The 144,179-nt window shown below is 32.7% G+C and overlaps 3 protein-coding genes across 3 annotated transcripts; all 3 read left to right on the top strand.

Annotated features, from left to right (window-relative positions):
* The first annotated feature begins 4,539 nt into the window (after window positions 1–4,539).
* On the top strand, window positions 4,540–6,446 carry LOC128200739 (uncharacterized). Its single transcript, XM_052895082.1, has one exon. It carries the CDS (start codon window positions 5,118–5,120, stop codon window positions 6,417–6,419), a length of 1,302 nt encoding a protein of 433 aa, XP_052751042.1. The 5' UTR covers window positions 4,540–5,117; the 3' UTR covers window positions 6,420–6,446.
* A 21,765-nt stretch (window positions 6,447–28,211) lies between these two features.
* On the top strand, window positions 28,212–32,387 carry LOC113521129 (uncharacterized). The gene is made up of 2 exons (XM_052895068.1): window positions 28,212–30,888; window positions 31,717–32,387. Exons 1-2 carry the CDS (start codon window positions 28,212–28,214, stop codon window positions 32,385–32,387), a joined length of 3,348 nt encoding a protein of 1,115 aa, XP_052751028.1.
* Window positions 32,388–39,301: 6,914 nt separating this feature from the next.
* Window positions 39,302–135,307, top strand: LOC113513847 (cell adhesion molecule Dscam2-like). The gene is made up of 32 exons (XM_052895074.1): window positions 39,302–39,535; window positions 60,470–60,527; window positions 67,778–67,839; window positions 68,291–68,382; window positions 72,386–72,477; window positions 74,949–75,100; window positions 77,962–78,052; window positions 78,294–78,714; window positions 79,888–80,023; window positions 80,521–80,640; window positions 82,092–82,268; window positions 83,734–83,878; window positions 84,149–84,297; window positions 89,284–89,449; window positions 91,705–91,841; window positions 92,558–92,710; window positions 93,707–93,797; window positions 95,812–95,894; window positions 97,525–97,659; window positions 104,849–105,001; window positions 106,519–106,648; window positions 109,861–110,045; window positions 110,957–111,136; window positions 112,365–112,562; window positions 113,061–113,261; window positions 113,781–113,941; window positions 116,287–116,479; window positions 121,619–121,736; window positions 122,837–122,991; window positions 123,713–123,826; window positions 131,168–131,245; window positions 133,737–135,307. Exons 1-32 carry the CDS (start codon window positions 39,484–39,486, stop codon window positions 133,763–133,765), a joined length of 4,407 nt encoding a protein of 1,468 aa, XP_052751034.1. The 5' UTR covers window positions 39,302–39,483; the 3' UTR covers window positions 133,766–135,307.
* The last annotated feature ends 8,872 nt before the right edge of the window (window positions 135,308–144,179 follow it).

Genomic DNA, 144,179 nt, shown 5'->3' with positions numbered 1-144,179 from the left:
TAAAAATTCTCTCAAATATATAGAGGAATAATATCTGAGTCCTCAGGAAAGGCAACGCATGAGGGTATCATGGGCGAAACAGTATACTCTGTTATGTCCATAGTACTGCTCGTGTCTACGAGCTATATATTTGAGAGAATTTTTAAAATCAATTAAGTATTTCTTTTTAATTCATTTATTACAAACCAAAAATAGGATTTTTCCCTTTATTAGTTTCGATAATGTTTGGTTTCGCTGCGGAAGATCGACGACAGAACATCCGTTCGATGTAGCTCTATCCTAAAGAGCAATTTATGGTCTGAGTGCGACCAAGCATGGCATTATTGCGCTATAAAGGGGTATTGGATAAAACATGTCGGCTTCTTTATGCTTTACACTCCAGTGACATGGGACGCCATAAATGTATGTGAGCTGGAACGTGTCAGGCACGGAATGTGGTTTTAAATAATGCCTTCCAAACAATCTCACCATTTACTCGAATTATTAGTACCTATATTGTTTTTTATGCAACTTAAAATGGCAAACAAGTCGACGGGCCACCTGATAGACAGTGATTATTTTGGACTTTACAAAATATACTGTGACCTCAGTGATTCCCCTCATGCTTTGATATTCATGAAGAGTAAGGTGTTATGCTTCTGTACCCTGTAACTTTACTGCTAGTCAAAGTGTAACACAGACATGAAAGCATAGCTGTTTTATGGCATGGCAGAAATATGAGTGAGATAGAGGTACATAAACAGACTTGTACAAAGTTTCTCACTAATGTCACACACCTGGCCTATTAGACAAGTGACAAGTGCATTCATCGATGGAATCGACATCGCTAGCGAGTCCGTGAGATAAAATGAGATAGCAACGTCGGATGTCTCATTCCAATTCACGGACTCACTAGCGATGTCGATTCTATTGACGAATTCGCTTGGCACTTGTCTAAAAGGTCTGGAGTATTATTGTAATCTCAGGATTGGTAATCAGAGACATCTATTTGACTTGTTTTATTTTGCTTAGTACATTAGAGTCATAAAAATTAAAATAAAAAGGACTTGTTACCATTGCCTTGAACTTGGGACGTTTCAGGTATCATATATGCACTTATATTACTTGTACACATCCACTCTAATTTGCCTATCTCACTTAAGAATTAAAATTTTCGTTTGCATGCATAAAAGAACTATGGATTTTTGTATAAAAAAATTCAATTTTTTTTTTATTATTAATATATTAACCGTTAACAGTCCAGTGCTAAATATAGACCTCTCCCATTAGGGGGATTTTGCCAGTTATTGCCAGACTTGACCGATGGGTTAGCAGTTAGGCTTTGGTGATGTTTTAAGAGGGACGCTGCTGCCCATCCCAGAAGACAAAGAAAAATAAATAAATAATAATAAAAAATAAAAAAAGCTGCTGAATAATAAAAAACACTAACCATAGAGTAATGGGTAGAAAAGGGATTATTAGTAATGAAGATAAGCAATCCTATTGCTAGCAATATATCCTATCAGGTCGGCCTCCACGCGGTCCCCGTAGAAACCATCATGATTGATTTATGTTGAATTCGTCTACCTCGCTGGTACCCCGCCAGTGTATACCAATGCACAGGCGGGGTAACCATTCCATTGACATCCTAAGAAAGTTTAGTATTTGAAAAATACTTCGTTTATATTTCTATTCGATTTTCTATTAAAAAAGATACGTAGATAATAATACCTAATGGAGACGATATCGTTCCCTAGAGGGCTCTCAAGCCGTCCAGAAGTTGGTTTAGTCTTCCGTAGTGGCAGTAGTGAATTTAGAGGAAAATGGAGGTGTTATATTTATATTAACGGGAGCGATTTCTTTTTTTAATGGGAGTAATTTTATTTTCTAAAAGGGGTCGTTATCCAGAAAAAGTTGAGAACAACTGTATTAAAACAATAATGTAGTTCGATTATTGGTTTAAACAAAACATCACTAAAACACTTTTTATCGACAAGAGTTGAGTATAGTTGAGTTGATATAAAATCTTTTAAAACTGTTCTTTTAAAATAAATTCAAATCAATTTTTGTAGAAATATTTATGTCTGTACTATATGTTTGTCACTCACTTACTCTTAAACTGATATACGAATTTTGATAAAATACACGCAGATAAAAATTTGAAGAAAACCGCAGTATATACCTAGTTTAACTGTTATATAATGTACCTGTTTCACTTGACTAAATTACCATTCAATATAAGTTACGCCTGAAATAACTTAATTTTCATCATATCACACGTATCAAAATAATACATACACAAGTTTTTTATGACCTATAGGAACACAACTGGGAGAAACCGCATTCAATTTGGTACAGTAGTTTTTGTATGATACCGGAACAATATACAAATAAAGATAGACAAAATCTAAAAATTATTATATTAAATTATATATATATATATATATATTACTATCACTAGATAGTATAAAATAAAGTCGCTTTCTGTCTGTCCATCCCTATGTATAATTAGATCTTTAAAACTACGCAACGGATTTTGATGCGGTTTTATTAATAGATAGAGTGATTCAAGAGGAAGGTTTATATATATATATATATATATATATATATATATATAACACATGTATAATATAGTAGAAGAACACTGATAACTTTTAGACGTTTCTAATGTGATGTAATGTGCATCCGAGCGAAGCCGGGGCAGGTCATTAGTATTATATAAAGGTGAAAAACATTAAGGGTCAGTATATAGAAGTGAATAAAAGCAGGTATTTTCAGGGCCGGACTTAGCCTATTTTTTTTTTAATAGATAAAAATAAAATGTTAACTCCGCCCGCGCAAGGCACCAGTGGAAGATAATAGGTAAGAATGAATGCAGGTCAGTTGGCCCACCATGATGAATTCGACAAGAATTAACCATGATGGTTTCCAGGGGAAACCGCGTGGAGGTCGACCTGAGAGGGTCAATTGCTAGCAACGGGGTTATTAGACCTCATTACTAACAATCCCTTTCCCCCCACTTAGCCTATTTAAAGACCATGTGCAAGTATACGCATAGGCTTAGTATAACATACTTACGTACTGAGTTTTGACACGGTACAGGTACAGTAATTCAGGATGTTAAAATATTAACGTCGCTCGTAGGTACCTCTGAAGATAAAAAACAGTCATCAAGGTTACATGCTATTTAAAAATTAAAGGCGTTCTTTTCACCTCCATTCGGCAATCCTTTTGGACCTTGATCCTTTTCTTAGATCCCAGCGCCCCTGAGCGCAACACGTGTACCCCCTAAGTCTGGAACTGGGTATTTCCAATACTAATAAATTGTTCCGCTGTACCGACCAACTTTAATCTTGAAAACTTCTGCCTTCTATTGCGCTGTTTGTTTTCTATCGGAAGCAAGACCTTTTCAAACTGATTACTAGGTATTTTACCACCATAGTTATCTACGATGGTGAAGTACTTATATAGTTTGCATTTAAATTTGCCTGTCTTTGCTGGAAGTTATTATCATAGAAGATATATTAGAATTTCTTATAGAATATCACAAAGCGCCATCTAGTTTCAAACTAAGCAGAGTATACCTTATTATTATTTTTTATTAATGAAAATGAAGTGGTGCTGTTGGCGGAGTCTCAGTGAAGAAGGATAAATGTGAATGAATTATGTCAATTAATTCATCGTGACAAAATCCTCATAAATTAACCACAATAAATTCTATAAAGTACCGCGTGGTGGTCGGCCTGCTAGGATATATTGCTTGTAATTAGATATTCAAAGAGTCCCCATTAGTCACAATTCCTCACTCCTAATAAAGTAAGGCCAATTGGCCCTTCAAGATTTTTTTTATTACCACAAAGATGACAAACAGGTATACAGTCCGTCTAATGGTAAACTGTACTTTTGCAACACTAGAGGTATAACGTGCACGTTACCAATCCTGAAGAAACCTTTATTTTTTACCCTTTTTGAAGAACTCCATACTATAGTCTATGTTCATTCTATAGGCTGACCGATCGCGGGAGAAAATTCTATGATTAACCATTACATTTTCATGATTAACCCAGTAGAAATCGACCTGGCGAGGTTTACATTTCTTTATCTATAGGTATTTATCAATGATATCTCTCGTTTTATATTATATACATTTTGACAACAAAGCTTGAGAATCCAAGTTATAAAACTTGTGCGAAATATTAATATCTTATTTATATCTACGAGTATATTGCACAAAAAAAACTGTTCAGTAAACAAATTAGTGAAATTACTTTAGTTTGTGTTCAATTTCCTTGATAATAAGCAATCGTACGAGGTGACACTTTTTTATACACTTAGTATTTGTTACACATTTATTTATTTATTTTATAATTAATAAATGTTCGCGAAGTGTATGTGCAGTAAAAGGATAAATTTCTTCTAAATAGACCGTCGACGGTAATCATAATGTAATAAACTGTCAATGTTATTATTTACTCTGTGCTGTCAATGTCAACTACTATAAGTCACTTACAATGCTGTTCTTGTCAAAGATTTCGTATTCTTGTATTGTCTAGGGTTGCTACAATAGACATTTTTCGCAATATTGGATAAAAATTGTATTATGTAATTTTGGCAAAATTAAGTTACTACACCGTCGCGGCGTTGCGTCGTGCGGGCCCGGCATACAAGGCTACCTTACATACATAGAAAATTCCTTTCTTTCCCGTGAGCATTGTAAGAGGCGACTAATGGAATTAAATGGTCGAGAGATAGCTAGCAGAAACCCTCTTAAAACATCATTAAACCTAAATGTGGTTGCCAAGCGTTGCCACTACTGATAAAAAGGGGAAGGTGCCAGTAGTAATGGTGGTTAAAACCTATGTTCAGCAGTGGAAAGTTAACCGCTGATATGATGACCACGTTCTAATTATAAAGATTCAAATAATGATATGATGATGAGTAAAAGTGAAGAAAATAATATCGATTGGAAAATAATATTTGACATTTGGGTAAAAATAAAAAATTGTATCTGGCAATTTTGTTAATTTATTGTCATCGTAATGTTTTCAAATTATATGTAATAATAGTCTAATCTTTTATTTTAATAAATTAAATAAACAATACCGGCATAAGATTGTAGGGATTGACCTGAGACGGAAATGGAACATTTTGATTATGAGTTACTTAAAGTACACTTTTACAAACTCGTTTCACACCGTTTTAAAAACAATTCTATAGTTCGAGCCACATATCCGTGGTCAAGAATATCTTATGATGGTCTTATCACAGTGATTGAGAGGTGCAAAGCGAAAAGCAAGGAAGAAAGGAAAAAGACTCCATTTACAACATTCGAATTGCGTGTGTTAGCAGGCTACGATATATTATTCGAAAATGGTCGGAAGAAGCTCATCCTAAAAAGAAAATCGGCGACAGATCCGATTTTAAAGGTAATCCCTGACGATGAGAGCTTTGATTTAATTGCGTTGACACACATTGAAAACAATCATTGTAACCAAGAGAAACTTCTGCAGTTACTAATTAAAAATTACAGTATTAATATTATGTGCGTGGAAATATTTTTCCAACTTCACACAACTTGTCACTGCAATAATCCAGTTAAGAAAAAATCAGTTAATTTCTATGATGAATGTTATATTTCTATTATTGATTTGAGACAGTATTTTGATGACCCTTTCAATTATATAATAATGTTGGTGGATAAAGTGACTGGTTTTGCAATTTTGAGACCAATAGTTAATATAACTGAGACATATTTAACCATTGAATTCATGAAGATCTTCACCACTTTTGGTGCACCAAGGTTGTTGAGAACGAGTAATCATCTGGCGCTCCATACTACGGCTATGAACAGAGTAAACAAACTGTGCGGTGACTTTGATGTTGTAGTTACAGCTTGTGACGATTCAAATCTTTCTAGACACAACAAGAAGGTGATATTGATGTTAAAGGAATGGATAGTGTCGTCCAATAGCAGATCTTGGGCGGCTGCTATTCAAATGCTGCAGTGGCAGTTAAATAATGCACCTGATGATGTAGTGTTTCGAGGTCCTGAGAACAGGAGAGTTGTTCCATACATAAAAGTTTTTAATCATCACTGCAATTATCCTCTTAATGCTACGCCCACTTGGACGAAAGTCGAACACACTGGGAAATCTCATGCCTATTTAGATGCATTAATAGAGAAGATTATCAGTACTAATACTGTATCTGAGGTGAATGAAATTATGTCTGATGTTGATAATTCAGATAGTGATGATACTATACTAAAATGTTTTGTATGTCATCATGAAATTTCAAATAAAAAAACCTGTAAAAAATGTATGAAACATATTCATGAGGTTTGTAGTCAAATATCAGTTGTTAACGGCAATTTAGAGTTTGTATGTACATTGTGTGCCTTTAAACGACCTGATAACAGTAATAAAAGTGATGTACCTTGAGTTTGTCTTTGAAATTCCTTTTTTTTTGTAATTCTTAAAGGCTTTTATGTTCTTTAGGTATATCAAATCAATGAAATCCTGAACTCATTTCTTGGAAGGTTTTATCTTTTTATCTGGAGGAAACAATAAAGAGTATCTATCTATTCACTGAGAGAGAGTAATTAATGGGTTCAATCGATGATAATAAAATGGTAACCCTACCTGCAATTAAATGGTAACGGTATACACGGGCGGGGCACCAGTGAGGGATAATAGGTGAGGATGAAAGGGCAGGTCAGTTAGCCTATCGTGATGAATATACCTGGAATTTGGCACAATAGTTTCCAGGGGGAACCATGTGGAGTTCGACCTAATAGGATATATTGCTAGCAGTGGGACTGATAATCCACATTACTCATAATCCCTTACCCCCAGTAATTAATGGGTATCAATAATTTTAAATACTGTTCGTATTCCATCTATAGTTTTCAAGCTAATATAGATTGAATATGAACAGTATTTAATTAGCTGTGTTTCAGTTTGAAGGGTGGGATATGGCAGTGAGTTTACAGGGTACAGAGGAATAACACCTGAGTCCTCAGGAATGGCAATGCGTGGGAGATATAGGATCATGGGCGAAACAGTATACTCTGTTATGTCCATGATACTACTCATGTCTATAGGTGACAATTACCACTTTCTATCAGGTAGGTTGTTTGCCATTCTAAGTTGCATTAAAAATATATATATATGTTTTTTTTTTCACCGCTCTCCCTCTTTGCCAATAAATATAATAGGTGTTAGTAGAAACAAGTCGGCCCTCTGTTATTCGTAGTACATCGTATTTTCGTAGTCTCTTTATAATCTATTATTCATAGTACAAGGTCTACTTAGTTTAGGACTAGATGGCGCGGGGCAAATGTGTTCAGTGGTATTTATTTTTTTTAATAAACCCGGAAAATATTAGTAGATCAAAAATAATTTAAACTCCTTTTACAATAAAACTTCAATATGAGCCTGCAGTTTTCATTTCAAGTAAGTATTGGAAAATATATCTTAAACTCGTAAGATTGCTTTGTTGAAATTCACTCCTTATTTCTTTGGTAATAAAGTACATACTTATATACCGGTTCTAAGTGGGCAATATAAACGACTTCGATATAAGGAGACAATTTAAATTCTATTAGACAAAGTTCTGGTATCTTTTTTTCAGTATTTCCTTCCCTATAGTAGCGAATTTTAGACATTGCGTCTTGTTATGGCACTAAAGAAATGTATGGACATGGGTTTTTGTAAATGAATGAAAATGGAATACACTATTACATCTGGCCGTATACTATTTATTAGATTACGCTGGTGAGATATCAATGAGAGATGATAGGTACCAGAGGGAGACTTTGTACAAAAGTCGATTGCTTGGGTACCTCTGTTCCATTCGTGTTTCAACCATGAAGCAGTTGTGTTTGCATGGCTGTGTTTCGGTTTGAAGGATGGGATATGACGTGAATTTACTGGGTACAGAGGAATAACACCTGAGTCCTCAGGAATGGCAACGCATGGGGGTATCATGGGTGAAAATTTATTTTAAGCCAATTTAAATACAGATATTTATTATTTATATTATTATCATTTTCTTTATTCTCGGCTAATTAATGGGTTAGACAGACTCCAACCCCTTTTTTATATATGTAATATATATAGATTATTATATCTTATACGATATTTATTATGAATACTACGAATATAATAGACACCAGTTTACTATAATACGAGTATATCTACGAAATTACAAACCCGTATTTTATTTTTATGAAGCAAAGTGTACTTTTTCAAACTGTATTAGTTTAACCACGACTTCGTCGCCAAAATGGTATTTAATAGTAAATAAATAAATTCACTTTCATGTAGTCTTATCCACACAAATCCAAAGCAAACCCTTATATCGAACGGAGCGCGAGACAGTTTGAAATTGAAAAGAAAACTCCACGAGTATTTCAGCGCAGAGGAATAGCTGTAGGAAGATTGTTACAATACACTTTATATTTTGATAGAGCTTGCGGACCATAGATATGGAGTTAAATAGATATCGCGACCGCCATTTCCCCCCTAAATATAACCCCGAAAGAGTCCGCTTGGATAAATTTCGTTTTCGAATTTCTACAGGAAATTTATGCTGAGAAAGTTTTTTGTGGAGTCACAAAAACAGCATTATATACAGATGGCACTTTGGGAAGAGTTTGGCGTGGAACTTATATTTTTTTTGTAAGATACTAGGATAATTTATCTATATTAACTTCACATACAAGTGCCAGTGGGCTCTATGCTTATATACATTTCTTTACGTGTTTGCTTTCATAACTTCAGATCAGCTGTTACCTGTCCACTGCTGGACATAGGCCACTCCCTTGGAGGCTTTCCAGTAGTTGCCACGCTTGGCAGGCGGGTTGGCAATAGCAGTTAGGCCTTAGTGATCTTTTAAGAGGAACGCTGCTGCCCATTTTCGACCATTAAGTTCCCCCTTACGTCACCCACGGGAGAGTAAGGGGTGGTCCACGGTTTGTACGCCGAAACCGCAAGGCAAATTTTATAATTTATTTCATATAAATATATTTTTTTTCGTGATTTGTTTCTTTCCCAGTACTGACACGCGGCCATTTATCTGATAATTGTATAGTCTAGACCTTAGTAGAACCTACGTTCTCTTATTTTATGATTACAAATTTCTCTCTCTCTCTCTCTCTCTCTCTTATATATATATATATATATATATATATATATATATATATATATATACATTATATATTTTCTGACTGGGAAAAATAGCTTGTCTCTCTCCGTTCCATATAATACCTAAAGATCAAATATCAAAGTGATATATTTAGACGTTAAGAGATAACAAACAAACAAATTCACTTCCACATTTATAATATTATCTGGTAAAATTTCTCTTCTCAACATATTAAAATCAGTTCTGAAATTTACAAATATGTAATAGTGCTATACATAAATATATAAGTATTTTAAAAATATAATTGAAAATCTATTTTTTTAAAATCGTTTAAATTTGTTTGTATATAAGTTGATGTAGTTATTTGCGTTATCTATTTCTAACTATATCCACGTTGAAAACGATTGTTTTGCCCATATAAATTCAAACTCATGATACCTATGCCTATTCGCAATGGTCAAATTTCTGCTGTTAGATATATTTTTGTTTATGAATTAATTTCTTTTTTAAGTTCAAAAAGAAAATGCAAAAGTTGCAATGTCGCCCGTTTTATTTGGACGGCAGGCTATAAAACTGAAATAAAGCCCACTTTAGGAGTGTAGGGTCACGGGTAATTAAAGTTCAAAACGTGAAGTTTGCAGTCTGCGTTGAATATAGCCACAATGTTAGTAGATACAAACACATAAATTTGTATAAATTCAATTAAATGTTATATTACATGTGGCAGTAAATAATAATAAAGTAGATTTTAAATAAAAAAAATGATTTCAATGATGACAAAATTGATATTTGCTAATAATCTCACCTTTCTTATTTTTAAACAACTTCAAATAATTAAATTGAGTTCCAAAAAAAAAAAACTACTTAAATTGTGGCAAAACCAGTTATTTTGATTTCAAAACTCAACTACTAAACCGATTTTAATTAAATTTCTATGAGACCAATCTGTAAGTATAGCCTTTCAGATAAAAAAAGAAATTTCCAAATCGGTTTATAACTGACAGAGTTATGAGGCGACAAACTTAAAAAAAAATAACCGAATTGATTACCTTCTTTTAAAGTTGGTAGAAAAGGAGGAGGTTCACGATTCGAATGTTTTTTTTATGTTTATTACCTCATAACTCAGAGTCATTAATAATGCAATTTAAAAAAATATTTTATTATTAGAAAGGATATGTCATTTATTTGTTTTGGAAGTCGCTAAAAATATAAACGTATAGAACTGTTTGTTACTTACATTTTTTACAATTTTCTTTTTTTATAAATGTATATTCGACATTTTGTCACATTTGTTCACCGTTACGACCTTGTATTTTTTTTATTATTCAATTATTAACAGAAAAAAAACCTTTCATTTACGTAGGTACTCATTTATTTCTTTCACTTCAATAGGTGTAACGAATCCAGAATCTTCTCATTTTAGATAAGGCTTAAAAGAACATAAAATCAATCATGTATTTTGGCGGGAATAGTCTGTGACAGTGACATGACAGTATTATAGTGACGCCATATTAGAAGTGCCAAACACGAACTTCATGCGACATTACAAAATACTAACGGTATTTATCTACAAAGCGATATCCAATGTTCACATAACTCTTTTATATATGTTTCACCCTCTTTTCACATTCACAATAGCTGCCAAGGGCAGTCACAACTGATACGTTTATTGCGTTCCCGCGGGATAGGTTAGTCCGCTTTAAAGCTGATCCTTTGTTTAATTTGACAATAGAAGTATGTCGCTACCATCCCATACTTGTACTCTATTGTTTTGTGAGTGGACATTAATCGGTTAAAATATGGGTTGTTAAAAAGCTAGCAATGTTCATTATATTGGCGACAAGAAAAATTTTCAATGTTTTTTTATTGATATAAAAAGAGAAATGTTTTTGGTTTCGAGTATTTTGTATTTGTTATCGTAGCCACAAAACAGTTGGACTGATTAAAATATAAACGAAATCGTATCAATTTGGAGAAAATATATTGGCATTTTGGTAAACATCAAAATTCGCGTATGGCAACTCTGCGCTAATGGAACATGATAGTGGGTATTGCGGTGAACAGTAATATGGAGGCTTAACATCTGAGTTCACAGGAATAATGGCAACACATGAGAAGTAACCATAGACATCTTCACAGTCCATGAAGCCAAGATACAGCGTCGTCTGTTACCATTGTGGTTAACGTTACAGTCGACGTGCCCACATTTTGCCGAGTATATTCGAATATATAATGGTAATAAGCGATCTTAACCATTAGTCGTATTAATTCAGTTTTTTTAACAATATTTAAGAATGTTTAGCAATAAGACCGCCTTTTGTAATACACTATGCTTATTGAAAATCCTTCATCAAGTCCTGTTATATTGGTGCAATAAAATGTTAATTAAATAAATATTTTTAATAACCAGAAAGTTATTTGTAACTTTTTTACACACAGAAGTGTTTAGTGTCGGCAAAATAAAACTAACGATTTTTGGAGTTTATAAGAGATAATGAAAAGGTAATCCCGCCTGCACTATCGGTACACGCTGGCGGGGCTCCAGTGAAAGATGATAGGTGAATATGAAAGCAGGTCAGTTAGCCCATCGTGATAAATTCCACAAAAATTAACCAATATAGTTTCTAGCAGAACTGCGTGGAGACTAACGTGATATTGCTAGCAATAAGGCTGATAGACCGCATTACTAACAATACCTTTTCCCCAGATTTCCGCATTTCCAAACCGATACGACATCACAACGTTCAAGAGAAGAGCATATTTCCTTTTAAAAGGCCGGCAGCACATCTGCAATGTTTTTGGTGTCCGGGTAATCATGGCCGGCGGTAGTCACTTACCATCAGGTAAGCCCTATGCTCGTTTGATGCATTTTTAAAAAAGATGAGGGTATTATTTATGTGGTAAGATACTGTTAGACTACTGCGTTCTAATTTCAAACATTCAAATAACGAAATAAGGAATACAATTCAAAATTTGCTATATATAGGTAAGTGAGCAATGCTCAATATTGCTTCCAGATGAAAATAGACCGTCTATAGACAAATAAAGGGTAATATACATTGGGTTTAAGGCTTTCAATCAATCAACGGAACGTGCCTTGTTTCTCAATAGAGCACTTTGTAAAGCGAGCTACGAGATTAATGCAATTTATAACAATACATAACTGTCTTACTTACCTTAAACGTGTATAGCTGTACCCGCGGATCTGTTTGAGTAATGGATTACTCTATATTATTAACTATATAAATGTATTTAAATATAATATATATTTATCGTGTATCATAAAAGGCGACTTAGGAACTTAACGGTCGAGGGATAAACAGTAACATTCCTGTTAAAAAATCATCAAAGCCTAAATTGCGGTTGCCAACGCACCTGCCAAACGTGACAACTACTGGCAAAACTCCTATGGGGGAGGCTATGTTCAGCAGTAAACAGTTTGTAAAGGAGACGTTAATACCCATTGAAATCCTCACCAATTGCACCATCATATTTAATTCTTGTTAAATCCGTCACAAAGGGCTAACTGATCTGGGGGTCTGTCATGAAATAAAATTCTGAATTTTCGGACTTAATTTCGTGTCTTTGTTCGTACCGAAATCGGTTCAGTAAATAAAGCTTAATATTTCATACGTCACAAATCCTACCGTAAAGGTCCAAAGGAAGGATATTTTAACATTTTTAATATGTTTAAACGGTATGTATTATGTTAACTTTAAAATGATATTTGTGTCTTGTTCGGCTTCGAATTTCAGAAAACATTTTATAATAAACCATTTGGTTTCATCCTCACCTATCACCACTCACTGACGACCTGCCAAGGGATAGCGCAGGCAGCGTTACCATTCCATTATCATTCATTATGGGTAACTATTGTGGCTAGAATAGGTTATTATGGATTTAAATGTTTCGAACAACAAATATCTTCTTCTTTTTGATGCCAGGTACATTTTTAATCTATGGACTATATATTAAATATTTAACTGGACTCAATATATACATATACTGGTCGGTTGGAAGTCTGTACACAAAATGTTTTCAAAATACCACATAAAATCCGGCAATTTATATGCAAGTATGTGGTATAGAAACAGTGAAAATCTGCTCTTGACGTTTATTGTGCAAAGGTACACTACGTGCAAAAAATATATACGCTCACAAAAATAAATATTAAATTGTAACAATATAAATTAAATTATAAGCACTAAGAGAATATTGATAATTGAATAAATACGTAAAAAAATCGTACAGATTTGTACGAGTTTTTTTCGTATTATATGATTGGTTATCTTCTCTACTTCGATCATGGTTTCTATGTTTATAAAAATAACTTGCTTATTTATTTCTTGCTGTATCCCGAAACTACATCTGCTTAATTATTAATTAGTATATTATAAAATTAGTATATAAAATATTCTATTCGCTAAGTTAGGATATATCTTACGCGTAAACCAAATTCCATCGAAATATGTTTAGTAGTTTTTGCATGAAAAAATAACAAACATTCATCCATCTATCTATCGTTATAAACTTTCGCACTTCTTATATTAATAAGATAATATGATTTATAGTCGTACTAATTTAATTAGGTACATACAAAACACAATTTTATTGGATGCTTGGAAACTGGAATGGTAACCAATGAAGGGTGATAGGTAACAATGAGGTGAGATCAATCAGCCCAGTGAGACGGATTCACCGTGAATTAACCATGATGGTTTCAAGGGAGACTGCGTGGAAATCGACCTTATAGGGTATTATGAAATTATTTAAGTGGACTGTAAAAACTTAAAAATAGGGTTTATCCATCATCGTCGTCATCATTTCAGCCATTATCCGTCCACTGCTGGACATAAGCCTCCCCCATACTCTGTCATAAAGAACGGTTCTGAGCCACCTCCGTCCTTTGACTACCTGCAATGCATTTCAAGTGGTCACTCCATCTAGAGGGGACTCGCCTACATTGCGTTTACCCGTATGAGGTCGTCATTCAAGAACCTATAAAGAAAAATCGTTCTTATTACTTTTGTAAAATACCGACACAACTGAGCAAGACAAAGTATGGAAAGGTCAAGAACTTAGGAAAAATTCTTCTTGAAGTCTGCCAGGAGCTGCCCACAAGTGTGCGGGTTACAGATCGTCTTAGGTTCACTTCTAGCCACAAACTTTGATGAATGCCTTATTTAAACATCTTCATAGGAATTATTTATTTAATACACGCAAGATGGCCGCCATCGTTCATTTATTTGTTTTAAAGATTGAATGGGAAGAAAGGCGCGGGAAATTTGAATGTACTTGTTTTTATGTTCTAACACAGGGTAGCTATTGCTAGCTATATAGCTAGCAATGGGGTCCCATTAATAACAAACCCTTCTCCCCAAGTACGTATCTATAAGTAACTGAACTCCCAATGTCGTTCGCGTGGCGAATTTCAATATTTTTTTCCATATAAATGAGACGTTTTACCGCAGTAGAAAATATCCTATACAAGTGTTGTATTATGCATGCCTATATAACTATGTGTTGACTTGGTTATCCATGTAATAAGTTATCACTATACCAAATTTCATCAAAATTAATTGGCAGTTAGCAGCAGCTTCATTATAATTATATATTTGGATCTAATTATGTATTAACATAGATGTGTACCAAAGAGAATAATCATTGTCGTATTCATACAAAAGTCTAACAGTAATTATGTCCTAAATTCAAGTTATTAATTTTTTTTTTTCATTATTAAGGAAACCATAATAATGGCCAGCTGTGTAATGCTTCACAGGAGGGCCAATGACAATAAAAAGGCATAAACCTGTTCAACGCTATTGTTAAGTTTTTGCCAGGAAATTGAACGCTTTTACATGAAACGACGTTATTGTTAATAATAAAAAGTGAATATTATTCAAGTAAAAACATCTAAGACTAGGTGATGAAGATTATGATTTATGCAAATAAACTATAATCTATTGTTATTCATACGAATTCCTTTGTCTCCACAAAAAAAAAAAAAAGAAATGCAATTCATCTATTGCTATTCATATGGGAACGTTTTGCTTCATAAAAAAGTAAAAGTAGGTTATATATGTTATGTTGTATGTTAGATTGAAAATATTTAAATTTAGAACTCGAAATGATATGTCTAGAAACAAATGTTCAAGTAATACGTACCACAATTTCTGTTGGGGGGGTGTTTTGTAAAACGTTTCGATGTAAGGAGGAGGGGGTCTGAACAACACATTACGTAACGTTATTTTATTTAAATAAAGAACCAGAGTATTAAAATTTCCCAAGTTGCCAACCCTTTTCGTTTATGTTTTATGAGGAATCCCACGACTGCATTGTACGTTTTTAGGTAAAAATGGTCAACTCGGTGTTATTATAACATTTGGGACTGAAAAGGGGGAGGGGGAGGGTAAAATCTTAAAAAATTGCGTTATGAAATGCTTGAACGTCCCCAAATCCGAAAATCTAATCTGAGAACGACTGAGATTTGAATATAAAAACCTCCTGTTACATTTACTCTTAAGGAGTGTTGGAAATGCGAAATTTTACTTTTAAATCCATTTGTTATTATCGTCATTGCCAACTGTCGCTACGTCGATATCCGTCCGACCTAATTACCTTCGATCTTTTCAGGCTCCCGATAAAATATACCATTTCCTTTCACTTCCGTAAACAGGATCGTTGTTGAGTGCGGCCAGAAGTATAGCGATGCGACATGACTTTCAGGACTATATTACCTGATCAGGGCCAGTCTGAGACCACCTAGCATTTCTGGAGTACTTATGACGCCCACCTCTTCTCGATGGCAATGAAAAGTGAATTCGTTTGTTACATTTTGGTACTTAAATTACGAAACTTGTATACAAGTACTGTATTGGATGGAAAAGGACATAGGTTTATTTTTATGCCACTCATTGAATACATACATACATACATACATACATATCAGTCACGCCTGTCTCCCATTAGGGTAGGCAGAAACAATGGAACGCCAAATGCTTCGATTCAAACAAACCTCTTTCGCTTCTTCCACATTCATCAATCTTGTCATACACGCTCGCCGGTTACGGGTACTTTTAATTTGGCCCTTCTTCAGCACGTCGCCTATTGAATACATATCCCGGTGTAATAATATGTAATAAATGTAATAATATGTATATATATATAATTACTGTTTAGCACTATTACTGCCCACTCACTACTTTCTATGCCACTATTAGATTGACTGGAAGAAATCTCTTTTAGACATAAGTTCGCCTTTGCTAACTTTGTTATTAATTTGTTGTTATTATTGTATGTTTTAGTGCAATAAAAAATATATATAAAATCTAAATTAAAATAAAACCATACTAACAATTATGAGACAGTGGAAGTACGTATTATAAGAGGGAAGCTCCGCCAACATCAAAGCCCAACTTATAACAAATTGACATCAAGTCTCTTTAAGCCGAGGCTCTCATGCTTTAACTTAAATCGCGGGATTATGCTGAAGGCGGTTCCAAAGCTTATAATTTCAAAGAATATAATAAAGTGTCCCGATCTATAGATAATTTTTCAATGGAGGAGAATGGGGTGTTTGAAAATACAGGGCTAGAGCTTAGTGGGAAGAAAGATTTATGTCATATATAATTTTATTTATTGCTATATTATTTTTTGGTCCCTTGAGAATATTCAATAGTTTTTATTTTTCTGAGAAACATTTTTATTAATCATAATGAAAAAAGTTATAATATTTTTAAAATTTCACCAAGTACCAATAATAAATTAATATCGATTACATTATAGAGAAAATAAAGTAACTCGTAAGTCTTTGCAGTGCTGTAGTTCTTAACGTTCTATCCATTCCGATAAAATTATAGGATACGGAGGCATAGTAAATTAGTTCCCCTGAACGGTATCCAAGAGAGGTATCATGGGTTTTTTTTTATACAACTTAGAACGGCAAATAAGCTGACGGCCTACCTGATGGAAAGTGGTAACCGTCTTCTATAGACATAAGACAGTGTCATGGACATAACAGCGTTGTCATTCCTGAGAACTTGGGTGTTATTCCTCTGTACCCTGTAAATTCACTGCCATATCCCATCCTTCAAACCAAAACACAGCCATGAAAACACAACTGTTTTATGGCAGAAACACGAATGGGACAGTGGTGCCCAAGCAAACGACTCTCGAACAAAGTCTCCCTCTGACTGTTGCCGTATATACTGTGCTGTCTATAATGCTGTTCATGTCTATAGGTGTCGGTTATCACTTTCCAACAAATTAAACATATGTACGCTTGTTTGCCGTTTCTAATAAAACTAAAAAAGGAAACATGTGTAATTCTTTTTAGTCCATCTTTTTTGTTAAACTGCCAATCTGGTGAATAAAAGTAAAGTTACGAATCAGCTTATTACAGTTTTAGAGCTATGATTACGAGATAGTTTAAGAAAAAAATCCCTAAAACTGTTCTAAATAAAAAACCGTTTTCATCTCGGTTTCTATTTTCTCGCCTTCTTAAATTTTACTAATCATGTTTCGTCAGCAATCAATGCCTTAACGTATATTGTTGTAGTTTTGCCGTAGGATCCCGGCACAGAATGAGTCACCCCTTCCTATCCCATGGATGTTAAAAGATGCGACTAAAGAAACTTAATAGTTAAGGGATGGACAGCAGTGCCTCTCTTAAAACATTACTAAAACCTAACTGCGGTTACAAACCCGCTTGTCAAGCGTAGCAATTGCTTGCATAACCCCCATTTATAGGGGAAACCTATGTTCAGCAGTGGACAGTTAATAGTTGATGATATTGTTGTTGAAAAATTTCACGAATTAATTTAAAGAATTAAAAGTTTCATGCGTACGAAAATCAGTAATTTCTCGCTATCGCTTCACAACCAAACTTTACCCTTATTCGTTCAGCGACCGGTAAAACAAGAGGCTCTATTGTCATGTCTCCTATCTAGAGATAGGACAGCAACTATCTTATTGTAACACTTTATTTACGGGAATATCGCTCTTACCCACTAGATAATAAAGTTAATCCTATATGAAAATTCGACGTTACTCTTCGAGAGAATGTTACAAAGTTATGAAAACATCCATGCAAACATATTAGATCTTATGATCTGGTAGATAAAGTTCATATTAAATGTAAAATAAAATCGCATATTCTCTCAGACTCGACGGTTAAGTACTCAATATACCCTTTATCTTAGATTAAAAAGTGGAGATGGGGGGAGTCCACTAGGGATGTAGCAGGTGTGTAGGGTTAACGACCTTTATTTACAGTACGCTTAATTATATGTATTATCTAAGTTTGTTTCACTGCAAATTAGTGTTTGTAATTACAGTTCGTTAAAACATATATTATGATGTAACCTTTTCGTGATATTAACAAGGAGTCATGGGTTAAAACTTCCCTGAATGGCTCTCAAGAGGTTGTGAGTTTGATTCTGATTAAACCTGTAACTATCTAATACTAATAGATAGACAAATTCGTGTCTTATATAATTCAACTTTTAAAAAACAACAACTGAGTTTCTTGCCCATTCTTTTCAGTATTTTGCATTCCAAATTAGGAGGTGGTACGTGCTGAAGTCTTCAAAAGATCGTTAGAAGGTCAATTTGATATAAACAAGCTTGATTTTATTATTTTATTTGCAATGCGATAATGTTATAAAAATATAATTTTAGGCGAATGAGCGGTAATCCACTCTAATATTTAAAAATCGCCCGTTGATACATTACGACAAAATTTTTGTTTTTTAAAGTAAATGGACCAATCCTGGGGCACATCCGGTGTTGCCGTCTTTCGTTTCATACTGTACGCGTCAGGAAGTATGAATTATAATTATTCAAAAATACTTATATTTTAGTTTACTTTATAAAAAAAAAAATCGTCCTATATTTCATCCATAAATTCAACATAATAATTAACAATATTTAACGCGAATTTTCGAATCAGTGTATCAACAGTACATCATTGGAGGAATAATTACACAGTATTATTAATGTAAAAATATATAGTATATTTATAATATAGATACATAGAGGCTTTACAGTGGATATTCTATATTACTTCACATATCATCATCATCATCATCATCATCTTATCAGCCTTTAACTGCCGAACATGAGCCTCTCCCTTAGGGAGTTTTACCAGTAGTTGCCACGCTTGGCAGGCCGATTGGCAACCGCAATTAGGCTTTAGAGTTGAGAGAGAGAAACGCTGCTGCTCACCCCTCGCCCTTTTGTTTCGGTTTGAAGGGTGAGATATGACAGTAAAGTTACAGGGTACAGAAGAATAACACCCGAGTCCTCAGGAATAGCAACGCATGGGGGGGGGGGGGGATCACGGGCGAAACAGTATACTCTGTGATGTCCATGATACTGCTCATGTCTATAGACGACGGTTACCACTTTCCATCAAGTAGGCCCTCAGCTTGTTTGCCATTCTAAGTTGCATAAAAAAAATTCTAATTCATGCGGGAAAACCATGGGTTACAACTAGTTAATTGTAACATGTTCTGCTTAATCTTGTCATCTCGAATTGTATTCAACAAATTATTTCAACAATCTCTGTTACAATGAAATTAATTGAAATAAATAAGGAGCTCACAAGAGGCTCTTCGGGCTGAAACAATAAGATCGTAGCGGGAACAATAAATTTACATTATTGCACGTCTCAAGTGGTCTTTTGTTCTCTTACCGATAGTCTTATGTTTTAATAGCGCTCTATTCCAGTACAAATATGACGACCTTGGTGTCGTAGAGGCTTACAGACTACTTACCCTTTCAATGTTTGCGACTTTGGTCCTAGTAAGTACAACGAATTAATGAATGAATTATTGATTGTGTTAATATATTTTTTTTTCTACAAATAATAGTAGATTTCTTTTCTATTATGTTACTCGCTGGTAATGTAGCTTTCTGCAGGTAAAAGAATTTTAAATTCAGTTAAGTATTTTAAGAGTTTATCCATTACTAGTGATCTGACCTGACTTCGAATGGATAGATAGACTTCTAAAAAAAATATGTAGCGTATATTACTCTCTAATAATGGAGCTTTCTATAGGTGTATGGATTTTTAAAATCGGTTAAGTAGTTTTTGAAATTGAATTTGAAAAAATGGCAATACATGAGAGGTATTATGCGTGTCACAGTGTATTCTATCAAGTACATTATCATCAACGTTTCAGGCACCAGAGGGAGACTTTGTACAAAAGTCGTTTTCTTGAGTACTTCTGACCTATTCATGTTTCTACTGTGAAGCAGTTGTGTTGACATGGCTGTGTTTCGATTTGAAGGGTGGTGTATGGCAATAAATTAACAGGGTACAGAGGAATAACACCTGGGTATCATGGGCGAAGCAATATACTTTATTATGTCCATGGTACTATTCATATCTATAGGCGATGGTTACCGCTTTCCATGAGGTGGGCCGTCAGCTTGTGGCCAATCTAAGTTATATTAAAAAATAAATCTAATATCTATCCGCTGCTGGATAAAGAGCTTCCATAATGCCTACTAACATGAGCGTATCTTCTCTTTTTGCATTGAGACGCACATATTATTGGTCCTTTTCAATGGAGAGTTAATGCCCATAAGTTACCAAGCTGCGGAAGCAGGACTGGAATTTTTGCAGTGAATTTTAAATGGACTTTTGGAAGGTTTTTTAAAAGAGTTTAAGGGGATAGGATGTCACTACCTGGGTGGATGTGGGATACGATAGTGATAGTATACGGGAGTGCGTACGATGGCCCACTGCAGAATCATGTACATAGTCTCGAAAAATATATGCAAATATGGGCATGTATGCATCTGTTATTACATGAGGAACGAGCTTTATGCAATATTTACTACGTTTTCAAATATTTGCATTCAATATTTTCAGTTGGACGTTTATTTATAGTTGCCTATTGTCCGAGAGAGTAATATTTTTATTGTATACTAGAGATTGGCCCCAGCTTCGCACAGATAGATAGGTGAAAAGATAGATACATTAGTATTTTATAGTAGCTTTAATATATAAATTTTTGATTCTATATTATTTGTAGGGATATCTATAATATTTTTTTTTTCTAAAATACTATAGTCTATCTTATTTGCTGATTATGTAGCTTTCTAGATGAAAAGAATTTTAAAATCGGTTAAGTAGTTTTTGAGTTTATCCATTACAAACAAACATACAAGTAATAAATATTTTTTTCTTTATAATATTAATATAAATTAGCTTTCAATCGCGGAATTGTCTATCTGATCAAGATACATTCACTGCCCGGAGTAAAAAGTTTCCTATATCCTTTTCCATCTCATGTAGTACCAAATTTCATAGCGATTGGTGAAACTGTTAAAACAGAGTTAACAAATACGTTCCTTCTAAAATTAAATCATTCTTTCTTGTTCTTTTTTTATTATTAAAATTGTGAATTATTTCATAATAGATTTCCTTAACCTGATTAAATGATTGTAAGCCCTAAAATCAAGCGAGATTACTCAAAGATACCTTTTACCAGAATAGTAGTTTTGGTATAAAAGTCATTTGTACTTTGTCCCTCTCATATTTCTACTGCGATGCGGTTGTGATTTTAGATGTATTTTGATTTGAAAGAAGAGATATGGCAATGACTTTAAAGGGTACAGAAACTTAACATCTTACAGAATTAAACACATAAAAGGTACGAATATAAATAAATACGAGTTAATTTATTAAAAATGAGTTTATTTTTTTATGTATTCTGGTCGCACAAAGTCCTGGCTAAAAACTAATATTCTATAAATACATCAAAGAAATTTCAACAAGTCAAGACTTGAGCTGTTTCTAAATGAACAAAAAGTCTTTTGTCGATCAATCTTTTGCTCGAGTACTAAATCGTAATAGGTGGTCAGAATCGGACAAAACAGGGATAGACTTGATCATTTTATGGAAAAATTACCCTTAGTATGAGAAACCCCTTCCTTTCCCGTAGGTGCTGTAAGAGACGATTAAGAGAACTTAATGGTCGAGGAATTAACAGCATCATTGCTCTTTAAACATCACCAAAACCTAACTGCAGTTGTCAACACGCCTGTGCAGCTACCGACAAAACATCCCAATACTGGAAAGCTTATATTTAGCAGTGGACAGTTAACGTCTAATATAATAATAAAATGGAAAACCATGGCTATACCTGATAGTAGCATAGATGCCTTATTATGTTCTATGCATTTTTTTTTTATGCTGTTAATGTTCAATACGAATATTGAATAGGCTACTTCAAACTACATGATATACGTCAATAGGATACAATTATGTTCGCCTGTCTATGATTTGACCTCAAGCTAAATGTCAATCAATCAACTGATTACAGTTCTGTTGCAGCCTTGCGGTTTATATATCCGCAATAACCTGTGGTTTATTGTAAATGATTATAATATTTGCCAAAGGGATACTTTGTACAAAAATCGTTTGCTAGAGCACCTCTGTCCCATTCGTGTTTCTACCGTGGAGCAGTTGTGTTTGCATGGCTGTTTCGGTTTAAAGGGTGAGATACGGCAGTGAATTTACAGGGTACAGAGAAATAACACTTGAGTCCTCAGGAATGGCAACACATGTGGGGTTTCATGGGCGAAACAGTATTCTCTTTTAAGTTTCGTTTTCTAAAACGTGTAACCAACTAAAGTATTCATTTATTTAACTCTTTATTGCACTAAAACATGTAAGTATACAATGATAATTAGGAAATTCAAGTGAAATACAATAGCATTTAGTACAAATTAAAATATATACATAAAGGTACAAAAAGTGGTCTTATCGCTGGGACAAACTCTTACAGACAACCTATGGTTAAAGGAGAACAGATAGAAAAAAAGTACACGTGAAAAAGTACCCTGTTATAACGACTTCTAACACGTTCTGGTCTACATAATCCTGAAAAATTGCTTCATCATCACCTACAATCCAATACTGGTATTATGCACACAAAAATGTTTACGGTATCTTGAAAACAGTAAGTATTTATTGATTTTTTACTTATGACTGTACGTATTCGTAGATATTGCTTGGTAACTATCTAAGCGAATCATCCAAAACTCAACAACCAGATATAAATAAGAAAGTTATAATTACACCAAAATCTAAAACAATGCTCCAACAAGTAAAAACAATTATTTATCTGCGTCAAATCTGTCCTTTCTATTTTCGTAGTCGAGTGAAAAATGATTTTATCAATTTAGAGAAACTTGTTATTGCAGAGAAGAAAAAAATATTATATTGTACTAAAAAAAAATATAATCGCAAAATTCCTTTCGACATTAATTTTTTCAGCTAACTCCAGCACAAACCGTAACTACGGCAATAATTGAATAATCACAAACTTTTCCAGAATGCGCAATGTCTTAAGACATGGTGCGAGTAATGAGATTCACTATCGTCCATTTTTCATTTTCACAGTAATACCTTTTTAATGAAATTATTAAAAAATCGTTATATTTAATAGGTTAATAGATTCCTTTACTTGTATTAGTATTGCCGCGTGGTTCCGGCATAGAATAGGACACCCATTCCTATCCCGTAGATGTCGTAAAAGCTGACTAAGGGAGGGCTAGGGATGGCAGCAGCGTTCCTCTTAAGTCATCTCTAAAGCCTGATTTTTTGAAAGCGTTTCCCAATCTGCCTGCCAAGCGTGGCAACTACTGGTAAAACCCTCTAAAGGGGCCTCCCCTTTGGAGGGTTTTGCCAGTAGTTCAGCAGTGGACAATTAAAGGCTGATATGAGATGATGACGATTAGTATTGAACATCAGCAAAATGTCTATAGACAAGTCTAGATAACTTTTAGGGATGGACTATACATAGCAATATCTACATATTGTAGTTACAATATCAAATATATTGGTTTAACAAAAGGATATATTAAATATTGGTTATTCAATATATAATATCGAAATATCGCACCTGATTCAAATTAATATAATTATATTAATCCTACTGGTATGGGCAATATCGAAATAGATGGTGACCCTTTTCCGCCATCACTATCCAGAGGTAGGTACCGCAATACATAAATATCGAACGAAACGATATTATCTCGTTCTATTGAAACAGATTATTTGAATATTTCTGAGATTCTCGATTCTTTTTGCTTCGATTCGAACGATTCTTTTTACGATCTATTGAATTTATGTCCATAGTAATTTTATCATGATTAACTTACTGTTTTTATGCAATAAAATTTTAAATAATTATATATTCTTTTACTATTTTATGGCCTTATCTTAAATGAAATCATAACGCTGCTTTTATTGTAACCGATTATCAATTAAAACACAACTCAGACTATTGAGTTTAAATTATAATTTTTAACGAAATTAACGACGATTTTTTAAATTTTAATGAAATTTAATTTAACGAAAAAGAGCACTAATAAGGTGCTTTTAAAAAATAATTACATCAAAGAGTTAAACTAGGAATCTGTATCCTACCACTGCCACCATGTAATGTTTTAATGAAACCAGCCCAATGTCAGACAACAACTGTTTTAATAATATTATTCAACTACCTTCAAACTAACTATACATGACAGAATCCATAGCTTGTGTGAAAGATATCGATAAGAAACTACATCCGGCATAACAGCTTATGCCACTTTTAAAACCATATTGTTGGCTTTCTCTAGTAAATATTAGTAATATAACTAATCGAGTTAATTGATTATTTGTTTAATTGCAAGGTAGCATGGTCGGACATGCAATTGAAGTGAACTGCGAATGACAGCTGTTTTGGCGGGATCGCAGAAACCACACATTGTTTGTACAATGCGTTCCTAAACATTATATAATTTAAAATTGTGTTCCATAAAAAATATTCATTTTAAAACTTAGTTACTGAAGCAATTTTGATGAAATTTCTATAGAACCAATCTGTAAGTATATGTTTTCAGGTAAAAGAAAAATTTTCCGAATCGGTTTACAATTGTCGGAGTTATTAGGTCCTCCTTTTCATTTAAGACTTTACTATTGTCAATGCAACTAATTCGTGCATTTTCTTCCAGCCAGCTCTATCCTATGCTATTTCTTTGACCTCTCTATACGACATGGCAGCTATTGTTCCCTTTATCTGTCCCATGTAGTTATGTGGTAACAAATATTTATTCATTATTTTTATTGTTGTTTGTGTTGTGTTGTTGTGAAGAAAGAAAAAACATAAAATAAATACAACCGAATTGTAAACTTTCAACATTTTAAAATCTGTTGAATAAAAAATAAATATTCACTTAACAATTGAACACTTATAAATTGTACCAACAGTCAGTGTCTGTTAAAAACAATCTGCTGTGAGTCAGATTTATGCAGCTCTTAAAACAGACTCGAGTCCGGTGAAACTACGACTGGTAACTTTCGTTTCTTACCTCAAAAGTTTTATTTTAGCTACTGTATTGGTCAGAGCTGGATTTAGACTAAATAATTATTAAATAATATAAAGTCTATTTTAATCAAAAATAATAAATAATAGCTACTGCCTCTTTTCTTTTCTCCTCTATCTCTCAAAGGTTGTCTGGAAGAGATTGCTTTAGCGATGAGACCGCTCTTTACACTTCATAAGTGTAATATATACATATATGTTTGTGTTATTTTTTACGGGAAGGAAAGGGATTGTTAGTGATGGGATCTAACAGCCATTACTAACATCATACCATCGTGGTTAATTCTTATTATTTTCATCACCATTTCTGTATCATCGTGATGAATACACCCCGGATTCAGCACGATGTTTTCCAGAGGAGACCACATGACAGGTCGACCTGACAGGCTATATTGCTAGCAATAGTACTGTTAGTCCACGTTACTAACAATCCCTTTCCCCTGACTATAGCTATGTTATCACTTGAATCCTTCATTAAAAGCACTCAAGATTCACTTAAAAGTTTGACCTCCTAATGGTTAAGTTTTAAGTCGATTCCTGCATTAATTTTGATTTTCAATTGCGTTCAGAAATTGTCATAATTATGCCGAATGCCATATTTCCAGTTGTATAAGGATTAATATTCATTAAATGTGTTCCGACATCCTCTTCTAATTCCGTTATCCATTCGTACTAATATATACCCATTAACTTATTAACAACTCCAATTCAAATTTTCGCGCCGACCGGCGACCTCTGTGTTTGAATGTTAAACGAAAAATCATTATGGCGGTCGCTAGTACCTGAGCTTGTGTCGCTCATACTCTAGGCGAAAAAAGACTAGAAAATCTGTGGAAATTCGCGTGCCTGTTACTTGCTAATTGTGACCCTAACCAGTGTTGGTGTGTGGAAAAGGAGTCAAAGCCATAGGGTGCACCCAAGGTCTTTAACTACTCAGCAAGTTAACCCGGTCGGTGAGTCCTACTTTCTCCTTTCTATATCCGTCAATGCATGCTCTTCTGCTGGATTCTAAGGATTCCTTATATATCTTCTAGGCAGGTGAATAAAATCCCATAGCTTTGCTCTGAAGTTTGTCGTCATAATTTACCATCTAAGTTGGTCCTTCGAGCCGGATTTATTACGAATTTATAAATATAATTTAATTATTTTTATAATATTGCTTTGAAACCTTTTATTCAAAATTAATCGTTATAATTCTTTTCAATTAGTCGAGTCGCGATTTATATTTACTGATTTTATTTTGTAAGCGGTAGATTGCTATTTTTTATTCGCCTACCTTGTATTAAAATTATTGGTTTGTGCTCGAACTATAAATAAAAGTCGTAGTAGTATGATTATTATAAGATAGGCAGTGTTGTAACATTAGGTATTTTATTTATATGGTCATATTTATATGGTCATATTTATATGGTCATATTTATATGGTCATATTTATACAGTCATCTGCGATTGTTATAATTATAAATACATATTGGGACTTTGGTAAATATTAATAAAAATAGGACACATTGGTTACCTATATCTACCTATTAATAGTGAATCTATTATCAGTTTAAATTTTATACTTAATTTAAAATGGCAAAAGCATCTGACCACCTACAAAAACGGTTGGAAGCGGAGATTAAATCATTGATTTCACGACGGGAACATGATTTTCGATCAATACAAATATTATACGACATATCTAGAGAAGTACAGAAAGATAAGACTAAAATATCTAGTTTTCGTGCCCGATACAAAAATATAGAATCTCTCAAAGAAAGTTTTTATAATATGAGTCAAACGATTAACATGAAATATTTGGAAGCAGGATTGAGTAATGAACCCGACACAAAAATCTTGGAATCCTTTGACGAATTATATTATGGTGTCATTGAGATTGCTCAGTTAGTTATCGATACAAAACCGTCGGATTCCACGGTTATTCCAATACCTACCTCTAACATTGAAAATAAGACATGTCAAGTTCGTTTACCAAAGCTTCAAGTACCCACTTATGACAGCAATATAACAAATTGGCAAACTTTTAAAGATAGTTATTTACCATTAATACACAATAACAATTCGTTGTCAGATATAGAAAAAATTCATTATTTAATTTCATGTTTGTCTGGGTATGCCCTAACGATCGCAAAAGGCGTTCCATTGACCGCCTCGAATTATTCGGTGGTGTTTCAGGCTTTGCTAGACAGATATGATAATAAACGTGTATTAGCCACTGCATATCTCGATAAAATTTTTAATCTACCTACTTTAAACAAAGTATCGATCGCAGGTTTAAATGCCTTAACAAATACATTATATGAAAGTGTGAATGCACTTCGGGCATTGAATATCGAATCACTCGATGAGGTTATATTGTTTTACTTAGCGGCCCGCGCACTAGATGTCGACACTCGTCAACGTTTCGAGTTACAGAATAAAGAGGAAATACCAACGTTTGAAAGTTTGTTATCTTATTTACAAAATTATATAAAGATTTTAGAAGTTAGTAATTCTTCTTTTTCTTCACAAGATAATAATATGAAATCATATAGAAATAAAGTTGAGGTATACAGTCCACGTAATAAGCAGTCGAAGTCGTCTTTTGTTTCTTCCACTACTACTAGTGAGAAACAAAATCTACGTAATGACTATAAACTTAATTGTCCATGTTGCCATTCTTCACATAGCATTTATAAGTGTTTTAAATTTCAAAAAATGAGTGTCGATGCTAGACGTCAATTGGTTACCGAGTTTAATTTATGTTCAAATTGTTTACGATCGGGCCATAATTCAAACAATTGTTTATCAAAGGTAAATTGCTTCATTTGTGCCTCTCGACATAATACGTTTTTACATGTGGACGCATCGTCATGCGCCCCGACTACTAGTAGTACATTGTTACAAATTGACAACCCTGCTCCGAACTTGTCTATGAGTGACAACAAAAGGGACAAGCCGATTCAAGTCAATGATTCAAATATTGCTTTAACGAGTGCGGCGTTTCTAACGAGTGGGGTACAGTCAACAAAAATTTTAGGTTCTGCAACAATTCGAGTTCGTGACTCCTATGGCTATTTGCATTATGTATGTGCACTCATCGATAGCGGTAGTATGGATTCATTTATAACTAGTTCCTGTGCTCATAGGCTTGGATTGCCTATGCGTAGGTGTAATATGTCGGTAACTGGACTAGGCCAAAATTCTGTACAAAATATAAAGGGCGTTACATGCGGTTCCATTATACCTAAGTATAGTAGTGAACCACAATTTGAATTGCCTTTAGTCGTTATTAAAAAAATTACATCAAATATTCCTATTGTTCCATTACCATCAGGCGTTCGAGAAAAATTTAGTCATTTATGTTTAGCTAATGAGAATTTTGACAAACCATGTAAAATAGATATTCTGTTGGGTGTAGAATGTTTCGATCGTATCTACGACGGAGGTCGTTATACTCCAGGTCCTGAGTACCCGTGTGCGTTATCAAGCGTGTTTGGATGGGTCATCACTGGTCAATTACAACATAGTGAGGTGCTGTCACCTATAAAAGACATGACGTCACTCTTAGTATCGACCTGTCAGTTAGATGATGTCGTACAACGTTTTTGGGAGACCGAAGAACCTCCATCAGTTCGTATAAAGATACCAGAATATGACATATGTGAACAACAGTATAAGAAATGTACCTATCGAGATACTAACGGTCGATATATTGTGCCTATAATGTTAAAAGAGAATTACTCTGATTTAGGTAGTTCAAGTGAGCTTGCCTTAAACCGCTTTCTGAACTTAGAGAAACGTCTGTCACGTGAATCGCATTTAAAGTCCGAATATGTGGACTTCATGCGCCAATACGAAGAAATGGGTCACATGGTGCAACACAAAAATGCATCCTCTAATAATACGTATCTCATTCCTCACCACTGTGTGCTCAAACCAGAGAGCACAACTACTCGTTTACGTGTTGTATTCGATGCTAGTTGTCCTACGACAAACCGTAGATCTTTAAATGATATTGTCCATGTAGGTCCGAAACTCCAAATCGATATTGTCGACTTGATTACTAAATTTCGCCTGCACGTGGTTGTATTTACTGCAGATATATGTAAAATGTATCGACAGATACTCATTCGACCTGAAGATAGGTCATACCAACACATATTCTGGCGCAAAGATCCTAACGACCCACTTAAAGAATATGAGTTGAATACGGTGACGTATGGTGTTAGTAGTTCACCTTATCTGGCAATAAGAACATTGCGTCAATTAGCTGAGGATTATGAGTCTCAGTTTCCTCTCGCTGCCCAAGTAGTGCGAGAAGATACCTTCATGGATGACATTACTACAGGAGCTGTCTCTATAGAAGCTGCTAAATTATTAAAAGATGAGCTAGTGGCTCTATTGCAGCTAGGCAAATTCGAACTGCGAAAATGGAGCAGTAATCATTCAGAAGTCCTTTCTAACATTCCATTCGAGCATTTACAATCGACTAAATTGTTCACTGAACCTAGTAGTGAACATACATTAAAAATTTTAGGTATTAAGTGGGATCCGCTGACTGATCAATTTTCCTATTCCTTTTCTAACGATTTCAAGCTAGAGTACACAAAAAGATCAATCTTATCAATAATAGCCAGAATTTTTGATCCACTTGGTTGGATTTCTCCAGTTGTATTTTGCGCAAAACTGTTGCTACAAGAGATGTGGCGCTTAAAATTAGCTTGGGATGAACCAATCCCACCTAATCTTGCCAAGCAGTGGCACATTCTTGCTGCAAATTTATCAGATTTACGATCAATTAAGCTATCACGTCTAGTACTTCCTTCTGGTCCATCGGAGATACATCTTGTAGGATTTTGTGATGGTAGTTCCAAGGGCTACGGATGTTGTGTGTATTTATGTGTAGTGACTCTGCAAGGTACCACAACTAATTTACTTATAGGGAAATCTAAAGTCGCCCCCTTGAAACCCTTAACGACTAACAGGCTGGAGCTATGCGCTGCTGTTTTGTTAGCACGAGTGTTAAATCATATGTATGAGCTATTAAAATCGAAATTAAATATAAAATCAGTTAGAGCATTTACGGACAGCAGTACTGTCTTGTCTTGGCTGCGAACGGCACCTCATCTTCTTAAAACTTTCGTAGCAAACAGAGTCGTCCAAATTACTGATTTGATCAGTTCAGAATTGTGGTTCCACGTTTCGACACATGATAACCTGGCAGATTGTTGTAGCAGAGGTACCACATGTGATGTTCTCACTACTCACAAACTGTGGTGGACCGGTCCTCCTTGGCTCCATCAAACACCTCTCAATTGGCCTGTTCAAAATGTGTTTATACCAGAGCAAGAGTTACCGGAATTAAAACCACTAGCATCCGATTGTTTTATTAGTACAGTTTCACATAATTTACTTACACAATTGATTTCAAAATTTTCTTCTCTCATAAAACTTCAACGAGTTCTAGCTTGGTGTTTACGATTCATTAAAAATATAAAAGCACATAAAGATATGCGCAATTTTTCCACATTATCAACAGTTGAGATAGATGAAGCTTTAATTATTTTGTTAAAATATACCCAAAAGAATTTCTTTTTTCAAGAGTTAATACGTCTTCAAAATAATTTACCCTGTATAAAGTCTATTCAAAAGTTAAATCCTTTCCTTGATGAGGTAGGTTTAATACGAGTGGGGGGTCGCATTCGTCATGCAAACTTGCCTCACTCAGCAAAACATCCTATTCTTTTGCCTAAACTATCCCTTTTATCACAACTAATCGTTGACAGCTATCATCTGAAGTATTTGCATTGCGGTCCTCGCACATTGCAATCATTTATCCATAGAACCTTTTGGATACTAGGTGTGCGACTGTTGATACGCTCTCGCCTCTCTAAATGTATCATTTGTTTTAAATCTAAGCCGATTCCCAGTCAACCTTCAATGGGCGACTTGCCAGTTGAAAGATTACAAACAGGCAGATGTTTTCAAACCACGGGCATAGATTTCGGTGGTCCATTCATGCTGAAGGAAAGTAGACGTAGAAATGCGCGTACATATAAGGCTTGGATTTGTTTATTTATCTGTCTCAGCGTAAAGGCCGTACACTTGGAAGTAGTTACGGAACTAAGTACAGAAGCCTTTCTTGCTGCCTTAGATCGATTTGTTTCGAGGCGCAACATTTGTCACAAAATTATCACAGACTGTGGTACTAATTTTATAGGTTCAAATCGTCATTTGAATGAAATGTATAAAATGTTTTTCGAAAATCGTTCTGATATTGCTGATGGCCTCGCTGTTAGACATATCAGCTGGGAGTTTAATCCACCAAGCGCCCCTCATTTCGGCGGGATTTTCGAAAGTGGAATTAAATCTACAAAGTACCACTTAAAACGGATAGCAGGCGCGCAGGTTTTGACATTAGAAGAAATGATAACTATAGTCACAAAAATTGAAGCCATTTTAAATTCTAGACCTCTGTGTGCTCTTTCTTCTGACCCTGATGAGGTTAATGTGCTTACACCAGCTCACTTCCTCGTAGGTGGACCTCTAATTGGTCTACCTGAAGTTCCACTAGAAGACAGCAATGTATGTGTACGCTCTCGTTGGCAAATGCTTAAAAAAATTACACAAGTGTTCTGGCGCACCTGGCAACGAGATTATTTACATACACTCCAACAAAGAAATAAATGGTTAGAAAACCGAGGGAGTGTTAATGTTAACGACTTAGTGATTTTAGTTGAATCAAATTTGCCAACTTTATCATGGAAATTGGCTAGAATAGTGCAGGTGCATCCAGGCCCTGATAATATAGTTCGCGTAGTATCAGTAAAAACTGCTAGCGGCAGTGTTTTTCGACGTCCTGTCGTAAAAATTTGTCCTTTACCAATGTAATAAAATAGTAAGTTAATTTAAAATTTTACTTATCCATTATATAAATTAAGATTTATAATAATACTCTAGTTATATAGTTTATAAGATTTTATTTGTTTATTAATGTAAACATAATTTTATTTTAATTAATTCGAGCACAGCCAGGTATGTGGAATCCTTTTGAATTCCAAGTGGGGGGTATGTTCCGACATCCTCTTCTAATTCCGTTATCCATTCGTACTAATATATACCCATTAACTTATTAACAACTCCAATTCAAATTTTCGCGCCGACCGGCGACCTCTGTGTTTGAATGTTAAACGAAAAATCATTATGGCGGTCGCTAGTACCTGAGCTTGTGTCGCTCATACTCTAGGCGAAAAAAGACTAGAAAATCTGTGGAAATTCGCGTGCCTGTTACTTGCTAATTGTGACCCTAACCAGTGTTGGTGTGTGGAAAAGGAGTCAAAGCCATAGGGTGCACCCAAGGTCTTCAACTACTCAGCAAGTTAACCCGGTCGGTGAGTCCTACTTTCTCCTTTCTATATCCGTCAATGCATGCTCTTCTGCTGGATTCTAAGGATTCCTTATATATCTTCTAGGCAGGTGAATAAAATCCCATAGCTTTGCTCTGAAGTTTGTCGTCATAATTTACCAAAATGTATTCATAAATGATACATTCCTAATGCGTGGATGTAAGGACTATGTACCATTTAGTTGGTTTAAACAACTATGGGTATTCGTGAGGCGGATTACAGTACTGGAATCACTATTTGCTAGCTGTATCCCGCGGATCCGCTCTCGTGAATAAGTACGTAAAGTATCCTATGTGCTAAGTTAGAATATAACCTACCTGTATACCAAATTTAATTCAAATTCGTTCAGAAGTTTTTACGTGAAAGAATAATAAACATCCATCTATCCATCGTTACTTTGCACATTTATAATATTTATTTTATTAATATTAGTCGTAAGACAAAAATAAATGTTAGAGTTAATAATTTAGATATAAAAGAAAACTTTTTGGCACAGTTTTAAAAACTTTAGATCATTCGATTTGACTATTTGATTTTATCAAGCTCTTGACGTCGTGACTATGCTACATATATATATATATATATATATATATATATATATATATATATATATATATATATATATATATATATATATGAGGAGGTTTATGTTCAGCAGTGGACAGTTAATGGCTGATATGATAATAATGATTTTGTGTCTTCGTCCGTAGTCGTGACGTGATACCTTTCAGCGTACCTTTCTCAAGGAATGAGCTATCTATTGCAAAAACATATTTTTCTAATCCAACTGGTGTTTCGAGAGATTGGCACGTTCAAACAAACAAACCCTTTGCTTTATTATATTTGTATACATTTATTACCAATTGTACCAATAGAAGAAAGAGATTGTTAGTAATGGGGTCTAGTTTCCTCATCACTAGCAATACACCCTATCGACCTCCACACGGTTCCTCCTGGAAACCATCGTGACTAATTTATTGTTAAATTCTTCACGATGGGCTAACTGACCTCCCTTTTCACCTTCATCAATCATCCCTCACTTGCGCTCCGCCAGCGTATATCATTGGTACAGGTGGGGCTACCATTCCATTATAATCTATTAAAAAAAACTAATTAATATAACTAGCCAATTGTTCTTGAAGTAGTGCAACAAAGAGTTAATAAATAAATAATTGATCTCGATATTGTGTACGCAGATGCACCTAAATATCTGATTCGATCGAACCATAAACGCTTTAACGTGAAATAATAATAATAATTCTTTATTGTGCACAAAAGAGATGTGTAAAAGGAGAATTTATACAAAATATGCATATACAAAAGGCAGTCTTATCGCTAAAAGCAATCTCTTACAGACAAACTGAAAATACTAAAAAGTTACAACATTAAAAAATAGCAATACCACTTTGATTTAAGTTTATCATAAATTATATTAAGTTGATATATTACCAACTGTTATTTAAAATGATCGATGAAGAAGCATTTCAAAACATCGGATCATACATGTGAATGTTACAATATAAACAAATATAAATTCAGAGACGTTTTCAAAAATACAACCCCTTTTTTAACATTATACTATACTCATTGTCTCCCCTAAATCCAACACTGTACGCAATTCCTCTGAATATTCGTTTCGAAAATTCGTTACTGTGCTTTTATGAGTTTTCACTGGCACTTTGAGTTCTATTCATAGAATTTCCCAAGGATTTAATCATATAGTTTCTATTTTTGTTAAAATTCGCTATGGTAAAGCTATTCTAAGAAGAGTCCAAATTTATTTAGCCGTAGAATACTTTTTCTATGATCTTATTAATCTAATTTAATAATTTTTTTATTTTTTCTAAATCCTTACTACTATTATAAGCTAATGGATTCACCCCGGCTTCGCACGAGTAGATAGAAAGATAATATAGCCTATGTTAATCACTGATAATATACCTTTCTTTTGAAATTATTTTTATAATCGTTTAAATATTTGGTTTGTGAAATTATTCGTTACAAACAATTAAATCTTATCAATCTATGTAGTAAAATACTTTTATTCCAGCCATACAGAGGAAGTTGCCGGAAAAAGCTAGTATATAATATTAATTTATATGATGTTTATATATATAGATTAATATTGGATGTTTGGATGTCCGTCACTCAGTATAAATTTCTAAAATCTGCGTGGAAAAAGCCGTCAGTAACAGCTAGTATTAAAATACTAATAGATTATTTTACGCGCCTGTCACATTGTCATCAATATTTTAAAACTCGTCTCTTAATAGCTCGTAGGAGTTCGTACGTAAGTTAGTGCCTCGTAGGTAATCTCTCCGTAGGAAATGACAGTCGCAGGTGTACCTTCCCGTCGCCAACTGCTAATAGCTTTTAGACAGCACCAGCTTTAGTGGGGTGAATGTTATCGATAAATTTTTATCGATACTTCCTTCCTAAATAGAATGCAAACGAATCTATAGATAAATAAATAAATAAAAATAAACGCGATTGACTTTTTTGTGACCTATCTAAGGTTTTCGATTGTCTAGACCCATTGCTGAAAAAACTAGCTTTTTATGGTGTTAAAAACAATGCTTAAATTTAATTAAATCATATTTATCAAATAGAATTCAAAAAGTAAACAAGTATATTTGAATAAAGGTGATTTAAATTTAAATTTGAAAATAGAATCGATTCTCTATACTTTTGTTTTTAACATACATATTATGTAATATCTTAGCTAATTCCAAACTAGTTTTGACAATTAATTTTCGAATCTATTTTCCTGTCAATATGATATTAATTGTGTTGCAATTGACTTTTTTATTATATTTTGCTTATTGCAAAATCAATTAAAAGTTTATTATGAATAAGTACACAATCCCGCATTCTAAATTAAATTAAAATTGAGTATCACATAAAAAGGTTTTCAGATGTGGCAAAAGCAGGTATTATGGTTTAAACACAAATCTACTGAATTGATTTTGATAAAATTTTTGTAGGACCAATCTGAAAGATATAATATGATAAAAATTTTCAAATTATACACTAACTGACGGAGTTATGAGGTAACAAACATAAAAAATAGTACCTAATTGAGAACCTTCTCCTTTTTTTTAAGACGATAAGACAAATAATTTGAAATTTATACAGAGAAAGAGGAAATATATTTGGTTTTATAATAAAAATCGATGTATATAATAGATTCATTAAACAAAAAGTAAAATTTCGATAAGTGTCTAGAATAATCCCCATCACTAAACAGCAACCGAGATGACATACAGTAATGGGCGAATGCAACGCCATCTGGTACCAGCAAGGAGAATTAGCCAACAAGCTGTCTTCCCACTAAAATTGGTACATATGCCCTTAACATAACATGTGTACTTGCTTAATTAACCGTGAGATTTTGAGCCTTAACACAAGGAGGTAAGGTTAAGACAATGTAAATATGTACTGTTATGTGACACAGCTGCGTTTGGATACTGTTATAAGATTTTATGAGTGTCTAAGTACCTATCTTTTACGAGTAAATGACTGAGTTCTAAGAAAATATATATTTGTATATACGTATTAGAGTATAGAGATCATATATCCGGGTAACTCGCAATTTATCCGGAAAGGATAAGGAAAAAGTTCTAGACTTCTATATTGACACGAAACGTAGATATTTGTTATTTTTGTCTATACCTCTTAAATATTTGTAATGCTATATACTCGAAGGGATATAATTATAAAGGGATTATGAAGGGATGAAATTATAGTACTTTCTACTACCCCTACTAGTAAGAAATTATAGTACTTTCTACTACTAGGGGTAGTAGAAAGTATTATGATTTCATAGCCATATAAATTATGGTACTTTATTCTGTATACCTTGGACTGCCTTTCGAACTAACGTTTCCATTCTGAATGAACTGAAAATCAGAGAGAGATTGTCGTCAACTGTTCGTATACGAATTCTCAAATACTTCGGCCATATCATCCGGAATGAAGATTGTATGAAACGTTTAATTGTCCAAGGAGCGGTACAAGGCAAACGTTCTCGGGGTAGATCGCCAACGCGATGGACTGACCTCATCAAAACGGCCACACAGAAATCTATTGTGGAATGCTCTCGCTCGGCGGCGAACAGAAGTAGATGGAGACATATTGCGAGGACCTCAATCGCGAAGGAGAGCCTCACCGACGATCCACCGTCATTGTGAAAACCACGACCACTCTGCCAAGAGTGTACGACTGAAGAGAGAGATTCTGTATAGTGATATAATTAATATGAAATCAACAAAGGGTTTAAAATCTGCAAATTAAAAAAATAATTATTCAAATTAATTTAGATTCAGCGAAGTCATCGTAAATAAAATAAATAAAAAGAACCAGCATATTTATAAAGAAATGTTATAAAAAAAGTACTGTACTCATACTACGAGTATGTTTTTTTATGCAACTTAGAATGGCTAACAAGCTGACGGCCCACTTGATGGAAAGTGGTAACCGTCGCCTATAGACATAAGCAGTACCATGGACATAACAAAGTATACTGATTCGCCCATGACACCCCCCCATCCGAGATATTATCTAAATATTCCCAAAATTTCAACAGTTAATATTTTTTTTATAACTACTACACTTATTTCTCGAAAACACCTGTAAATAAGAGAATCGTATTTTATATAAATAGTTTATATAATTTAAATACAAAATGTAAAGAGAATAATTTAAACTAACCCGACTAGATCTTACAAACTCGAACTGACATCAGGGGCTTTAAATTTCATCCAAATAATTAACTGTGGAACTCAATTATATTGAGTTAATTGTTAAATTAATTAAAAATTCGTAGCGCCCTCTCGCTCGTCCGAAATTATTCTCTTTTAAGAATCGCAGTAATCTAATATTAAAATGTATAAATATGTCTGTAACTGTGGATTAATATAATTTCCGGTTTTAATTTTTCCTTTAAAAATTAAAAAAAAAATATTTTTTTTTTTATTTTTAAAGCTGTTGTTTCAAAATATAAATAGATATTGTGTAAACATTATACTTCCTTCGAAGCAAGTAAAATTTGTTCTGCAAAAATAAAGTGGAGTCAATTGCAAAAAAATGGGGGAAATGTATTGTTAGCGATGAGGTCTAACAGCCCCATTGCTAGCAATCTTACTAATCATCGTTACCTTTCGTGAAAATCTTCATGATGGGCTAACTGACCTGCTGCTTTCATCCTCATCTATCATCACCCATTAAAAAAAAATCACAACAAAATAATTGACTAATGTGTCTACGAAACGTCTCATTTTTATTGTTGCATTTTACTCCAAACTTGGTATTTACTGCACCTCTGCTCGCGAGAATCAGTATATAGTAATAAAGTATCTTATATGTTACCATTCGCCGTGTAGATCCCGGTATAGAATGGATCACCCCTTCCTTTCCTGTGGTTGTCATAAGAGGCGACTAAAGGAGCTTATGGTGAAGGAATGGGCAGCAGCGTCCCTCTTAAAACCTTTGTAAAAACCTAAATACAGTTGGCAATCCACCTGTCAAGCGTGGCAACTACTGGCAAAACTCTCCTTATGAGGAAGGTTTATGTTCAGCAGTGGTCAATTAACAACTGAAATAATAATAATAATATGTTAGGATGTAACCTACCCATGTACAAAACTTTATTCAAATTTGTTCAATATTTTTGTGTGAAAGAGTAGCATCCATACATACTCACCAAATTTCGTAATTTCGTATGTACAATATTAGTAAAATTAGTAAAATATTCTATTTCATAATAAAAATAATAACATTACTTATTAATAATATTTTTATCATAATCAAATTATTAATTTTTATATTGAAAAAAATTTACTTCTTAAGTCTAAACTGCAAATCGAAAATTTAGTTACTGGTCAATATTAATATTGTGATCGGAATCCAATATTTTATTCGCGCCAAAATCTACATGTGAATTCTAACGTACAAATATAAAGTTTTCTACTCTTTACTTTATGATATTACCACAGATAATATAATACTATATGGTATTATGTAGAATATACGTCTATTGTCACAAATCTTAAAAATAACTATCCATTTGTAACAAAAAGATTCTCAATGACAGCATAAAATATACTGTATACACACCCACTTTTGCGTTTTATTTACCAGTCTATTTAATCGCCGTTTATTATAATTTACTTTATTATACAGAATAATTTTTTATTTAAGTATATTTTGTGCAAAGATATTTCTAAGCGGCAGCACAGAATATACCGTGACACACCCCCTCACAACACTCAAGGCACGCGTCCTACTTACCAGTCTACTTAATCGCTCTTTATAAATTATGATCATAACATAATCATTACGTGTCCGTAGTAAGGGATGTTCTCGCTCTCAGCCTCTCAGCCTCCAGTTCATTTTCTACCGAGCTAAGGGATGCACGCATCTCCCTTGCAATAGCGGGAAATCGCGAGCTTCGATTCGAAACTTATTTCATCTTTTTAAAAAAAGAACTATAATTTATTCAAAATATCTATTCCAAATATAAATTTAGATAATGTTGTGACACGTTTCGGTTGTTAAAGATTTTTTACGTGTAACTCGTAACAATGGATTTGACTTTTTGGAAGTTGTTTCTCGTCCTTTCTTCGTGTTTTACTGGTGAGGAGATGTTTCAAAATTTATTTTATTAAGTTTTATTTCATTAAAAACAAAAAAATATTATCTTTTAGATTTTACTAATGTATAAATAAATAAATGTTAAATGTATATAAATTATGAGTAAAATTCATTAATTATAAAATCACAAACACTACTGTAAAAATTTTTGAAATGAGCTAAGGGATGCACGTATCTCCCTTGCAATAGCGGGAAATCACGAGCTTCGATTTGTAATTTATTTTATCAGTTTAATATAAATTTAGATAGTGTTGACATTTAGATTCTTACAATTCTTACAATAGACATTTCGGTTCTTGAAGATTTTTTACGCGTAACTCGTAATAAAAGAGTTGACTTTTTAGAAGTTGTTTCTTGTCGTTTCTTCGTGTTATACTAATGAGAAAACGTTATAAAATTTATTTAATTTTAAATAATAAATTCTATTGAGATATAAATAATTCAAAGATCATGTATATAAATTTTACTTAAAATTAATTAGATATAAAGTTATAAACACTTCTACACTGAATTTTATAACTAACTATAAAGGTTGGCCTTTGTACGAGATACGATTTGAAATTAATATTATCTGTTAAATAAAGAAATATAATTTATTCCAAAATATAAATTTTTATAAGTTTGTTATAATACTTTTAATTTTTTGTAAATTGTTTCATGTCCACAAGGCAAAATAAAGTAAATCTGATTATATTTAGTTTAATTTTAAATAGTGATTATTTGTAACTACAAGTACAATAAACATATATTTGAATTTAAAACAAGTTAATATTTTTTATGTAAAAAACTTATTTCAATCATAAATACACATACATTAACCGATAAATGACGATATTTCAGAAAGGAGCATCCGTAATTTCATTTGAATTATGAACGTAGAATCACGTGTTTATATATAAATTTTGCTTCGCAACAAACGGTCTTTTGGTACAAAAAGAGACATATTTTATCCTTACAAAATTAATACGGGACTAACATGCGAGCAAACTGAATTGATTGTAAAAAAAAAGTAAAAGTCAGTTCAGAATTGTGACGTAATCGTGTAACATCATAGCTATAGAATGAATTTTGGAAGGTATTTTTAAAAAGTATTAGTCTATGTTTGGCGGAATTACTTTTGTCATTTTTTACTGTTAACCTTATCTAAGTTGACCATTGAGAATATTGTTGATAACGTATTTACAAGGCGAAAATGAAGTCATTAACTGTATGTAAAACTAAGAATCTATAATCTATGGTATAGACCATTTTTTTATCAGACTGTCCACTGCTGAACATAGCCTCCCCCATAAAGGGGTTTTGCCAGTTACACTTGGCAGGCGGGTTAACAACCGCAGTTTGGCTTTTGGTGATGTTTAGAGGGACGCTGCTGCCCATCGCTCGCCCTCCCTCAGTCGCCTCTTACGACACCCACAGGAAAGAAAGGGGTGGCCTATTCTATGCCGGGACCTACATACATGCATTTGTCGCGTTATTATGAGAAACTTAATTTATTTGGCGTTTTTCGACTCATGTTTCTTTAATGTAAACATTCAGTTTCACTTGTAGAATACTTCCTTCAAAGAATACAAATGACTTCGAGTTCAATTTATATATAAAAACTATGTATCATCATCATATCAGCCATTACCTGCCGTTACACTGCTGAACATAGGCTTCCCCCATAAATTGCCACAAGGAATGGCCCTGAGCCACCTGCATCCACTGACTCCCTGCAATTTGAGGGCGTCACTCCATATAATGGATACTACTACACTGTATTAGCGCATACGAGTCGCCACCCAAGAACTTTTCTTCTTCATCAGTTGCCAGTCTTTCGAACTATGTGATTAGCATACTGTCACTTCAGTTTGCTTATCCTTCAGGTTATGTCAGTCACTTTGGTTCTGTTGCGGATATCCTTATTTCGGAGTCTATCACACAAAAAAAAAACTTCTAGCATTACTCTTTCCATAGCCCGCTGAGTAAATAGATTTTTTGCGTACAATCAACCACGTAAGACCATGTTCTAGTTCTATAGGTCAACATCGCCAACAAAAATAAAAATTGTGTATGAGTACTAGTATAGTATTATATTATCTGTGGTATGAGACATGGAAATTGTTTAAAATATGCATCCTTGTTATGCAGTTCCAACCATAAAAATGTAATTAAAATTATGATGTCAGATAAAAATGGAATAAAGACTTTATGGCTGTACTAACTGTGCCCTGCAGCTTTGTCTGCAAATTGGGCAGAGGGGTTGTTATAATTAATGAGTTATGTTCATGAGTAATTTAAAATGAAATAACATTTATGCAGTTATACACCAATCAAGATTATACTACTAATTATGACATAATATACCAATCATACGATACTAACGATAGCAATATTTTCAAAACTACTATCTTTTACGCTGCCTGCAAGTCTATGCGAATAGATTGCCCGTTTTCTTACCGAATGGAGCATTAAGGCCGTAGTCAACGATACATGCTCAAACTCTAAACACGTGAATGCTTGTATCTCGCAAGGTTCTATGCTATCTTCGATCTTGTTTCTTCTGTATATAAATTACTAGTTGCATATTAATAACATTTCGAAACTTCTTTTAATCCGGTTTCGATTGAAGGCAAAGGAAATCTTGTCCAAATTAACTCCAAGAAGACACAAGTCTGCACGTTCACTACAAAAAAGACACCATATGTCGTATCTCCTGAAATTGAGAACCCTTTGATAGTAAGCCAAATCTGGGGATCCTTGGAGTTAATATGTCCAGCGACGTCTAGTTTTGCGGTCATTTGAAGGAAAAAGTTAAAATAGCATAAAAAAATTAATATGTTCAACAGAGTGAGAGTATTTCACGCCTCAGATCGCTTAAAATTATATAAAGCTCAAATCCAGTCACATACGAAATACTGCTCTGACCTTTGGGGTAGAGCAGCAATATCATTGGGCTGCATACAACGTCGAGCGACTCGGATTATCGATGAGCTATGTCTTGTCGATCAACTTAATCCCATAACATTGCATCTCTACACAACATGTCTATGTTGCATCTCTTTACGTCTTACTGCATTTATGAGTAGTATTCAGAGAAATTATTTAAATTTCTTGAAGGTTATGTTACGACAACATAACCTTCAAGAAAGGAGCATATTCCTTTTTAAAAGGCCGGCAGCACACCTGCAATGCCGTAGGTGTTGTGGGTGACCATGGGCGGCGGTTGTCACTTACCATCAGGTGAGCCGCATGCTCGTTTGCCCCTGTGTTGTAAAAAAAAAATTACTACCAGCTACAAAATTTCATCACCCACATATAAGCAGTCACATGCTAAAGTTCCATCCTGATCATATGGATAAATCCGCCATGCATTTCTGCAGTCATTTTCTTTCATGCCTAATCAAAGTATGGAACCTACTTCCAGCAGCAAAGAACAGATACGACATTAAAACCAAGAAAAAAGCGTTGTCCTTTTTAAAAGCTGGAAACACACCTGCAAATTTTTTTGATGTTGCGGATGCCTATGGGCTGTGGTGATCGCATTATCAGGTGAGGTGCATGCTCGTTTGGCTCTTATGTCATCAAACGATTAAATTGGTTCATTATTGGTGAAAATGTCACCCAATGTACGAAAAATTACTGTAGAACTGCAAATCTCCTTTTGAATTCGCTTAAAAATAATTCCTAAACACACAATTACATTTTGAAACAAGCAGCTTATACTGGTATTAAAGGGTCGGTCGGGTAAACAAACAGAAAAATGTCATTGTAAAGAAAAAAATAGGACAAACACAAACAGGAATTTGGTTATATCTGAGAGCATCAAAACAGAAAAGGGTTCCACTATAAAGTGTAACGGTTATGTTGGACATTTTTTCAAGCGTTAGAGAAAACCAACGCAAGTGATTCGCATAGTTGAGGCGTGGTTATAATATAAGCTTATAGCGAGCAAGTACGTGCTTTAGTACGCTAATCTATCCGTTCAATATTTCCATTAATTTTTTAAACATTTGCTGGTGTTTTACTGTTTATTTTTTATTTATTTATGGGTACCAAACAGTAAATGTTGGGGGGAAAGGGATTGTTAGTAGTGGAGACTGAGAATCCCATTACTAGCAATATACCTAACCAGGTCGACCTCCTCGCGGTTCCCTCCGAAAACTATCATGGTTAATTCCTGATGAATTCATCATGATGGGCTAACTGGCCTGTTTTCCGCTAGCGTATCCCGTTAGCGCAGGCGGGGTTACCATTTCATTTTCACTCACCAAAAAAAAAGCAGTAAATGTTAATTGAATATACATCATAGTTTTACGTCATGTGGTCCCGGCATAGACTAGGCTACTCCTTCCTTTCTCGCGAGTGTCATAAGAGCGAAGTTAATGGTCAAGGGATAGGCAGCAGCGTTTAACTTAAAACATCATCAAAGTCTAATTACGATTGCTAACCCGCGTACCAAACGTAGCAACTACTGGCAAAATCTCGCACAAGAGGGCTATGTTCAGCAGTATATAATTAACGGCCGATATGATGATAATGATGATCATTTTTCTATTTATTTATTCATTAAAAATATTTATAACATTATAACAGCAAAAGCCAAATCAATGTTATAAATCTAGTGTGCTAACATACAATGTTATAATAAATATATTTAACTCGACTAGATATTTCTGAGCTGCTTCTAGTATCTTTGGCAGTTATCTTTATCTTACTAAATATATCAGTGATGTTTATAATATTATTTAATAACCGTACTGCGTGAGTTAAGGGAACGTGCTGAAGTAGGTTATTTATTATCATAGTATTACAACAAGAGTATTAAGAGAAATAATTATAGTGCCAATAATAACGAGTAGAGTTATTATTAATAAGGTGTTATTGTATTGAAATGTGGCACATTATTTACCAGAGGGAGACTTTGTACAAAAGTCGATTGCTTGGGTAGCTCTGTCCCATTCGTGTTTCAACTGTGAAGCAGTTGTATATGCATGGCTGTGTTTCGGTTTGAAGGGTGGGATATGGCGTGAATTTACTCGGTACAAAGGAATAACACCTGAGTCCTCAGAAATGGCAACGCATGGGGGGTATCATGGGCGAAACAGTATACTCTGTTATGTCCATGGTACTGCTCATGTCTACAGGCGACGGTTACCACTTTCCATCAGGTGGGCCGTTAGCTTATTTGCCATTCTAAGTTGTATAAAAAAATTTGGTAAGTTTGATGATAGTACTATGAAATTAACTAATATAATATTGTAGTACCATCGAGTTGGTCATCTGATGAAGAAGGGAGGCGGTCATAGGAACTCATAAATAATGCATGATAAAGCGTTTGGGTTCAATTGTTTGACTAAAATCTGTAACTCTATTTGGTTCCCAGAATACAATAATGAAGCCTGAATGCTAAATATCTTATTTTTAATAACCTTATTTTTAATCAGTCTTACTACTAAAGACTAAATGCATAAAGTTTGTTTAATAAGGAACGGTTACTAGGGTTGTCGCGTGAGTGGTGCCAACCCTGAAGAAACTTTAATTATGCCCTTTTCGAAGTACCCCACACTGCAGTCTCTAAGGAATACAGAGATGAGAAATTTGAATGATGCGACCCTATGGAATACATAGATACATAATTATATTCCCAAACATAAATAGCTAAATAGAGTAATAATAATTAAATGTGATACTATACACAATGTAAATACTTCGGTCTACCTTTTTTTTTATATACCACTGAGGTGGCAAACAAGCATACGGCTCACCTGATAAGCGGTTACCGTAGTCTATGAACGCCTGCAATACCAGAGGTATTACACGCGCGTTGCCGACCCTGAAGAAACCTCTTTACCCCCCTTTAGAAGAACCCCATGCTGTAGTCTCTCGGGAAAACCTCGGCAGGGAGCTCATTCCATAACCTGAGTGTTCGTGGGAGAAAGCATCTCTGAAATCGCGTTGTACGCGACCATTTAGGCTGTAAGGTATGAGGGTGAACTCCCTGTCGATGGCGAGCCGTACGATGATAGAAAGTGGCCGTAGGCATCATATTGAATAATTCCTCTGAGCACAATCCGTTGTATAAGCGGTAGAACACGCAGAGTGGAGCAAAATCTCTCCTAAGACTTAAGGGTTCAATACCGCTTGCAAGCATGGGATCATCGACAATTCTCATAGCTCGTCGTTGCACTGAGTCGAAGGGTTCAAGCTGGTATCTAGGTGCTCCCGCCCATAAGTGACAGCAATACTCCATATGGGGCCGGATTTGCGATTTGTAAAGCATTAATCGCTGATCCGGCGTGAAGTAATGCTTCGCTCTATTGAGTACACCGAGTTTTTTGGATGCCAGCTTCACCTTATCTTCGAGGTGGCCACGGAACTGTACGTCACTAGAGATGTCGACACCAAGGATCCCAATACTTTTAGAGATGTTAAGAGACGTGCCTTGGAACTGTGGGGCACCAGCAAATGGGGTTTTAAAAGCTACCTATAAAAGCATTATCAGGTTTTACATGAAAACAAAGAACAAAAGTACTTATTATACAGGACGTAATATAGATCAATAGAGTTCATTTAACGGAGTTCATTTAACGAATATTCACAAAAGAAACACGAGTTGAAAAATGACAAAAAAAAGTTGAATAATAAAACGGCACATCGAGCAAATTAGTATGGGAGGCTTAACATTTGTCAAGATGAATCGTAGAGTATTGGGAAACTATTGGCTTACGCAACACATGCCTACAAGTATGTATGAATTTTATCACAAACTCACTCGCACGAGAATACAATAATGTATTAAATAGGGTCATTGAATTGTTTCTTTGCAATTCGAATATTATAATCTTAATAGTAGACATAACTATATCCAATTTTACTATATATAGGATAGTGTTGTTTTGTATTATATAAAATAGTGTTATATTACAGAAAAATGGAGATTTTTGTGAATAAAACCAGAAAATCATGGAAGATGATTATAATTTCAGGAAGATTAGATATATTATAATGTTAGTGTCAGTTGCCGTGTAGGTCCCGGTATAGAATAGGCCACTCTATTTCCCCATGGCTGTCATTAAAGGCGACTAAGGGGGCTTATGGTGGAGAGATGGGCAGCAGCGTACCTTTTAAAATATCACGAATAGCCAAACCAAAAGCCAAAGCAGTGGCAAACCCTCCTGCCAAGCGTGGTACTACTGCCAACCCCCCTCCTCCCTTATGGGGGAGGCTATGTTCAGCAGTGGACAGTTAAAAGCTAATACAACAATGTTAGTGTAATTTAGTCTCAAACTAAATAAATCTTTTACTATGGGCTTATATATGGTATGAGTACTAGACAACCGACAGACTGAGTCACACAAGAATGGCAACGCATGGGGGGTATCATGGGCGAAACAGTATACCCTGTCCATGTCCATGGTACTGCTCATGTCTATAGGCGACGGTTACCACTTTCCATCAGGTGGGCCGTCAGCTTGTTTGCCATTCTAAGTTGTATAAAAAAAAGGAATACTTAATTACTTTTGTTTTGTAAATACATAAAGATAATTCTACATCTTCCTTTATTTCATGTAATGCTAGGTATTCCATGAACTCTCTTCTATTCTCATTTACCTGCGACACATACAAATGAAATTTATATAACAATGAGTTAGATAATTGGCTATTGTAACTCGTTAGAGAGAAACACTCTCTTGTATTTGTTATTATTAATATCATTGCTTGTTTTCTCCTATGTAATAAAATTCCTGTAATATAAAATATTAAAAGTATTAAATATTATATTTTATATAGATAATAATTTTCTTGTATTCTTAAAGAGGTAGGAAGTTTCTTTTGTACAAAATATTTTTCATAAAATAAAGCATATTGTTGCTTCATTTAACATGATCGATTCCCTTTGTTATACCCTTCTTAATTAATGGTGTACAAATAAAGACACATCCTTAAATTCATTTTTAAGATTTTGGCCATTAAAATATAAAAATAAAAACAAAGATTTTAGTCGTAAAAATAAATAATATGTGATAAACATAGAAATAAACTTTATTGAGAACGGGATCACTGAATAAATCAGTTATAACTTTATTGATTACGTAAAAAAAATTGACAATTGGTTAATGATAATTGGCGAAATTATGGCGTAACATGATATATAAGAAAATGAAGAGGACATTTTATATTTTAGTTGAAATAGCAAATAAGCAGGTGGCCCTTTAGATTGAAAGCAGTAACCATCTATAATATGAATAGAACCATGGATATTACAGAATACACTATGATGCTCATAGTACCTTTCATGCGTAGCAATTCTGAGCATTATACCTTTGTTGAAGATTGCAACGTTATTTGTTCTCTTTTAATAGTCATATATTTTTTTATTCTGTCAGTCACTGTTCTTCTTTTGTTTTTCTTTGCATAATTTTCCTATCAAATATACGGAAGGAAAATAAAGAAAGGTGATTATTTAATATTCATCATAAAACTGGGAAATCCATCATGTTCTCCAACAACCTTCGTATCTACGTAGTTATTTTACTGTCACATTCCAACCTCCAAAACGGAATATAGCCATGCAAACATCACACAGCAGAAATAATTAATACTAGTATTTGCTGTCAAATGAAAGAATTTCTCAATTCGACTGGATTTTATTTCTTTTTGCAATCTATAGCCTTCGCAATTTAGTGTTGATTTCATGCTAATTTTATAAAGATATAAGCTGCTGTTCTTATTTGCGAAACAAAACAACTGTTTGTTGTTAAACAAAATCTACTTAAACACAAACGTCTGCAAGTTTTAAATTCCAATGTTTTAAATTTCTGAAATATTGTATTAATAGGTGCCTTTTATTCATTTTAAAATAAGGTTAGTGAAAATACTATAGTAATTAATAATTTAAAATATTAATTATATAATAATTAATTATTTTACTGAACTATATAGGTGTTATCATGCGGAAGTCCATATCACTGGTTACTTCATAAGAACGACTTTGTTTAATTTTGCTAGGTATGTACCATGGGTATGTATGTGTATCTTAGAGTGTTGGCAGTCACACACATACTAATGATAGCGGAATTAAACAAAATAATTCTAATCAAATAACCAGTAATAATTAAATAAATTAGATAATAATAAAAAAAGAACTATCATTATTTTCTAACCAAATTAGACATTATTAATTTTCTCACGAATCCACGTTTAAAGTAACTTTTTTTGCTGAGCAATATATACTTGTTTGCAATTCCCGGTAGTACAATAAAAGAAGCTTAATTTTACCGCGTCCCTTCTCGCTAATCGCTGAAACTTGAACAGCGACTGAACTCCCAATGGTACGATTTCCCGAAAAATGACTGAGCAATTGACGTTGACGCACGCATATAAGGCGGTCATGTTTGTAACTCGGTCGAGTCGTGGGAGCTATACTGTTATGCGATTCTTTTATATGGAAGTGTTTCTATATAGCCGAGTAATTTACATGACAACTTTTAGAATAACTGTTAAATCATAGTCTCCACCTACTCGAATAATAGAGTAACTCGTGATTTGTCATAAATGAAGTTGCTTTTTTCTGAAACTAAATATACATATAGTTATTATTTAAATATGTTATATTTAATTGAGTTAATCTATTTATCATTATATTAGCTTTTAACTAACCATTGCTAAATCTTCCCCATAAGGAGGGTTATGCCAGTAGTTGCTACGCTTGACACACAGGTTGGCAATTGCAGTTAGATTTTTGATATATTTTTTTTTATACAACTTAGACCGGCAAACAAGCTAACGGCCCACTTGATGGAAAGTGGTAACCATCGCCTATAGACATGAGCGTATTATTTTAAGAGGGACGCCGCTGCCCATTTCTCGACCATTAAGTTCTCTTAATTGTCTCATAAGACATCTACGGGTAAGGGAGAGGTGGTTCATTCTATGTTGGGACCACATCCCGAAGCGACGGGTAGTGAGTTTAAAGTATGGTCAGTCCATCGCGACAAAGAACTAACCACGATGGTTTCCAGGGGTACCGTATAGAGGTTGAAGAAATACCCCCCTTATGGGGGAAAGTCTACGTACAGTAGTGGCTAGTCAACGCCTGGTATGATGATATGATGATTACGTCTCACTGATGCCCGCAAGCATATATTGATAGCGCAGGCAAGATTACTTCTTCCTCCTATCCTTCATCCTACAAAAAAAAACTTTAATTTCCTTTGCTTTCTTAATTTACATCTTAGTTTAAGAAGAAGTGGTGATACTTTGAGTTGTTTCTTCCTCAGTACTCGAAGCAGACTTAGTCCAAAAAAATTAAGTATTCGCAAAGATTTACCTCTTTGAAGAAGGTAGATCTTAAACATAGGTATACTTTTCAATAGACTAGCCGAGATGTAACCTAGATAAGGCTATTCACAAACCTTTTGAAATGTCACAAAAGCGTTTTTATGCTGTGTTTAAAAAAAGTGTTTAGTCATATAAAATGTAGCCTTTACGTAGGCATAAATAGAGTACTTTTTATTCAATTACAATTCAAGGTCAATAAATGTATCCCATATTGTTCGTAAAAGGTAACTAAAGGAACTTAATAGTCGAAAGACGTGCAGTAGCATCCCTCTTAAAAATCACCAAAAGCCTAACTGCGGTTGCCAACCCGCCTGCCAAGAGTGACAACTACTGCCAAAACCCCCATTTAGGGGGAAACTTATGTTTAGCAGTGGACAATTAACGGCTGATATGAAAATGTATTCCATATTGAATTGGCGTAGATGCTTTAAATAAAAACTCATAAATATTCACTTTTATGTTAAACTAGTTTGTACGCGAAATTTCGTCCTTGTGATCAGAGCATATTGATTAATCAAGATAAAAAATAGCTTACATAAGAGTACTTCTCAATTAAATTTAGAGTGTTATTCTTTATTAGCTTTAATAGGTAATGAACAAATTCAATTCCAAATCTATAATACTAGCTAAATCCCGATGCTTTGCTCATGTAAATCAGTACATAATATATCCAATATATTAAGTTATATCCTAACTTATTCGTATACAAAATTTTATTCAAAGCCATTCAGTAACTTATTTTTTATTAAAGAAAATTCAACAGCTACAAAATTTCTTAATAATAAAAATCAGTAAAACAAAAAGCTAATAACTGGTTTCACAAATAAAAACAAGATTTAACTAATGCTAATACTTACAAATAATAGCTGGATAAGTATTTACCGAATGTTACCAGAAAAAAAATTACATACGTGAGTTTAATACGTGTTCACTCGGCAAAAGCTAAAGTAGGAATGAAAGACAGTCAGTTTATTCGTTACTACCCTCACAAAAAATCACAAAAATAATGAAACCGATACATGATCGAATCAATTGCAATACTTAAATTAATAATGAAAACAATTGAAATGCTAATTAATCTAATAAGCATTTAGGTGAAAATACGAGTATATCATTAATATTGTACTATAAAATATTGTATATATTAAAATAAAATACTAACATTTATTAATTGAATTATAACTATATAAACAACGATCCATTGACTGTCTATTAATAGTATATTAGTAAATAACAATATGTATTCATGAAATCATATAATCTAACACAATCAACTAAATTAAAATAATAACGTTATAGTAATACAACCAGAGGGAGACTGTACAAATGTCGATGGCTTGGGTAGGTATCTCTGTCCCATTCGTGTTTCAACCGTAAAGTAGGAACGCATGGAGAGTATCATGGGCGAAACAGTATACTCTGTTATGTCCATAGTATTGCTCATGTTTAAAGGCGACGGTTACCACTTTCCATCAGGTTGTGATGGTCACCCCCCTTGCACCCCTTATAATAACTACCCTCTAAACTAAGCTACACATGGAAAACCTACAAAGCCTAAGAAAAGCCTACGAAGGCTTTACCTAATGAAATCTATGAAAATATAATGAAAATCTACCCTAAAGAAAGGTCTAACACCATCAATATAACCCCATACCTATATTGCCTTATACACCCCAAACATCCTATGAATCATATAAACTCTTACAATAAACACATAATATTGAACAGATCTTATAGTAGAACACTTGATCATCTGGCCAGATAAATAAATGTGTGATCGTCTAGTAATGTAGGACCCGTTGTGTGTGTAATAACCAAAAGGTTCTTTAATTGCTATATGATAGGAGTTAAATAATGAAGATGATTGATAAATCTTTAAGGATTAAGAATAATTAATGAATTATACTCATAATTCATGTAACTAGGAAGTTATGTTAATTTAATAGTAAATTACAGAATAACTGTAATAATAAAAAAATGGGGGAGCGGTCGGGCCCCTCACACGCCCGGACCAGTGGAAGACTTTCCAACTATCTATAACTCTTCCTCCTAAAAGGTAGGGAAGGGTATTACTATTTATTAATGCACTCTGATGGTAATAAGGGAATGAGTATTCTCAGTTCCAAACCAAACATAAGTACATTTACTTCAACATTACAGTGGCTCCACCAGCCCCATGATGCTTCCAATATAAATTAGTGTTTGCCAGAGGCAAAAGGATCGGAACTGAAATCCCAGGATCACTCCGACACGAGAGCTTACTCATGGGCGATGACCCTTTCAGTCCTATATGGCGACATAGAGATCACCCACTAACAGTACGAAACTGTTTCCCAGCGTCACCCTGTTACGAGCTTACTCAATGGGGGTTTCCCTTCGGCTCCACAAGAGATCAGACCAAGAAGCGAGATCACCCAGACACCAGAACCTACTTTGATGGGACATAACCCTTCGGCCCTATAATGTGACATTAGAGATCACCTGTGAAGACAGTCCGATAGAGATGAAGTTTTGTGTGATAGGGGATACCTTCCACACCCTGGAATTGGCCAAGCCATATAATGTTGATAATTGCTATATCATAACATAGCATTGTCAATTTAATATTATTTACTTAATACCAAGAATACTCAAGGTTCAAGTTACATCTGTTGATTAGGCCAGAGCCTAAGAACGAGTAGTCCAACCCATAGGTCGAGAGCTACTAAAAGTAATGAGTGCTATTGAATGAACTATAAGTCCAGTCAATTATATATAATATTATTGTTGATTAACCACATTGTGAATTAACCAATTATTTATTCAGAGAGATATATCTAAAGGAACTATAAGTCCTTTAAAAGACACTGATTAATCACAAGTTAACAACGTCTCGTGAAATAACCAGTTGGGTTTTCTATAAGTTTGAGGACACTAAGTCCAACAAGCTATTATTGTGTTGAGAGTAATAGAGATCTTTTGTAATATTTGTAGAGGTTTGATTAATCACATTGTGAAATAATCAGATTAAATAATTATGTAGCTTTATAGAGAGGACTATAAGTCCTAATTTTAGTTACCGTTGTCATAAGTACTGATAAATTACACATTAAAGTGCCAGGTCAATTATTATATATAGGTATATAGGAAGGACAATAAGTCCTATTTGTGTATGTTGTAGTAGTAGAGGCAATATATTGCATAATTATAATGTGAAAGATACAGATTAAATATATATTTGTATAGAAAGGACAGTAAGTCCCATACAATTATTGTAGCTGTACTATAGTTATACTATATCTACTTCCTTTTAGTGTCTTAGTAAACCTATTTACTAAGAGGATTTCTCAGATAAACAAGTGTTTTAGTGTTTAAATCATCATGATTAAATCCCTAAGAAATTAGATCTTTAAATAATTATCATATCATTTAAGTGAAATTTCTCATATAAATAATTCCAATATTTCCCCTACAGTTATTATAAAATAACAGAAAATTATATAAATTTTCTATAGACTTAGATATAGAATCATAACGTGTATAATCTCCTTTTGTTTGACATCTGTCACATTAATGACGTATTGAATGACGTATTGATGTATTGAATTGAATTTTGATTATCTATCACAACTGTCAACGTAACAAATACTAGCAAGTTTGTTTATTTGTATTTGTTTAATATAATTAAATATAAAATCATCATATATCAACCGTAATATATAACTAAATTATCAGTGATATAAATAATCAAGGTTTACACCAGTAATAATTAATAGTATCCAGTAATGCTGCAGTTTTATATTCATATCAGTAGCAAAGCTTACTCTCAAATTCAAGAACGAACAGAAGATTAGAAGTTTAACATTCTTATTGCAATTGTACTTGCAATAATATATACATACAGTACTAATTATCAAGAACATTCCTCAAATACATGTGTGGTGAAGATTTTCCCAAATATGCTATTTATTTGATTTCTAACCTCTAATGTAAATTTATTAAAGAAGTGAATAATCAGTGTTAGTGTTTGCTTTATTAATATTTAAAGTAATTGTCCTAACTTGATATTAATAGGTTCATATCTCCTTGGATACAGCCCAACATATACAACTAACTCGATAATGAAATTTATAAAATACTAATAGTACATTTTACTACATGTATATCTCCATTCTATTCCCATAAATATTCAAAATATGTATATTAAATATAAATCCAATAAAGATTCACTAATTTTAACCCTGTCTGAACTTGTCTAGTCAATATAGCATGAACAAACAACACACATACAAACCTTATCGCTATGACAACTTTCTTCCTAAATATGAGTAAAATACATAGCTCACACTTGTCATTTAGTACTAATTTTATACTGAACCTCATACCTAGTTAAGAGTAACTATAGTCAGAGAATCTTTTAGTACTTTTATTACCATTAGGAAATAAATCCACACCTATAATATCAGCATAATTAAATATTATTAGTAATCAGTAATACACACAGAATTGTTATTATCAGCTTGCTTACTACAACAAAATCAATATTAAAGTTTATAATAAATCAAGACAAAATATCTATTTAAACAATACAGGCTTGTTTACCATAAACACCCCACAGTCACATGAATTTATTTAGTAACACAATTAATAATGTATTAAAAGTATTACATTCACATAATATCACTTGCAACAGTTAAGCTGTCTCTTTGTACATCTGGTGTAAAACAAATCCCCACATGTAGTCATGGATAATTAAATATAGACTAAGAATCATTAATCTGGTCGACCGAGTAATAGTATAAAAACACTTCACCATGAAGCGTTAAGTATGAACAGATATTCCAAACCAACACTGTAATAGTGTAATAAATACAAATATTTCATCATCATCATCGTCTCAACCATCACCAACCCACGACTGAACACAGGCAATTTCCACCGACTGACACAAGGAACGGCCCCACAATACACATAAAACAGTCACTCCAAACAATGGAGGTAGCCCACACCGCACTTGCATTTACAGGGTCGCCACTCAATAACCTCTCTCTCTCATCAATGGCTGTTTCCCCAGCAATGAGACCAGACCATAGTCACTTTAGTCTATTATCCTCAATAAATAAATACTTTATAATAACTAGATATGAAACTAGTTAGTATTGTAATAGTTCAATAGTTGATTCAATAAGTATTTTCCAAAACTGGACAGTTAGAACATTGAATCAAATTGATGAAGTTCTATCAAACGACCATATAATTGGATTTTGTATATGAGTAGAATAACGTAAGTACGTAAATTATATTGATGTAAATTTTGTTCAAATGTGATTGCATTTAACGATATACGCATTACCTGAAGGTATATGGACTCGACTAAATACGTATTTTAATAGTTGTTGGGAAAAATATTAAGTATAGACTTTGCCTGTGATCACAGTCAAAAATCTAACTACGTAGTAATAAATGGAACAAGCTCACCGGATTCTCCAGTCTTCTATTGATTAATTTCACACACTTAATCGATAGTGATACACTAAGATCTCAAACCCCTTCATCGATCCAGTCCCTCCTAGATCTATATCCCAGTTATTTTTTTTATTTTATTGCGCAATCCCTAAAAAACCGACTCCTGCGCCATCTTTTTTTTTCTTTTCTTTTCCTTTATTGCGCAATTCCTAAAAAGCGACTCCCGCGCGCCCGCCGATCTGCCGTCCCTTTTTTTTTCTTTTTTTTCTATTCTTTCTCTAATAACGTCATAGATTATGTCACCGAAGGGTAGATATTTCAATAATCAGATTTAGCCTATTATTCGAACTGAACTTTTCTTTAAATTCAATTTAATTATATGTTAACGTATTTTGGTATTTTATATTAAATTGATTATCGAATTTATAAAACTTTAAAGGCTCTCATAAACCTTATTAAACTGTGTTGTATGTATCTTTTTTACACCTGATGATAAAAAGGTAAACTATAATTTGGTTATATATAAAATATAATATATTTTTGTTTAATTTATTTAATTTTCTTGTGACATCCACTACACTTTGGAAACACATCAAAGGAGTTTCCCTTCTGTGTCAATATTTTATATATGGTAACGTCTTCTCTGTACGCTATTGTGAACCTTGACCTTAAAGTTTGTTTATATTAAATAGCTCAGCTTTCGCAGCGGTCACCCATAGGAACCTCTGTTTCTTTTCTATGTACTTATGGTATTAAACCTATTGTACTATAGGCGAACCGTCACAAGGTGAGTCGTCAGCTTGTTTGCTATTCTAAGTTGTATAAAAAGAAAGTAAAATTTTGTACGAAAGAATAATAAATATTACGTAACATCCTTACAAATTTTCACGTTTATAATATCCTATTGGGACATATGTCAATCTGTAATTGCAGATAGGCAGAACTAAATTAGGATTTCATTTACGCGTGAACAAGCTTGAATCAACTTCCGATGTTTCGATCTCGAAATAATCTGACAATATAAATGCCAAATATGATTTCCCGGAGGTAGTTTCGTTGATCAGAGTGGGGAATAGACTGAATGAATTACTCAGTTTAATTAGAATACATAATGACATTTATATTCAGCCGTTGCGTAGACTCATTGTATATTTTATTATATAATAATACAAATTATATAAAATAGTGATGTATTATTAAATTAATAGTAATATTAATAAATGTTAGCTCGGTACTTAGTAAAAATTACAGGTAAATAAACACATTTTAATATTACCACACTCTTCGCTTCTTCTTAAAAAAGAGAGTGCGAGGTAGGCTGCAAACTACCTGCATGCGAAATATCCAGAAGAATATGAAGAAGCTCGGCCTTACTAATAATGATAGGGGGGAAGGGATTGTTAGTAATGCGACTACCAGTACTAGCAATATACCCTGTCAAGTAACCTTTACGTAGTTCCCCTGGAAACCATCGTGCTAAATTTCTGATGTATTCATCACGATGGGCTATCTGACTTGCCTTTTCGTCTCACCTGTCATCTGTCACTGGTGCCCCGTCAGCGTATACCGTTAGCCCAAGAGGAGTAACCGTTCCATTATCATCCATTAAAAAATACAATCAATAGTGCTACATATACGTATGATTACGAAAGCCGTCCTCACATAACGGAAAAAGGAGGGAAAAGAAAAAAAAAGAAGTCTTTAACAAATTCTTTTTGCGAGAGGGTACTTTTACAAAATAAATTTGTAGAGAGCAAGAGTATAAGTCTAATAATATAAATAGAACAATTTCGTTACCGGAATATAAGGCTTCACAGTAGTCTGTAACAAAAAACAATCTTAAGTCCCCTCTATCTATCAACTTTTTGTGTTATCCACGTTGTAGGTCATTTCTCTATGTACTGCGTAGTAGTCACCACTGATGAATAATTACTTCTGAACTTCTGAGTCTGTTTACGCAATATTATATGCTTCGATACATCTTAATCTCTTTTTTTTTATGTAGTTCAATTAATCATAGATTTATTTCAAATAGGTAGGATCTCAGTTTCTTATATTTTTTTTATATTTCTTTTTTTTATACAACTTAGAATGGCAAACAAGCTAACGGCCCACCTGATGGAAAGTGGTAACTGTCGCCTATAGACATGAACAGTACCATGGACATAACAGAGTATACTGTTTCGCTCATGATACTCTCCATGCGTTGCCATTCCTGAGAACTCAGGTGTTATTCCTCTGTAACCGGTAAATTCACTGCCATATCCCACCCTTCAAACCGAAACACAGCCATACAAACACAACTGCTTCATGGTAGAAACACGAATGGGACAGAGGTGCCCAAGCAATCGACTTGTGTACAAAGTCTCCCTTAGATGGCAAACAAGTATTCGGCCCACCTGATGGTAAGTGGTTACAGTAGGCTATGAACGTCTGCAATACTAGAGCTATTAGGCGCATTATAGTCTATGATCCAGTAAAAATATATACTATATACTTATTATTGATATGTTGATATGTTCCCCAACCTCTCACTTAAGCGAGCAAGGGCGATTACATCCACGTCCACTATGATTACAATTTTTACCTCATACAAATAGTTCAGGTATATAGGTTATATATACGTTGTTTTAATTACTGGTTACCACAGCATGCATTAATTATTCAGAAGAAAATGAATTATTTATTTATTTTAACTAAAATAACATAAAAAGTTGTCGTGCATAAATATTGTATATAGGCTTATTTACTTCATATTAAAGAGGATTATTATTTATTTGTTTTTTTATTATATATAGATATTAAAATTCGGTTACATTATTATATTTTTATATTTGTTCAATCAGTGTATTTACAAATATTAAATCAATTCAATGAATTGAATAATTTCATTTCTTCATTTGCCATCCAATATGTGTTCGCATGCCTCAATCACGAACGGAGTCTGTACTTAAAATCATTGAAATCATTAAGGTTATTGTATCGAGGTTCATCAATTGGAATATAAAAATCTGTAGAAATAGCAAGCTTACTCGTAATGTATATGTTATAGACGGGTGATCCATTTTTACACAGTGAGCTAGTGTGTTGTTGAGATGGTTCAACTCTTAATCGCCTGATGTTTCTCCGAACACTACATAATAAATGAATAAATGAATGAATGAAATAGACCAAGCGGTTAATGAAGGCTTTCTGATAATTTTCGTTACAAAAATAGATATTGTATAACAATCTTATCCATTCTTTATGCCAGGTTGTCTGTAAGAGATTGCTTTTAGCGATAAGGTCGCCTTTTGTATATGCACATTCTGTATAAATACTCCTTGTATACATCTCTACTGTGCGCAATAAAGAGTTTATTATTATTATTAATATTATTAATATAATATGGATCACCCGTCTATAATATATACATTACGAGTAAACTTGCTATTTGTACTAATTTTTATTATACAATAACGAATAAATAAATAAATATGCACCAGAAAAACATTGCCCTTCTAAATTCAACAGTCAGGTAAAAAGATAGGTGGGTTATCTTTCGTAGACGAGTTTTGGGAATGTATTCTTGAACTGTTAAGATAATATAATACGTCGGAGAGGAAAACTTCACTTCGCCTCAGCGAGAGTCGTCGTTAAAACTTGAGCAATTACAATAAGTTACAGCGCATGTCATATATAGACGCTCAAGTTTTATATTTGTTTTATAACTTGGCCGGGATGATAATTAAACTCGTCTGCATACCGGGAACTTTGTAATGAGATTTGGTTATTGTTCGCCCCTTTTCCTAAGTAGTTACCTTTGTTTTCTAATCGTGAGGATTTTTAATTTCAACTTTTATTTGTTTATAATTCTGATTTTTGATTAAGGGAAGGGAATAAGTTACGTCGACTATTGACCTCATAATTAGCAATCTAAGAGTGACCTCCAAACGTTCCATTGGGAAGAATCCTTTGTTAATCCCCGATGATCCAGCTGACCTGACCTTATCTTTATCCACCATTTAATTTCCTTAATAAATCAAATTTACAAGTATTTCTTTTACCTCGGTGCATTATGAAACATCTTTTAAATAGACGCGGTTTTTAATTTTTTTCAATTTTTTTACGATTATTTTACACAATTTTTGCAATTTTTACTAATATTATAAATGTGAAAGTGAGTTTGTTTATATTTTTGTTACCTTATACCATGAAATTTGGTATACGTATACCATAGGGAAAGAAGAAGGATTAGGCTAGATTTTATACCGATCAGTGAATATATATCGGATACGCGAACGAAGTCGTGAGTAAAAGCTAGTTGGCTATAAAGAATATAAAGGAAGTTAGTTGGCTATAAAAAAGACTTCAAAAGACATAAATAGACACTGTGCAAAATGATATGACCAGAATGGGAGTGAGTGAAGATAAATGGTAGAGGAAAACACATATGGAAATTGATGTAAATAGAGATGAATTTAAGAGGAAAACATGTTACACCGATTTCAAATAAATAATTGGTATGAGGGCAGAAAGATGCATTAAACCGTCGTTTATTATTGTTTAAAATGTACTAGCAGATACATTTGACCTATTTAATTGTTCTCTGAATTAATTTACGAAGATAACTCTTTATATAATTAGCTACAATAGTGAATATATAAATATGGATATGTATGTATGTATGTACATTATATTTATATTGACATACTATTAACATATAATAATTAATATAGTTAAATTATTGTATTAGAATTATTCATTTACCTGTAAAAATAATGTAAATAAACTAACTTTATTATGCAACTTAAAATGGCAAACAAGCTGACGGCCAACCTGATGGAAAGTAGTAACCGTCGACATATGACTATAGACATGACCATGACCCGTGCGTTGCTATTCCTGAGGACTCAGGTGTTATTCCTCTGTACCCGGTAAATTCACTGCCATATCCCACCCTTCAAACCGAAACACAGCCATGCAAACACAACTGCTTCATGGTAGAAACACGAATAGTGTATACTCCCTCTGGTGTAAATAAAGTCTAAATAAATAAAATAAATACTTTTATTGAGATGCTTTTATAGATTAATTATAACGCATAGCACTCTAAAAACCTTACTTCCTTATTTAATTCCATTAACAAGTATTTCTTAATTGTTTCAGTGGCCTTACTTTCCTCGGCATACTTAAGAGAATACGGGGCTGTCGAACTCGACAAGAGGTAAGATACTTTTAATTAATTCTCTCCTTAACCTCCCAGTTCGTGACTTACATACTTGAATAATCTTTCCTTGCCCTTTATTTTTCACCTTACGTAACTTTGCCAATACCCTTTCGACTTTTATTCTAATGGGAAATCTTGGATTGGTTAACTTGAGTGATTTGATTGGTATTAATCTATATAAAATACTCGTTGAAATAATAAAATTATATTTTATTACACTAATTCTACTATAATTAAAACCTACGATTTTGCTCACACAAAATCTGATAGAAATAACGTATGTGAAATTTAATTGAAATTCATTCGTAAAATTTGCAATCACGTATTGATAATTTGTACAGATTTTTTATCACGAAGAAGCTCGTTTCGTCGCATGCTCGTTTGCCCCTGTGTTGTAAAAAAAAAAGATTACGCTAACCAAATTGTTTAGCTTTAGTTTCCTTCTTTATTTATATGAATACATAGTTAAAATTTATTCACGAACAGGATAATGTCTGTCGGCTTCTCATTATTATTGTATGGGCAAAAAACTAAAAGTTAAAGAGTCGGCAGAGAGGGCGGTTAACAATGACTTTCCTAGACCGGTATGCCGTTCGCAACAACTTAAATTAATCGTACCTCTTTAATGTGCTGATTCACCTGCCTCCTGGGGTTGCTATCTTTCTCCACGGCGCAGCTAAGGATCCTCACGGGCTCCGGAGCACGCACAAATGTTGTATTTGAATAGGGTGGCGTGATGTCGGGTACTTCACATGTCCATGACACACATATCAGTTTTTCTATTAATAGAAACTTAGTCTTATTATAAAATATAACAAGTTGCACACAAAACCACGTCGTAGCAAACTATGAACTTCACTTATATGTCATTTGTTATAAAATAAATACACAAAACAGAGCGTATGCTGCTAACAACCCATCATCACTTTTCGCGCCAACGCCATATTACTTTTTTTTTTTTAATTGAATATAGTTGCACTCAGGTGCGATGCGACAGCACTCTCTTGTGTGGTAAAACGACCTTCAAGCTGTGCGATGCAACCGGTATCGGATTATCATCATTAAACTAGTCCAAACAATTATGATCTACCTACAGTTCATAATTTTGTACGGTTTTATGTTTTGCAATACGTAAAATTTAAGACCATTTGTTTTCTTTTTATTTATTCTTTATTTTTATTGCACTAGACCCATTGTTGATAAACAGCTTGCTAATAAAACATTGTAATTATATAATACATAATTGAAAGCTCTGTAAAACTTATTGAAAATATAAAGAAGTAAACAGAAAGAATTAAAAGAAACTTGATTCCTAATTGTGATCACGTCAGCCTTTCAGTATAATGGAGGTGACCTAAAAATTTTTGATACCACAGTGGACCACTCTCACACGAATAATTCTATACTTTAGCATTAAAAAAACATTTAGAATTAAACTAATTCTAATAATAGACAAACCGCAAATTTCTAAAATGATCAAACTCGGCAGACTTGACCAAAACTATTCCTTTGTTGGAATAGTTGCAGCGAAGTATGTTCGTACAACTTGGCTCAACTAACCGACAAGCGGACTAGAATATTTCAATTAGTATATCATAAGATTGCAGCATTCAAAGATTTCTTTGGGGAATAGTGGTATTGGGTCTTAGATCTTAAATTTTGTGAAACTTTAATAGAGCCAAGACAAGAGGAATTCAATTTAGCAAATGTTAATAAGTTATAAAAAATATTTAGGTATTATCCTAATAGGGTTTCTGTGTAGTCCCGGTATATAATAGGCCACCCTTTTCTATCCCGTGGGTGTCGCAAGAGGCGACTAAGGGAGGGCGAGTGATAGGCAGCAACGTACTTCTTAAAGCATCTCTAAAGCCTGACTGCGGTTGCCAATTCGCCTGCCAACCATGACAACTACTTTAAAAACCCCCCAACGGGAAGACTTATATTCAGGCTGGTTACGCTGCTTCGATTGTACCTGGGTTCATCTATTTCATTATGCTCTGTGGGCCAGTGATGCACCAAAAACGCCGAGCAGAGTGCAATTATACCGCTTGCCGAGCGAACCCGTCGCGCGCGCGCATCGCAGTAAAAAATATAGTATACAGTTTTATGTTGGACAAATTAAGTAAAAACTATTCCGTGCTGTTCTGCTCATCGAAGCCACCATAGAACCAAAAACAGCATAGAAGACGAGGAGCTGTACTGCGGTGGTTAGGTTATCCACTTAGGCACACCAGCGCTGTACTCGTGAGTTGCAGCTATCGAAGGTACGCATAACTTTCGCCTTTCGCCTTGTCCACAGGCAGTGGACAGTTAAAGGCTGATATAATGATCCTGATAGGGTAGTCATAGCCATTTGTCGACTAGTACCATGAACATAACACTTAGGGGTGAGTAATATATAACAGTGTCTTTATTACTTTTGTTACAATACCTATATACTAGCTTAATGATGAATATGTTAATATTCATTATTGGATCAGTATATACGCACAATGGCCCAAATGAGAGGCTAAGTGCGGAAAATAGAGTCCAATTTACATTACTCACGTCTTTTACGATACTCACAGAAAAGGAAGAGGTGGCCCATTCTATGCCGGGACCAGACATAAATTAAGTGCTGGGTGAAAATTTTTTGTCGATTATTATAAACCCAGGTTTTTTTTGGAAAAAAAAAATTTAACTAGTAGAATACTTCTAAAGGTACTTAATTAAAATTAATTAAAAGTAAATTAATTATTGTATCTATTCTAATTTTAGTTTGTTTTGTTCCACTAGTAGAACTAAATCGTAGAACAATACGCTTATAATCCTTTAAAAGCGATAGAATAGAATAAAAAATATAAGATTCCAAAGATACAATGCGTTGGTAAGAAGGTATAAAAGTTTACATGAACAGCACTCGAGGGAACGTCGACATGAGTTGCCATTACTGCCTGTTTATCAAATATAAATGTGATTTATCTACACCCATTACCAACCATCACGCAAATTTCTTTTGAGGTAAACAGAGAGAACCTAGTACTAGATAGACTACATTTCTCGTATTATCTTTTGTCATAACTCGTTTCATACATGCTTACAATTAATTTATTTTTGAAAAATTAGATGCCAGATTATATATTTGTAAAAATTTCAATAGTGATAGTATTGACGTGGGACCAACATGTCAGTAAACCCTATTTAAAAAAAAAATTGATTCAAACGAGTTGAGAACCTGTTTGTTTTGAAAGTCGCTTAAAATCCGAAATAAAAAAATACATTGAGAAAACATTATCCATCTTTCTCTAGTGAGTACAGCATATTAGCCGACTGGATAAAAAAAGCGCTGAATTTGGGACTTCAAGCAGGCGGTTCGAGGATCAAGCACATGACAATAAAACAACCGCTTTTCGCTGAAGCAACAGCGTCGTATCATAAATTTTATCTCGCATTATTCTTATAGTACCTAGTAGCCATCAAACTCCCGCGAGTTATATTGCGTTATTATTATTTCCCGTGAGATTTATTGCGAGGTACACGAACGGCGACCTACAATAACGACGAAAACTGAACTTTATTGCTTCGCAATAACGATCAAAATGATAATAGTAGCGTGTTCAACAAATTTTGTTGTTTCGTAAAATACTTAGGGTCGGCACAAACTTTTTTCACTTAAAAGATTCCTGTAAGGTGTAACCAGTATTCTATAGGCACGATAATTCTTTATCTTCGACCTTGGACCTTCGAAATTTTTGTAAAGCATTATTTTTGAAACTCATGTACATTTTTATTCAATGTCTATATAAATATGGGAGATTAATGAACTCGCTGTATTTTTATCGTTTATGACGATTGTTTCTTCTATTACTTCTATTTCTACTACGACTTCATCCGGCAGTTCTCGCCTTTGTGTGAGTGCGAGGTACTGTGACACAATGCGCTAAAGACCCTTAACAGTGGACAGACAGCTGATATTATGATTGCATGTAGTTTTTTTTTACCCCGCTGAGATGGCTAACTAGCATACGGCTCACTTGATGGTAAGCGGTTACCGTAACTTATGAACGCTTGTAATACACGCGCTTTGTCAACCCTGAAGAAACCTTTTTACTACTTTTTTAAGAACCCATGCTGTAGCCTTTTGGAAAAACCTCGACATTTATTCCATAACCTAAGCGTTCATGGAAAAAAACGATTGGTATCGATTTTCTTCTTAAATTAGTAACTTATCAATATCTCATTTCCAGTTCTAATAATTAAATATCTTATTCCAATTGGATCCGAATAAAAAAAACTTTTATTGTAGTAAAATATAGTGAATTATTTTTATTCATTATAAACGTTTCAGATGAATTTGGCGGGAAATGAAATATTTTATTCATCACCATCGACAATGTCATGTTTTTTTCCATTTCCATAAACAAAGTATTCTATATTTGAAAACGATATAAAACCGATTCTCTATCCGTCTATACAAGACAACCTTTCAAATAACTTAACGGATATTCAGTGAGCCGTGAACGCTTATTTCTTCTGATTACACACCGAAGGGTCTTTGAAGTGACGGCAGAGACCCAGCAATCACTGTAAGTGTATTTTTTATTATGGAAATGGTGCTTTATTTAGTGGTCTCAATATGCTTCAATGATTTTGTAAGAGGAAAAAGGGACCCATTTAATAGATACGTAGATATGCGGGTGTAACAAAGACACAATATGAGCGACTGTTAAAAAAATCGTTTTTTTCAGCTTTGAAAAGATTTTTGTCGCTATATTTATTTTTTCATTGATTGTTATAAAGTCTATAGTCATAATAATATGGCACTGCTATTATTAAGACAGATCTAATAACATCTTATTTATTTATTTTACACTTTATTATTTAAAATAAATAAATAAGATGTTATTGGCATCAACCAATTTTTATTTTTAATGGATGATATTGAAATGGTAACTCCGCCCGCGCTACCGGTATACGCTGGCGGGGCACCAATGAGGGATCATAGGTGAGACTAAAAATGACAGTTAACCCATCGTGATGAATAAACCTAGAATTCAGCATGATGATTTCCAAAGGGAACCACGCGAAGGTCGACCTGACAGGGTGTATAGCTAGCAATGGGAATGATAGTTCGCATCACTAACGATTCCTTCCTCCCACCATCAAACTATTTAGGAGGTCTTATGTTGCAACAAAGATCTGATAAATCACATATAAACATAATATAACGTTTTTTATTATTAAAAAAAAATGTTTCCTCAACAAGATTACAATAGTAAACTTATTATAGATACAAATAATTACGAGAAATAATCATAATGAGAAAACAATGGGCGACCTTATCGTTAAAAGTGGTCTCTTCCATGCAACCTTTGGATAGAGAGGAGTAATTATTAAACAGTTTGAACGGAAGCATGATGAAAATTCTGTTTTTAAACGCATTTGAAGATATAATCCATGCAATAATGTAAATATACATCCCTACTCCCTACATACTATTGGAATCATAAGAGAAACGGAATACTTTGAAAATCGAACAGCAAAGCGTTTTTATATCATGTCTATGACGTCATCAAAATATTGATACGAAACTTACAAAGTGGCATTGATATTTACTAAATAAATATGCTAGCCGTTAGCAATATTTGTAATAGTTATATTTTATGTTTTCTACAAAAATACCAATAAAGTAAAAGAATGTATGAATAAAAATAAAATCACTAGCATAGGTACTATATATTTAAATACACTTCTGGGTATAGGTGGTCGATATATTTAAATTTAACTCGCCACTGACCGTATACGAACGAGTTAAAAATATATCTACAACGGACGATGGTTATCTTTTATGAAATATCGAATATTAACTTTAAAAAAGCGATGAGCAGACTCAGTTTACAAGTCATTAAAAATAATTGCTTTATATACATTTATATTGTTATTATTTTACTACCAGTCGGAATATACATTAGGTATTATTAAATTATTTAATGTTGTAACTATAAGCGTTGTTGGATATTAATGTTGGAGAATAATAAATTTACATTAGGTTTATCATCGCACAAAGCAAATTTAGAATGCGTTAAAGATATAGAATCTTAAAGGTTCACTGGTAGAGAATGCCTATACCATTAAGTCCACCTTTTATACCACATGTATTGGTAAAAAAATTTAAATAAAAAAAAACTATAGTAGTAGTTGAGTTATTTAATATTACAAATTTATGAGAGAATTGATATCAAAATAAATAATTAATAAAATCTAAAGAAATCTGATTTGGTCTTTTTCTAGGCCCAAATTTCTATGACCTTAAAAAAGTCGATTCTATAGTAAGTACGCAATGTGTACGTTGATCGAATACTCGCGGTTTCAGGTTGTTCCCCATGGATATTTAGAGATTTTTACTTTTTTTTTTATACAACTTAGAATGGCAAACAAGCTGACGGTCGACCTGATGGAAAGTGGTAACCGTCGCCTATAGATATGAGCAGTACCATGGACATAACAGAGTAAACTGTTTTACAAAGAATTTTATTAATATAAAGTAAAAAGTCTAGCTCCTTCATTAAGAATGCTCACGAATTGAACTGACTACGATGCATGAGTACTGATGTATTGTGCTTTATTTCCTTAATTACCTCTTATAGTATCCTGTAAATATAAAGGAGTGGTGACACATTATGTTGTTATTCTGTCCCACACGAAAATAATTTCGTACTGATATGTAAAAGATGCAGTTATGCATGCACGACTGTGTTACAGTTTGTGGTGGGATGGTGTGGTGGTACAACGGTGGGATATGGTAGTAAAATTGCAGTACAGGAGCATATTTCAGTTCGTTTGTAAATAGTATCATGGGCGACACAGTGTATTCTATAATATCTACAATGCTGTTTATATCTATAGGTGAGGATAAGCCATCGCGTATATCGCACGATAAAAATAAGAAGCTGTATGTGTCAGCCGTTAATCGTCCATTTCTAACATTACATCCCCCATAAGGAGGGGGTAATTTTTTAAATCTAAAAAATAATTACGTATAAACCTTGAAAATATAAATATTGTACATAAATTCTTTGTATTTCTTCAATTTAAAGATTTCCTGATTTCACGGAACTTTTAATATAAACCTTTCCTTATGCTGAAGTTCTTGAAGTTTTCTTTAATTAATTATACTCGTATTATTCCAAGTTCATTGCCTACCTAAAGTAGCAAGAGAAAACAGATTAAATCTCACTTAAAATTTTTGTTATTGTTATTTTTTACAGGTCAATTTCAGTTTTGAGGGATCCGCATGATATGTTTGACTATTGGACTGGAAATTTTGACGGTAAGTTGAAAGTTTTAATGTATTATTATAGTAATTATATCGCGCGGTTCCGCCCGCGTGAATTTGAATAAAGTATCCTATAAATAGATAGATAGATAGATACTCTATTGTTTCCTCCAAAAGATCATCCATCCTATATGATAAAATTGCCGTCTAGATCTTGGCATAGAATAGGCCACGCTTCCCTTTCTCGTGGGTGTCGTAAGAGGTGACTAAGGAAGCTTATGGTGAAGGGATAGACAGCAGTGTCCCTCTTAAAACATCACTAAAGGTCAAATTGCGGTTGCCAATCCGCCTTCCAAACATGGCAACTTCTGATAAAATCCTCCTTATGGGGGAGTCTATGTTCAGCAGGGGACAGCTAGTGGGCGATACAACAACAATATACAACATATGCTAAATAGTACAGTTAGTAATAATATTCGATGATGACATTGAGTTTTAATTGCAGAATCATATACAAGGAGGTATCGTTACACAAGAAGTCTACAAATGGTTATAACACAGCACTTCACTGAATCCAATGTTATGCCTGGAGTTGATGTGAGTAAAAATTTATGTTATAAATAGTTAGTGATTACGTTATGCAGTCTGTACTATGTTTTTTTTACATGTCTATTATTTATTTTTCTTTGATTTATTTTTTTGCGTATGTATCTATATCTATTATTATTTGTGTGCTGTAAGTAATGAAAATAAAGTATATATATCTGTCTATCTTTTGTAACACTTAGAATGGCAAAAAATCTGAAAATCCACCTGATAGAAAATAGTATCAATCGCTTATAGAAATGAATAGACATAACAGAATATACTATATTATGTGCATAGTACCCCTCATGATTTGATATTCCTGGGTACTAATATGTTATATTATTGGGTTACCAGAGGGAGACTTTGTACAAAAGTTGTTTGCTTATGCACCTCTGTTCCATTTATATTTCAACCGTAAAGCAGTTGTGTTTGCATGGCTGTGTTTCGGTTTGAAAAGTGGGATATGGCGGTAAATTTACAGAGTACAGATGATTAACACTTGAGTTCTCAGGAATGGCAACGAATGGGAGGTATCATGGGCGAAACAGTATTCTCTGTCCATGTCCATGGTACTGCTCATGTCTATAGGCGACGGTTACCACTTTCCATCAGGTGGATCATTAGCTTGCTTGCCATTCTAAGTCGCATAAAAAAAGTATATTTATTGCCACAATCCACAAGACTAATAGCCAAGATTGACCGGCTGGCTACCGCTTTTTATAGCATGAGCAGATTCTTAATTTTATCGTACGTTATTGATTTTGAGTTCACACTATATATGAAATATATAAATAATGATAGTCCTATTTAAACTGCGCATGTCATAATGTTTACTGGTAGTTCCATTCAAACCTTTCTCTCTGCACTCTATTCTTTACGCATTGTAAGAGATGCAGCGATAAGTTATTGTATATGCACATTCTGTATAAATACTCCTTGTATACATCTCTACTGTGCGCAATAAAGAGTTTATTACTATTATTATTATTGTATTTATTTAATTAAATAATTATTTAAATAAATAAATACAATTTATTTATTTAAATAATTGAACAAAATAAAGTATCGTACAAAAAGCAGACTTTGGAATTAACAATGAATCACAAACGCGGCACTTCATTAAAGGGATAGTTTATGGGGGAAATCTGTGCTAAATAGTGGACAATTAACGGCTGAAATTATGGTAATGATGAGGAGACTATTTCAAAGATATTTTTTTTTTAAATAATTTTAAACTCATCTACAAAACATTATTATAGTTTGTCTGGTCAAGTTCTGAATTGTGTTGTTCAGAGTGTCTTACCCTAATGATTTATTATGACTTCTTACGACTCATTTAAGGGTGGCCCCGTCCGGTTTCCGGTGTGGAAAGTTACTGGGTCATCAGCTTTATAAATTGCGAAAGAAATTATATTATACACGCAACCTGCTCAGACTTTGTATGGGTGTAAATTGTACTGCATGTATAACTTCCATAAAAAAGAAAGGTTTTTTATTTACTTTAGATTGGTAAACAAGCTGACGACTCACCTAATGGAAAGTGGTAACTGTCGCCTATAGACATGAGCAATACTATGGGCATAATAGAGTATACTATTTCATGGCTCATGATACGCCCCATGCCTTTCCTGAGGAGTAAGGAGTTATAACTGTGTACCTTGTAAAGTCATTACCATATCCCATCCTTTAAATTGAAACACAACCATGCAAACATAACTGCTTCACGGCAAAAGGACGAATTGGACAGAGGTACTCAAGCAGAAGACTTTTGTACATAGTTTTTTTTTTTATACCACTGAGGTGGCAAACAAGCATACGGCCCACCTGATGGTAAGCGGTTACCGTAGCCTATGAACGCCTGCAATACCAGAGGTATTAACCCTGAAGAAACCTCTTTACCCCCCTTTTGAATAACCCCATGCTGTAGTCTCTCGGGAAAACCTCGGCAGGGAGCTCATTCCATAACCTGAGTGTTCGTGGGAGAAAGCATCTCTGAAACAGCGTTGTACGCGACCATTTAGGCTGTAAGGTATGAGGGTGAACTCCCTGTCGATGGCGAGCCGTACGATGATAGAAAGTGGCCGTAGGCATCATATTGAATAATTCCTCTGAGCACAATCCGTTGTATAAGCGGTAGAACACGCAGAGTGAGGCAAAATCTCTCCTAAGACTTAAGGGTTCGATACCGCTTGCAAGCATGGGATCATCGACAATTCTCATAGCTCGTCTTTGCACTGAGTCGAAGGGTTCAAGCTGGTATCTAGGTGCTCCCGCCCATAAGTGACAGCAATACTCCATATGGGGCCGGATTTGCGATTTGTAAAGCATTAATCGCTGATCCGGCGTGAAGTAATGCTTCGCTCTGTTGAGCACACCGAGTTTTTTGGATGCCAGCTTCACCTTATCTTCGAGGTGGCCACGGAACTGTACGTCACTAGAGATGTCGACACCAAGGATCCCAATGCTTTTAGAGATGTTAAGAGACGTGCCTTGGAACTGTAGGGCCACAGCAAATGGGGTTTTTTTAGCGGTGAACGCGCAAGTTTGTGTCTTAGAGGGGTTAAATTGGACCAAGTTTTGTCGTCCCCAATCAGAGACTCCAGTTAGTGTTCTCTCGATTTCAGACACAAGCTGTTCACAATTGTTCTCCACGATGGAACGGGAGACATTGGTACGACCCGTATAAAGGGCATCCCCGGTGCTGTCATCCGCATAACAATGAATGCTACCGAAGGTTAACATATCATTAATATGCAGTAGAAACAGCGTTGGGGACAGCACAGAACCCTGCGGGACGCCAGCGTTAATATCCATGCTATCGGAGCAGCAACCATCTACAACGGTTTTTATACGTCTGCCGGATAAAAAACTGGCGACCCATTTACAGAGGCTGTCGGGAAGTCCATAGTAAGGCAATTTCGATAGAAGACCCCGATGCCAGACCCGGTCAAATGCCTTTGCAATATCAAGACCGACAGCGAGCGCCTCACCTTGACTCTCAATGGCTGATGCCCATCGGTGCGTAAGATATACCAAGAGGTCATCAGTTGAGCGACTATGGCGAAAGCCATATTGGCGGTCACTCAATAAATCGTGATCCTCTAGGTATTTTAACAGCTGTGCGTTAACTATACGCTCCATCACCTTAGAGAGAAGGGAAGCGATCGCAATCGGTCTGTAATTTGAAGGGTCCGACTTATCGCCCTTTTTAGGTACAGGATGTACAAGGGTGATCTTCCATGTCGAAGGAAATTGCCCTGTGGAGTACGAGATCGTGAAGAGACGCGTTAATACAGGACACAATTCCGGAGCACACTGCTTTAGGACTACTGCCGGTATACTGCCGGTATAGTCCCGCTCTGGTTAAAGTAAATGTTTAAGCATTAATCCATATATGTAAAATGTATAAGGAAGTATCAGTCCATATGAATATGGAATGATATTTCCTTATAAATTTTTAAATGACAGTGAAACTCGTATCAAAATTCATTGCATTCTTTGGAAGAAGAAAGCAGTGAAATAATCACAAACAGATAAAACAAAAATTGTTTCATATTATTTATAAGTTTGTTATACATTATTATTTAATTACATTTATTATAATAATATAAATTGTTTTTATATCACTTTGTATTTAATTTTATACTTATTTAAGTTTTATCTTTTATTTTTAATAATTCTAGATATACATGAGATGAGATATATAGAGAACAAAATTTTAAATTTAAATTTTGAAATACAAAATTGTAATAAAATATTAAATATTAGACAAAGGTAAAATTATTATCAAATTTAACAAAAGCCGTATGCTCAGAACCGAAGCCGCAATGCTCACTGTACACATCAACCAATTTTGACCAAAACCATTTTAAATCGACATTGAATTTTATTACCATCATTATACAGTCTCGTTTCATGAATCTCAAATGTAATTATAAAGGGAAGGAATCGTAAGTGAGCGCGGTATATTATTAACTTTATGGCTAATGTAATAAAGTTTATTTTGGTGCAGGTGAGTCTACATTGTACGGTGAACGGACCTCATCCAGCTAGATTCATCTGGGAGAGGGACGGTCTTGTTATCTCCTCTAACACCGATTCGAGGTAAAATTTCCAATTATTTTATGCGAACTGTTTTACTTGTGTAAGTGAATCAATTTATAATAATATGAGTATTCATAATCAGTGTAAGCATATGGAGTTACTGCATTTCAAGCAGTTGTGGGTTTCGTTTACGTGTGGGGTCAAAATTATTTAAATAGGATATGTTTATATTAAACTGGACGACAGGAATTTGATGAGCATATAAATACAGATATGTAAATAAAGAGGATAGATTTGATATTTGTTTGTTTATTTCTTTGTTATCAATAAATTCAAAAACTACACAACCAATTTTGTAAAATCTTTCATCTTAGAAAGCTATATTGAAATTAGTTTTAAGGCGCTAATTCTCTAAACCTCTCGAAAATTTAAATTTGATATCGTAGCCAAATATTTATTTCAAGGATGTATTTGAACTAAATTTCTAATGGAATTAAATAAAACATATTATAATTTTAGTTTATAATAGTTTATAAAACTGTAATTTTGCAAAACTATTAAATTAAAATATTAGATTAGGAAATAAGTTAATAGCAATGTCGTCTTAGATACAACCCAATTTTTAGCGAGTAACATAGGTTATAAAACATTTCCAAAGCCTAACTGAGGTTGCCAATCCGCCTGCCAGACGTGGCAACTACCGGCAAAACCCCCAAGTGGGAGGCTTATGTTTAATAGTGGACAGTTAAAGGCTGATATGATGAACATAATAGGTTATATATTATATGTATTACTTATATATATTATATAAGTGACATAATGTATAACGATGCAACATTCATTTAATTTTTAATATGTAATGATAATTTATTATATCAGATATAATAACATAAAATTATATCAGATATTTGCATGCCCACATCGTTGAAGACAATTAAATAGGTCAAACTTAGTAGTACGTGGCCTTTGCTAATAATTAAAAAAAAAAAAAACTTAGAATCTTACACAACTTATGTAACCCTATTATAACAATGAAACCCAAGGTATTAAATTTTCGACTATTACAACTAATATGAAACAGTAAATATATCTTTCCATTCATGCCGTCCGAAACCAAGGTAGATTACTAGTAAAAAAAGAAGTAAAAGAAATAAATTATTGACTTAATACATTATTATCAGTGATACATGCATAAAGAAAGAAAGAATTTAATCAAAGAATCATTCATGCAACTCACACAGTAGCATAAAAAGCAAGTACAAAACGAACAAAAAAGAAAAAATAATATACAAAATAAAAAGCGTCTACAATTTTCTGCTCAATTAAAGAATAAATAAAAAAAAAAATAGCAGGATTACACTTGAATTTAATATCGATATCAATCCATTGCCATTGATGTTTTTTTGTACTGCAGTACAATTTCGTACTGCACTTATAAATCACAGTTAAGAATTAGGTTAGAATTAGGATCGATATGCAATAGTATATACTCGTATGTGTATTATTAAAGTAATCCTTTACTTTACTGTGATCTTTTCTGAATTGACACCGCCTCCATTCCCCCACTCCCTCCTCCCAGAAACACCGGAAACAGACAGCGCCTATCAGGCTCGACTAGAGTAAAACCTTAATTTTATGTGGGTAAAATAAATTTTGCGAGGCCTCTAGAGACACGAATGTATCTAAAGATATATGAATGATCCAGTTAAAGAAATAAGGATATTTACTCAATTATTCAAAGGCAATGAATAAGAATGTAAGTGTATGGTTGTTTAAAGAGTGTATAAGAGGGAATTATAAACACACCGATTATTAACACTTATAATATCATGCTTGCACCTTTTAATTTATGTTTATAATTATAATACATTGGAAATAGAAAAACTTAATCTAATTCTACTAATTATTAAATATATTGAGATATATAATTGTATGGATTAAGAACACCTCCGAACTGTCTCGTCTCCTCGACGATACAGCCCTTTTTCGTTTTTAAAGTGTACATTTGAGCGGCCATCTTATGCCCCACCACCACGTTTCCAGTTGAAATCACCGGAAGCGACAACAAGTGAGAAATTTTTCAAGGATGTATGTGATATAATGCAGATGCATTATATCATAGTAGATATTATAATAGGTAGATATCTTCCTATATTAATAATATGCAATGACGGGACACTAAAACATTATGATCGATAAGGATATAGTTTATTCATCGTGACGTATTTATTCAGAACTGTATAGCTTTTACTAGACATAAATATAAATTTAGTTCCGAAGTATCGTTTAGAAAAAGTTAATAGGTCTTTTATTGGAATACGCATATATATATATATATATATATATATATATATATATATATTATTTTAATGAGAAACGTGCATGGTTGTTACATATATATTAATTTATTTATTCTTTATTGTATATGTTAACGGATATTTAAAAGAGAAACTGTTAAGTTTCTTTTTTCTTTTAAACTTTATAGATATAACTAGATAATCTTATATTATTGAACAATTTTTTTTCCATAGGTATGCCATAGGTCAAACCATGTCCCCCGATGGGGGAGTAATCACCCAACTAAATATTACACATTTGCGGGTCGACGATGGCGGCCTGTATTCATGTGTAGCACACCATGGCGAGAACGTGATAGCACACCATGACAGGCTTAATGTTTATGGTAAGTACAGTTTTTACCTGCGAATTCGTTCGCAAGACCACAATATATTAATTAACCGGAATAAAAATAGTTTATATCCTTTTAAATTTCATGATCATATCGTTCGATCGATCGTAGGCTGTTATGAGGTCAAGAGATAGACAAGCAAACTCACTTTTCTATTTATAATCCTAGCTATGTCACACGGCTTCACTCTCGTCAGTCAGTACATAAACTACCTATCCTATATATATATTTTTTTAATGGATGATAATAGAATGGCAATCCCGCCTACACTCACTATATACACTGGCGGGGCACCAGTGTGGGATGACAGACCCATCGGAATAAACACACCTGGGATTCAGCACGACGGTTTCCAGAGGAAACTATGGGGAGGTCAACCTGACCGGGTATATTGCTAGCAATGGGACTAGTAATCCACGTTACTAACTATCCTTCCCCCCTATCCTATATATTAAGTAAGGGTTTAACTTACCCGTGTATCAAATTTAATTCAAATCTGTTCATCCTTTTAAGCGTGAAACAGTCACAACCATCCGTCCTAATAACATATATAATATTAGTAATATGTATTAGTGTGGATTCAGGATACACCTGTCTCATCCTACTTTGTTATTTCTCTTCAGGAAGTATTATGTCTTTTTTAATACTTGCTAGTATTTCCCTACTAAAAGGTTATTCTTCCGTACAATTCTATTTCTGAGAACATTTTCTTATTAACATAGACTGAAGATAATATTGGAATTATTACCAGGAATAATCCTTGTATAAAAGCAATCCTTGTTATGAAACAAAATCTATTTCTGTTATTCTAATTTTAGCAAAAGAATACTCTATCACATTACATTAAAATTGCTATTTCTTTACAATTACTGTCACACCTGTCTCCCATTAGGGTAGGCAGAAACAATGGAACGTCAAATGCTTAGATTTAAACAAATCTCTTTCGCTTCTTCCACATTCATCAATCTTTTCAAACACGCTCGCTGGTTACGGGTACTTTTAATTTAGCCCTTCTTCAGTACGTCGCCTATTTAGTCGACCTATGTCCTTGATTCCTACCAACATATCCATTCATTCTTGCTTGATAAATCTCTTTTGTAATTCTTCTTTCATCCATCCTCTCCAAATGGCCAAATCAACTTTCCCTTTTCGATTTTTGTCACTACCTCGTCTTTCTGTCCACACTTCTCTCTAATCACACTGTTTCTTACTCTATCTTTTAATGTAATACCACACATACTTCTCAAAGCTCTCATCTGTACAGCATTTATCTTACTTTCATGCTTCTTCTGCCATACCCACGATTCGCTTCCATACATGAGCTTTGGCGTCAATACTCGCTGAATTAACAATTTTTTAATCATATTTACTTAAGAAAAAAGAATACGTGAGTTATTATAAAATAATTTGACTTTATATTATTGCCAACGATGTTCAGTAAATCTAAAGTTTCAAAGGAATATCATATTGGAGAAAATAAAAATAGATTTTGAATAATTTATTTTTTAACTTCTTATGTTTAAACATAAATCTATTTATATGGAGATCAAACGACACACTTACAAAACAACAAACCAATTATTTGTAACACTGTATAGCTTTTAAAAACTTTGGTTTTGTCGTTTCTGGGACATGATGTTTTTATTGATGTTCTGAAATTGTCATAGCGAAATCTAAAATTTTATGCCTTTATATTTTATTTATTTTAGAGATGGAGTTATAAAATGATATTTCTGAAATATTGATACCGACTCCATCTTTCTCTATTCACTAATAAAAATGTTAGATTTTTTATACAATATGAGATAACAAACGAGCTTGTTTGCCATTCCAAGTTATTTTTTAAAGTAAATTATTGGTTTGGTTACTGCTTTATTGCTTCTTTTGAGCCATCGCTCATCGAATAATGAGTTTGTTGATGAGAACAGTACTATGGGCTTTACTAAATATTGTAACGTCCATGGTATTTTTTTATATATTTTTTTAATACCAGTTGAGGTGGCAAACAAGCATACGGCCCACCTGATGGGAAGTGGTTACCGTAGCTTATGAACACCTACAATACCAGAGATATTACGCGTGCGTTGCCGACCCTGAAGAAACTTCTTTACCCCCTTTTGAAGAACCCCATGCTGTAGTCTCTTGGGAAAACCTCGGCAGGGAGCTCATTCCACAACCTGAGTGTTCGTGGGAGGAAACATTTCTGAAACCGCGCAGTATGTTATTACTACTGAAGTATAGGGTATTAAATATACTGGAAATTTTATTTCAATTAATTCAATTCATACAAAACACAGCCTTATATGTATAGCTGCTTGGCATCTGAATCATAAATGAAATAGACGTCCATACTTACCCTTGCAAAAGAATTTATTTTTCATTATTTCAATTAATATTAATTATAATATTGACAAATTCACAGAATGTATAATTCGATTAATTATGAATTCGAAGAACATAATTATTTACGAGTAAATTTCAAACTATTTTAAACATATTTACTCCAAACCTTTACCTATGGCTTTTTCCACGTAACCGGCACGTGTTTATTGGCTATATTTCTATTTCTCCATTCCATATTGTACATGTGTACCAAATATCATAATGATATATCGGTAAAGATATCTGTTATGTCCATCTGTCATAGATAATATAATATTCTATAGGAGATAGTTATCGCTTTCCATCAGGTGGGACGTCAGCTTGTTTACCATTCTAAGTTGTATCAAAAACCTAAACATGTAATTTTTTTTTATAATACATAATGTTTTAACATTTTTATTAATATTATTATTCTAAAATATATTAGAATAGAATAGATTCTTCTATTCTTCTAAATATATTTATTTCCGTAGGTCCACCGTACATTCGAACACTGCCACCGTTTAAAGTACAAAGTGGTCAAAGTGTCACACTCAAGTGTCCTTACTACGGATACCCAGTAAGGTATTTTAATTTTCTAATATACTTAAACAATTTTCATTAAGTAGTTCAGTAAATTTACCGTCTGCGACGAAATTAACCGAAATTCAAGTCACCTTCTCAGCTTTATAGTTGAAAATTTTCAAGAAGTTTTCTACGCGACACACAAGGAATCACTACAAGATTTTACCTTATAAAATTCCTAGAACTAAATTTAATGCAAAGTTTAAAATAAAACCATGCCCAAAGAATAATTGTTTTTCAGAGAAATAACATGGGAATATAAAGGTAAAGAGATAAACACTGACATATCTACACAAGCGAATCGTTTTAAGCGTTTTGTGAAGAATACGGCGTTGAGTATAGAAATATTTGGACGCAAACCTAAATTAAGAGGGAAAAGAGAATTGGCCACAGTCAATGATGGTATTTTAAATATAGCTAAAGTTACAAAAAGTGACAATGGTGCATCATACGCTTGCGTAGTTAGGAGCCCTTCTGGAGAAATGGCCAAAAGATCGTTTGAATTACACGTAGTCGAGCCACCGCAGTTGGAAGAAATATTGCTGGCCTCGGACCTGCAAGAAGGGCAGATAGTACAAATACATTGTAACCTCAAAAGTGGCGACTCCCCTGTATATTATTCCTGGCTGAAAGACGGGAAGAAAATACCCACACATTTAAAAGTAAGTGATATCTTTTTACGTTTAAAAGTAGATCATATTTTACTATACCTATTTAAAAAGAAATACAGTAATGTTTTAACGCGGAAAAGAAATTATAAAACGCAACCTTTAAATTAATAGATATATATAATTTGTACTAAAAATGTTACGAAAATTTATTAATACAGATTTCAATAATAATAATAAATGATTTTTTTTAATATATTATTACATTATGGTCGAGAGATAAATAGCAGCCTCTTGAAACATCGCCAAAGGCTAACTGCGGCTGCCAACCCGCCTATCAAGCGTGGCAACTACTGGCAAAATCCCCCAATAGGAGAAGCCTGTCTTCAACAGTGGACAGTTAATGGCTGATGTAATAATAATTATTATTATTAGACAAAAGTACTCATACCGGTTCACTTTAATATAATTTAAAATTAATTTTATAACTAACAAGTACCAAAATCATTGCATTATCTAAGATATAAAATTTCAAGTTTTGGATTATTACTAAGGCCGGATCCAAACTATAATACCGCTTTCGGTCTGATAAAATATTATATATATTCTTTATGTTACATATAAAATAATGTATTTATAAATGTTGTGAGAAAGGGTGGACTTATCTCTGACAGAGATCTCTTCCAGTCAACCCAACACAGTGAGAAAGCATTTCGTTAGCAGGCAGATGAAGTGCTACACCTATTAATACGTAAACATATTATTATTACGTAACAAGTAATGTATATTCAGACTATAATCCAGTGTCGTTCCGATCAATCTCGAACTGCTTGTACTGACTATATCGAGCGCAGAGCGAGAGCGGACCGAGAACTATAGTGTGGATCCAACCTAAATATCTAATATAGGATACTAGACATGATATACAAAGCTCCACTTAATAAAATATGAAAAATGTTTATTTTGCAAATGAAATAAGTCAAACACTACCCACAGGTAGAATAAAAAATAAAAAATATTTTATCATGTTACTAGGTAATTACAAAGAGCGAAACTATGTGTAAATTTGAAATTCAAATATAGAAACAGTGTAGCCATAAACAAAAAAATGTGTTCAGCAAAATATTTAGACGGTCCAAATATATTTGTACCTTTTTTATTTAGTTTTTTTTTTTATGACTACCTGTATTAATATATTATAAACTATATGTAGACATTTATTTTCAGATCGTAGAACGAAGCTTAGAAGTATTTAGTGTTCTTATAATAAAGAATGTTTCACTGGAGCACTGCGGTACATATACTTGTGTTGCAGCCAATCATGTGGCAAAAGTGAACCGAACTGTAAACTTGTATATAAAAGGTAACGATCGGAAACATCAGATAGTATTATACAGTATATAATATATATTTTAAGTATATCTATAACTAGTGTTTACCTATGACTTAAGACGCCAAGTGGTAACAAACACACTTTACTTTTATATTTATAATATTATTAATTAGATATATATTTAACACATCTTTTGTTAAACAAGTATTTTAATATTGTTTATATAAGTACTTTTGATAAATCTATGTACTTATCTATCCGAATAATCTTTCTATGTAAATTAAAATTAAATTGTATTCACTCATAAATGCGTTAGATTTTACCTTGAAAATGGCTAGATTTAAAAAAATGTTCAGTGTTAACATATAATAGTTTAATTAGGGTATCTGACTAAATTCAGAAACAGTCTTTAAACTTATTTACTCTGTACTATCCAAAATCTAGGACTTGAAATATGCTTGACGACAACTCTTAAAATTTATATATACATATATAAAAAGACAGTTAACAGCATTTTTCTTCCACAGTTGCTCCTAAATGGAGCGAAGAACCACAAAACACTTCTTTACTGTTGGGAAGAAGTGGTCATATATCATGCAGCGCCAATGGATACCCGCAACCTCAGACACACTGGTTAAAAAGAGACGGTATGACATGCATTCACACTTAAAGTTAAATTTAACTGAATTTTCAATCGTTGTAGTGTAGATAGTTGAAAAGTTCCAACACGAAAATCCACTTTAGAAATTTTCACTTCTTGAAATGATCTTGTAGCTAGACTCGCTTGACGTATGTGCTGGGGTGAATAGAAAAGAATTATGGTTTTGGCGCGAAACAAACATATCGTTAGTTTCGTACTTATAAACATATTTTTTTTTTTGTGTTTAATGAAGAATTTTTTTAGTAAATTAATTTTATTAAAATTGAATATAATCGTAATCTTTTATAGTTAATTATTAGTATTAATTATTGTAAATAACTTGACATGTACAAAAAATTTTATTACCTGTAGTGTATTGGAGTTTGGTCGTCTGTAAACTGCAGGTAATAATAAATAAATAAATAATAATTGCGGTCGCTTTAAATCTATTAATTTTAAATTTCCAAATATTTTAAAATATAAACTCACTCAATTTCTTTGAATGCCCCTTGTATACCTCTTTACCTATACTCTGGCACTGTTTTATCGACATTAAGTTTAAACATTTATTCGTTGAGGGCGCTGCTGGTAAAGAAAAATTAAATCGTCGTGTTCTACCGTCGCTTCGAACGCAAAAAAAAAAAACTTATGGTGACCCTACAATTGATCCGTTTAATTAATGTAATTATAACATCAGGCATAATCGTATAGCTGTATTTTACCACTGCCTTTGTCTTACTTTATAAGATTAAATTAATAAAAAAAAATCTAAGTTTGGCGGGAAATGAGCAGTGTTAAATTTGTACTATTTGTTATTATTAACAATGTTTTGATTTTATTAAGAGATTAATAATAATTTTTATCAAAATTAATTTTTTATTAGAATAGTTAATATCTTGTTTTACACACTCCAAATAAAATGTTTTCGTTTATACTAAACAAGCATAATTAAATAAGTAAAAAAAAAGATTAATAAAAAATATATTTATTCGACTGATTAAAAAAGGTATGTAATATAAGGATTTAATGTTTCATTATTCCAACATAACTTTTAAATGTATCAAAAATGCAAAAGTGTGATGTATCCTTAGTTTATGTAGATAGAGCATCGAGCCTCGAATACGGGTCACGGGTTTTATTAGTGTTCTATATATTTACGCATAAAATGTGTCTTGAAGTATAATTAATAAATAAAACGAGTATTTACGCATTAAAAACATGTAAAAATTATTAGACAAAATTATAAAGGAACCTTTCATAACTATTTATCACGCAAAATTATTCGAAAAAGTTTACCCGTTTTTCTCGAAGCATTTCCATGGAGTCACTCTTTCTATATAATCTAAAGATGTATCATTAAAATCCTTAATTATCCCGTCAAACTAACAATTTTTTATTTAATATATTCGTTTCTTGCAAATCTGTTTTTTTAATTTGCGAAGTACATATTTGTTTCAGTCGTATCAGAGACTTGGAGGCCAGTGTTAGAAGTGGCTGGCGGTGGAGTTCTCAGCTTGTCCAATGGATCGTTAATATTCGATTCTGTTGCACTGTCTGATGGAGGAATCTATACCTGCCATGTTGAAAACGGGGTCGGTGAAGCACTTAGTAAGACTATATGGATATCAGTTAATAGTAAGTATAGATCTGAATATGTTATACCATTCGAATATGTTGTACTAGAAGCTTCTTGGTTGCTACTTTGTAGACGTGGATTTCAAAAAGCCTACCATGAAATATTTTCTAAAATTTCGAGGCCGAACGAAACACAGATTTAATGTTTAAATTACATAATGGTCCATGCTGTTTAAAAATATTAAATATCAAACATAAACACAGGACTATTACGCTAGGATTCATGACGAACGAAATGTTAATTTACTTCATTTACTGGGCCCATTTAGGTATAAACAAAATTGAGTTGATTTTTGAGTCCGAAAAGTCGGAATTTCATTTCATGGTAGACCCTCAGAAGTTGGAAAATCAATTAAATACGAATAGGTCACTTCTAAATGGTGTATCAAGATAAAACAAACAACTGTTTTTAGTTAGATCTTTAGAAATACAACTGTGATAATTACATCTAATTTGGTGTAATAGTTTTTGCGTGATAGCGGAACAAACATACAGACAGACAAAATTTTTAAAAAATATTATTTTGGGCTTCTATTGTCTCTCATTGAGACACTTCAAAATTTCTTTAAAATAACTCCCATGTACAGACAGCATCTAGTTACAATTTTGTTATATTAGTAAGATAATCAATCCCATAATTACTCCATTGGTGGCTTTTCCATCACTGGAGGAGATTTTTTTAAATAAAAATGGAACGATTACTCGCTTGTACTGTCTGTATATGCTGACTAGGCACTTATGAATGATGATAAACAAGGATAAAAACAAATCAGTTGAACAAAAGTGGTAAATTTGTCAGAATTTAGCCACGATGATTTCCAAGAGGAACCACGTGGTGATCGACCAAGTAGTCTATATTTCTAACAAATAAATCGCCAAAACTCCCATTATTATTATAATCCCTTCTTCAGAGAAGAGTAATAATCCAACTAACGAATCTGCAAATTGATATGAAGAAAGAAAGAAGAAGAAGAAAAAAGATATGGCAGTGGATTAGTCGCATTTGTCATAACACCAACAATTTATTTATTTAACTCTTTATTGCACCAGAAATATAAAAATATACAATGACAATTGAAGAATTCAAATGGAATATAGTAACATATAATACGGATTACAATTCCAAACTAAAGTCCACGAATAAGCGTAATGTAGGACGACATAAAAAAATCTTATATTATAGTAACTTAAAAGAAAATACCTACAGAGTGTACTCTAACCAAAATACAAAATACGATAGAATTAACTTTTGTTTGTAAGTTGTCACAATGTTGTATACTCGTTGACATTAATACTGCTTTCCACTTTAGGTTTGTTGGAAGAGAATTCATGTAGAGTCAAGCTCGCCTTTGTATATTTGTTCTCCACTGTCAAAGTTCTTTATATATAATCTTCTTAATGTATACAATAAAGTATAAATAAATAAATAAATGAAATAGAATTATAAGAATAAATAACTTTACAGAACCAGTAACATTCGACATAGTATCAAGGAACATAACGTCTAAACTTGGTCAGCATGTGACGATAGAGTGCCTGGCGAAAGGCGACGATCCTATAAGGATAATGTGGACCAGAAATGGAAAACCCATTAATCCCCTGACCCAAAGGTAAGATTAAAGAACGACTCAATGGACTTTTTACAAAATGCAATTTCCATTTAAAATGATTACAGAATTTCTATTGATACTTTCTACTATATTAGATCGAAACAAACAGACAAAGAAAATTTGGAAAAAATATTGCTTTGATACTTATTAGTCTTTATAACCCTCTCAAATTATTTTTTCTTAAATATCAGCCATGTACAAGCTCTAGTTATTTTTTTTTTTATTAGTAAAATAAGTTATATATATTTAAAATATTTTCTATATATCTAGGGTGAAGATGTCAGAAACAAAATCAGAAGACGGAATGTCGAGTACATTGGAGTTATTACAAACAGAAACAAGTGATGGTGCCTTATATCAGTGCAGGGCTGGTAATCCTTTCGGAGCAGACGTATATAGTGTTCATCTTACCATTTTAGGTGAGTATTTTTTTAGGAACTCTTAATTATATATAAGAATAATGAATTTATTTTAAAAATAATATATTTACTAATGAATTAATAAAGACTTTACGAAATTAAAACTGAAAAAATATAATAAATTCAAAAATATTAGAGATCCTAACTTGTTTGATGTTATTATTATTCACTAATAATAATTAATTAATAAAGTAATGCAATAACAAATATATTTTTTCATAAAATATACGAATAAAACATGCATATTTTCTCCTCTTTCTTTCTCTTTCTCTCTCTCTCTCTCTCTCTCTCTCACACACACACACACACACACACACACACACGCACGCACGCACACACACAAAAATAATTTTCTTTTAAATTATAAACATCTAAAAGCCTCAAAAATTCCAAAAAAGTTAATTCTATATAAAATATTTTAGAATTCTTTAGACTACAGACAGTGTTGTGTCTTTTATGCTTTAAGTTTATTAATTAACCTTTTTAATTAATTATGGGTCTTTACTAAGTAAGACCTTTTAAAAGTTATTAAACGAACAGCAACTTTTTTAAAAGCTATAATAAATATGTATCTACTAGCTCTTGGCTGGAAGCCAGCGTAGTTTACTACACAACTAAATTCTAGTAACAGTCAACCGCCAATATTTATTGTCACTGTCTGTACAGACGCTACATTATAATTATATTTATGTATATAAACTTTATTGACCAAATAAATATGGTACAAAAGCCGGACTTAATACTATAGGCGTTCTCTGCCAGTCAACCTTTAGGATGTGCAGAGATACACGATGGCGCTTTAAAAAGTAAAATTATTTATATTTTAGTATAAGACAATAATTACATACATACAAACATTCATAAAATAAACATACATACATTAATATAGTATTTATATATTAATATAGTATTTATATATTAATACCTGCATATAAAAATATATATATTTATACATACATATGATGAACTACTGCCTACTTGATTACTATCTAATCTATATAACACCACAAATAATATGATACTGTGATAACACTATATACTAATATTGTAAAGAGAAAAGATTTTACAGTTTGTTTGTTTGTAATGGATAAACTTAAAACTAATTAACCGATTTTAAAAATTGTTATACATGCGAAAAGCTACATTATCAGAGAGTAATATAGGCTATACCTTATTTTCTAAAATTGTATCAACCCCAGCATAGCCGGGCCAGATTACTAATAATAGTTGAGCAATTATATCACTTATTTTTACCCGATTTTGATAATTATTTTTACGATCAATAATATTTACTCCGGTATTAGTCATATTAATTTTGCGTAATGAATAAAACTGTAATTTTCTTTGTGATACAGAAAAATGCTTATTGCTCAGCAAAATTTACACAATTCCATGTTCAAAATTCAAATATTTTAAACCTAATATGTCTATGAAATATCTAGTAGTTCGTGACATATGATAATTTTATTATAATTTAATTATAATAATAAATAAATAATTATAGTTAAATAATTATAGTATCTGCTTTTTTTTCTTAAAAAGATTTTTTTTATAACACGAAGATAGCAAACAAGCATATCTGATGGTAAACGGTCACTGTAGCCTATTCTTGCATGTGACACTAAAGGTGTCACATGCAAGAATCGACCCTGAAAAAAAAAATACAATGTTGTGAATTTCTAATATATTTGTTGGCATCATGATAAAACACTTAAGAGAAAAAAACATTAAAGAAATAAATTCCTTGTTCAAATTGTAATATGAGACCCTTTTCATGTAATACGCTAGAGTTTTGTAAGAAAAAGAAGATATTGTGTGTCTCATTATAATGAAAGTAATGAATTTTATTTCTTTTAAGTGCCACCCAAGTCGGGAATAGCGGCTTTGCTATCTCTTGACAAATTTAGTGGTTTTACTGAATACAAAAACATTTGTACTGTTTCGCAAATTATTGTTCATTTTCTTTTCTGAGCTGTTGAAGTAATATCAGTGGAATCACTTCAAATGTATAAATTTAATCATCATCACCATATCTGTCCACTGTTGAGCATAGGTGTCCGTTATAAGGATAGTTTTGCCAGTAGTTGCCATGCTTGGCAGGCGGGTTGGCAACCACATTTAGGATTTTTATGATATTTTAGGTAAGAAGGACGCTGCTGTATATCTCTTGTACATTAAATTCCCTTAGTCGCCTCTTACTTACGAGAAAAGAAGGAGTGGCTCATGCTATGCCGGAACCGCACGGCACGTTAAATTTAATACAAAATGTTACTGTCTAGTGGTTTTTTATGCAAGTGGCGAACAAGCTGAAGACCCACCTAATGGAAAGTGGTAACCGTCGGCTATAAACATAAGCGGTGCCATGTGTTGCCATTCCTGAGGACTTAGACGTTATTCCTCTGTGCCCTGTAAATTCACTGCCATATCCTACGCTTCAAACCGAAACGCAGTCATGCAAACACAACTGCTTTACGGTAGAAGCACGAATGGGATAGAGGTGTCCAAGCAAACGACTTTTGTACAAAGTCTCCCTCTGGTTTGTTCTTGTATGATCCTCATTATATGATCAATATATACTTAATTACTTTTAATGATAGTGCACTTTGAAATACTTCAATAGTTTTAGAGTTAGATAAAACAAAGAGAGGTATACATTTTAAGAAGCGACTTAGTTGATTTTAATTTCAATAATTGTGTTAAATATATTTATTTTAAATACACTGTCGGGATTTAATTCGATGAAAAAATTTACAAGTAAATAGTACCTACATACTTGCTTTTTTATTCCCGACATTTCGACGTGGATTGCACCACGTCGTGGTCAGGTCAGGACAATATGTGTCTAAAATATGTGTCAACAACGTGAACGTTTATAATTAAATTCTTTATGCAAATTAGTCCAAAAATACAAAAGCTTATGTTATACATTTTTTTTTTGCAAATTAGAATGGCAAACAAGCTGACGGCCCACCTGATGGAAAGTGGTAAACGTCGCCTATAGACATGAGCAGTACCATGAACATAACAGAGTATACTGTTTCACCCATGATACTCCCCATGCATTGCCATTCCTGAGGACTTAGCTGTTCTTCCTCTGTACCCTGTAAATTCACTGCCATATTCCACCCTTCAAAGCGAAACACAGCCATGTAAACGTAATTGCTTAAAAATAAATGGGACAGAGGTGCCCAAGCAAATGACTTTTGTACTATGTCTCCCTCTGGTAACATATTACATTATTTTAATTTACATTCTACCATTATACTTACACTCACCATATCTATTCACCACACTCATATAATTGTCTACAACCTTTCACTTTTCATGCTACGTACACTTGTCTTATTTCTTTTAAATACTAATACCACATGTAGATACATAGTTTAGTTCATATTTAATATATAAGTGAGCACAGTCAATTTATAATATCAATTCATATTAGTATTATTGTTATTTTTGTTGCAATTTGAACTTTAATTCTGTAGTTTTGTGTATTAAAAATTCTTTAAATTTACCGAAGAAAATTAGACATATAAAATACGATAGCCTGACCTTTATAACATAGGATTTTTCCTAACATGGAGGTCAGAGACAATTACTGAGAATTTATAAGTACTCTAAATAGATATCTTGCATAACACAATTTTTTTAATATAAAAAAATAGAGCTAGAGTATAAAATCAGATAGGTTTAAATTACGAGTTTCAAGTATAATTTTATTTAGATCACAAACTTAATATACTACGTTTATCGTCTATACTATAAAAGTTACGCAATAACAATGTACAATGTTCACGAATGCAATCAAGGAACTTAAGAATGCTCTCGGAATGCTAAGAGCATCTAAGTAGTTCTACACGTTTACAATGTACAATAAAAAAGCAATACGTGAGTAAAGTTGGTACGAATAATTGTAATACTGCATAATTCAAGATAATTACTTAATAAAAATATTAAAAATAATATTATTAAGTCTAAAATTTTAAATAATAACTTTTGCTATTAATATTTTAATATATTCTTATAATAAATATAATATATTGTTATTAATGTAAAAGAGAGAATTCTTGGACCGGACTATTCAAGAATACTCTGATTAATTGTAGCTTTGTAGCTTTTTATTTACTTTCTTTTTGTCAATACGAAGATTGTGATAGTCATTTTATCATTTATATTTTTGTTATAAACTTAACTTTTATTAAAAAAAAAAATTTTTGATATAAACTTAACTTTTATTAAAAAAAAAACAACAGCTGTGTTTCTTGCCCATTCTTCTTAGCTGAAAATGCATTCCAAAGTGGGTGGTAGATTTATAAAAAAAATATTATTCAGAAATACTTACTTGAATACAAATTATTTAATATTATTGTTATTGTGAGTCTTGCTATATTACAGTTATTTATATCGGCTTTACTCACATATTAATTTCAGAATTGCTTGACTAGTTAGGAGTCCTTATTTATGAGCGCGGCTTATGACTATATTGTTGCATACAGTCCACTTGTTTGATAATCCCGAAATGAACACATGAGTAAAACCGATATAAAAGATTTCGACTGTACGTTGCATTCTCTTTTTTATATGTATATGTATGCATATATATACAATCAAGGGTGGCCAACCGGTCCATCGCGATCGACCGGTCGACCGCGACTATTAGTCCAGTCGATCGCGATAAGGCAAAAAATATATTTTGCTAATTTAGCGGAAGATGCTCATAAACAATGCTCACACTAATATAAATAAGTATTTACTAAGAATATTTTTCAATTACATGTTTTCCCTCTTAATAGAATGAAAAATACTACAATACTACATAATTGTGTGAATTATATTGTTTCATTTGAGATTTCAAGAAGTGTGTAATTGGTAGTTCGCACAGAGTTTCATCAGTAAACAGTAGATCTTAGGTCTAGTCAAGTCGGTTACCCCTGGTATATAGTTTCTAAATTTCAAGTCTAAAAGTATTATGTTTATTACATTTAGAGCCACCGTCCCCACCTTCGGATTTATCAGTGGATTCAATCAAGAGCAGATCTGTAAGGTTATCCTGGAGGGATATGGCCAGATCTCTCGCTCAATATTACTGTTTGCAGATCACAAATAGCCAGAGAATATCATGGAGTAATGCTAGGACTATTAACATTACAAGGTAATACCATTTACTTATTATATCTCGCTTTTGTACCATTAAGAATAACAAACAAGCTGAGAGACCACTAGATGTAACGTAATAACTAGGGTTGCCAACAATTTTTCAGCTGATAATAGTTTTTTTTTTTAAACAAGTGTTAAAAAAGTATAGTACATTTAAAAAAAATGCAGCATCATGGAAAGATTAAAAAACAGAATTATATGTTTGTTATCTGTTTATTTAAAAAAAAAAAATCATAAAAAAATAACCATTCATATATTAGATAGTATCGCTCCCTGCATTTTTTATATCATAGATATAAATAGAAATAAATTATTTTTGCATACTTTTTAATAATTCAATAAGTATATAGTAATATAATACTCTTAGATTATATAGATAGGGCATAGAGCCTCAAAAATGAGTCAACTTTTTTTGACTCGTTTTGTCTATCGATATTCTATATCTATATCACGCATAAAATGTATCTTGACATATTATTATAGTCAATGAAATAAGTATTTATGCATTAAAAAGACGCAGAATTTATAAGACAAAATAAATATAGAAGTAATAAAGGAGTCACTCATAAATATTTATCACGCAAAATTGTATGAAAAAGTTGACCCGTTTTTCGACCCAAAACATTTCTTTGGAGGCACTCTATCTATATAATCTATAACTATACTATATATTATAGTACAATTGGCAACCCTAGTAATGACATCACAGGTAATATTATAACCCTCAAGATATATCAAGCTTTAGCTTTCTTGAGAATCAAAGTTGACTATGATTTTATTGATAAAGTTATTCACTTTTTTCTTAGTTACATACTGTACTACGTACATAGAGACAATTTAGTGTTATGGGCAACTGTTCACAGACATATACGTATCTCTTACTTCATTATTTGCTAAAAACAAACCCCCGTCATCCCAAACTTTTCAAAAACCTATTTTAACTGTTTTTTTGTTTTTTAATTCTCAATATGTACGAAAGTGACAAAACACTTCTATGGGTAAAATAGGTTTTAAAAATAAGAATAAAAGTGTTCAGTTCTGATGTAAATTGACTTCTATCTCATAGAGTAATTAATTTTAAAGGTCAATCTAATACTCCTCCGTTTCCAACATATTTCCATTTTTGCTTTTTATCTTATTCATTATCTTTTTTATTTGACATTAATTAATTAATATCTTTTCTGGAAAATAATCTGTATTTTTAAATAATCTTCCCCTCGGCAGAGTTTTCCTTAACGGAAAATTTAAAATGTAACATCTAATAACTTTGGACACATTTCCGATTCTGATTGAATTATACGTAATAATTGAATCAGGATTTCAAATGTATAAAAATTTTATAGTACCGAATTTTATCGCCGTCCCTTAATGAACCTAATGTGTTTTATAGGTAGATTATAATATAAATGCAAAATTTTCATTTTATTTAATTTCAGTTTAAATTTAAACTTTCAATCTTCCATAACGTTAAAGAAGCCTTTATTAAAATTAAAAATTATCTATTATATTTCTTTATTATAATATATCGCGCAGCATAGTGTCTTGTAGCTAGGACCTTCCTACAACTCCTTCCAGTAGTTTCCATCCCGTGCTATTCTTCTCCAGTATGGGCATGCTGTTTGTTTGCTGAGTATGTGTAATTAACTATAAGGCTAGATAAAAATGCGATTTTAATTATGTTAGATTTATACTATAATGTCGATCATGGTACGTTCTCGATCCGATCTCGATCCGGTAAAATAATATTTATTTATTTAAAAATTAATGCACAGTAAAATTTTATGTACATTTGACGGACTTAACACCGGATGGTGTTCTCTACCAGTCAACCATTGCGCAAACCGAGAAATACGTATTATTGAATAGAGTAAAAATAAAGCAATACTGGATATATTTACATAATGTAAACTTTATTATTATTTATTTAAAATATAATTAGACTAAAAGAAAAGAGTATATTCATCATATCTTTTTAAAAGGCCGGCAACACACTTACCTACCATCAGGTGAGCCGCATGCATATATATATATATATATATATATATATATATATATATATATATATATATATATATATATATAACAATATTGACTTTAACAAATATTATGAATAATTAAATTTACTTGAAAAAAATATCTTGCTCTTATATACACATTGTTTATTACGTGATAATATTTTACAAGACCGAGATTGGACCGAGAACGAACCGTGATTGATGTTACGAATGTAGCCTAATACTCCACTTTTAGATTAGAAGAAATTCGTCATTCAATAGAAATTGAGGATTTGCAGCCAGCCACTGCATACACAGCAAGAGTGGCCGGTGGAAACCAGGCGGACCTTAGTCATTATTCTTCTCCAGTCAGATTTACAACCACTGAGGAAGGTGAGTTATTTTATTTAATACTTTATTGTACACATTAGTTATAAAAATATGACAGGTAAACAAAAGTAGAAAGGCGAGCTTAACTCTGATAGTTTTCTTCCAGCAAACCCAAAGTGGAAAGTAGCATCAATGTCAGCGGATACAGCACTGTACAATATTGTGACAATTTTTAAACAGACAAAATTAAATTAATTACATTATATTTTTTATTGAACTAAAATGTAATGGTAACCCGCATGCACTATTGATTTACGCTGTCCTCGTAAATCTGTGAACGATAAAGAAGTAGTGAGAATAAAATCAGGTTTAGTTACCCTATTAAGAGGATTAAACTGATAGAGTTATTGTTAGCTATTACTATAAACGCTCCATTAAACATTTATTCTCTATTGTCAACATTTATTAATAGAGACTGAAATTGTTACGATTGAGATTTCCTTATTTTAGGCCAAAAATGTGTTTTGAAACCAGACAACATGATTAAGTCTAAAGGTACTAAGTTATTTGCCTTGATGTAAATAAGTATAACTTCTCAAAAACTGTTCTAATTAAAGTATATTTTAAAACCATTATAATTTTTAAATCGATAGTAATTGTAGTTGGTAAAATATAGGATAAATTCGGACAAAAAGAGTTTCTAAGACCAAAAATATAAATTTATAAATGTTCTTCTGTTTAGTACTATTCTATTCTACTTACGTTAAAATGTTTTATAGCCCCATCATCACCACCACTCGGAGTTCAATTGGAACAGACAGAGACACCTGGAGAGTTGAGGGTCAAATGGCTACCGCCTCCAGCTGATTCTCACAATGGTCTCATAGTTGGATACCGTTTGAGGGCGGTTCCTCAGTTGACGGGGATGAAAGGTTTGTGTCTCATGATGCTAGCTGTGCCAGGATATTTTCTTATATAAATTGGAATATCACATAAGTTTATTTTATTTATTTATTTAAATTGTGATACATAGGTAACAATGGATGGTAAAACAAGTCCTCTATGATCAACCCTATCTATCGAGGTATACAAATTTGCAATTATATAAGAAAAAAATCAACAATGTCACGTTTATAGTAAAAAAATATAATATTATGGAAATTTATTACATTTATTTCCAAGGAAAAGGTTAATTGAATAGTATGTTCTGTTTACTAGGTATTCATACAGTTTATGGTCTATTTATTGATATCAGCAAATGAATATATAGACAGAAAAATATTGAAAAAAATTATGTTCAGATTTCTAGTAGAACATTCTATAAATACATGTGAAACTATTTACCCAAAACAATGTTTAATATTCTTCACTACATAATTACATTTCTGTTTTATCCAGAAAAAAAATACTGGAAGAGAATACTATGTAGCATTAATTCCACTTTTTACACCAAAATTTTTTTTTGCAATAAAGTAAAGGTCAATAAAGAATAAATAAATAAAAAAATACGCCTTTAAAGGATTCCAAAAAATTCAAATTCACCTGTATATAAATTATACTGTCTATATGCGGTTGTACACAGGAGTAAATAAACTCCTTTATTCAAAAAATATTGCCAATCCACCTGCCAACCGTGGCAAATACTGGCAAAACCCTCCAAGGGTGAGGCTTGTGTTCAACAGTGGGCAGTTAAAGGCTGATTCTCATATGATGATGATGATTCTTAAAACGTCAAACCTTTCATAAATTTCTTTTAGCTATTAAAATGTTTTGTCTTCTTCTTTTACACAAATTCCTCAATTTAAAATACTGTGACAAAACACTCTGATAGTTAACATAATTTTGCAGGTTTTAGTTGTTACGAAGGTGATAGAAAGACAGATTAATTTAAATTTCATAATCCGCTAATTAGTATAATTTTTTCACAGATACTGAAGAATCTAGTGATAAAACTATAAAGACGGCTTCATTGTATTCCAAGCAAGAAACTACTATTTCTGGCCTACTAAAAGGTGTCAGGTAGGTAAATATTTTTTCTCTTTTAAATTAAATAAAAAAAAACTGATATTGGATAAGTTTCATGAAAGACTAAACGAATAGGTGGGTAGAATTTCGGTTGTAGGTATTAATAAGTTACATGTGTTAACTTAGAATATAACCTACTCGTTTACCAAATTTCATTGCAATCGGTCCAACCGTTTAGGCTGATTAAGTAACAAAGATACTATTACAAATGTTAAAGTCTGTAATGATGAATGAATGTGTTCTTCTCTTCCACGCAAAAAATCAACAGATTTGTATGAAATTTGGAACAGAGATAGGTTATATCGTAACCTTTTTTTAATACTACTATGGTGGCAAACAAGCATACGGTCCGTCTAATAGTAAACAGGGTTACCGTAGTCTATGGACGCCTGAAACACCAAGAATGTCACACGTGTATTACCGATACTAACGTAGTACATAGAATATTTTATTTTCTGATTCAGGCAAAATCATGGAATATAAGCTAGGTTATAATATTAGGAGGATTAAATAATTTTGTATTTGTTTGATAGATTCTAATTAGTAACATGTTTAATACTGCTGATCTGGAATACAATTTTAATTTTGGAATATAATATATAGCTCCTGTTATTCGCTAATAATGTAGCTTTCTATATGCGAAAGAATTTTTAAAATCGATTGACTAATTGAGTTTATTCATTACAAAGAAACAAACGGAATCTTCCCTCTTTATAATACCAGTATACCCGTAGATTATATAATAAAACATGGTAGCACGGTAAATAATTTAAAACCCGAGTTAATTAAGGTTATTATCTCTAATTGCTATTACGACTAATTATTATTGTAATTAATTATTCAATGAAACGTCTGAATGGATGTGAATTAATAATATTGGCGGTAAAATGGATTATGTCTCGTAATAACGCTTTGATACGTTCAAGTTGGAATTGTATCAAAACGGAATATTTAATGTCATAATACTAGGTCTTAGATTAATGATTCCTTTTTTATCTTTAATTCAAACAATGCTTTTTAATAACATCAGGTGAGTCTATGGTCAAACACACTTTAGTCCTACTTAATCTTATAAATGTAAAAGTTCGTACAAATATTTAAAATGTATATTCGTTATTTTTTTTTTATACAACTTAGAATGGCAAACAAGCTGACGGCCCACCTGATGGAAAGTGGTAACCGTCGCCTATAAATATGAACAGTGCCATGGACATAACAGAGTATACTGTTTCGCCCATGACATCCCCCATGCATTGCCATTCCTGAGGACTCAGGTGTTATTCCTCTGTACCCAGTAAATTCACGTCATATCCCACCCTTCAAACCGATCACCCGTTAAAGATTAGAAAGGAATTTAGTTATACTAATGAATTAAATTTAACATATAGCAAACACTAGAGGTGGGTAATGTATACCAATATCTATATATTTTGTTTACAAAATCTATATATATACTGTTCCAATAACGAATATGTTAAAAGTTTTTTATCTAAAATTTTGGGTAACACACTTGAAACGTATTCAGAAATATCCAGCCGATATGGGAGTTACTTAAATGGGCGATGACCTTTATTCCGTGATCAATATCCAAAAGAACGCAATATATAGATATCGAATCAATAACCATATTGTAATGCCTAGTAAACACATATATAATATTGGTATATGCGAATGTAGCCACGAAGATACAGCTTGGATGGAAGGATGTATATTTGTTACACTTTCATGTATGAACTACTAAACGGATTTTAATTAAAATTGATACACGAATAAATTATATTCTAACTTAGAATATAGGATACTTTATGTACTGATCCATGCGAGCAGAGCCGTAGGACACGGCTAGTATTTAATAATAATAAAAGTATTTAAATATTTTTGTTAGTTGTCTAGTATCCATAAAACGAGTACACGCTCTACTTAAGTTGGTACTAGATGAGGCTGAGTAATAAATATCTCCAGTGGTATTTATTTATTTTGTAATACGTGATCTTTTTCTCTAACCAAGGTATGCGGTCTCAGTGGCGGCCTTCAACGGCGCTGGAATTGGGCCATTTTCCATTCCTTTGTTTCAAGACACGAGGGAAGGGGGTGAGTTTTACCTATTTTTCAAGTTTAAAACTTTCAAAGCTTGGCTCGTCGCCGATTTTACGGCATGTCAGGTCTGAGAAACTTGTCCAGTCGGGTTTTTCACTATTTATTTTCTTAAATGGAATTTTTTGGAACATATTTCTTTGGTTAAAAAAAATTTGTAAGAATAAAATAGCAATTTATTAACAGTAAAGTAATTGCCATCAGTTTACACTACGTCATGAAAAGGCCTATATTTAGATGTATATCAACATGCATATATATAACTATTACTTTACTTGACATTGAATTTTCCACCTAAGACATTAAATCTTTTCTGTCTAAAATATGTTTAATATAATATACGTTATTATCTAAAAATTAATAATATAAATAAAATTATTGCCATATATATATACTTTTATTGGTAGATATGGTATAATTTTATATACTTGTTTATGCATGATTCTTGGCTGGCGTTTAATAAGTGAAGCACATATAAAAACTTTCATTAGAACTGCTGTAAATTTCAACAATGTAATTTTCCATTTTTACAGCCGAAAACTTTGTCGTATTCCCTCAGTCTCCTTTTACAGCAAATATGCAAAATTAACACAATTTTCTCTTGTGCAAAAAATTCCCCATTCGCAAAGTGGGCGAAAATTTGAAATTACGTCAACAAGTGTAACACGTAAATTAGCTGAATTCGCACTTTACGCCGAAAAGTTTATGGCATAAAGCGTTATCGTCTTCATTAACGTTTTTCGTTGAAACTTCCTTATTGCTGTTATAATTACTTCTCACCTTTTGTTAGGTGCCAGTTATATTTTATATTTTTTAGGGGAACTTTTCAAATTTACCGTTCCAACATTCTCAATTTAAATTCATATGTTTTAATTAAGTATCCGACAGGAGAAGAAAAATAATTATGACTTATTAGGTGCCTAATAATCCCACTGACAAAAAAAACCTCTCAATTTAACAGCATTTCTTTTTTGTGTTGCGCCATTTTTTATGCGACTAAGGATGGCAAAACTTGACTAATTCTGAATTGATTATGACGATTTTTTTCGCAGTCACTAGAATTTACTCTAATATTTATTACATTTTTATTTTTAAATAAGGTATTTTAAAACTAAATTAATAATAAAATGTTAAAGAAAATGTATATACCTTTCTAAGAAACCGATACACTTACAATTCCTCCAGTTTTGTGTCCAAACAATAACCCGTAGATTATGTTTTTTTTTAAAAAAGTCATTAGGCCCATCGTGACGAATTCGACAATAATCAGTCACTACGCTTTCCAAAGTGAACTATGAGGAGGTCGATCTGCTAGAGTATATTGCTAGCAATGAAGTTGCTAACCCCCATTACTAACAACCCCTTCTCCCCTCATGATTACTCAATGGGTTTGAGGGTTTGGCTCAATACTCACGGTAATTACTCTAACCGAGTAATAAATTTTGGAATGTAATGTGTTTATATTGAATGATATATCACACAAATAAATGATTACTAAAATTAAACTTTTTGAAAAAAAACAATCGTATTTCGTGCTTTCTCACAGCAGCAATTGTACTATATTCGGGTATAATCATAAAAATTTACCATTACAAAAAATGCTTAAATTTAAGTTTCTTTCAAACAGCCCCAGAAGAAGGTCCGTCTTCAGTGGAGTGCGGTGGCGTGACGTCGACAGCGTTGAGAGTGAGCTGGCAACCCATACCACCGCATAAGCAAGCTGGTGCCCTAATCGGATATACTGTGCTGTACGCTGCTCAAGGTAGATAGATAAATACTCGTAGATTTTTTTTTATACAACTTAGAATGGCAAATAAGCTAACGGCCCACTTGATGGAAAGTGCTAACCGTCGCCTATAGACATGAGCAGTACCATGGACATAACCGAGTATACTGTTTCACCCATGATACCGATATGCGTTGCCATTCCTGAGGACTCGGGTGTTATTCCTTTGTACCCTGTAAATTCACGCCATATCCCATCCTACAAACCGAAACACAGCCATGTAAACACAACTGCTTCACGGTAGAAACACGAATGGGACAAAGGTACCCAAGCAATCGACTTTTGTACAAAGTCTCCCTATGGTAGATAGACATTCCTTATTGTTTTTCCAAAAGATTACAATAGTAAACTAATTATAAATGCATACAATTATTTGTATTTTTTTGTTCTCTATTTGTGTTACATCTATGTATCATATATATAAATATTTGATAATTAAACGGTGGCCCGTGTAAGTGCAAATTGAAAATCAGCGCTGAACGCACATCAGTCCGGCAAAAGCTGAGTTTGTATTGCCAGGCTTATGGATACTGCACAATGTATTTATTTATTTATTAATATATGTATATTATAATTCCCGTACAATATTTGTAAAGAATGGCAATAAATTTATTATTATTAAAAAAAATACAAGAAATTATCACAATAAGGATAATTATCGCCGTATGGTCCCGGCATAGTATAGACTATCCCTTTCCTTCTCATGAGTGTCGTAAAAGGCGACTAAGGGAGGACGAGGGATAAGCAGCAGCGTCCCTCTTAAATCTTCTCAAAAGACTAACTACGATTGCCAATTCACCTGCCACGCATGGCAACTACTGGCAAAACCCCTAAGGGGAAGGCTTAAGTTCAGCAGTGAACAGTTAAAAACTGATATTATGATGATGATGATGATTATAATCACAGTGAGGAAACGAGGCCTTATCGCTATAAGCGACCTCTTCCAGGTAACCTATTTACTTGTTTACAGTACAAGATGATTTATTTATAACTATCCGTTTTCCGCGACTTCGCCCACATGGAACCCGTTATCTGCCGTTACTATGGAAATTTCGCCAAATCGCCCACAAGGTTTAAAGCTGATTCCTGTGGAAACTATGGATACTCCGTCCTTATTAAATTACTGCTAATCATAATGTAATTTATTAAACGTTTATATAGGATATAATTGTAAACAACCAATTATTGTATGGATTTCTGTATATTTTTGGCTTAAATAACTTATAACTTGTCTTAACATTTGACGTATCAAATTGTTTGTCACGAAATTTGGTCCTAATATTATTTTTTTATATATATTTATACGCCGTATAACTTTTTCAAATTTTAGAAATAAATTTTACGTGGTATTACAGTAGATATTTTAATGAAAAGTTTCAAAAAACGTTGCTCCATCACTTTACATAGGATGACGTGCAGAGATTTATTTATTTAGAATATATATATGTGTGAATTTAATGCTAAAGGCATTCTCTCTTAATCCATCTTAGGAAAGTGATAAAAAGTATAAGGATTGCCTATAATATTCAGTATATATTATTCAGTGCCATGCAGTACTTGTGTATGTTCTGAAAACTTAATAAATATACATACTCGTATAATATTTATTCCTTAGTCTCCATTTTTTTTATCATAAATATATTTATGTGTGCAAAACTTATCTATTATTGCACATATATCTATGTATACTCTTTTTTTATAATTCTGAACAGTTTTATTTAAATAAATAGTATTTAATCCCAGATTAGTCACATATTAATTGTGTCACGAATTGTGTCACCAATGTATTTTCATTCAATTTTTGCTACAAAAGCCTAAATTATTTTTTATATCAGTTGCCATATTATGTGATATCTGTGCAAATTCTGAATGAATTTTGATACGAGTAATGCTTACTGAAATTCTATATGAATTTTGTTTAGATTAAGTTTTTTTTTTTGAACAATCGACTCTTCATTGTTTTATAATATATAATAGTATCTAAGTACAGCTTGTCAGAGGACCAAAACCTTCGCCGACCGCGTTACACGTTCTCAGGCTTAGTTACATCATGTAAATATACATCATGTAAACACTCGTAAATTAAATCAAATTTCCATATGTCATAAGAGAACAATAGTCCAAATCATGGACAAATAAACTATATAGTACTAAATACAAACGTAGTGTAATTGGTAGAGTTAAGCTTCGAGTCATACATAACGCAAATTGATATTGATGCGTACTCAATATGCAACTGCGAATATTAAATCTATTAATACGCTCTTATGATTTAAGAGTAGGCAGTAGGTGATAGATGAATTGTTTTGTATCCTAACTCGAAATACTAGTATGTCATTGAATTCTAATCTGTTTAACATTAAAACTTTGTCGTCAACATTTAGATCATCATCATCATCATCATCATGTCAGTCGTTAATGGGTAGTTAACGTAGACTGCTGAACATAGATAGACCTTCCACATAAAGGGGATTACTATTAGATATATTACTATACAATTAATTATATATGCATAATTGAAAAATATATACAAATGAGGACTTTTCACAAAAGTTCGACCATGTTTCTATCACTTAACAACTGTGCATTTGTATTTCAAATTATTATTTCCAAATCCCACCCTTCAATTTGAAATACAGCCATGCAAGCGCAGCTGCTTAGAGATAACTTTGTAGAAGTCCCTCACATAAATTATATTTATTTTTGTACGTACAAATATCTGACAATTATCCTTAATCTCGTCTTGTGGTTCCGGTATAGAATTGGCCGGGAAAGGAGGAGTCCTTTCCCGTGAGTGTCGTAAGAGATGATAAAAGGAATTTTAATGTCCAGAAATGAGCAGCGGTGTCCCTCTTAAAACATCACCAAAGACTAATTACAGTTGCCAACCCGCCTGCCAAGCAAGGCAACTACCGGCAAAATCCCCAAGGGGTTGGCCTATGTTAAACAGTGGACAATTAACGGCTGATATATTGATCCGTAAATTTTGCAATTACTAATAAAATGCAACGAATATACTGGTTTTTACTCGCGACTTCGTCTTTGTGACCAAGATATGTTCACTGAACGAGACAAAAAGTAGCCTGTGTACTTCTCCGTCCCATAAAATAGGTGTACTCGTATATCTAAATTTTATAGTGATGGGTTAAGCCGTTAAGACGCTATAATGTAATAAACAAACAAACTCACATTTGTATCAGTTGTTATTAGCTGAACATACATTTATAAACATATAGAACATTTATAAATAGATTATTTTATATATAACTTACAAGTGCAATAAAGAATATATATAGTCTCCCCATAAGAGGGGTTTTGCCAGAAGTCGCCACGCTTGGCAGGCAGGTTGGCAACAGCAGTTTAACGTTTGATGATGTTTTAAAAGGAACACTACTGACCATCCTCCCTTAGTCGCCTCTTACGACACCCACAGATAAGGAAGGGGTGGCTTATTCTATGCCGGAACCTATACGACTAAAAATCACATTTACATTTTGTAATATTAGTAAAGATATGCATAATTGTCTAAACATTCTATTTATTATAATTGTAACAAATTGTAATATTGTGTCCTAAATTTGTAACTATGTCTATGCATGAACACATGAGTTTACTAAAGAGCTTTATCCATGTTCGCTAATTACTATCCAAATAAGATTAAACCCACATAATTTGCATTTCATACTAAATTCAATTGATAATACTGAGGTTTGGGGTCTTACAATAAATAATATATAGTTTGAGGGTAATAAATAGTTTGAGTAATAATTCTCGGGAGAAAGGTATTGTTAGCAACGGAATCTAACGGCCTATTGCTAGCAATTGCTCAGCATGACTTCCACGCGGCTCTTCCAAGAAACCATCGTAGCTTTTTTTTACAACACAGGGGGCAAACGAGCATCACTTGATGGTAAGTGACTACCGCCGCCCATGATCACCCACAACACCAGCGGTATTGCAGGGGTGCTGCCGGTTGTTCTTGTTAAATTCATCACGATAGGCTAACTGATTTGTTTCCAACCTCATCGTTTCATCTTCCCTTAGATAGTGCCCCTATCTACCTACACCGTTATGGAGATAAGAGATTGTTAGTAATGAGATTTAACTAACACCATGGATAGCAGCATACTTTATCAGGTCAACTTCCACGCCTGCCTCCCTAGAAGCCATCGTAGTTAACTCACATTGAATTAGTTATAATTGGCCAACTGAACTGAATTCATCGTTGCCTTTAATTCGCCACTGGTGCCCTGGTTATATTCCGATAGTGAAGGCGAGGTAACCATTCCATCATTATCCACTAAAAACCTATACCATTAACAGGCCTACCGTTCCATTTGCATCCATTAATCCGTCGAGCGCCCCACATTAACCAGACCCCTAGATAAAGTAGAATCGATTCTATTGATAGAATCGTTTCTGCTTTATCTACGTAGAATCGTCGCTAGCAATATCATGAGAGGGAACGAGATGGCGACTTCCGGTTTCTTATTCTTTCTAATATGAGCGAACCAATTCTATTGACAGATTCGTTCAGATTCGTTCGTACTTTGACTACTTGGGCTGGTCCTTTAAAACTTCTAAAAAAGTTGAGTATTTTTAAAAAATGATAATGAAGAATGACAAAAACATTATATTATTGGTATTTTTTTAAATATTGTAGAATATAATGGAATGGTAGCCCCGCCTATGCTAATGGTATACGGTGGCGGGGCACCAGTGAAGGATGATAGATGAGAATGAAAAGACAGATCAGTTAGTCCATTGTGATGAATATACCTGAAATTCAGCACGATAGTTTCCAGAAGGACCACGTGGAGATCAAATGAACAAGGTATATTGCTAGCAATAGAATTGGTAGTCCACATTACTAACATAGAATAGAATAGAATAGAAAATCATTTATTCAAATAAACTTACATTGAAGCACTTTTGAAAAGTCATTACATTTTTTTTAATTTACCGCTCGTTCGGAAAGCTGTCTCATCAGAAGAAGAACGAGCAAGAAACTTGCGTGATGCTCTTTTAAATAAGTTTATTATTATTTTACATTTTTAAGTTTAATTGTGTGAATACAAACCACCAATTAGCACTAATTCAATTAAATACTCAAAAAGAAAAAAAAAATTGAATACATAACCAACTGGTTAAACAATTAATAAGAGGAAATCAGTCATAGTGATTAGAGCAGACCAGTCCCTACAAGCAGCACCCGTTCACGAGTATGACGGATGAGCCAGCCATCACTGCGCTCGACCATATTTTAGGGAGCCCAATGACCCGGCCCACCACGCCGCCACAAGTCTGGACATTTTAGTGAGCATGACTGCTCAAAACACTAGACCACGTCAAAGCTACTCACAATTGCCATCTGATAGTTATAGTATTCACATTTTACATAAGAATGCATGCGGCAATTAATACAAAAAACCGCTACGCTTTCATATTTCTAAAATTAATCAATTAAATCAAGAAAGCAATGAGAAAATAAAATTATAACGTTGTATGCTAATAAACTAATTATTTACTTGATATGTTGTCATCTATGAATTCGTCTATCCTGTAATAGGCTTTCTTACATAAAAATTGTTTAATATAAGATTTGAATTGCCTCTCTGTCAGATTTAATGCAGATTCCGGCAGTTTATTATAAAATCTTATGCAATTACCATAGAATGAATTACTGATTTTGTGCAGACGGCATTTAGGTAAAATAAGCTTATTTATATTGCGTAAGTTTCTACTTGTACAGTCTTTGAGTTTTTTAAAACTCTCTAAGTTCTTCCGTGTATACATAATATTTTCATAAATGTATTGTGAAGTAACTGTGAAGATATTTGAGTCTTTAAAGCACTGACGTAATGACTCTCTTGAACCCATACCATAAATAGAACGTATGGCTCTCTTTTGTAAAACAAATATAGTATTTATATCGGCTGCTTTACCCCACAGCAGTATGCCATAAGACATTATGCTATGGAAATAACTAAAATATACAAGTTTAGCCGTCGCCACGTCTGTTAATTGCCTAATTCTTCTAATTGCATATGCAGCAGAACTGAGTCTACTGGCCAATTTTGAAATATGGGGCCCCCATTGTAATTTCGAGTCCACTGTTATACCTAAAAAAACTGTATCATTAACAAAATTTACTATTTCGTCATTAAGCAATAACTGTGTATTTATTAGTCTTACATTAGGAAGTGTAAATTTTATACACTTTGTTTTGCTGGAATTTAATAATAGGTTATTACATGTAAACCAATTTAATATTGCAGACATAGCACAATTTACATCGTCTAATTGATTACTTTGACGTCCAATTTTAAACACTGATATCATCCGCAAACAGCACTATATCTGCAATTTTCTCTACCATAAAGGGAAGGTCATTTATGTAGATTAAAAAGAGAAAGGGGCCTAAGATTGACCCTTGTGGAACGCCCATCTTAATATTAGCTCCCTTAGATTTTACACCGTCAATATCTACAGTTTGAACCCTATCCTCTAAATAAGTTCTCATTAATTTTAGATCATTATCTCTTATACCATAATGTTCGAGCTTGTACAAAAGCGTTTTATGATCCACACAATCAAATGCCTTTGATAGGTCACAAAAAACTCAGAGTGCATCCTGTGACCTCTCCCAAGATTCGAAAATATGTGTCATTAGCGCAACACCTGCGTGTGGTAGACTTGCCGGCGGTGAAACCATATTGCTGACTGTGAAGCAGTCCGTTAACCCTGAAGTGATGTAACATTTGATTTAACATTATCTTTTCATAACATATATATAGAACTGGCAAATATATAGGTCTATAGTTCCCTAAATTTATCTCCTGATTTAAATAGTGGGATTAATTTGCTAAATTTCATTAAATGTGGAAAAACGCCATTATCAATACATTTATTAAAAATAGTGGCTAGATATGGAGCAACAATATCTATGAAAGAACTAACTACTTTTACAGACATGTCCCAAAGGTCTTCCGTTAACAATTCCTTTTCTCAGGATAAAGTTGGATTATTCACACCCGTATGTTACATAAGCTCTTCTATGCAGTTTTCATTACGTACTCTCGAATATTGCATAAACACTAACTACATAAAAATAGGTTGTTCTAAAATAATTATAACCATTATATAACAATGTTTGATTACTTAGGTCGACAATGGCAGAATGCCACATCCCTCGTGACCGAGCTTCGTCTACAAGGTCTACTTAAGTTCACAAACTACAGCATCAAAGTGGCCGGTTTCTCCAACTACGGACTCGGCCCGTTCTCTTTTCCCATTGTGTGCGCTACGTTGCAAGACGGTGAGTAACTTCGATTGTTATAACTTGACAAATATTATTATATAACATATATATTATAGTAAATATAAAGTTTAATCTTATGTACAGTGTGAGATCTAAATTCGTCAAGAAAATGAAATTAAATTTATTGCAATGAATATGGTAAATTTAGATAATATTATAGATTTTGTGTTGCCATTCAGCCAGCTTGGCATGCAACACTTTTACATGTATTATTATGTTTAAAGTATATTATTATTAAAGTCTATCAGTGTCATTGAACATCGACTTGCTGCCCTTATCCCGGATATTTAGGGTCGGTGTAATTTGTTTTCAATTTTCTAAAGGAAACGTGGGTCTAAAACAAGAAAAAAATAGTGAAAATTTTAAAAGAGGATGGGTGGATATTTGTTTTTGTATAATTAGGTGAATGAAGGGGGAAGAAATTGTTAGCCATACGATATACCAGTTCCATTGCTAGCGATATGCCCTATCAGGTCGATTTCCACGTAGTCTCCTCTGGTAACCATCGTGTTGAATTCCAGGTATATTCATCACAATGGGCTAAATAGCCTGCCATTTCATCCTTACCTATCTTCTCTCACTGGTACCCCGCCAGCACAAAAAGTGTTAAATTTACCGACTTCTTTTTTCTTTAATCATTAACTAGTTAAAAAGAAGTTTAAAAAAATTAACTAATTTAACTAATTAATGATTTTTAGATAAATCTATTATTACTGTTATAAGTAAAAAGACTATATACATATTCTGTAATATTATATATTGGATTGGATTTAAGCACTCTATACAGCCGAACAAGAAAGGAATGTACTGTTCAGTTCATATTAATCATACTTATCTGATATCTGCTTATACGAGCTTCAAATACATAAATCTTTCTTTACCATTGGTTATCGGTTCTTTTAGCTTCATGATCGATCTATTACTTTAGCTATATTGATATCCTTAATTCTTCTGAGAACATCTCTATTTTTTATTCTGTTCTGAATGAATTTACTAAACATCTGAATGGATTTATTTTTATTATTTTTTGTGTTACTATAGTTTATCCAGTCATGCCCTATATGTCACTATGCCCTTTAAATAACTATAATCTTTAGGAGAAATTTCCATTTTCTTACCAGCAGTAATCTCTGCCTCCTCAAACAGGAAGATTATCATTTCTCAAAGAGATATTTCATTCAGGAGTGAGCTGTAATAATATAGAATATACTGTAGTATTCTCCTTCATTACAGCAAAATATGTAAACATTTATGGAATTCACGCGTAGCTAGATAATTTGCTTGTTTAGCTTACTATCTAGTAAGTGCTATTATTATTACACTAATATTATATTAGTTTTAGATACTCAAGAAAATCTATGAAATTTTCTATTACGTCTTATACAGTAAGATTACGTTTAAAATGTAAACTTTATTGTTATTTAACGGCAGTATGTGAAACTAATCTAATCATGCAAAACAGCTAAATAAAAACACTCGAAGTCTTCATTTCTAAAGACGTAAAATTGTTACAGTGCCGGACGCTCCAGCGGAAATAAAACTGCTTTCTCAATCGACGAACTCTCTCCTTGTTAGTTGGAAGAAACCCAAGCAACCGAATGGCAGGTTGTTACACTATACTATATACTGCAAACCGACGGCTAGGTAAGTTTCTTGATACAGTATTCAGAAATTAAACTTTACGGAACTGTTATAATATCAATAACGCTTATAGTAATACCAAATTGTATAGAATTGTTAGAAGGCATTGAAATATAAAAGGGAAGCTATATAAAAGTCGTCTGTATGGGTAACTCTACTAGTATTTCTGTTGCCAAGTAGTTGTGGTTTCAATTTGAAAGATGAAATTTAGCAATTTAGTATAACAATGTATTAGTGGTATTATGATTATTACAGTCTGTTATATAATATTAAAAGTGCTATTAAGTTTTAGACTTGTTAATGGTATAGTTTATTCCTATTATTTACTAACTAAACTAAAATCTACAATCGTATTTTAATTATAACACTGTTTTCTCACGTTCTTTCAAATTAGTAATTTAGCACCAAAGAAAGAGACAAAACTGTTCAATTGATTAGCTTGTAAATTATTTAAAGTTATTTAAAAAAAAATGTAATATAATAAAATTTGATAGTTGTGATCTTGAAGATCTAATTCAAAATCTGGTAATTTTTTTATCTTGATATACCATTTAAAAACAGTCGATATCATTGGCATTCCTATTTCGGAAATACAAACATACGAAGTGGTAAAAACGTTTATATATAATTTATTTGTAACGTTCCTATAATAAATATCCTACTTCTAAACAGAGAATTATCTCCATAAGAGTAGGATAGCTTTATCACGCTGATCAGAAGACAAGATATTGGGTTTTATCTCAAGTTTTCTTTTACTTGTACTGGGATAATAGGCTTTGTTCTTTTAAGCGCTTTTAACGATAACTAGTAGATAAAAAAGATTGGCTTACTATACTCTTACTTTGTCACGTAATCAATATTAATTTGTTACGTAAAGTAGTCTAGTGTTACGAACAATAAAGAGTCTTGTTGAAGAAGTTTAACGTTAATGCGCAATATAAAGGAAATTGTAACCGGGTTAAGATGGATACTTCGATACTCTTTAAGTAACATTGTATAACAATAAATTGTTACAGTACAGAATGTTGTAGGTGTATCGAGATATTTTATCCAGATACAAATCAATACACATTTACACAGGTATATTTTAGTTATTATATTATAACTTGAGTGCTCGCTGTGCGTGCCCCGGCATAGAATAGGCCTTCCTTTCCCGTGGGTGTCGTGAGAGGCTAAGGGAGGGCAGCAGCGTCCCTCTTAAAACATCTCTAAAAGCCTAATTACGATTGCCAACCTATCTTTCACGAGTGGCAACTACTGGCAAAACTTGCCTTATGGGGAAGGCTAATGTCGAGCAATGAACAGTTAACGGCTGAAATAATAATAATAAAAAAAAAATGCCTTGACCATTACAATCATTATCATTTTCTTCCTTTAATCGGATTATTTAAACTCGATAATAGTATCAAAAGACAAAGAAAAAAAACATACTGTCTCTTCTTTTATTGGTCAGTATTATAATAAAATTAATAAATGCATTTATTAGAAAAAAGAAATAACAGACCTGGAATAAAATAAAAATATTACTAATACCACAGCTTATATCTAGTTACATTATGAAAATTCAGCATTACCATCAGTCTTCGAACTAGGTCAGACCTGTATCTTGGGGACTAGAAACGTGGTTACTTAATATTTAGTACACTTTCAAGATCAGCTTAATAAGAAAAAACAACACAGTACTCGTACCTCTAGCTATTAGAAACATAAAGTAAAAATTATAGTGGGTATTATATACACACTTATATCTCGTTGTTACATGGATGAAGAAACCGTGATAGATGATTTGCTAATATGGTTTTAATACACTGAATACGAATTTAATATACACGTACTGTCTTTGTAAGAGGTTTAGGATGATCAGGTTGACACAGTAAATTTTTTTAGCATGACTTCAAAACTTGCATAATATACAACTGAACAGTTAGTACGGTAAATAAATCATATAAGACTCTATCAGCCATATATCATTACCAGCCTTAGTGGATTAAGGGTGGGTATAAGCTGTCCTTCTGTTATGGGAAGTTCTATGCCAAGTAATAGCAAGTTAATAATAATAATAGGATGAATGAAAACATATTATGAATGTCACTGTAAAATCGTAGCTACTTAAAAGAACTTTTATTATTATTTATTTAACACTTTATTGCACCAACATAACATGTTTTGTTAAAACAATTTTCAATACGTATAGTGAAGTACAAAAGGCGGTCTTATTGCTAAGCAATCTCTTCCAGACAACCTTTGGGTAGAAAGGATTAAAGCATAAGTAGGTAGGTGGCGCGTTAAAAAAGATAGATTTGTAAAAAATAATATCTGTGACAGCGTAGTCATATACATACATAAATAAACACATACAACCAAACATATACATATATCTACATACACATACACTTATAAATATATATACATACATATACATATATACGCATAAATACATACAAATATACCATATTAATACACATATATATAACACACATAAAACTGGAAATACGTAGGACTAAGTGATTATAAGGATAGGTAGTGGGCTTTAACTAAGTTTTTAAAAATGGGCAACTATTGAGCGCACCGTATAGAGGTAGGGAGCGAGTTCCACAAACGAACTGCTTGCACGGAAAAGGATTTGGAGTAGAAAGAGGAAGAATGGGTAGGAATTATGAGTTGGAGGTTGTCAGTACTACGTAAAGAATAAGAATTAGAATTGTTCTCTCCAAGAAACATAAAACGTTCTTTTAAATAATGAGTAATAATATTTAATAGATATAGGATCTGAATAAGGACCGATAGTAACTCTTCCAGTGTGCATAATTGACGAGTTCTTACCACATTTATTTATTTATTGGAATGCACTAATATTTCGACCCATTTACGGGAGTGATGGTCATGACATAATTGATGCATAATTGATGAAATGCGGATAGGGTTTAAAGGTAAATATATCTCTTTCTTAGACATTTCCTTCGAAATATTGTACTCAAATAAATACATTTTATTAAACTGAGAGTTAAACACAATAAGTTTTATGTATACACATAGTGGGTTTAACATCGAAAAGCGTTTTCTACGAGTCAACCATGCAAACAGAGAAATAACTAAAGAGAGCGTCTACGAGCTAAAAAAGTAATAAAATAAAGAATTAATAATCGTTCAAGTTCTTTGCACTAAAAGAAATGTAGAAGTTTTACAGCGCTTCTAATATAAAAATTTTTTATCAGTAACGACGGCCCCCAAACAATACGCATGGACGCTCAAATAACCTACGATGCGTACGAGAAAACTCAAACTGTAGAATTAAAAGATCTGAACGAAGGTCGGCAGTATGATGTATGGGTGACAGCTAGTACTGCAGTAGGCGAAGGACCAGAGACCAAACACGTCAGCAATACGCCTTCACAGAGAGGTAAGTCTATGCATTTTAACAATGTAAATAATAATTAGATTTTTAGTTTTTAAAATGTAAACGCAGACTTATGAACAATTTATAACTATAAATGCATAATAATTAAGAAGCAAAACGCTGAATACAAATTTCTGATTACTGTCTCATTTTAAAAAAAAAATATGCATTAAGATTTAGGTTATTATACCAATAAGTACCAATGTTAAGCTAGCTGCTTCTTATTTAATTGATGTAATAGATATTATTGCAATTGTTTGCTTAGTCTTCAATTATTTTTCAATATAATTATTGAAATATGATACAACATTTATAAAATAATTATATTATACTCAATCTAGTATCTGAATTATAATATATATTTTTAAAGATTATCCTAAACATGACAAACTATAGTGTAAACATACAGTTTGTAATTTTTTTTATACCACTAAAGTAGCAAACAAGCGTACGGCTCATCTCAAAGTAAGCGGTCACCGTAGCCTATGAACACCAGCAATACCAGGAGCTTTACGCGCGCGTTACCATCCTAAAGAAATCTTTATATTGAATTTGTATTATTATGAATTCTTTCTGGCATAGTGCGGGTCGCAGGTTAGATGTTATCTTGCGTTGAACTTGCGTCCACACAGATTTCATAATTACTTACTATCAGGTGGCTGTAGAGTCGATGTGTCGTACCAATATATAAAAAAAATTGTATTGACTTTAATTCTAATTTTAAAAATTCAAATAAAGTAGCTACTAGTATTATGACGAACGAATAATTTAAAATGTGCCTTGCACTGTGGACACAAAATTAACGCAGTTTACATTGCAGTGCAGTTACATAGTTATTTATATTTATACAATATAAATTATATTAAAATACGGATTAAGCAATAATTTCAACTTCCCATCCATTCTCACATCAGTGGTAGCCGGCGTCGCATCGTTAGGAGGGGAAGTCACAGTGGCCGTAAGAAATTCCCTTCTACTAGAGTGCAAGAGTGTCGGCTCGCCGCCGCCAAGAACGGTCTGGTACCATAATCAAAATATCATCACCCACCATCCAAGATTCACAAGAAATAGGGATGATAGTCTACTGATTAAAAGTAAGTTGTTTGATGTGTTTATAATTTATAGAAATTGTTTTAGCATTTTCTGAAAATATCAATGTTATAGATTTTAGGACCGATAATCAATCGATTTTAAAAATGAGCATATTGATTTGACTATATATGTATTACGAACATTTACGAATGATATAATCATTCATTTTGAACTAAAATTCACCTATATGGGTATCTCTGTCTCAAATCAAATTAAAAATACACATGTGGAATAATAATTATCATGAGTCATATTGTTTTAATTATTTTTATACATTTTGCTTATATTATAATATCTTACATGACAAAGTTTAATGTAAAAATTTAAAATTTTATGCAAATATATTCTAATTACACCAGTTACTATGGTTCCTATATTTAGCCACGGCTTAACTTACGGGATTAAATAAAATATTAGACAAGCATTATTAATTTAATTTAGCTTTTTATTCTAATCCTAAACAGATGGCAGTTACGAAGAAATTAAAAACGTATTTTCCTTGTTTACTATAAATAAAATGTAAATCACTAATATTAAAAGTTGTAAAACCTTTTTTTTTCGAAGAAGTAGCAGAGTATAAATAAAATAATATAATACAATAGATACTCCCTTATTAAAATAATTAATACAATACACAAAACAAGATAATTCATAGAAACAATGTAATCAGAGAAATAATCATGTTGATTTTTTAAACCAGTATCGTAGTAATAGTAAACAACAATATACGTGACGTAGATTGATTTAAGAACAAAATTAAAATGCAGTATCTTATGAACTTTATGATGTCATTTGAGCACCGACTCCTGATTTGAAGAGTCCAAATATTATTTTCATAACCATTATCATCTTTAAAATCGGAGCTTAGCTAGATGTGAAGTACTATTACTATTACTTGTGAGAAAGTTTTGCAATCAAAAGTTTGAAGGCCTCTGATATGACTAACTGAAAGACGACTACGTAAACCTACCAAAATTTGCTTTGTTGCCAAGCAAATGACAAACTTGTTAGATATGACATCATGATGAGACAGAGGTACTCAAGTATTATACTAAGTATGGACTTCCTCTGGTTTTATGCTTTATAAATTTTTGGAAGTTCTACTATTACTAGCTTTTGTGTCCTAAATTGTACTTTTCTAATCTAACCGAAAAATTATATTTTACTATGCTATTAACTGTATAATTTTTGAAACAATGACAATACGAATAAAGGATATTTTTCTTCTAGGCATTGACCAATCTCTAAGTGGCAACTATACGTGCCTAGCCAAAAATCTGTATGGATCTGATTCTGTAGTATACGCCGTTAAAGTTCTTCCTCTACCAGATCCGCCAGCAATTAGAGCTACTCCATATAAGGATTATATTGTGGTTGAATGGGATGAAACAAGAAGTTACAATAACGATTCATTAGGTTATGGAATAAGTGAGTAATTTTATTTGTTTTGTCACTTTTATGTTTTTGGTTGGCTCCATCGAAGAACCGACAGTCCATGGAGAAGACGAAGAAGACAAGAAGAAGTTCTGAAATGATGATTCTATATAGACAAATTTAGTGTAAGATAATTACCCACTTAGCGATGACTTTAAATATATTATATTAGTAGCCACAAGTGGTTCTGTACCTGTTTTTAAAGCTGTTTAAACGAAACCTTTATATTCAGGGGTAGATAATTAAAAATAAATAATAATAATAATAATAATAAATTCTATGTAAAAAGCTTTAATTAATCTATCTGTAACTAGATGTATGAAAAGTAACAGACCTTTGGCACTTAATTTCTTTTGCCTGTCTTGAAATGATCCTAGTATAAAATATGAAAATCAAAACAGTACTAGGTTACTAAGTATTGAGCTATTGAATAGAGAAACATAATTTTTGATAACAATTTAGATTACATTTAACGAAATATGATTAACTTAGGTTATAATTTAACCTGGAGAGAAGGAGATGGTTCATGGCAAGAAGCATGGCCTGTAGCTAGAGAGACTCGGTTACCTGGAGTACAACAGCATACTTTAGCTGGACTTAAATGTGGAACTAAATACTCTGTGAGGGTCACGGCGACTGATCACATTGGTACTTCAGCACCAGCTCATGTTGATGTCACTACGTTAGGTGGCGGTAAGTACATTTTTTTAATATTTTTAAAGTATTTTATTTATACCTATTTTTGTAGAATTTTAATGATATTGAGGACAGGTTTATTTAATTCTTTAATTGCGTTCTTGTAGTTTGGGCACTTTCAAATGTTTAATGATATCTTTTTCTTTAGTGTACTGATAATTTTATTATTTCTTTGTAGTAATGCTTTATCTTTATATACTATTAGATAGCTTTTGTCACATGTAATACAAAAGCTGAGATAATTAACTTTGAAATTCTACAAATCTGGCGCATAAACATATTTATAAGCTCTAATATTATTTAGCCCTACCTAAATCTTTATGCATCCAAATCCTCAAACCTGATCACATAAATATAACCCATAAATCAATATGTTGACCTTTTCTTTTACTTTATTTTCTGTGAAACATCAAAAGAGTATTATGTTTACCGAATATACCTTAATTTTAGTCGTATCTACAAGTTTTAAATAAAAATTCTTTTATTTTTTTCTCGTTTCCCTATTTTTATATTTAGCACCAGTATCGCCTCCATCTACTGACTGGCTGTGGAGCAACGCCACCCATATTTATATCCAGCTAAGTGGTTGGGATGATGGAGGCTGCGACGTCAATAAATGGGAAGTGGACTACAGAACCCTCGGATCTAGTTCTTGGCATCGAGCTGAGAATAAAGCAGTAAGATTATATTTTTTAATTTTGAGGCAACCTTAGCATAAATCGAATGTCCTATTGCAGAGTACGGATTAATCTAAGCTACTTCTATCACTCTGGTCAGGCGGCTTGGTATCCTTACTAATATTATTAATACGAAAGTGAGTTTTTTTTGTTTGTTACCTCTTAACGCTTTAAGGGCTTAACCAATCCCTATGAAATTTGGTATATACATTCTATAAGGAATGTAGAAAGACGTTTAATCCCAGTTAGTAAATATATTTCGGTCATGTAGACGAAGTATCGAATAGAAGCTAGTAGGACAGCAATCAGAAAATGCCTTTAACTATACTAATAAAGTTTTTAAATAAAAAAAAATATGCACTGTAATCACTGACGGAGTAGTCAATAAATGTGAATATAACATTCGACATGCTCACATTTCGTCAAGTACAATCGAATTTTATATGGCAACAAATTACCTACATCAATCAGATTAATTTAGTTTGTTATCAGAATATTCCATTACTGGGGAATTAGTCGGAAATTTAAATTGACACATAAAGGGTTTGGAGTCTACCAAATTTGAACACACTTTGAGACTTACAAGCTGAGGTCAATACACCACTAGATTTCGGCAGAACACTCACTATTATAGCAAATATCCATAAGCATAGTGACAAGACTTTGAAATATCTCAATATTTATTCGCTACAGAAAACTTTTCATTTTATCCCATTCCATTGGCATGCAGTACAATCATCATCAAAAGTTGAAGAACACCTATTTAGCTCCAAACCCAGTAAATACGGTTTTAAACATAAGTAACTTAATAAGTTAACACCATATTTGGATAGATAAGATCAAAATTAGTTGATTAGTTGCTTGTATATAAGGTTTTTAAAATCATTATTTTTTTTATTTTCATTTAAAAACTGAACTACTAAATCGATTTTGATAAAAATTCTATGGGATCAAAACACATCTTTTCAAATAAAAAAAATATTTTCGAAATCGATTTACAACTGACTTATGAGGAAATAAACATAAAAATACAACTGAATTGAATACCTCTTTCTTTTTGAAGTCGGTTGAAAGTGAGATAGGGTAAGCTATGTTAGTTGATCTAGAAAGAATGTCAACTGAAAGATTGACAATATACGATTAGTAATATAGTGCGAAAGTGGATAAATGTAGGGATCGAAGGAGATCTAGACTAACCTATTATGATCAGATAGACCGTGTTCTGCTTGAGACAGAAGTTAGGAATCTCTGAACCCGGCGTATAAGCATGACATGAGTTATGTAAGTGCATGAAATAATTGATGTATCTAAGGTTAGATGCCTTTGATTCTATGTTTTATCTGGACCTTACAAAAGATTTGGCGTAAAGATAATTTAATATAGACTTTTCTTGCTGACAGTACCATACTAGACGTAAGTGAAGATATATATGTATAAAGGATGTCGAACTAAGGTTAGCCCTTTTGTGGGATTCAATAGAAATCTTCGATTACATTTTCCAGATTGACTCCTTTTACATTATATTAAATTACAGTTAGGTATTACATTTCCTTTTCCCTTCGTTAATGGAATTTATAAAGTATCTTATAATACTGAAATATTGAAAATTATGTTGGATATTTGAACATTATTATAAGAAATGTAATTGAATACAAGTGGATTTATTTGTATTATGTAATTGTTCTTGTCAATTCAAAGACATAAATTTGTTGGTGATGTAAGAAGAAAATCTACAAATGTTGGCGAAGATGGATTTATTATTATAATGTCATCAATTATTTTCATTACCTAGAGGAAGATCAATTACCAGAATAATCAATTAAAACCATAATAATCAAAATACAATACAGAGTAAGTCGTAAAAGGTTTACTAAGTCGAAATCCAGTGACAGTATTCACGGAACTATATAACTTTCAAATTCAAAATCTTAAAGTGTTTTTGAAACGTATATGCAAGCCACGAAGTCAAGTGATCAATTTAGTATGAGAGGTTAAAAAAATTTAGTCAGATTTGACGTAAATTGTCCAATGTCTATGATGCTGTTCATGATTACCAGAGAAAGACTTTGTATAAAAGTCGTTTACTTTTGCAGTTTTATTTGCATGGTTATGTTTCGCTCTGAAGGGTAAGATATGGCAGCAAATTTACAGGGAACAGAGGCACAACACCTTAGTAGAATGACAATGCTTGGGAAGTGTCATGGGCGAAACAGTATACTCTGTTATATCCATGGTATTGCTCATGTCTATAGGCGATGGTTACCACTTTCCATCAGGTGAACCATCAGCTTGTTTACCATTTTAGGTTTCATAAAAAAGAACTAAATTAATCCATTCCATTATAGCCTATGGATCTCAATCTTGGATGGAGTTACATGGAAGGCCACTATCAAGCACCACCACTTCGCTCCATACCGACATCGTACGCCGTCGGATCTCTCTCTCCAGCTAATTGGTATCAGTTGAGAGTGACTGCGACAAATGATGCCGGAACTGCTTCAACCGTATATACATATGCGACCAAAACTTTGGATGGAGGTAAGTTTACTATTCTAAATATCGTAAACAAGTTTATTTCACTTGTTTAGAGAATGTTTGAATGAATATGCAACGCGCACGTGACACCCCTAATGTTGCAAATGTATTCATAAGCTTTAGTGATCGTTTACCATCAGATGGGCTGTACGATTGTTTGCCAGTTTTGTGGTTGAAAAAGATGAAAACGTGTAAAGAGTTGCACTATGAAAATTATGTTTTCCCTCTTTTCTATTTTCTATTAATGTTTATTTATTTACATAGATATTCATTTGTTGAACACCTTCTTCATATAGGTACTAGTACATTTACTATTTTTTAAATATTTATATTTTTTTTATGTCACGCAGTTTGTTTCAAATGTTTATAAATATAATTGAACATTTTGCAAAAATAGTTTTATTCACTACATTTTTGCTATATTCTCAGTTAACTAAATTAATCATGAGTTTTGAATATAAAATCATATTTTATCTAATAAAAAATTACCAAAAACAGATGAAATATAGAGAAATATTAATAAATTCGAATTTTTGTTAAAAGCTTACCTAAAAATAATGTACATAATATATATTATATTAAATAAGTCAGGCCGAAAGAAGAAACATTGAAATTATTATACTGCATTTTTAATATTTGATTTAATTAAAAAAAAATGTATATTTAACAATGCATTCTTGACTCTCATAATTAAAAATTCACTCTGCAGGAAGAAGGCATTTTAAAAACAAAGTAATTTAATGTATTAATTTAATTATATTTATTCCTTCTCAATTAATAATATTTTTTATTAATTTTTTCTGCAATTTAATAATTAAGTTTCTTCAATTAGTATAATAATTTTATAAATAATGAAACTATTAAGTCCTGTATTACAGTACAGACTTTAATGATACAGTTTACAGTAATTTACAGTATAATAGGGATGAATAGTCCTATTATATTGTAGACTGTATCATTGAAGCCGAAATTATACCTATTGTGAAGTTTATAACTCAATCAACAGAACTTGTAAATGTCTAAACTTGACCTCGATATTCTAATTCGTGTCATGAATTAAGGCGCAATTTACGCCGAACCTATACCGTCCCCATTTATTATCCGATAGTACATCTTAATAATTTAACCATCAAAACTTTTGCTATTACAAACCTGACAGACTCGAGGACTGACAAAGTGACGTCATTAATTTAACTTTGAGCCATGTTGTGGCTTGGATTATTGTTTAGCCTGTATTGACGCAAGCGTGAAGATTATTTGTCTTAGAACTAACTGTTCCCCATGTTTTTCCTCATGTCAATCAGTGTTTGGAGTCATACGACTCCAATTAAATTCGGCTATAATCTACCTGTGTACAAAAATTAATACAAAACCGTTCATCTTTTTATGCATAAGTAGCAAATACATGAAATTCTTTACAATCTGTGAGGGAGACTTTAGAGATTCTTCAGAGATTCTTTACCAGAGGGAGACTTTGTACAAAAGTCGTTTGCTTGGACACCTCTGTCCCATTCATGTTTCTACCATTGGGCAGTTGTATTTTCATGGTTGTGTTTCGATTTGAAAGGTGGGATATGGCAGTGAATTAACAAGGTACAGAAGAATGATACCTGAGTCCTCAGGAATCGTAACGCGTGGGGGGTATCATGGACGAAATTGTATATTCTGTTTTGTCTCTGTACTATTCATGTCTATAGGAGACGTATTACCACTTTCCATCAGGTGGGCCGTCTGCTTTTTTGCCATTCAAAGTTGCATAAAAAAAACGGAAATTTATAATATAATCTATATTTTGCAGCTTTACCTGCGTGAATCAATATACAAAATATATAAAATAATAAGAATATAAAATAGCAAGGAGTTAGATGGTTACAACCTAACCATGTTGCAAATTTAATCTAAATTTCAATTCAGTAGTTATTGTGAGAGAATTTTTTTTAGGTTGCGTGCAAGAGATCGCTATTTTGCGATAAGGCCGCCCTTTTTTGTTTCTTTATCTTGTTTTTTAGTAATTAAGTTTTTGCAATTAAGTTAATTATTAATTTTTTGTGTACATATTATTATGTTTGTTATCTGTACCTTTTTTTGAAGGAAACAAAATCTTTTGTTTTATTCATTCATTCATTTATTTTGTTAAACAAACATACATACATACTCGCAAATTTTTATCTTTATAATATTAGTAGGATTAGTTATATTATCAATGTAAATACTTTATAGTATATGTATTTAGTATGAAAATTATATATATATATATAAAATTTTCATACTAAATACATAAGCAAAAACATTCACGATTTCATAAAAAAATGTAACAATAACTCATAAATAGAAAATAAATTAACACCAACAGAAGCTGAAATTATATTACAAAGCAAAACACTTGGTTCCTATTTAGTTTTGACAGAAAATAATATAGTGTACGCAAGGCAAACTCAACGAAACATAAACACATATCCAACAATATGAACTTTATCGTAACGGCATAAGGTTTGTCTAGTACACGTTTCTGTAGTTTGCCATAGAGAAGTCCAAAATTGCGCCACATCCCTCGCAAATACCCGGCTTTAAATATTAAAACTAGACAGTCAGAGGTCAAAGACAGACATTAAAACCGCCTCCATTAAATATGCCGTTCCATAGAAATGAAGTTTTCCAAATGCGGTTTACACAGATGTTGAAATATTATTGTAGTCTCATCTATAGTAAGATTTGTTTTTACTTGTCTATAAGTTTTATTGATGTTTGAAAATTATTAATTAGTTATGGAAATGTTATTAGAATATTCAATTCGTATTTTAATATTTTGAGCATGAGGATTAAAAATTTTATTACTGTGTGCCAGTGGCATAGAATAGGCTAGCCCATTCTTTGTCGTGGCTACCATAAGAGGCGACTAAGGGAATTTAATGGACGAGGGACAGGCAGCAGTATCCCTCTAAAAACCTAACCAAAGCCTAACTGCCTATATATATATATATATAAGAAGAATAAATAAATAAATAAATGGACATAAAGTGTATAAATATTAAAAGAAACAACTCAACCAAGCTCGTAATCTAATCTGACCAATTTTGAGGCGGTGCCAACAATACCAACAGAGCAAATAAAATTACGTAAAAGAATTGTGGTTTTAGTGAAACAATCAATCAGTCAATACGTTTTATCCTTAGTTTATTTGATATTCCATCTATCCATTCAAGAAGGGCGTTTGTAACTTACCTATGTACCTACCTATTCATCTTTGGTGATTGCCGAAAATCTTATTTACGAGTACTTCTTTGGTTGTGATAAACAAGCTGTAAAGAAAAAGATATTGTATTGTATTGTATCAGTTGTTATCCAATGCTGAAAACAGCCTCCCCCATAATGGGGGTTTTGCTAGTAGTTGCTACGCTTGACAGGTGGGTTGGTAACCGTAATTAAACTTTGGTGATGTTTTAAAAGGAAAGCTGCTGCTAATCTCTCCACCATAAGCTCGCTTAATAGCCTCTTACGACATTAATGCTAAAAGAAGGGATGGACTATTCTATGCCCAGACCTTCACGCCAAATATAGAAAAAATAAAAAAAAATTATAATAATCCTAAATACTGTCATGTGTTGAATTCAATAAACTTTCCACAAGAAATAATGACTCGTAATCTATATTTATAAAATTGTTTGTACTTACTTAAAATACACAGCCATAACTACAATGTCTGAAAGCTGATATTTAGAGCAAAGTCTATGAAGTAAATAACGACTAAAAAAGATTTTGGAAAATTTAAAATTAAAGGGTAAATCGACCCCGTCCTTGCTAAGCTGCGGATACCAGTAACAGCTAGCTTAATGTGTAAAAATCCCGTGTCACGATGTTTATTCATGCTAATCTCCTAAACTGCTCAACTTAATGAAATTTTGTAAATGTTTACTTCAACTTGAAAGATAGGATAATTTTTAATTCAATAAAATTGGACCCAGTAGGTAACGATAGAGAGTAGACGGGTCAGCTAGTAATCCATTGATATTATAAACTGTATGTGTCTTACAAATTTGTCCATTTTGGATCGTGTATCCTATTTATTAATTCCTGTCATTAGATTATGTATATTAGATCAATTAACTTTATTTACATATTTATTGTTAGCTGCAGTTTACAAATGATGAAACTCCAAAACACTACATGCAATTATAACTTTTGTACATTTTAATTTATTTACAACATTAAATATCATTAATTAATTATAAGAAATGAAAATTATACTTTAAATTTACATAATACAATGTCAATTCTGTAATTTAAATAATAGTGGTAAACAGGAATACGATAATCGTATTAAATGTCTATTTATATAAAATAAACATTCTATATGTAGCACTAAAAATTACACTGAACTAATATTGTAGTATTAAATGAGGGTTGAGCGCTGTTGTCTGAGATACAGGTTTTATAACCTAGTCTGAACACAGATGTTCAAGCTGATCCAAATGTATAAATTAATTTAAGTACTCGTACTTACTTTTACTGTAATTTCCAGTACTGAGTTTCTTACAATTATAGTTATGGAATAAAGTTATTAATATTATTATTACGAGAAAGTGCTTACATTAATAATTTGTGTTAAAAAACTAACTAACTATCCACTAGAGGTGTTGTTAACAATGCTGAATAACACCCAGAAAGATGAATGAACTGCGTGAAAGATGACATTACAGAAAGTGACTAGTGAGATGACTGCAAATAGAGATGAATGAAAGAAGGAAATATATATCAAATAGATACGAGAAAAGGGCAGAAAGAAGAGACAGAGGTATCGCTGTTTATAATTACTCCTCTCCATTTAAAAGTTACCTAGAAAAGATCGCTTATAGCGATAAGGCCACCTATGGTTTACTCACTGTGATTATATCTTGAAATTTTTGTATATATATATATATATATATATATATCATGTTTACTATTATAATCTTTTGGAGGAAACAATAAAGAATATTCCTCTATGTTTTTATTTATCTAACACCGCTAGTGGATAGTTTTGGACAGAAAGATACTTACTTACCGTACTTTATTTTTCATTATTTTTTATCTTAATAAATTCATTAATTAATGACATCTTACATTATGTATTCTTTATTATAATATTGATTTTCTTTGTTATAGAGGAAATTGGACCTCCATCAGAAATATTCGACCTCAACATGCTGGTCATTGTATGCAGTTCCATACTTCTGGTCGTGTGTCTTCTAGCTTTCTTCTGTATATTAATTAAAAGACACAGGTAAGTACCATATTTGATATCATATTATGTACCATATTTATTGTAGCCTGCGCTAGTGGTATAAGCTAGCAGAGTGCCAATGATAAGTATGGATGTAAATAGGTCAGTTTATTAATCGTGACGAATTTATCAAATTATGGTTTCTAGAAGGAACGGCTTGGAGATCTATCTAAGAGGGTATAAGGAGAACAATATGGTAGCTAATTTTCATTACTAACGATCCCTTTCCCCGGAATGGAACGTATTAGTAATATTCTGTAGATGTAAATTGAGTCCGTTTCCAGCATTTAACAACTCATTTGTACTATTATTCATATAAATTCATGGCTAAAATATCCATTCAAGCTTCATCCAGATACACAGAATTTTCTTGTACCTTTCCAGTCTTCATTGGAGAGACCTCACTTTTACAGTGCTTTTATTTCTATTGATTTAAATAAAAACTGTATTTTATTTTAGTTTATATAATATTAAATGCAAATAATAAAATTTTAATTAAACATTTAACTAAATATTAAAGCCTTTTGTGTAATATTCACTCAGACGATGCCGTATTGCTATTTGAGTTTAGTTCGTGAGGCTTTCTCTTAGTTGTTAGGTATTGTTGATCAAAGTTTCTAAGAATTTAAGAATGTGCGTAATTGAATTCCACAGAATTACTTTCTAACATTATTCCAATAAGAAAATAAGATTATAATTAGATTATATTAACAATTTATTAACTAATATTTACTATAAACAAAATGTAATAGAATAAAATGTTGCATAAAAATGTAATAAAAATACCAAATGAAGAAAACTTATATAAAATTCAATTGTTGAGCAGTTTATAACTTTCCTCAAGATCAATTGTGCTATCAAATGCAAATAGAATTTTTCAATCCGTCAAACTCTTTTACTTTCGCTTAGTGTATATAAATATAGCTTACAGCTTTTTGCGGAATTTATTCTAAGAATTATTGCTTTATAATAATTATAGACAATAGGTTTTATTTTAATGGCTAGGTAGTACAAGTGTGTTCTAATTTGTAAAAGACAATAAATTGTACATATAGTTCATTAATTAGATTATCTAATTTTATTTTTTCTTTTTTAAATAGGCAAAATTATACATCTCAGTATCGTCACTCGATCGCCGAAGACGTGAAATCGAGAAATGAGAGCGTCGCTTCACATTCGGAACATAAAGAAAGATATGCGCACGCGCCTAGAATTTATACATCACCTGTTCATGCTAGGAAAAGTAGTAAGAATGGTAAGTGAAGGTTACCTGTATTGCTTTTTGATATATATAGGTATATCAGGCTGTGAAATGAGCTCCCTTTCGAGGTTTTCCCTAGAGTTTTTTTAAAGTTCCTAAGAGTTTCTTTAAAATCCTAAACAACCATTTGTATCCACCTGTACCCTACAGTACCCTAAACTTATTTGAAATACTCGCAAAGTTTAATGAAATATAAGTTTACTGGAATTTATCTCTATTTGGGTCAATCCTATGTATGCTTATGTATTCTTTTATGTGATACTATCTTTTACCTTCAATTTCGTTCGCATGACCGGGAAATGTTTACTGACCGAATTAAAAATAAGCGTATATCCTTTTCCATCCTACGAATATAGTATGTGCATACCAAATTTCATAGTGATTGATTAAACCATTAAACCGCTATAAAGTAACAAACATAAAATGTATTTTTAAATTTACATTAATATTAGTAAGATTGTTTTGCGTTATGAGGGCCCGGATTTAGTTTCCAATCGGGCCAATTTACGAATCAAACTTTTCTGACTTAACTCGAATTAGAGTGTTTTGGGTTGTATTGGACATCAGGGACTCTACTGCCCATCTCTCGACCATTGACTACTTTTACGGCACCCACAGGAAAGTAAGGTGTGGCCTATTCTATGCCGGGACCTAATGCGACGTTGTAATTGGTTTTATTCATTTCTCCAAAATAATTTGTTATTTTCTTCAACAGAAATGTTCGAGATAAGTCCATATGCGGAGTTCGCTCTTGGCTTCCGCACGTTTGACCACGTCGACAACCAAGATCTGCCGAGCCGTCTACCAAGTAGACCAAGGTTTGACACAGGTATGTTTTTTTTTTATAACACAGGAGACAAACGAGCATGCGGCTCACCTGATGGTAAGTGACTACCGTCGCCCATGATCACCCACAACACCAGAGATATTGCGGGTGTGTTGTATGTACTTTATACTTTTTAATATACTATGGATCCGCCCCAGTTTCCCACGGGTAGATAGAACTTTCGTAAATTATTTATTTATTTAATATATTTAGCAACTAAGACCTTACTATCTCGTTTCCCAATTCGTTTCTTTAAGAATCACAATATATAAAAAACAATAAATTTTATTTATTGGACACTTTCTAAATAATTTATTGCTATTCTAGAAAACTCGACAAGTTTACAAGTACATCCAAAGTCCGAATGATTCACGATGAGCCTATTTTGCTTACTCTATTCTCTAATATCTTTCTCTATAATATATAACGTATGTTACTCGCAGATAATATATCTTTCTATAGGTGAAAGAATTTATAAAGTCGGTTGAGTAGTTTTTGAGTTTATCCATTACAAACATACATTCAAATCTTTCCTATTTAGTATTAGTATAGATAATCGTTTCTTACGGATAAGCAAGCTGAAATGGCAATGGGCTGGTCACATAGCTCAAAGAGCCAACAACCGATGGGGAAAGAAAGGTTCTTAAGTAGCGACCCGGTACAGGCAAACGCAGTGTAAAACGACTAGATGGAGTGACGACCTAAAATGCATTGCCGGGATTCAGTAGATACAAGTGGCTCAGGACTGTTCTTTATGGCGGTCTATGGGGGAGACTCATGTCCAGCAGTGGACGAGTAATGGCTGAGATGATGATGATGATGATGATGATGATGATCGTTTCTCAACCGAGGAGGTCGCGAATTATATACACCATGGGGTTCTTCAAAAGGGGGGTTTCTTCAGGGTCGGCAATGCACGCGTAATATCTCTGGTATTGCAGGTGTTCATAGGCTACGGTAACCACTTACCATCAGGTGGGCCGTATGCTTGTTTGGCACCTCAGTGATATATAAAAAAAGTACTAATTATTCCACTGATCAATTAATTCGAATTATTCCATTTACTTTACGCTTCTACTAATAGTTAAAATCATTCATTAATACTTGGTCATGTACGATTCAGCATGGACATAGCTAAGTCGATCCGATTGTAGCTTTTTTTGGCTATCACACTCTAACGAGAGATGCCTATATTCAACGGTGGACAGTTTACGGCTGATATGATGATGATGATGATGATGTTAATACAAATAAAAGTATACTCAATCATATATTCAATATTAGAAGAGTCGTCGATATATTGCTGGCCTTTTAAGAACATATAAACTCTCCTTTTGATGGTCCCCATATCAAATATGTTCGGTAATGCCGTACTAGACATTTTGTTCCGCATTTTTATAGTAAGTAACAGGAAATACTCGTATCTCGTAAAACTTACAGTAGACCTTGAACAAAGCGATGTTCGAATTTTGTGTAAACCAATATAATATAAAATAATTGGATTTGTTTTTCTAATTTTTGTTCTTTTGTGCCTACTTATCTCGTTATTGTATGTATAATTGTATATACGATAAATGTATAAATATATATATATATATATATATATATATATATATATATATATATATATATATATATATATATATATAGTCATTATTATATATTACCTAAATATTACCACTTCTTTAAGTGGTGCAATAATAACTAAATAAATATATACGGAACCTATTGAAACTATGAAGAAAAATAAATAAGTTTTTTCTTTATCAGAATTGTTATTTTATATAATCTTCTTTAATATAATTATTTAGCAGACTCTAAATAAAGAAAAAAAAAAAGACTCACTGTACTAATATAACTATGAATAAGTTATGAAATTTTAACATTAAAAATTAAAGTAATAACAATATCTACGTAAAGAAGTCACCCTCTCTTTGAGCTTTGCAACCGACTTCAGAAAGAAGGCAGGCAGATAACTTCTTTTTCTGAAGGCGGTTGGAAAGAAGCATTTTTTCAATTCAATTGTATTTATTTTGTTTGTTATCTCATAACTCCATCATTCACAAATCGGTTTGAAAAATATTTTTAAACGAATATACGTTTAGATTGGTTCCATAGAGATTTTATCAAAATCGTTTTAGTAGTTTAGTCATGAATGAAGTTGGTGTTTATTTTTCAACCGACTTCAAAAAGAATGAGGTTCTCAATTGATTAAAGATTGTTACCTCATAATTCCGTCGGTTCTAATCCGATTTGGTATTTTTTTTATCTGAAACGATATAAGTACAGATTGGTCTTATAGAGATTTTATCAAAAAGTTTAGTTTTCAAATCAAAATCACAATTAGTCACAATTGAATTCGTTTTTTTTTTTTATGAGACACTTTGATTATTTGGGGAACCAAATATTAATTAATGGATTGTATTATGTAAAATTATTTAATTATACTTCAATTTAACAAACTAATACAGATGTTGTTGCGTTTTAAGAAATTCCAACGAAATGTATTTCAATTAAATTTATTTCTGCCACAATACCTCAATACTTATTGAGGTGAAATTTTGTCCGTGAATTTCGAGTATCGTAATATACCTTCAAACAAAACATCTACCATAAATTAATCTTCCATAAATATATCCCTGTCCTTTTAATTAGTTTTGTATTTGGATCATGTTTTTAATTAACGTTTCCTCGTCTAAATGTAGCTATTTGTAATTTAATATTTCGATTAGAATTTTACTGCGTCGTATCAGCAATTTGTTTTCATTGTAAGGTCTTACAAATTAAATTTGTGTTAATAAATCTTCTATGAAACAATATTAAGTCATATTTTACATCGTCCTTAATATTATTAGAATATTTTAGATTAAGTTAATGCAACAAATAATATTAAATGTTACTGTATACAATAATGACTTATAATAATCATTAAATCCTTTAATTTACTGTTAATATTTGTTTTTCGCCCGTGTGTGGTCCCGGCATAGAATGAGCTAACCCTTTCTTTCTCGTGGCTGTCGTAAGAGGTGACTAAGACAACCTAATGATTGAGAGATGGACTGCAGCGTTTCTCTTAAAACATCATCAAATATTAACTGCGGTTACCATTCCGCTTGCCAAACGTGGCAACTACTAGCAAAACCTTTCTTATCGAGGAGCCCTATATTCAGCAGTGGACAGTTAACAGCTAATAAGTTTATACGTTTTTTGTTTCACAAAACTGAAGGAATTAAAAAAAAACTGCTTGCTCAATTGATTATCTAGAAATTTCTAATAAACTTTAATATTTAAGTATAGTCTTTTTGTGAAACAAAATCCTAGATTATAAACTGAAAGTTTTGTTCAAGAGCATTGTAATTTTCTCTCTTGTTATAATAATAACTTTTTAATAACATTTTAAAGTAATTACTTTAAATTTTATTATTCTCTTGTTCTGATTGTTTGTGTTGATGTAATCTGTAATAAATTTTGATTAAGTTTATGACAACGGATTAAATTAGCAGCTTAATTAACATCGTTACAAATATATCAATTCCACTTACAAATTACAATTTCTCATTTAGGAAATTATAAAGTAACATGTGTATATATATACATTATGACATATCTTTAATAACATTATAAATGTGAAAGTGTGTTTGTTTATATTTTATCTTAAAGCGCCTTAACATCTTAACTAATCTCTATGAAATTGGGTATATATGTACTATGTGGAATAGAGAAGGCTATAGGCTTAGACTTTTTATCTTGGTCAGCAAACATATCTTATTCCAGCGGTCGAAGTTACGGATAAAAGCTAGTATGTATATATAATAAGTAAACATTTAAGTCTGTATGGTCCCGGCATAGAATAAGCCACCCCTACCATTCCTGTGGGGGTCGTAAAAGGCGATTAAAGGAACTTAATGGTAGAGGAACAGGCAGCAGCGTCCCTACTAAAACATCTTCTAAAACTTAACTGCGGTTGCTAACCCGCCTGCCAATCATAGCATAAAATACTTATTTGATTTATACTATTTTAAAATAAAGGAAATATAATTATGATAATGTGTTATCTGTGCTATGTCTATAGGCGACGGTTACCACTTTCCATCAGGTGGGCCGTCAGCTTGTTTGCCATTCTAAGTTGTATAAAAAAAAATATAAGTTCACAAATTTATTATCAATTTCCGAATACAGGCCTCCCCCATAGACTGCCATAAGGAACGGTTACGATATTATTCGAATATTTACCACGACAATATCATGAACGTGCACGGAAATTTAAAAACGTCTTAATATTATTTTGCTTTCCTATTATTTTGTGACGATAAAAGTTCATATGCTGTGAGTAGTGTAAATAAATTATTTATTCTTTATTTATTTATTTAAACTGTGCATTAACACAGTAATTTCTATACACATTATCTAACGGCGGACTTAACTCCGGACGAAATTGTCTACCAGTCAACCATTGGACTATTATTTATTGGGCAACTATCTATCTATCTATTTACATTATTCCCATGTACTGGCAAGTATATTTTAGTTTACAAAAATCATCAACTTAAGTCTTGATAAAGTGTAATAAAAGGTATATTAAAAAATAACAGGAAATTTTAAATTTCATGGGTTTGTAGAGCCCGATTTTTTTTTATTATATTGGTATATATGCCCCCGAAGTATGATAAAAAATTCAGTTGTATTCATTGTTTATTTTGTCTGTATCTAACAATCGCTAAGGTTAGACATGTTTTTATACTCGGCGATTTTCTTTTTTTTTTTCGAAATAGATCAAAGAATTTGTATTGAGCCTTAGTTTCGACATCATATCCGTAAACCCATGTTTCGTCACCTGTTATAATATATTTGATATTTATAATTCTGCATCGTCGTTGACTTCATTTAGTGACTCCTGAGTAAATTCTATTTGCCAGGGTGAAAGGGATTGTTAGCAATGGAGTTTGACAACACCATTGCTAGCAATATGCCCTATCAGGTCGACCTCCACGTGGTTCCCCCTGGAAACCATCGTGAACAATTCTTATTGAATTCGTCACGATGGGCCAACTGACCTGCTTCATCCTTACCTATCATCCTTCACTAGTGCCCCGCCGATGTATACCGACAGCGCTGGTGGGGTTACTATTTCATTATCATCCATAAAAAAACTTCTATTCGCCGGTGTTGTTATATAAAATTCAATATAATAAATATATATATGTACTTGGAAATAATTAATACAACTCCTCAAGTTTTATGGCTTATCTTTTTTAATTGAAGATTACTTTTAGATTTAGATTACTTTCAGAAGATATTAATCAAACTTTATCCTATGCCAAAACGCTGAAATATTTTATATTTTATTAATGGTATTTCTATTTATTCGCAATCATATCAGACGTAGTTACGGATGTATAAAGTAATTGTAACTTGTAATGTAATTTTACATTATGTTATAAAAATATTATTATATTAGCCATTAATTGTCCACCATTGAACATCGATCTCCCCCACAAGGGAGATTTTGCCAGTAGACGCCATGCTTTATATTTTTATATTTTCTTCCCATATGGTCCCGAATTAGAATGGGCCATACCTTCCTTTCACGTGAGTGTCATAATAGGCTACTACTAAGAGAATTTAATGGCCGAAGGATGAAGCATCACCAACGTCTAACTGCAGTTGCCAATCCGTCTGCCAAGCATAAAAACTACTAGCAACCCCCCCCCTCATGCTATGTTCTATGCTCAGGCTATATTCAGCAGTGGACAGGTAACGGTAACTTACAATTAATAATAATGCAATAATCACTTACTGGTCGTTTGTCACCTTTCCACATAGAAAAAAATCGTTAGAATGTACTATTTTCTTTATTTATGTACTTTTATATACTTAGACTATTTAAAAGGCTGCTTAATAACGCTGTGGTATTTATATTCTTATTTTAAATACGAGTATGTTCTCAATAATGTTAATAATAATAAACAGAAAAATGGACCTTGTATATATACCAACAAGCAACATTTATATTTATCAGTGGACAGGTAACGGCTGATATGGCAATGATGATGATATTAACGCGACAAGATAAACTTTTAACTAGTATGAACGATTCAAAAATATTTACTTTTTTGTAAAATTGTTGATTTATAAAATTTACCACTAGTGTATTCTATAACATAAATAGATAGATAAAATAGATACAGATATATTTATTTAACAAAATATGTTTGAATAAGCACAGAATTTATCATTGATTCCTACACTAGGCTGAGCCTGTCCTGTAGGAAACAGGATTCGTATTATCTTAACATGCATACAGAGATTAACATTGGCTTTTTAGTAGTACTGCTATGGGCAGAATCTTATATCTTTTTTAATTTTTTTTGTTTTTAGGATTTCATTTTCAAATGTAAATATGTAAGTTTAAATATGTTTGGACCGTTATAAATCAATCATGCTGAAAAGGCATATGCTAAATTGAAAGCTTTTGTGCCAATTGATACGAGCAAAGCCGCATGACACAACTAGTGATTAATAACGCTATTTGCTTAACATTATTAGGACATAGTTACACTAACTTCCACCAAAGGTAGTGTTGCGTAGTGTTTCATTCTCGCTTCCCTCCACCATCAATCTTGGTCTAATTTAATAAAATTAATGAATCTTTCTTCCGTTTTAGTTGGTGAAGGAATCTAAGGATTTGGCGCTTAATCTGGTCTCTCTTGCAAATAGATTAAGTACGATTAATTGATTGAGCATTACTTAGAAAGAATTTATCTTAAACTGTAAGTCGCATAATCTTTCTTATCACAATGTTTAGCTTATTGAGATAGCTGAATATTTAATAGTAATTAAATTGGAATGAGTAACATATAGGTAAATAATATAACACGTTCATAATTTCAGCCGTTAACTTTCCACTTCTAAACATAAGCCTTCTTCGTAAGAGGAGTTTTGCCAATAGTTACCATGCTTTGCAGGCGGGTTGGTGACCGTAGTTAGGCTTTTAGAGGTATTTTAAGCGGACGCTGCTGCTCAGCCCTCTGCCATTAAGTTTCCTTAGTCGCCTCTTACGACACCCACTGGAACACGGATTTACTACAAAAAATATATTTAAAACACTGTTTTAATATTTAACAACTTAAACAGTGTTTACAAAACTCTGACTAAGTTCTTAAATATTTTTAATCCTTAAGGGCTCTACTGATCTCTATTAAATTTGGTATATATGAACTATCTTTACGTATTTTTATCACGGTCAGTAAAAATATCCCGTTCACGCCGACGAAGTAGGTAATAAATTTGGTTTTATACATATATATTTTTAAAGGAAAATAATCTCTATGTCATTGTCAACAGAGACCAGTTTCCAGAACCGTTCCGAGTCCGACGACAGTGACAGCACGTCCAAAGCAACAGTTTCAGCGATGCCGCGGAGTAAGTCGTAATTTATTCAAATAATTATGCTTCACGACTATAATCCCTAATGGGGTAATCAGAGGTATTTGTCAACTGTCACCATTACGATGAACGTAACACGCAATAAGATTACTAATGAATTGTTTAAAATGATGCCCACAGCTACCTTTTATCATCGCACCGCTTACCTTTGACAGAGAATTCATCCTCACACCTAAGTGACCCCTACCTAAGTGATCACGTACAGTGCGGTTTCAAAGGAATTTTCTTCCGCGAACGCTCAAGCTGTAGAATGAGCTCTCTGCCGAGGTTTTCCCTACAGACTACAGTATGAGGTTCTTCATAAATATTAAAGTTTTTTTTTTAATGGATGATTTTCCCACCCGCGCTATCAGACTGAAGGATGATATGAGGATGAAGTTCTTCATAAAGGTTCACGATGGTTTCCAGGGACCACGTGGAGGTATTAAGGTTTGTTTAGGGTCGGCAACGCGCACGTGACAGTGTAGTGTTGCAGGCGCCCTAGGTTACAGTAACCGTTTACCTTCAGACGGGCTGTATGTTTGTTTACTACCTTGATAAAAATCATAGTATAAAAGAGAAGAAAAAAAGAATAAAAGTATAGCAATATTTCGCTTAACATTAGAATTGTTTTTAATTTGTTATCGGTGTTTGGCATCACTGGAGAGATATCGGAAATTTTATTCGTAGATAAGGGTAACTGTTTTTTATCAGATGACCTATATGTTTATTTCTATATTTACGGGTAAATAACATTCAATAATACTTATTAGCCTTTCAAAATAATAAAGAAAGCTTTAAATAGATATTTATAATATTATTTAAATAAGAAATTTTACATACAATTAATTGATATTGAATATAAATTTTTACTAATATTATAATGTGAAAATACATTTGTTTGTTACCTCTTAACGTCTTACAAATTAGTCTTATAGAAATTTTATCAAAATCGGTTCACTAGTTGAGTTTTTATACCAAAATTGATTTTGTCACAACTAAAGTCTTGAAATATATCAATATTGTAGAATAACTTAAGATAGTTGGTGAAAATACGAAATTCAAATGTGTTTAAATATTGTATGTATATATTTTGTCTTCAAAAAAGATACACTAAATAGTAATAATTTATTAAGTGACTTTAATCTGGGACATTTGAAATTAATACTGTTTAAAAGAAAAGAGGAATCAATATAAATTCTTAACAACTGAAATAGAAACACTTGATCTCTTTCTAAATGACGATTAATTAATGGTGTAACATTAACTTAACGTTTATAACATTCCAGTGCCAACTAAACGAATTTATTTAGTTGCCACTAAATTATTTTGTAGTTTTCCGCTATCTCTACGGAAATTTAATTGGACTGTCGGGTTTAATTAAACCAGTTGGCAAGATAAGATAATAATCATTTGGAAGGTTAATAGGGACGTCTTGTTACAGATTAGTAGACCAAAGTAAGCAAAAAGTGTAACTTAGTCTTCAGTACAAAATTGTTTCTTAATTAGACATATCTAATTATTGTTTACGTGGTTTTATCTCTTTTGATCAAAATCTAAACAAGTAGCAATTGAATCTATCGATAGAATCGTTTCGGTTAAGGTGTTTGGTCATTTAACAAAATTAGGTAAGAATTACTAGATGATGCTGGAATTGACACTTGTGATTTTTGTTAATTATTATGTAATTAAAGATAATCACAATGTTTCTTGTTAGTATGTGTGTGTCTTTTTATACAAAATTGTACAATATAAGAGAATAAAGACAAATCCTATAATGATTTATTACTATATCAGTAAAAAATAAAAAAAAACTACTCGCCAATTTAAAAATTTTGTCCCAGATGTTTTTTAAATACAAAATAATCAATGAAAACCACAAGTTTTGATTCTAGCGCCATCTAGTCTTTCATATCCAAATAGTTTCTTGACGAACTACTTTAACATTCGCATAAGAAAGAACAAGTAACTAGACGTCGCTGTTTTATTCTAACTAATTATTGATTCGATCGATTGATTAATTTGCCACTTGTCTAGGGGGCTATTATTAAAATTGACTAAGTAAATATTTCCCGAAATCTTCGTAGTTTCTGGGAAATATCTACTTAGTGAATGTCTTAGTCATAAAATTTAATAAAAAATGTAGGTTTTTTAAAACCAAAGGTTTTCCTAAACTGAGGTGTCCTCACTATACCATGAGGTGATGGTAGGCTCGCCCTATGCCCTGTAACATTCACTATGCTCAGTTAAATCTTGGTATGTCCGAGGTATTATAGTCACTACACAGTAATAGTCGACAAATGCCTCCGATTATCTCATCAGGGCTAGTTATAAAATATGAAATAAATATGTAATTTTTTTCTGTACCTTGTTATACAAACCTGTTTGATTTCATTTTTTAAGTTTTTACATTAAGTTTGGTCGCAATGTTGATTTCAATTTATAAATTTATAATTTTCCGCATTTAATACAAATACATTTGTTACAGGGCATTGCCGGACTCCGCATCACAGATAACAACAAAATTGTATAAAATAAAAAAAAAATGTATAAAGTTTTATAATGTTTACATTAAATTGTTAATTCTACAGTTAAAAGCATATCAGTAAGTCTATATTTAAAAATATATACAGTTTTCTTTAATGGAAGGAGTTAATTAGAGATTTTATTCCTGTTTTAGGAAATCTTACGAGTCGTCTATTTTTAGTTATCTTAATTAAAAGACTGACATTTCAAATATAGTCGTAAGATAATTTTGCTAAATGTTCATTGTAAAAATAAAAACTGCCAAATTATTCTATCGTTGTCACTATAACAAAGTAAAGTTGTATTTACAATACACTATATGCATGATTAATCGATATAACCCATATGGATGTATCGCTTCGATTTCTATATATTTTGTTTACTCTAGTTATTTAAATATGACTATACAACTATATTACTATATAAAAGATTATCACCCATTTCCATATTACCCGTACCAATCGGATATCTACATATATGTATATTCATTTCGAACGGATTCTCATTTCGATATAATATTGGATAACCGATGTTATTAAGCCAATATATAGATATTACTATATATTATCCATCACTACTACACTGCTACTGGTGATGATTTTCAGTCATCTAATGTATATAGTATTATAAATATAACAGCTTAATTCTAAACTGCAATATTTATAAAAAAATATTCATAAAAACATCAAACTTGTCATAAACCTATTTTATCTCTTTCTTTTACGCAATTTTTTCAGTTTGAATGAAAGTGACAAAACAGTATAATAATCAAAATAAGATTGTAAAAGGTTTTATTTTCTAAGAATAAGGGGTGTAAATGTGAAAATGAGTAAAGTTATTTGGATGATTAGACATTTATGCGTTTGTTATGCAATATATGTTTTAAAACCATTTTTGAACCAAGGACTGCAGTGTTTTAAAGCATGCAATGGTTTAATTTTTATTTTAATATTTACCTACGTGGCCAGGATATATTAATTGACCAGGATAAAAGGTAGTCTATTTACTTCCATCTAAACACTACAAGTATACCAATTTTTATGACAAATGTTTTAGCTGTTAAAATGCCAAGAGCTACCCAAATTTTATACAAAAGTACCTCTGTCTCATTTGTGTTTCAACCGTGAAGCAGTTGTGTTTGCATGGCTGTGTTTCGGTTTGAAGGGTGAAATATGGCAGTGAATTTACAGGGTACAGAAGCATAACAGCTGGGTCTTCAGGAATGGCAATACATGAGGAGTATCATGAGTGAAAGAGTATACTCTATTATGTCCTTGGTACTGCTCATATCTATAGGCGACGGTTACCACTTTCCATCAAGTGGGTCGTCAGCTTGTTTGCCATTCTAAGTTGCATAGAAAAATGTTAAGTGTGAATACACCTTTACTGATAATAAAACTTTAATACTTATTTCATGTTATACATGAACAATTTACCAATTAAATACATACTTTCTATCGAATGGAAATTCCAGTACATAGATTTAGGTTTTGTTATAGATCTTATAGCGATTAATGTCAAAATGGTAATAAATGTCTGAAGTATGATATTGTAATTTATTTAAATTTATATGTTTTTAATTTAACCCTAACATAAATATTGTCGTGCGATCCCGCCATAGAATAGGCCACCGCTTCCTTTCCCATAGGTGTCGTAAGAAGCGACTAAGGGAGCTTAATAGTCGAAAAATGAGCAGCAGGGACCCTCTTAAAAGATCTCCAAGCTTTAACTGCAGTTGTCAACCTGCTTGCCAAGCATAGCAACTACTGGCAAAACTTGTCAATACAAGGAGGCCTACGTTCAGCAGTGGACAATTAACGGCTAATATGTTTATAAATATATGTAGATTTTTAAATTATTAATCCAAAAAAGAAACTATTGTACTTTTAACAAAATTAGTACGGAATTAATATAGAAATAAATCCTTTCGAATGAAATAAGAATCATCAAAATCGATCCGTATAGAATATAGTTTGTATATTATTTATTGTGTATTATTTTATTATTCTTTAACTGGTGCATTAAAAAGTAAACAAATAAATTAATGCCGACACTCTTGAAAAGCGTGGCAACTACTGGGGCAGGCCTATGTTCGATAGTGGACAGATTTTTTAATGGATATAATGGAATGACAACCCCGTCTGCGTTAACGGTATATACACTGGTGGGGCACCAGGGAGAGATGATTAATGAGAATTAAAAAACAGGTCAGCCCATTGTAATTAATTCACCCAGAATTACTAAACATGATGGTTTCCAAGAAGATTAGCGAGGAGATTGACCTGACAGGGTGTATTTCTAGCAATGGGAAAGCTATATCCTATTACTAATAATCCCTTTCCCCCAAGCAGTGGACAGTTTTTTTTTTTTTTTGATGCGCTAACGGGATACGCTGACGGAGCACCAGTGAAGGGTGATAGATGAAAATGAAAACAGGCCAGTTAGCCCATCATGATGAATTCATCAGGAATTAACCATGATAGTTTCCAGGGGGAACCGCGAGGAGGTTGACCTGGTTGGATATATTTCTAGCAATGTGATTCTCAGTCTCCATTACTAACAATCCCTTTCCCCCTCGCAGTGGACAGTTAACGATTGATGGATGAAAAATGATGATAATAAATATAAATGTTAGTATGTAAGTCTAGCCAAGAGTATATAAATTTGAATATATTCAACAAGTATATAAAATATTTTACACGGAAATTTACATAAATTTTATAAGGGTGCTGCTAATTAAGCATCTTGTCCAGGTTACATTTTAGCATAATCATTGCTGTTGCCTGTTGCTTCGTACGTATCGATTTTATAAATAAATAAACTCTAAATTGTCGCGTAAAAAAAAAAAAAATTAAAATCATCATTTTGATGTATTAAATTAAAACATATACCACATTTCATTAAGTTAGACATTTCAAAATACGCTTGTGAAAACTGCATCCAACTTAAAGTAACAGTTTTGATATGTTTAAACAAACTTATAGACAAAAATTTCTAAATCCTGTTCTCGTTGAGATACCTTACATTATTTTATCTGTTAAATATTTCCTATATACAGATACCGCCTAGTAACAACTTTATTATATGTCTAAAAACAAAGACTAATATAGAAAAAATCTTTTTAACTGTATAAATAAAAGTTACTAAAGATAGATAGAAATATGGATGGATGTTATGCAAAATTTACTGTAGGAATTTGAATGAAGTTTGGTACATGGGTAGGTCATATCTGAACTTAGAACATAGAATATTTTATATACCAATTCACGCGGGCAAAGCCGTAGGATAAAGCTAGTAATTAAATAATAACCGCTACTCATATAATTGCCTTTTTTCTTTTTTCATTTAGCGAAAACAAGACGTATTTATTTATACTGTATTGACCAATAAAATATGGTACCAAACGAAGTAGGAATATAGAAATTCTCTACTAGTCAATCTTTATGATGTACAAAGATACTATTCATAGTAGTGTACTCGTTTCAGTGCCAAATTTTGTGATAAGTTATTTTCAAAACGTTGACAGTTTATACATGCAATAAAATTTAGGTACAAAATCAGAAGCAGCAAAAACGCGGCAAATAGAATAATGTTGCCACACACAAAAATACAAATACAACAATTATCTTTAATTTTTTACCAAAGGGAGACTTTGTACAAAAGTCGTTTGCTTAGAAGCCTCTATCGCATTCGTGTTTCTACCGTGAAGCAGTTGTGTTTGCATAGCTATGTTTCGGTTTGAAGAGTAGGATATGGCAGTGAATTTACAGGATACAGAGGAATAACACCTGAGTCCTCAGGAATGGCAACGCATAGGGGGTATCATGGGCGAAACAGTATACTCCATGTCCACGGTACTACTCATGTCTATAGGCAAGGTTACCGCTTTCCATCAGGAGGGTCGTCAGCTTGTTTGCTATTCTAAGTTGCATAAAAAATAACCTTTTGTTTAACAATAGTCTAACCTATAAATCTAAATATGAACTAACAAAATTTGTATTACATATGTACGAGGTCTGTCCGGAAAGTTCGTATAAAAGTGTTCTGGAATGCGAGAAAGAGGAGTGGGGAGGCCAGGTAAGCGCAGGACCCCTTCCTTATGTCCCTAACAATGCTTCAGTTCTGGTCTGACCGCCGTGCGGTGCGAACTGGCTTGTCACGCCATCTGTGAAGTTACCTCTTAACGAAACCCCGTCGGCATGGAGCCCGCTTCCGTTGAAGAGCAGCGCGTCGTAATCAAGTTTCTCTCGAAACTCGGCAAGAATGGCCGTGAAAGCAAAGAGTGGAAGACATCCGGGGAACCACGAACAAAAAAATCAAGAAAATCCCGCTCAAATGTCAAGACAATGTTGATTGTTTTTTTCGATGTTCGGGGGATTGTCCATCAAGAATTCGTCCCTCCAGGCCAGACAGTTGATGGAAAATTCTACGTCGATGTGCTCAGACGCCTCAAAGCTCGTGTGGCACGAGTTCGTCCAGAATTGGCGCGAGAGGGGCGTTGGATTCTTCACCACGACAATGCCCCTGCCCACACCTCTCTTGTTGTCCGTGAGTTTTTGAGTAAAAATTCCATTACGGTGACCGAACACCCCCCCTATTCGCCGGATTTGGCCCCGTGTGACTTCTTCTTGTTCCCAAAAACCAAATTGGTACTTCGGGGGCGGCATTTGGGGGACATAAATGAGATAAAAAAAGCTACGACGGGGCAGCTGAGAAACCTACAACCAGAGGACTTTCAAGGAGCCTTCTCACAGTGGAAACGGCGTTGGCACAAGTGCATTATGTCACAGGGGGAGTACTTTGAAGGGGATAAAATTGATTTACCTGAATAATTGTAAAATAAAATTTTTAAAAAACTTTTATACGTACTTTCCGGACAAACCTCGTATATAGATCCTTGTCTCCGATAATAAATTATAATCTTTGGCGTAACTGTCATAATACAACGTTTACTTGGTAAATTGTCGCCCTTGCATCGCAGCGACAAAACTTACACACGATAAATCAACCTCGTATAATTAAACAGACCGTATTCTGTACTTTTTACGTGCAAAACTTTATCAAGTGGGACCAATCGTAACTCAACGTGGACGTGGGGTCGCGTAAATCAACTTGGAAACTTTGCTAAATAAATAACTTCGTCCGATCGTAATTTTGAGTTCAAACTACAGTTTTAAATCCCAGATGGGATCACGCTTTCAATTGTACCTATATATTAGGTGATAATGGGAATATTTAATACATAATAAAAATAAATACGGACGAAGTTGTAAAAGTATCCTGATTACAACTTCGTCCGTAATCAGGATACGTTGATTAACCAGGATAAAAACAGTGTATGTAAAAACATTCTACATCTCTAACAGTAAGTATATACTATTTTTTTATTAAGACCATTTATAACTATGGCATGGAGTATGGCAACATTGAGATCTATCAATTATAAAAAAAATTAATAATATTCAATGTTTCCAGTTGGTCTCCGACCTTAGCCTGTTCCACAACGGAACAAACGTTACTTACAAAAAATGTTTACGATTGATTATTTCATAATTAAAGATTGTGGATTACACAAAACGACATAAATCGTAACAGAACCAGTTATTTTGATTTAAAAATTAAACTACTCAAGCAAATTTGATAAAATTTCTATGGAACTAATCTGTAAATATGGCTTTTCAGATAGATACTAAAAGATTTTTCAAATCGGCTCAGAACTGATGAGGTTATAACAAATAAAAAAAAAATCCTACTTTTTGAAGTCGCTTGAGAATAAATTATTCTATTAGCGAATTCAAACTCTATTTAAATCATGCAATAATATACTTACTAAATTGTTGCTGATAATTTGAATTTGTATAGCAAGTAAGTATTTGAAAAATTCCAAAAGCAAAATATGAAGTAGACTCAAAGTTTTTAGTGGTAGATTTATATGCAACGTATTCTATGATTGACGAGAAAGTATTCCATATACTAAGTTAGGATACAAACTACGCGTATAATAAATTTCATTCCAATCCATTCAGAAGTCATTATCATCATATCAGCCTTTAACTGTCCACTATTGATTATAAGCATTCGGGGGTATTTTTCTATTAATTGCCACGCTTGGCGGATTGGCAACCACAGTCAGGCTTTAAAGACGTTTTAAGAGGGACTTGCTACCCGTGCTTCGCTCCTTTAGTCCTTTAGTCGTCTCTTACGACACCTATGGGGAAGAAAGGAGTAGCCTAATCTATCACACCAGGACAGAATTACAGGACCACATGATCAAGTAGATATTAGGTAGATATTCTTTATTATTCCCTCCAAAAGATACAATAATATATATATATATATATATAATAATACAATCCCCTACAATAGTAAACTCATTGTAGATACATACAATTACAAGAAACTATCACAGTGAGAAAACAATGGACGACCTTATCGCTAAAAGCGATCTCTTCCAAACAACCTTTGGATGGAGACGAGTAATTATAAACAGTTTGATCGGAGGCACGATGATTATTTTGTTATAAATACATACCTATTTACATATGTACATAAAATTTTTAGATAGCTGAAGAAATAAGTATGATTGCCAGACAAATAAACAAATTATTATTAGTTATTGCCTGAAAGAGCAACAAATATCCATCCATCCATTCATCATTATAAACTTTATGCATTTATAATATTAATAGAATTAAATTCCTACCTTTGAGTTTCTCTTTAGTATGATACTTTGTGTTCAAAAGTAACTTTTTTATATACATACATACATAGAAAGATGTAATTTTTTATAAAAAAAAAGTAAACAAATAAATTTAAAACAAAATCAAGTCAACAGACGGCATTTTTACTTACAATTAAATATAATTAATAAATAATAATATATACAACAAGAACCAGCATATTTTATAAACACTTTGTTAGCATTGGGATACACTAATAAAATCTCTTTGAAGTACTTTGTATACATTACAGGCGTGGCATCCGCTGCAACCTTCTTTCTGCAATTTGATTACATCACGTTATTAAGGATTTAATTTAAAAACTTGCGAAATGTAATGAATACAACGTAATTATTGCTTAAATAAGCAGTGATATGAAAAAAAAGACATTTATTATTATTAGTTTATGTGATCGTTTTATACAATAATTTAATATTTTCTTTCACAACAAAAAAACCGATTTCTAGTATTGGAAAACCAGTTATTTTATTTTAAAAAACTACTCAATGTATTTTGATAAAACATCTATGAGACAAGTCTGAAAGTAAAGAATGATTAATATTACTATTGTATTAGTTAAAATTGGCCTGTGGTCCCGGCGAAGAATGGGCCACCCCTCTCTTACCCATAGGTGTTGTAAGTAGGCGACTAAAAGAACTTAATGATCGAGAGATAGGTAGCAGCGTCGCTTTAAAAACATCACCAAAGTCTAACTGCGGTTACCAGATCCGCATGCCAAGCATCTACTGGCAAAACCGCCCAACACTCTCCTTATAGACCTCTAATTAATTTAAAAATAGGCACCTGCCTATGTTCAACAGTGGACAATTATCGGCTGATATTACAATGGCCATGATCTGTCACGGAACGGACCGGACGGATGTCTTTCAATACGCTCTGTTCTTCTAGTAAAACTAAATCGTAAAACTATACGGATGCAATGGTCTAAATAGCTTTCCAAACTCCATATAATTGATTTATATTTATTCAGTATTAAAGTAGTGATAGAGAGCTATCCGTATATTATACGAAATATTAGACATATGCCATCACTGATTTTATTGTAACTGATAAATCGGAACAATTCTATTATATTTCAAAGAAATAAGTCAGCGGTTTCGACAAAAGCTTTCAGTTTGATTTTTTCCGATATCTAGACACAAAACAATAATAAAATACACATATAAACCTACCTCCTGAATTACTATATCTATTTGATGAAAACCACAATGAAATCCGTTGCGTAATTTAAAAGATCTAAGCGTATAGACGGCAGGAAGTGACTTTCTTATAACCTATACTATGTAGAAATTAAATCATTATTTAAATTCAAATACCGATAAATAAAATTCTCAAAAACTTAACAAGAGTTACTAATGAAGGGATCTGTAAGAACATAATAGCCAAAACATAAAACATAATTGTATGACCGTTCCTATCAATGTTCTAATGAAATACATATACCATTGAAGCAGTATCAACTCTAAAATTCTGGCCGGCATTTCAATCGGAAACTACATTTCACAGTACATAGACCCATTAATCGACTCACTGCATTTTGAACCATAAATCAAACGCGAAGTGGTGCAAACTCGTACGTTTCCACCACACCTATTCACATGTTCAAAGTTTGTCTTTAATCACATTAAATTTTCACTCGGCAGCATGAAACACTTCGAATCCCGATGGAATCCATTATGCTGACTCTCTGATAGGTAGAGGTTTCCATCGATTTTATAAACTTTAGAGATTTCATGATTAAAGGTAATGTTTTCTAAGTACTAAATTCCACGGTTATATTTATAATGTATGTATGTAAGACCGTTTATAGTGACATATGTTTTTTTTAATGGGTGATAATGGAATGATAACACCGCCTGCGCTATGGTTATACTCCAGCGGGGCACCAGTAAAGGATGATAGGAGACTATAAAATCAGGTCAGTTACCCTCTCGTGACGAATTCGTCTAGAATTAACCATGATGATTTCCAGTGAGAATGACGTGGAGGTCGACCTGATAGGGTGTACTGCTAATAATGGGTCAATTAGACCCCAATCCCTTTCCTCCCAGAAACATATGTTATTTTACTAATACAATAAAATTGTAGCTGGACGATACATCTTATTTATTTATTTGTTAGTTCATATTATATATGTGTACATGGCGGACTTAATACTAAAAGCATTCTCTCCCGGTCAACCATAGTATGTATACAGAAGATATGTAAAAAAATAATGTAATGGGTAGCAGCAACGGAAGTTAAAATTAATTTTTAGAAAATTTTGTCTGTCTGCCTATATATTCTGGCATCACGCAGTTACTACTGTACCAAATTGAATACGGTTTTGCTGTTGTATTCCTGCAGGGCAAACTTAAAAATTGGGGTACGTTTTATTTCGATATGCCATCTAGAAATGGTCAATTTCAGTTTTCCAGCTTCTGAAATCCATGCGTACGAAGTAGTGGTAAAAAATAAAGAAAATAACTCTTAAATTTTGTCAAATTTGGGAAATTCGTCTTTAAATAAAAAGTGACATTGAAAAATACAAGTATTGCTTAGCGTTTGCTTTTACTGAAGACATAAGAATATGTCAGAAGCAATGAAAAAAAAGGGAAGAATATATTAGAAGGAAATAAGCAAGTAAATTCAGTAGGTTTATAAATTGATACAATTATGCATTTATTAAATTAATTTTAATTATAAATTAATCATATTATTGCAAGTTGGAAACCGCAGTTAGACTTCGGTGATGGTTTAAGAGAGATACTGCTACTTATCCCTCAATTTTAAATTCCCTTAGTCGCCCCTTACAACACCCACTGGAAAGGAAGGTGGGGAAGCTGCTAAACATCCGTCGTCAATCAAGGTTACGTTCTATATGTGTATCTACATTTGAATCCATTCAGCCAATTCAGCGTGACTGAATTACAGACTAACTATATACTACATCTTTGCTCAGCTAAATGAGAATAAAGCATCTTGCAATTTCATCATCATCATATCAACCTGTAACTGTCCACTGCTGAACATAAGTTTCTCCCTTGGGGGGTTTTGCCAGAAGTTGCCACACTTGGCAGGCGGGTTGGCAACTACAGTTAGGCTTCAGAGATGTTTTAAGAGAGATGCTACTGCCCATCCCTCGCCCTTCCTTAGTCGCCTCTTACGACACCCAGAAAGGAAGGGGTGGCCTATTCTATGCTGGGACCACACGGCTTATAATTTAATACCTATAATATGATGTAACTGTATACTTAATTTCATTCAAATTTGTTAAGCAGCTTAATCATAATTAAGTAACTAACATATAAAATACTCACATAATGTTAAATTTAGAATTTTAAATAGTTATGACACCATACAAATTATAAGTAACCATTATATTGTCATTTGTATGAGATCCCACCCACGTAAATTGGCTCTAATAAACGCTCAAATATTTCAGGACACGTTTACTTTAACTTTAAGAAGGATTCAAGTTTGTCGCATAAGTCTATTAAGTGTTGTGTATTGGGATTTAAAGTTTGAAAACAAATTCCTACACTTGTTACACTATTATAAATACATAAAAATATATCTATACTAAAAAGGAAATGTTTGATTTATTGTATGTTTGTTTGTAATGAATAAACTTTAAAATTACTTAACCCATTTTAAAAATTCGTTTTAAATCTTTCTATCTATCT

The sequence above is a fragment of the Galleria mellonella genome, unplaced genomic scaffold, assembly GCF_026898425.1.
Source record: "Galleria mellonella isolate WM207_F2 unplaced genomic scaffold, CSIRO_AGI_GalMel_v1 utg264, whole genome shotgun sequence".
NCBI classification, from domain to species: Eukaryota; Metazoa; Arthropoda; class Insecta; order Lepidoptera; family Pyralidae; genus Galleria; species Galleria mellonella.
The sequence above is the reverse complement of the archived record's forward strand: the minus strand, read 5'-3'. Positions and strand labels throughout refer to the sequence as shown.

Bases quoted from the DNA above. Each gene is read 5' to 3' on its own strand.
- LOC113521129 (XM_052895068.1), top strand. From the start codon at position 28,212: ATGAGTGTCGATGCTAGACGTCAATTGGTTACCGAGTTTAATTTATGT. The intron at 30,889-31,716 runs GTACAGTTTCAC...CTAATTTTATAG, and splicing joins AGCATCCGATTGTTTTATTA to GTTCAAATCGTCATTTGAAT.
- LOC128200739 (XM_052895082.1), top strand. From the start codon at position 5,118: ATGGAACATTTTGATTATGAGTTACTTAAAGTACACTTTTACAAACTC.
- LOC113513847 (XM_052895074.1), top strand. From the start codon at position 39,484: ATGGATTTGACTTTTTGGAAGTTGTTTCTCGTCCTTTCTTCGTGTTTT. The intron at 72,478-74,948 runs GTAAAATTTCCA...TTTTTTCCATAG, and splicing joins TCCTCTAACACCGATTCGAG to GTATGCCATAGGTCAAACCA. The intron at 84,298-89,283 runs GTGAGTATTTTT...TATTACATTTAG, and splicing joins TGTTCATCTTACCATTTTAG to AGCCACCGTCCCCACCTTCG.